The sequence below is a fragment of the Punica granatum genome, chromosome 2, assembly GCF_007655135.1.
Source record: "Punica granatum isolate Tunisia-2019 chromosome 2, ASM765513v2, whole genome shotgun sequence".
NCBI classification, from domain to species: domain Eukaryota; kingdom Viridiplantae; phylum Streptophyta; class Magnoliopsida; order Myrtales; family Lythraceae; genus Punica; species Punica granatum.
In genome coordinates, this window is record NC_045128.1 from 30,338,578 (window position 1) to 30,461,070 (window position 122,493).

A 122,493-nucleotide genomic window follows, 5' to 3' on the forward strand; every position below is an offset into this window, starting at 1 on the left:
TCAATCACTAACCTCCCTTCCCGGAGCTCAACGAAGCTTCCGTCAATAGCAGTGGCGAGAGGGACCTGATCGGTTTCGGAGAGCACGCCTTCTTCTTCTTGCCTTCTCCTTCCCCTTCCGGTTAGGGTTTCCTTTTCCTTTTTTTTTTTAATTGTTTCGTAATTTTTTAAAAGATACTAACAAAAATTAAAAATGACATCGTTTTTGGACTTCTTATGATCGACATGGCGCTTAACGTGCCAAATCAGCGGATAACGGGACAAGTCAGCGTTTTCAAACAGCCAATTAGACGGAAGGACCAATTCGTTCTAACATTTGAAACATTCGGATTAATTAATACACACAATATATTTTTGGGATCAATTTGCAGTAAGGTTTATCTTTTAAGGACCAAATTATTAATTTCGTCGATTTGATTTTCACTGCTCAGACCATCTCATTGTTTTCCTATCGTTTATCCTCTCTGAGGACCATGGGCTTCTCCAAAAACAGAAAAAAAAAAATTAAAAAAAAACCATCAGCCCCTAGTCCCCTACAAAAAGACCATTATGATCCGACTCAGATGTCAAAACAGGACGCATACAGTTCATACCTCAAATTCTTGAAAGGTATCATCGACTCCACAATCATATAAAGAATTGCGCATTAACCGCGGATAGGAGTTCTTGGCAAATAAGAATAAAGTAAATGTAAATTTTTTTAAAATTTTTTTCTTACAAGGGAGTGAAGAGGTATCATAGTCTCACAACAAATATTGAACCTGAAATCTATTGATTACTAGGCAAAAACGTGCGTCAGTGTCCTACTCTCTTTTTTATAAATCCAATGTAATTAAATTAAGGAGACAGGGATGATGTAACAAACCCTGAGAAATCTCCTTCAACTATCAAAGCAGACCTACTTGATAAAAAAACAAAAAAAACAAAAACAAAAAAAGAAAATAATAATAAAAACAGAAATAAAATCCTAGCCATCTCTCAAGTGCCTGTGTCAACTTTGGCTAGTTCCCCTTCATTAAGTTTTGGCACCATTACTACTAGTGAGGGCCAACTCCTTCTCATGACCGTCGCTAGTACTTCTATTAGTAGCAGCGATTTCGTCCCTATACCTCTTGTAAATGTCCCCTCCATAGTACTTCTTAGTCCTGAATATCAATATCAACAATACCAATGCCCCGAACAAATTCGCCCCAGCCAGGATAATGAACGAAAGCCGATAGCATTGCTTCCCGATGCAAACGAGCTCCTTCACCATGTCCCGGGTCATCCCTTTCAGGGCGAGCTGCTTTGCAGCCTCCCTGTCATACAGCTTCCCTACCACCAGGACGTTGAGGATGTACGACCCGAGCGGGCTCGCCAGCTGCCCGCAGTTGAACAGGGTGGAGTAGTACTTGAGCCCGAAGAGCTCTGAGATCACCACGAACAGGAGGGTCAGCTGGGCCCCGAATGAGAACCCGATCAGAAGTGACGCGATGTAGACCGACCCGGGGATTGGGAACGCGACTAGGAGGTCCCCCAGGGCCGAGAGTACTAGGGCGACCATCATTATCACAGGGCGGGGCACCCTCCACCTAAGGTATATGGTCTCTGAGACGAACCCCGCGAACACCCTCCCGAAGTAGTTCCATATGCTCACGAGCGAGACGAAGGTGCTGATGGTGTGCTTCGGGTACTCAAGGGATTCTCCTATCTGGCCCAGGTTGTCGACTGCCGTCAGGCTGCAACCCAGCCCGCAGAACGTGGCGATGAAGAGTATGATCATGTCGAGGCTCAGGAGGGCCTGCAGAATCGTGTAGTCCTGTCCCCTTTCCGGTGGACTGAAAATATTAGCACAACACGAGTCTGACGGACCTTTCGAATCCGAACTCTCTTCTTCTAACTTTTTCTCGGTTTGGGCACTATTGTTCGGGTTGGCTTGTGGGACAGTATTCGGGTCGCTAACTATGATGCTAGTCGGGGGAGGAACCGGGTTCTTCCGCTGCTTCCACGTGGCATATTCCTCTCTGATCGCGATCGCTAGGGGCATAAAGGTCAATGCGCAAATGACAACCGTGCCCCCAACATAGGCAGCATGCGAGAAACTGACCTGCTTCTGGGATATTGTAAGGCCCATCAGGAGAAAGGCCAGCGCGAGGGTAATGTAGAGGTAGTCGTAGAACACCTTGCGCTCATTCGGGTGCGAGGAGACCTTCATGGTCCGGATCGTGTACACAAATACCACGGAGACTGCTGCAGGGAGCCACCCGATGAGGAGGATCATGTTCTTGGAATCGTCCCCATAGATTGCGTGGTAGAGCTGGGTAAAGATCGCCCCGCTCAAGCCCACGAATCCCTTCATAAGCCCGAGCATCATGCCCCGGCTCTCTGGGAAATTCTTCACGCACGTGACGAGGGAGCCGGTGTTTGCAAAGTTCTGCGAGTTGGCGCCAATGCAGATGTACAGGCACATCTGCCAGACCGCAGGGCGTGCCACCCGCTGCGTCACAGACATCCAGATCATAAAGTACCCCACAAAATTCATGGCGGAACCCACTAGGAGGACGAACCATGTCGGGGCCACCTCGGCGAGGAGTCCCGACAGGACCCCGACATTGGCTCCCAGGTCCTTAAAGGAGCCCAGGAGGTTCAGGGTTGACTGGTCGTAGCCCAGCACGGACTTGATGTCCTTGGAGTAGACCCCGAAAAGGTAAGTCGCCCCTGCCCCAGCCATTATAAGGAAGGAGGCGAACATCATAAACCACCGGCCCTTGATCACCTGAGACACGAAGCCGCAGCATCCTCGGTTTCCACTAGACGCAGCCATGGCCAGTCAGCTATATATATTCAATCGATCGATCTTTTATGGGTAATAAGAAGCTATCCTCGATTTTCTTGAGGCTAGCTTGTGGTTTTGAGTGGGAAAGAATGAGGATTAAAAGATATAGCTGTTTGTCTTTCCCCACATTGTTGGATGATCAGATCGATCAATTGGAGATGGGAGGGAGTATGTTAGAGGAGAGGCCACAAAACAAGTAATGTTTGATTTGGTTGATTAATATAGCCAATTGAGATGAACAGATTTTGGTCATTCAAGGTTGTTTTGCAGCTGTTTTTTTTTTCCCAGTCAAAATGGATTCCACGTAATTGATGCTATCTAAAATCGGACAGATAAACTCAACAGAGAGAGAATTTCAGAAATTAGAAAAATAGATAAGGAGAGATTTTTTTACCAAGTATAAGATTTTCTTTTGTATTTTTGGTTAAAATAGGAGGTTAAATCTAGTTAAAACGTTGTTGTTGATATTTTTTTTTTTGGGTAAGGAGTTACAACGTTGTTTTAGATAAGCTCATGCTGTCTCAGTAAAAAAGATAGAGCAAGTACAGATTCATTCATTTAATAGCAAGTGAAAAATATGGCAAGTACACGGCCGCACATGTAATACTTTGTCCACGTTCAGAAGATAAGCTCATGATGTCTCGGTAAAAAACAAAATAGTAATAATAAATTACATAAATAAAATCATGCGATTTATATATTTTCTCAACTTAAACCAAACGATCGTTAATTTAGAAAATAAAATCACATGAGTTCTTTGATTTCATAAGTGAAATTAATCCTCATTTTTACTTTTTCAAATTTAAGTGAAAGAGATTTATGGCTGAATTTTAAAATTTATATAACTAAGGTTACTTTATAAATTAACCAACATTATCCGGTGGGCATTAGTAGTATGATCAAAATTAAGTATCGTCGAGGAATGGAATTCGGTACAGTATCACAAGTTGCTGCTGAGAACCATGAGATCTTGGGTTCGATTCTCGTCAGTAAAATTTATGTGACCTTTTATTTATTTTTGTTATCTCTATTCTTGTATTAAATCATAAAACTCCTTTTACAACTGAAAAAATAAAAGAAATTAAGTATTATCCTCTGCTGATAAGAACAAAATCAAGTAGAGATAATCTTCTATTATCTCAAAGTAGCAGCAGAGATTTGCTGACATAGGTTGGTTTAAGTTTCCGTATTGGTTTCGTTTAACGTTGAATTAGAAGTCATTGTGAATTCTGAAAACTTATACTATAAGAGTTTTATCCCTTAGTGGATCAATTCGACTCAACTAAAATAGTCGGGGCCCAATTAGACTTTCGAATATCAGGATTCCGAAATAAAACAAGAAACTGTCCATTTACCTCCCCTCCATTGTTTCTCCTTCCATTCCTGCTGTCTCATCTCTCTCTCTCTCTCTTCATCCCTCTTCAACTTATCTCTTTCTCTCTCTTCGGTTAAGCCACTATTCACTCATATGGTGGTCGTTGCTATGTCCCTGCCAACGGCCACTTCATGTCGCCTGCGGCACCGCACCGCCATCTTGGCACTGCAATCGAAGGTCTTGTTGCATGAGTCTTTTCGTCGTGATCTAGAGGTTGTCCCTGATGGTCGATGCATGGTGTATCATATCAGCTTTCTGTTATACTTTTCTTTATCAAATGTTGACACTACTTAGATCGTAAATATTTGTAATTAATCGATCTGTGACCCCAAGATGCTGAGTCTTTGGGATGATCTCGTAGTTCCGACAAGGTGGAGAAGATATCGGTATTTTCCTTAATAATATTTTTAACATTCCTACATAATTTTTTATTTTACAAGTAATTGATTATTTTTTAAAAAAACTTTTAAGTACTTTTACAATCCCCACGTAATTATTGAAAGCTCTTACAATAAAAATATATGTTATTAAAACACTATGCTGTTAAATTAATTATTTAACCCTAACTAGGGTGTCAAATAAAGTTTCCATAATTTTTTTTGGATTTATAATAATAGTTTATGTAATAATCAATGTAAAGTATAGTTAAAACTAATGATAAAGCTACTTATATGTAAGACTTATGAACTTTCAATTGATAGTAAATGATCTAAACTTTCAAAGTATTGTACTAATTAATATTTCATACGGTATAAAAAGCTAATATTTATTGCCGCTAATCTTAATATGAATTTTTAATATTTCTAATTAGAAAACCATGATCATAATATAATAGGTTTTAATTGACTCGCTAATATTAATTGGATAAAACCTTGCAGTCGCACCTAAGTTAATGCTCAAGCGAAAACTAGTCTCAGTCAATAAGTTGACGTAATTTTACATGACACCGAAAAATAAGAACATCTCTAAAGTTACAAATAAAATGTGACTACTTAAATTGGTGATAAATTAAAATAATCTTTTACAAACATGGATTGGTTTTAAGTGTTTTGGCGTCCGTTATCCCAAAGTAAGGTTTTGGTCAAATACAAGTCTTGTAATTGGAGAAAATCCATGATTTAAAGAACTTTATTCCATAGTAGTTCAAATCTACATTTATTGGACACATTGAATTTCTATATACCATGTTTTGCACATCAGAAAAAAAAACTTGTATGGTCGAAGTATATTAAAAATTAAAAAAAAATTATTAAAGAAAAAGAGCAAAGTGAGTCCCATCAAATGGTGAAACTCACCCTACTTGCTCTGTGAGTAGGATATACCTCTTTTAATTGTTTTATATGATATGATATGATATGCTTAGCCCAAACACTATTTTTTAGATATACTTATTCATTAATTTTTTATATCATCGCATGTAACATAGTTGTGTTTCTCTCTGTACATATGAAAGACAAAAAATACACAAATAAATATTTAATAATATAGATAAAATAGGAACGACAATGATGAAAAACATATATAGAATAATTCATTAAATTATGCAAAACAAAATACTTCTAGGGCAACCTGATATGGTTGGTGAAATTTATCTTTTTCGTATCTTGTAGGATGGTGACAAGATCTGTGGGAAATAATCCGGTGAAATCCTAACAACCCTTATTATTTAAAAAATGTGTGTCCAAACTTATCTTTCTAGGGCAACCTGCACAATATGTGTGGCCAAATTTATCTTTCTCGTATCTTGTAGAATGGTGTTGAGATCCGTGGGGAATAGTCAAGTGAAATCTTAATGCCTCTTATTGTTTAAAACAATATGTAAAATAACTAAAAATTTAAAAGTTTAAAAAAGGGTATGTGAGAGTATAAAAGTTTTAAAATGTGTAAAAAACTAAAAAATTAAAAGTTTAAAAAATATAAAAAAAATATGCTACTCTCCCAATTGTGAAGATGGACCCATTTTAATTATGATTTATATTTTATATACACAAATATAATAATATAATATAAATAAATAAATATAAATGATAATAATATAATATGAAATAGAATATAATGATATAAAAAATATATAATATATATGTTATGTAATGTACTTTAGTCTCTTACTAGTAAAATAATCCGTGTGTTGTCGCGGGCTTATCATATAAATGAATTAAATTTTAAATTCGTAGGTATATTACGATGATATTAAAATCATTATATCATAATAATTCGCATTTGTTTCCCTTAAGTAAGGTCTTAAATTCGAGTCTTGTGAATAGAGAAAATCCACGCTGTGAGAACTTTATCTCATAGTGGGCCGACCCGATTCGATTGAATTAGTAGGAGCCCTATTAAGCTTCCGAATACCATGGCTCACACCGAAAAAAATCATTATAATTTTTTTCATATTTCTAATTTATCTCATAATCTCTGTAATATGCCTCTCGTCTATCATCATTTTGTATGTGGTATATCATATTATTATGGATTAATTGCGGTATATAGTCTAACGTTTGAAGGAATTATTAGTTCTAACCCAAACTTGATTTTTTACCTGCGATATCCCAACGTTGATGTGTTGGTTTCACATCTATGTCGATACTAATTTTCCATCCAAAATTGACGGAATTGCACACGTGGCACGTTAATTTCACATCTATCCCGACACTTGTAACAAAATTAACGTGCAATTCCGTCAATTTTGGACGGGAAATTAGCGTCGGGATAGATGTGAAACCAACACATCAACGTTTGGATATCTCAGGTAAAAAATCAAGTTTGGGCTAGAGTTAAAAATTCCTTCAAACGTTAGGTTATATGGCTCAATTATTCATATTATCATAACAATAAAATGATACTGAACTAATGAAGTAGATATTGTATTCAAAATATATAAATTTAAGAATTGAGTAAAGAGACTACTATAAAGAAAATAAAATTAAAAATTACATGGAATTAAACTTATATAAATGTGACTATCCCATAAATAAAATGTGACGAATTAGCAATAAAATATTACATTGATGGCAAGTTAAATTTTGAGACTTGTTGAAATGATCATCCATCTAAAGTTTAAGAATTAAATTGTGAAATAAAAGTTAGAAAATGAAATTAGGAGAGGAAAGCAATGGCACTTATTGTTCCCCTATGAAACTCTCATAGAGTTTATAGATTAGATAGTTTTATTTGAAAGTAAAACCTTCTTGTAAGGTAGTCCATCGGGCGGAAGAGCATGCTTCTATCGCCGGGACAATCAGTAGTTCACTCTTTATAGAGATTCATGAACGTACTATAAAATCTGAGCTAATCTTAAGCTACGTGAATGTTATGAGGAAAAATAAATCACGTCCATATATATAGTAGGCAAAATCATCATCTACTACTCATCTATTAATGTGTCATTTACTACATTTGCTGTAATTCGTGATTTGCCCATCTTTGTTAGAAAGAGAATCGCTAGAGAAATTAGCCCCCCAAAAAAAAATTATTGAGGAAAAGAAGGGATCGGAAAATTTCATTCACCAGAATTTCTCTAATTTCAAAATCTGGAGAGGTTTTAAAATTGGCAAACATGTCTGTAAGCCTAAATCCGTGGCGGGGTGCTCTCAAGAGGAATCGGATACGAAGTCCTCCTCGTACATAAATAATGTTGCATTTAATTTATAAGTAACATTTTAAAATTAGATTTTAATTTTGAAAAAAAATTATATAAATAGTTATGTATGTGATCCACCATTTGACTTTATATAGGTTATTTTGTTTTGTTGTGAATAGAATTAAGTTAAACTAAACAGACTTTAATAAATATTGTGTATACATTAAATGTCGTGTCTGTTTGGATTGGAACAATTATAGGGCCCATATCTAGGGATGATTATGGTTCAATCGAGCCCTGGCTGGATATCCTGATAGATCGGACGTCACTAAAAGAAAGATAAAATATTCCAAAGGCAGTGACTAAAACTTTGTCACTGTTGGATCAACATGGGATTTACCCCATCAGGGATGGACACATGATTTTGACCGAAGGGAGCATCATCCTTAAAAAAGCAAAATGGGAGTATATATAAAGTTTCCAAATTAAGGACGGGGAATATATAATTTCATTAAAAATCGAATAACAATATGTAAATTTGATTTATCATCTACGGTTTAGAGAGACGACGACTGCCTCCCTCAGCCCCGTCGTTCCCTTCGGTCGATCTCTGTACCCTGTGATTATAAGACGATGACCGTTGGAATCCTAAGGCCGAAACATGTCGCTCTGGGCTTTTCACTACAGGGCCCAATTAACCTCAACTAAGCCTGTTTCGGCTTACTTGCCATTCCGATTAGTCCTACTTTATCGTCTATATTTTTGAAATCCTAAATCGGGCTCGTCTAGGAACCGTTACATAGTCCATCCCATTTTCGTGTTACCGAAACGTATCATTATATGAATTCAAATGAATCCCGAACCATTACATAGCCGAATTAGGATTTCATGTTAAAATCGGCACAACTACGCTGAGAAACATGTTTCTTGTTACGGAATATTTTTAGCATAATCAAATGGGCAACATCCAATGATGTCCATGACAGTTTTACCATGAGGCCAGATCGAACCCCAGATCAAGGGCCCAACTGCCCAGTAGCTCCAAGCGCATGGCCTTCGAGTCCCATGAGCCATAACCCTTACGCGACGAGAATAATAAAAAAAAATACTATTTATCGGTCGATGTGTTTTTCAAAATATATATACGTCGTGAATGCTCACAATATTACTTTGGAAAATTAGGGATATGATAATGTTGTTGTCATTACAGTGGACTCCTGTCTCCACGTGATTGTTTGGTATGATTTTGCGCGTACGAATGGTTAGTCCTGGATTCTACTCACATTGAGACTTATTTATGCATATGCTCATAATTATTTATTATTTCAATTTTGTATGCCGGGATTCCTGACAAATTGATGAAGCATATAATTTTCGCTGTGCGTCGGATTCCAATCTATTAAAAATTTCTGGTCAAGGTCGCCATATATCGGAATACTGCTTTAAATCATTCCCATTGCCGACAACAATATATAATATAATAAAATTTCTGATGATTGGATAATACATGAAAGATTCACATATCTATATATATGTTTACATATATTAACGATATTTGAATACTAAAAATATTTAAAATTTGCATTTAAATATTAGGATGGAAATCTAATTAAACTAATTTAATTTCCTAACTATGCTTTATATATTTAGAGGTAGAAGGATCTAAATAGAGAAAAAGATTAAAAAAGGGAAGAGAGAAGAAAGGAACTATATATACTTCTGTATTAAGCATATTATTTATATACTTATATCGCTATTTCTTGAATACAATACTATATAATAATATATTTGGGAAATATCTATGCAATGGTATAAAATGTCAAAATATTTACTTTGACAATATTAGTCCAAAATATATAGATACTTCAGTTCATCAATAAATTATATGAAATTAACCGATTTTATAATATTATTCATTTATTATTGATTTGTTAAAATTTTATAAATTATTGCTTATGAAGTTGTTTTAAAATAATACATGTAGAAAGAATGATTTAATGATGATAAATTTTGATTAAAGAGAAAGAAAATATAGAAGAAAGAATTGCAAGATCAGTTAGAGCCCAAGACATCAGAATTGAAAGATATTATAACATTATAATAGCTCCAAACTCATTGTTTCATTTTCCACTAATTTTATATAAACAAAAGTTACGCATAGTATCATTTTGAAAAAAAATAAATATGCACATGAGTGCCAAAAACATATTCAACTCCATTTTGCAAGATATAATATGTTTAGTTAAACTTATATGTAGCTAAGATATGTTAAGTTTGATTTTTTTTTTCGTTTTTTAGGATGTGTGAAGAAATCAAAAAAAAGAACAAAGATGAAAAATATTCAAAATTTATAGAAAAATGTTAAAAATGAGGGGAAAAGGGTAAAAATTTTAAAAAAGGGCTAAGATATGTTAAATTAGAAATTTTTTTGAAGGGTGTGAGAAGAAATAAAGGGGGGACAAAAATGAAAAATATTATAGTTTATGGAAAATGTTACAAATAGGAAAATAAAGGGGAAAAATTGAAAATAAATGGAAAATGAAGGACAGCCGTCTGCATTTCCTTATAGTGGACTCTAAACAACAGTTTTAGAATATAGTAAGATATATGTCCGTTCCTCGATCCTAGGAAATTATTTTAAAAATTTTGTAATATTAAGATTTATATACATATAGCACGCGACTGCCCGATATCTCTCATTATAAATCAACAGCTAGTTTATCTAAGCACCCTCTCATAAACAACTCGACGCCCGTGAGTGTTCCGCACATCCATGGGAGCGAATAAGGTCATGTGTTTCGTCGAGAGTTTCGGCATTCTCTACGCTTCAATCATGACTGTGTTTATGTAATAATTTAATAATTTTTTGGTGAAATACGAGGCCTAATCCAAATGTACTAATAAGAAATATAGAAATGAGGTATAATGGCCCTTATAATATTGTTGAAAATCAAATCATCAAGTTCACAACTGACAAGCCTATGGATTTCGAGAGGAAGCGTTAGAACTTAATTTGCTAACGTATCGGCGCACATATTGCTTTCACAATAAATATGCTCAATTATTACTGACTATTTACGGTTGTACAAGGAATAAATATCATTCACAATAACTGCAATGAAGTCCACCTGCTCCCTCTGTGAGCGAAGGAGACGTACAATTAATTCAGAGTCGGTGTCAAGCATTAGCTTCTTTGCTTCAATCTCTCAGGATATTTCGGGATGATTTTTGACGGCCCATAAGCCATACGAACCATCGGAGCTTCTGAGGTCAAATAACGATAATATATATATATATATATGTTATTGCAGTGGTAGAATCTTCCTATATATATTAGTATGAGAACCAGTTCCGAAATAATTACAGATCTTACTTTGACAAGTCTTTTTTTTTATTAGAAGAAAGAAATTGTTGGCGGCTGTCTTTTTTCAGAGTCCGTATATAATTTTGACCAAACATCGAATCCAGGGATCTAGTCGACTAGGGCTCATCGTTTTGACCAGTTCGTCCAGCAACATATGAGTTCCAAAATAAAAACACATCATCCCCCCGTCACACACCTATGCCTATACATGTAACCAATGAATGACCAATAATTCTCGACAACGTCGCACGTCCGCCCTTTAATATTGGACCAATCCGAAGGCAAAATTTCAAAGATATTAGGACGTCATTACTCACTTTGAGAGGAACCCTACGATAGTTGCCGTGGGTAGACGGGAAGGATGGACACAAAATTTGAATTGCTAAAGGGAGGAGTCTTTAATTAGAGAAGCAAATGGGAGGACAAAGCTTTTAATTTAAGAGGACGAAAATGTCATTTTATCAGGATCGAAAAACAAATATATAAAAATTTTCATTGAGCATTACATTTTAAAAGGGACGCTTGTTGCTTCCCTCGGCTCCCTCGGTTCATCATCTCTATCTCTCCGGTCTGATGGATGATTACCCATAAAGTGGAAGGAAAAATGAATGAAAATCTTAACCATCCTGAGAGAGACAAGATGGCATCTGATAGTGAAAAGCTACATAGTTTTTCCCGCTTTTCTAGAATTTCAGTCGTTTTCAGATTAAATTAATCAATTTTGATTGAATTCTCTATGCATTGATAAGTCCACAAAGGAGATATCCTCTTCTCTCTCTCTAATCAGATGATTTCTTTTTTTCGAGGTTTGCTTTCATATTTAAAAATTTAATAAACTTCAATTAATTCAGTTCAAAATATATTATTAAAAAAGAGCATAAGAAAATGGAGATCATGTCGTTTAGGAGCAAGGGATGGCGATGTCTACTAAACTTTTCGTATTTCCTTTCGAGCAACATACACTCTATGTCTCTATCGACCTATATTATACTATGAGTATCAAATGTGATCGTTTTTGTGGCTGTAAATCAACTAAAAACTGCTTTGGAATTTCATCTCGTGATCTTGTATACTACTTTAGGCTCATTAAATTATGTTGGATCAAGACACACAGTTCAATGATACGAGATCATACTAGTAATGGTTACATTGACTAGTCGACTCAAACTGGCATACGATATTATATTCCAACCCTACCGTTTGTTTGCCTGCTGTACTGCCGAAGCAACCGCAACTCCGTTCCCGATTGTGGCTGGCGTTGCCATCTCAGCCTCGGCCGCCTTAGCCTCCTCCCGGAACTTCCTATAAAGGTCACTCCGGTAAAACTTCCTTGTCCTAACCACCAGGATGAGCGAAACGAGGACCCCCAACAAGGTCACCGCAGTGATTATGATGAAAGCGAGTTGGAAGCATTTGACGCCGCTGCAATCGAGGGACTCTCCTTTCTTCCTCTCGAGGCCCTTCACTGCTAGCTGCCGCAGAGCCTCGCGGTCATAAAGGTGGCCTGTCACCCGAACGTTGAGGATGTACAGCCCGACGGGGCTGGCCACCGAACCGAAGTTGTAGAGTGTGGAATAGTACTTGAGCCCAAACACCTCTGATATGATAGCAAAGAGGAGGGGCCACTGGGCTCCGAAACAGAACCCAATAATGATTGATGCTATGTACAGTCCGCCGGGGATATCGAAGGCAATGAGTATGTGGCCGGCGCATGATACTAGGAGGATTATGGTGAGCATGAGCGGTCGTGGGAACTTGTACTTGGTCAGGAATATCTCCGAAACAAAGCCCGCCGTGACCCGTCCAAGGTAGTTCCAGATGCTCACGAGGGAAACGAAGGTACCTATGCTTTTCTTCGGGTAGCCCAGCGAGCTCCCTATCTGTCCCAAGTTGTCGATCGCAGTCAGGGTCCCTCCTACCCCGCATATGGTCGCGAGGAAGAGGACCAGCATGTCAATGCTGAAAAGTGCCTGTAGGATTGTGTAGTCCTCACCACGTTCCGGAGGCCTGAACACGGTCCGCCAGCATGAAGGCTGTTTTTCCACGGCTAGCTCTGGCTGGGACACGACAGGCACAGTCCCGGGGAGTTGATCCTCCGGTTTCGGTTTTTCCGTGGTGATGTTGAGGGGGGAAGGGTCATTAAGAGCTTGCCTCTTGGCAAGCCAAAGCTTGTACTCCTCTATGATGACGACGGCTAGCGGGAGGAAGAGCAAGAAGAGGACCCCAGCAGCACTTGCCCCGTATTCGCTCCTTGTGAAATCCACCTTTTTCTCGGTTATAATCATGATCATGAGGAATGTCGCTAGCCCGAGAGAAATGTAGAGGAAGTTGTAGAACACCTTGAGCTCATTGGGCTGCCTAATCACCTTCATGATCCTAATAGTCCTAAGGAAGGCAAAGGATATGGCTGCAGGGAGCCAACCTATAAGCAATATCAAGGCCTTGGTGTCATGGTAATAGAAAGCATAGAAGAGTTGAGTTATGATAGCACCACTAAGGCCAACATATCCCTTGAGTATCCCGAGCACCGCGCCCCGGCTCTCCAGGAAGTTCTTCACGCATGTCACAAGAGCCCCGGTGTTGGCGAACGATTGGGAGTTGGCGCCTATGCAGATGTAGAGGCACATGTGCCAGACAGCAGGCCTGGCGATTCGCTTGGTCACGGCGAGCCAGATCATAAGGTATCCGAAGAAGTTGAGAACGGACCCCATGGAGAGGACAACCCACGGCGGGGTAACCTCGTTGATGAGCCCTGACAGTATCCCGACGTTGGAGCCAAGGTCCTTGAAGAAGCTGAGCAGGTTCAGGGTTGTCTGGTCGTAGCCCAAGGCCATTTTTATGTCGGAAGAGTAGAAGCCGAACATGTAGGTTGCCCCGGCTGCCGCCATGATAAGGAAGGATGCGAATACCATGAACCACCGGCCCGTCAGGACCTGGACCGCGAGGTTCCTAATGTCGGCAGAGCCCATAGGGCCTCCGCCAGTCGGTGCGGCAACCACCATAGCGTTTTTCTCACGGAGTCTCAATAGCTAGCTAGTTGCCAAAGTGAGTTGCCAATTAAACTATAGTACAGAGGTATGGGAGCTGGCTATGGCTTGCATCAAAACATACATATATATATATATAGAGAGAGAGAGAGAGAGAGAGAGAGAGGCAGAGCGATCAGTAAGACTTCAAAGTTGACTTGGAAATTTGGAATTATGTTTCTAGGCGAAAGGGGGGGAACCAGTACTATGAATGCGGTATATGTAAATTTATATAAGAAAATTTTGATGATTCTAACTCGTTACAGGTGTTGCGAGAAAATACAAATATCATTGTAGCAAAAGGATGGATGGATTACCAGTTCAAGCGGGTCGACGAGTATTTTATTTAAGTAAAGTTTCGGGCTTCAGTCATTATTAATGTAAAAAATTCAAACTGTAAGAGTTTTATCCCTTAATAGATTAATCCGATTCCATTAAATTAGCTAAGGTCTAATTAAGCTTTAGAATATCAGAATTCACGCCGGAAGAAAAAAGATGGATGGATTCATTATTAAATGGATAATGAGCCATAAATTCATGTAAAGAAATATTTTTTTTATTATCGTCCTATGAAGGACTGTATATAAGATACATACACATACAAATACCTGTATGTATGTATTCATCTCATAGGAGATTCGGAGACCGACGAATTCTAGATGAAGCAGATAACTCTGGAAGCACAGGTCAGATACATATGTTTCAGTAATTAAATTGTCTTGACGATCTTATCCATTTGACAGTATTACCGAAACGTCTACCGAATACATATATATATATATATATACACGCACACACTAGGTGTGATGGCCTCAGCTATGTGTGCTCATTAATAATGTTATTATGAAATTTTTTTATTGTGATATTTAAGTTAGTATAGGATAGTGAATGGGAAAAAATTATGTGAGATTAATCATTTTTAAATTAATAGGATAGTTAATGTTCTATGGTCGATAAAAATTAAATTGAAACAATTAATAAAGCTAGTAATCCTTCTCCTTGAATAATGTCAGAGTTACATGTGCTTGATAAACAACAAAAAATAGCACATTTCGTAATTTAAGAAAAATAATTCGAAATTTATATATTACTTAACTTTCAACTAAGTAAATATGACCAAATCAATTAAAGTTTATTATTTTTTTTAGTAAAATATATAGAAAAAAATGTAAATATGGATAGTATATAATTCGTATGTACCTATACTATCCTAAATCCTAAGAGACTATGTCATAATAGGCCCGAACATTTGCTCTGGAAGGGTAAAATGGGGTACGTTGTACACAAAAAATTCACTCATTTAATCGAATATGCTACCAATCAATTTTACAACGAAATTCATGAAAATTAATTTATTGTTAAACTTATAAAAAAATAAACATGCATATTAATATTATTTAATTCACCGTTAAGTAAATGTATATATTAATATATTATTTTATAATATTATTATTTACTTTAATATTAAGCAACGTATTTATTATTATATTATTTTATAATTTTATAATTTATTTCATCGTTAACAATTTATTTATCTTATAGCACGAAATAGCGATGTGAATATACTTATTGTTTTTGTTCGTTTATTCATCGAAAGTCAAATAGAATATATTATAAGTAAAATGAATTTATTAAAAATATAATTAAAAATAAACAAAAAAGAATTACAATAACGAGAATATGGAATTCGAATCTTACTCTCCCAACGTACTTCGAAAACAGCTAAATTATATATATATATATATATATATATATATTTATGTATATATGAGGCTGAACCCCCGAAAAGTATTTGGGTCCACGGTGATCTGAGCATGAAATGTTATTGGAGGAAAATTGAGGATTGGAGTGTTGGGCTGTATAGTTAGTGGAAGATGGGTCCCCAATTTTGGGCAAGTCGAGGAAATTCAGCGACTTCCAATTTGTTGGCTTGTATCAACTTGATATGTAATCTTTTTTATTTATTTTGTTTGAATAACAACTTGATATGTATCGATTGGGCGATTCTTTTCGCAATATGTAAAGGATAAGGCAATCTAGAGTTCAAACATTACATTAAGAAAGACATATGCCAGAGTGAATGGATATGGTTGACGTCGCTCCTGGCCGTTCTAGGCCTCTGCCACTCTTATGACCTACGTGCCATACATGGCCATGGGTGACTGAGGTTATTAGGAAATCTATATTTTCTTTATCAGTGAACTAGGAAGCCTATATTTCTTCCTTTTTTTTTTCTTTCTGAAACTGTTTTAAGTTTTGGATTCATCAATACAAGAAATTGGATAGTTTTTCAACGGGAATTTTTCCGTCGAAAAATTTCATAGAAAAAGTTTCATTTTGGTGATGAATGCAATTTGTGATATTACTGTATTTGCAATTTTTTAACCTGATATTAATGATTTTAGACCTATATGCTTTTTTTTAACATGATATTTACATTTTTCGTGAGAAAAGGGGTTCAAACCTAACATAGTTATGTCTTTTAAATCTTGATGAATTGTGTATTGCTACATGACTCTAAATTAGTGACCCGCCGAGGTTCGGGGTGGCTAAATAAGAGATATCAATAAGAGATTGATTCATAGGGCATAGGGTCTAGCTCTTTGATTTAATATACTATGTTCGGTTCTTGTTAGGAAGTAGCAGAAACCTAGGGAGTAACTTCCACGAATGCGCTAATCAGCAAAAGAACCTTCCATGGAAGTACTACTCACTGCTCAGCCAAAAATTCTTCCGTGGAGGTAACTTCCATCGGCAGTAGGAAGTACTTCTAGGACCTATGGTCCGGAGAGGGATTAGTTTGGAATTCATTTATGTAAACTCGAATTATTACAAGGTAAAAAAAGAAAAAAAAAAAAAGGAAAAGAAAAGGGCGAAGAATCCAGATTTGCAGATTCAACAGGTTAGGGAAAATATGTGATTTTCTTCAGAATGTGTCATGTGTCTTCTTCCCGGCAAACTTGGCAAAGATTTAGGGAGTCACTCTCCACTCTAATTAACCATGCCCCAGCACATGCCACAAGCGTACCCTTCATTGCATACTAATGAAAAACTTAAAAAGAAACAAATTGTTAAAAAATTGCGAGCCGTCGACACACTTATCCATCTAGATAATGCTCGTACAACATGATATGTTGTGATGGCCCATCCTACATTGCATGCTCAGACGAGAAAATGATGTCTGATTGATTATCTTTTGCAGTTTTCATCATCATAAGTTGCCTCTTGTTCATATAATTTACTGATGTTAATAAGACTATTCAAAGTAGATATCTTCCAGTCTTCTGTCATTGGGAAAAAGACACTTTAGTCCTCAACATTTTTTGTCATTTTGATTCTAAACTTTTTCTTTTTACTATTCTTAATCTCGCGTTTTTCAAGAAAATATGAGGTGAAATTAATTCATATATTTGTACTATCAAAAAAAAATATTTTCTCTTGATGCTCTTTCTCATGTGAGGCCAGGCCAGGTCAGGTTAATCAACGGAAGCCGCTTTGGGCAGTGGGAAAGTCAATCTTTGTTGGCATTGACATTTATGCTATTTGGTATTATTTCATTGCTGAGTGGGGAAAGAAATTTGAAGGTCTCTTTCAGAAATGCCATTTATATACTTTTGGACATACTTGGCTAATCTCTTTTTGTAAGTTAAGAAAACTGAAAAGTCTTTGAAGTGGACATTTATAAAGAAACGATAAGAATAAAATGTTATAAAAGTAATATACCGAAAAAAAAATGTCGCATAAAATTCGGATAAATGTGTTAGTACGATTATACAATTAAAATCGAGAATATATACCGATTACCCAATGAAATGAGAAAATTCAATATGATTTTGATTTTGCGTGTAGAAGTGAGCTGGTCGATTATTAGCCGCAATCAAACGCAACGTTAAGGTGTTGAAAATTACACTTGTGTCTAGTTACTGGATTGAGTGGCTCAGAATAGAAGACGCAGAGTGTGATTTTCCAGGTCCGGAAAAGGTGATCAATATGATGAAGATCTCTTTGGAATTCTTCATTCAAGCTAGATATTCTTAATTCTATATATGTCGTCTCACTTATTTTTCATGACTTTGCGGGCATAGTGGACACAACATGTATACTATGGCGGAGAAATGAGATAGTCTTGGTATTTATTATAACTAATAATAAACGGAAAAAAGGTTCAATACAACCAACATGATTTGATTCAAGCGATTCGGTAATTTTTTATCCTTAAATAAGATCTCTAATTCGAATCTTATTAATGAAGGAAATCCATGTGGAAGAGCTTTACTCCCTTAATAGGCCGAATAAGATCAGTCGAGGCTCGTTGAGCTTCCGAATACTATGGTACACGCCGAAAAAATGGTTTAATATAGTAACCCTTACTTGATCTGAAATCAAAACATTCTGAACCAATTCTTATCAATAGTATTTTCTATACACCATTTATTTATTATATATTTATGAGATCATAGGCGTTTTCGATTTTAACTGAAACTAATTCCGTTCTGGCATTGACGTAGCCCTGATACAATACAACCACAAGATAACCGCATGTCACATCCGATTTAGGATTAGATGCATATAAAACTTATAACAAGAGGCGCAAGTTAGATTGAAGGAGCTCGACACTGTCGAGGGTACTCATCACGATTAAACAATCCAATTCAAGAACTAACACGATTTTGGCTAGAGACCATGCTAGCTTAACATCGGTGAAGTCGGTCTGTCTTGAGAAAATACTCCAAGATCAAGCAGTCTTGGGATGTTACCAGTATCCCTATTCCTTTGTGTTATATAAGTTCAATTCATTCTTATGAAATTATGGGCTTCTGTTGTTTGAATTTGACCATTCTTATAATTTTTCCCACTAGTTTGGTCGGGGTTCCCTAAGCTAAGACTTGTTAGCATGCTATTCGGATTTCCCACCGTCCGCGATGGCCTTTAGCACATTTCTAATGATCGTTATCGTTGCAACACCATATATATATATATATATATATATAACCACTCCAACGTGCTAGTTGAAAGTCCCGCAACTCAACGATATTCATCGTATACATCTCAAAGTGGGAGGCTTGTTTAAATATCGGGATGTACATATATATATATATATATATATTATATAACACCGTTCCAATAAATTATTAGTAAAAATTGGAATGACAATACTGATTACTGTCAGGGCCGACGTGTCAAACTTATTAACCATCTCTACTAATTATTACTATTATCATCCGTCAGTTATTTCATCTCGATCAGTTGGTGCCTGGTGGTCTATGGATAACCGAAGCTCCAATTAATCATGATCAACACGAAATCGCAATATATTTTTTTATATGCGTTCACATAATATTATTTGACCAAAAAATGAAAAAGATAATAGTTTGACGTTGTATTATTTGAAGACTCTATACCTACTTTGCGGATATCATCTGCCACCTCTACAAAATCATGATCAGTTAAAACATTGAAAACATGACATATATAAGGACATAATTCTATTATATTTATTTTCTGGTTTTCCCTTAAATTTGGAGCGTTGATAATTAATTAATATTTATTAGACGGCGATTTCCATCTTAGCACACCCTGATAAGCCATCACGTTGACCTATCATCTTGATCATTGCGTATACTTAAGATCAGAAGAATCAATTATAAAAATAGTAAAATGATTCGATAGAGGGCTTAGCGGTGGTTAATTAGATTGAAATTTATTTATTTATTTCTTTTTTTGGTATACAGTAGATTGGAATCCGAAGGACAAATAAAAGGATTTTCAATTTTTAAAATTTTTAATTTTTTTGTCCGGAGGGTCGACATATTTTATATTTCTACATTTATGTTTGTTCAAAATTTCAAATCGAAGATGGCAACTACTGTGACCATATGATCAATGCGCATCTACGGCATGACTCCCGCTATGATAGTGGAGAGGCATCATCGATGAATTATGTAATTGAGAATATAGAATTTTTGTTTCACCCTGAATGCATTAGAACAAATAAACTTCCGCCCGATTTACATATAAGGGTCCAATGGACTCGGAACTCCCAAGTCTAACTTAATCCTCTGCTAGTATGGTGTATTCATATGCTTTACTAAAAATTTAAGTAAAGTTTCATAAAATTCATGTTAATTACTAATAGTGTAAGTATTGAATCATCGAAATAAGTGTAATTTACTTGAAATATTAGTAATTTACTAAGAATCTAGTAATTTACTCCCAACTAATTTACCAAATTATGTGTAATTTGCTCAAAAGAGCATGTAAGTTACTTAAAATTAAGGTAACACAATTTTAAGTAATTTACATACATGCATGGTGGAACCACTTTATAAGTGACTGCACCTTAGTCCCCACCAACAACTAGCTAATCTATTCGTACGTGTCATTACTACAAATTAAAGAGAATTTGATACGGCTACTTGTACGTGTCATTACTAGCTAATTATCAAAATACATACCATGCATAATAGTGTAGCTTTGCCTGCACTTTGTCTTTGTTTTTGTTTTTTTTTTGTTTTTTTGTTTTTTTTGCGCACTTTGATAATTGGAAACGTAACGGCCCAACTAATCTATTTCGAGCTAATTCAATTCATCGAGGGGTAAAATTCTCCCAATCACGGATTTCTCCATATAAATAACTCGAACATAAAACTTCATATATATAAAAGAAACAAGTGCCAAACTATTAATTAAGCCAACCCATGGTGATAAAATTATGGGAAACATTACTCTGTAACTCCGGGAATTCAAGTGGTTATTTCCCTTTCAATGAGAATGCTTTTAAAAATCAAATTTGTCTTCTCCCCTGTACAAAAATTAAAACTAATTAAACTCTATAACTCCGGGAAGTCAAGTGGTTATTTCCTTTCAATGAAAACGCTTTTAGGACTCGAATTTGTCTTCTCCTTTTTACAAAATCTAAAACTAATTATACTTGACTAATACAGTTTGTTGGTTCAGAGGTCCTGAGTGGGCACCACCTTCCTTTGTAGCTACTGAATCTTCCAGCTAATGCACTGCCGAGGGAGATCTAGGGGTGTAAATGAGCCGAGCCGAGCCCAAATATACTAGGATCAAGGTCGTCTCGTTTAGTAATTCACGAGCTTGGGTCTGGACTCGAGCTCACACAAGCCTAAACTTCTGAGCTCCGGCTCGGCTCGTTGTAATAAAGGAATGCTCGGCTCGGCTCATTTAGGCTCTCCAACAACTAAAGCTCGACTCATATAGGCTCATGAGCTCGAACTTGTATAGGCTCAAATTTGTTTGAACTCATTTAGGCTCATTGTCAAAACAAAATAATTCTAATCTTACAAATCACACAACAAACAACATGATCCAAATATCCAACGATATTGAAATTATTATTATTATTATTATTATTATTATGTAAAATAAAAAGGCTTGTTTAGACTTGCAAGCTTCCCTAGAGGAATACTATCAAGCTCGGCTCGGCTCGTTTGACTGGTAAGCTCGAGCCAAGTCAAGTTCGAGCTCGTTAAGGTCGAGCTGAATTCGAGCTCATTAAGATCGAGCCAAATTCTAACTTTCATTGAGTCAATCCATTCGCAAATCGTTTTATCTCATTTACAGCCCTAACGAGATCCAATGTTGGGTTAAGACTATTTGACACGACTAAAGAATCTTCAAACAAAAGCAAAATCTTAGATATATTAAATCTAATTCTTAATTCCTTTTTTTCCCCCTCAATTGTTTCGAGAATAAGGAAAGTTCATAGATAATGGAATGAAAAATTAAGAGGTATGGTTCACCAAAAAAAAAAAAAGAGGTATGATTAGGTTCCATGTTAATGAGATTTTTTTTGGTGAATAATGAGATTCATTTTTTTTACTAAGTAACATGACGGGCATCAATGATGGCAATCTTGCCGCCTCCGCTACGCAATGTTCCATGTTAATGAGATTCAACTTAGAGCTTTTTGATGCCATCGTTTTACTTTAAAGACTAAGATTGAACTTACGTGACATTAAAAATATTTCATCAATTTTTACGTATATAATATTAGCTTGAGTAATAAAATTATAGATTATAATTGAAACTAATTATAGTATTACCTATAGAAAAAATAACGTTGAAATCCTAAAACTACGCAAAAAGATAAACTTCAATCCTAAAACTCTCGTTTTGGCTCAAGTCGCCCTAAACGTTTAGTATGTTGGATCTTTTTAGTCCAAAATTGTAACCGAAAGTTAACGATGTCAAATCGGTCTACACGCCACCTCTGAATTGGTCGAATAATATTTTCATTTCTAAAAATTCAAATAATTCAAAAAATGAAAAAATTAAATAAAAAATGGAGGGGAGTCTCGCCGGTGGGGGCTTCCTATCGGCCACCTTCCTCCTAGTGAGGTCAGAGGAGGGGTCGGACGCCTCCAATGACCTTGTCAGTGAGGGAGGTGGCCGGGGAGAGAGCTCCCACCGAGGGACCCCCATCCCCCACTCTCTGACGCCTCAGGCGATCTCGTCGAGGGAAGATGTGGCTGGTCGAAGAGCCCCTATTGGCGGGACTCCCCTCCCCCACTCTCTGTTCGATACCCTAAATCAAACAGGGAGTGGAGGAGCCTTCGGCAACCTCACCGCTGGGGGAGGTGGCCGGCTAGGAAGCCCCCAACGGTGAAACTTCCCTCTCCACTTCTTCAAAAGAAAAAAAAATTAAATTTTTTGAAAGTTTTAAAAATAAAAATATTATTTGACCAATTAGGAGGTGCCACATGGACCGATTTAATGTGGTTAACTTCCGATTAAATTTGTTCGAATTCTTTAACATTTCTTGACTAGTGGTGATTCTTCAGAGTTTTCTAATATTTTCATTTTTTTTTCGTTTATGCCGTTTTTTCAAATTGCATTCTAATTTGTTTGAATTCTTTTAGTTCATTTTTTATACTTTATGAAATTTATGTTATTATTTATTTATTTAGTCTTTAGTTTTACTTTTTAAAAAAAATAATTTATTCTATTTTATTTTGACTTTTTAAATTTTAATATGTTAATTTCATGATTCTTTTTAATTTGTTACTTATATGAATTTTTAAAAAATGTTTGATCAAGTCTTTAATTTGTTATTTCGTGGAAAAAAGTGGGGAAAAAGGGAGAAAGAGAAATTCCCCCTTTGTGTCTCCATAGTCCATACACATTCAAGGAAAATATGAGACATTGTTTTTTTATTTTTTATTGGGACACATGTTAGCTCCTCGTGAAAAGGAAAGAAAATCGGGAAATGAAATGAGAAAAAAGGATTTGCATCCACTGAACTTACAAATTTTTTGCCTGTTCCTTTGGATGAGGAATTAATTTGACATTTCATTTCGGATTTGCTTCTCCCAGGCGAACTATGGCAAGATTAGGGCGTCATCGTCCACCCCAATTAATAAGACTATTCAAAGTAGATATTTTCTTGTCTTCTGCCATTTTGGGGAAGTAATAAAGTAGATAGTGATCACTGGTAACCTCATGAGGTGACTGATAACCAGCGGGACGATATCTCTGTCTGAACTTTTTCTTTATAAAAAAGAACAAACCAGTTTTTTTTTTTGGGATCATGTGCACTGCAATAAATTTTTCCGTTTAAGTTGACGGAAGCTGCATGGTAGGGCACATTTTCCTGCGCAATAATTGAGGGGCACCATAAATATTCCCAGAAAATAATTCAGAAGCAAACTCGGGAATCTGAAACATAGTTGAGGAGGTTGAAAGGTACGTACTCTTCTCTAGATTAGAAAGGTAATATGTTTTGGGAGATGCCTACAAGCTGTTGCAGAAATGTGGTATCGCATCATGGAGTTAATATATTACATGCTTGAAATTGCATAATATAAGGGGATCTTGACGAAAAGAGAAAATAAATGAAAAAAAGAAATTACATGGAGAGTTTAAGTCTTGAATTATTATCATTGGTATGAATAGCTGACCAATGTGAAAATTGATGGGTGCCAATATTTTTTGTTGTTGGAAATTTGGGCAGCCATTTCAGAAAGACAAAAATACCTGGAAATTAATGAGAATATTATAATAAGCATGCAACATATTTAATTACGCGTTAATTGACGTACAGAATTTACAATCTTTAAGAAAACTTACAAAAATCTCTCCCATCCATATTTAGTTTATAAAAAAAAATTGTACAAAAGATTCAACTTTTGGTCCTATAAAAAAAAAGCTAAATTTATACATTTAACTAATAAATATGACGCAGTGAAAATTAATAATGGAAATAAAACATTCCTAGTGTTATAAGATCATTCCAAAAATAATAGAGCAAAGCGTGAAGATGAATTGATCTACTTTCTCATGTAAGGCCACGTTAGGTTGGCCAACGGAAGCTGCTTTCTCCAGTGGGAGGGTCAATTTTTGTTTGCATTTGACATATATTATATTTTAACTTATTATCTTCACTTTTAGGGGGGAAAAATTGAAGGTCCCTTTCAGAAATGACACATGCAATTTACTATGTTTGTTTACAAATTCAAATTTAATTTAACTTAATTTCATTTTAATTTTTCGTCAATTTAACAATACAATCATTACTTTTCTATCTTTTTTTTCAAATTCCCTCTCATATTTTTTCTTATCTATTATTACAATTAATTTTTTAATATTAATTCTCTCAACTATTCAGTATTTTTCCTCAATTTCAATATTTTTTTCTCAATTCAACGATACAATTACAATATTTTTATTTTATTCTTCAAATTCTCTCACATATTTTTTTCAATTAAATCAAATTTAATTTTTTTTACGAAACACAGAGGTATATATTTTTTGATATACTTGGCAAATCTCTTTTTGCAAGTAGGAAAACTGAAAAGTCTTGGGAGTGGATGTTTAGAAAGAAACGGTAAGCTTAAAATGTTGCATAGAACCGATAATTATGTTTAAAACGTTTATACAGTCAAAACTGAGAATATAATGGGAGACGTTGCTCTCATTACTTGAGAATATGATGGGAAACACGGATTATCACTTGATAAAATGAAAAAAAAAAAGATTTAATTTACAATATGTATAGAGAATTAGAAAGTGAGGTGGATTTACCCCCCCAAAAAATAAAAAGAAAGAAATAGAAAGTGAAGTGGGTCTAATCAAAATGAAAGGGAACTTTGTATAGGAAAACTCACCCCAATATTGGCTACAATATTGTATAATATTGTGATGTTTAAATCACCAAATGACTATTCCAATAGATTATTAGCTACAATTGAAATCACAATACTACTTACTATCAAGGCAGATATGTCAAACTAAACTTTTTTTAAAATTATAACTGTTATAATCCGTGAGGTAATCCATGTCGATCAGCTGGTCGTCTAAGGACACTGGAAACTCGAATTGATCATGATCAACACGGAATCACAAAGATAGATATACATATATATATTTATATATATACTTTCACATTAATATTATATTTTTACACCAGAAAAATGAAAACGATAATAGTTTTAAATTGTATTATTTGAGGATTCTGCATCTATTCTGCGGATATTCTTGTTGGTTCTCCATCTCCCACCTCTACCAAATCATGATCAGTTAAAACATTGAAAACACAACATATATAAGGTCATAACTATTTCATATTTTTCTAATTTCTCCTTGAATTTTGGAGCGTTATAAATAATTAATGGTTTACTAGATAGCAATTTCCATCTTATCTAACCCCGATAAATTATTACGTTGATGTATCTTTGATGATAAGATGATTCAGTAGATCAAAATTTGCTGCTGTAGATTGAAACTTGACATAAATATTAAGTAGCTACGTGAAATGTTTGTTTATATATGCCATTGTTTTTTCTTCTCTTTTTTAAGAGAATATTCGTATTTTTTAAGAGAAAATCCATGAATCTAGTATAATAAAATAAAAATATAATAGCTAATAAAATTATATAAATAGTACGATAATCAAATTTAAAATCTCCTGATTATCAGGTTGCGCTACACCTCTTATTCTGAAAATTCCTATTTTATATTGATACATTTAAATAGTCTGTATACATATTAAAAAAAATGCAAATTTAATAGAAGATTCAATTATGATGACCATATCATAGATGTGCATCATCGGCACGACTCCCCTCGAATAGTGTAGGGGCATCATCATTCAATTATTAATCGATGAATAATAATAGTATAATGGACCCATCAAAGAAAGGAAATTTCTAGCATGACATTGTCATGCCGACACTCACTTTAAAGTTTGACTTACATGTTCACATACACACTGGCTGATTTGTTCTCTCTCTAGATTAGACTTTTGAACCCTTTTTGCTGGCCAAAGGTATGCTTAATAAATATGACCGTTAAATGACGTTGTTTTTATGGAACTCAAAAGTTCTCTGTCGGAATTATGAGGTTTTGAGTTCGATCCTCGACAGTGAGATTTACGTGTCTCTTTATTTAGTTTCGCTATTTCTAATTCTAAATAAAAGGATTCGAAAAGTCTCACTAAGTTAACAAGAATAATATGTACCATTACATTACATCCTATTTTATTTCACTAATTGAAGGGAAAAATAAACAGATTTTTAATATTTTTTCAATTATAAGTAAAGTCCATATAATATAATATAATATAATCAATAGTTTCACGACGTGAATCAAACTTATAACTCATTAATTAACAGAATAGGATGTATGCATTGCACTCAAGTTATTTCACTTTTTAAATTTTTCGTTTTTTGTTGACTAGTAAAGAAAGGCACGTTTTCACTTTTATTGACAATTTCAATGCCCCCAATGAACATGTGGACACTATGTGGAATATATATTGGACAACTATATATGATGTCTTGGGTTCTCGAATTTGTCATCAACCTTGTGCACAACATACAAATCTTTTCCTCAATTGTTTATATGGCGCAACAACTTTCTCAATAGAAAAGGCCAGTCATCCTTTTGTTCAATTTGTAGGTTGCTAACGACATTATCATTGTGTTCAACGCTTATTCCGCTTAAGGAATGTCTCAGATTCGAGTCATAGTGAATGTAGAAAATTCATATTGTGAGAGTTTTAATCCTTAATGAGCCGATCGGGCTCAATTGGATGAGTCGGGACCCAAATGGGCTTCTGGATATCATGGTTCACGTCGAAAGTAAAACAACATCATCATTTTAATACCCTAAATTTTAAAAAATGTATATATATATATATATATATGTCGTTATCTTTAATTTAAAAAGAATTAAAAATGTTTTTAAAAATTACAACAAAAAATTCGCATGCGGTATCAATTTTTGGATAGAGAGGATAATCAGTTTGTTTTTAATAATAAACTCGCAAGTGTTTCGTAATTATAGGGGCTGATCCGGCACTTCTCTATTTTCTTGGATCACCCAAGTATCAAGAATGACATACAGAGTTTTTCATCATGATGTATTCAAGTCTCTCATGTTATTCACGAAATCACTAACTACAGCTGCCAGAAAGACAATAAAATACAGAGCAAAAGCAAACAAAAAGTATATCTATGTTTTTTAATGAAAGCATATATATATATATGTATGTCATTTCACAATTATGATAGAAGTTAAAGATTTCCACAAAGCATGAAGGAGAGGTTCCATGAATCGCTTTGCTATGTTTAGTTGTGAACTTAAAATCTCTTACCAAAGTTATTACATTTTTTTAAATCTTTTTATTCAATAAAAAATGAATTTCCTCACATAATTTTTCTTAACTACCATTCAATTCAAATTTTTAATACTAAATTCTCTTAACTATTCATTACTTTTCCAACAAATCAATAATACAATCATTTATTTTTTATCTTCTTCCACCATTAAATTATTACAATACCACTTAAATATATATAAATATTTAGAGTGGAGTGGGGTTAAATTATACTCCATCACCAAACGTTATAATCTATGTTTACTCTCTTTTTTTTTCTCTTTTGGAAATTCGATAAAAATGACAATGGAATTCATAGTCATTTCATAATGATGATGAAGCTAAAATATCCAGAGGGCATTAGGGAAGAGTTCCATAAATAGCTATCTCCTCCCTTTTTTCTTGATTACAAGAGAATTTAATAGTCTAGTACAACGAAATAAAAATACTAATAATTAATAAATGTACAAGAATAGTCCTCGACAAGTATCGAATTCGAAACCTCTTGATTACTTGGAATTTTTTTTTTAATAATCATAAGGAATGTACATGATCTTATACAAAAATATGACATAAAACAGATTAAAAGAACATATAAATTTTACTGATGAGCAGTGAGAATTGACGCAAAATATCTTAATTATTAATTGGAATTTTGCGTGAGACATGAGACTCTTTCGTACCCATCTCTCTTTTTTCCTTTTGTGATTTCATAGTCGTTTCCTAATAATGGCATTCGATCCTTCTCTTTAATTTCCTCTTTTGTGACTTCATTTCCAACGCCAAGATATACGTGTATTTTCTAAAAATATTTTGAACGATCCTCACGATGATAGAATAAAAAAATCCGATAAAATTATTCTGATTAGTTGAAATAATGGAATTAGATAATATCTAAACATCCATGCAATGTAAATTTTCTAATTTTTTTTCTTTACATGACGTAACGAGATGGCTTATTTCTTATTCTCAGTCATCGGTCAATGCCCAAACATGAAAGGCGTTGCCCCTAATTTAATATTGCTTTAATTTGAGGAAAGGCAAAAAGGGCAAATTAAAGGCAAAAACCGGAGTAAGTCAAAGGTCTTTGTGGATGTCCATATCAATTGAGAACAACTGCTCCATATCCGCCCAACCCCCCGTGCGATTTCCTTCCTTTGTTTAATTTATGAAACTTGGCACATAGAAAGTCCATGCGTATCTTAGTTAATTGTCTTATCCGAGAGTATTACCCCATATGCAGTCGTAGACCTTTCAAGGCCTAAGGATCGGCCTCGTTAGATTACTCTTGAGCTTGGCATGCTATGTCGAGACTGGGCGTTGAGCAAGCTAGCTAAAACGCTCGCTCTCCTAGCCACGATTCTTAGAAACATGATTCGAATAGTAGAATCTTACGATTCTACGATTCAAGGGGGTTATGCGATTCCGATACTATGGGCTGAATCGGATACTGTTGAATCGCACCAGAATTGGGCCGTGAATTGCGGAGCCAGGCCTGATTCGGGCCCTCAGTCAAAGCCCAGCCCATTGGCCTTGAAATGGGCCCGACAGAATTTTTTTTCCCTGCCCTTTTCCCTTTCTTCTCCGGCGCTCCCTTTCTCCCCGATCTCCCCAACATTGTGCCCTAATCTACTGGACCTCCTCTTCGTGTTCTTCGCAAATCTGACTTCCGCAATTCCAAGATCCCACTTCCACGATTTCTTCCGCCGTTACGAGTTCCGACTTTCGAGCTTCGATTCGTCCGAGTTGATTTGCCCGACCGTCCGAGTTGATCTGCCCGAGCTTCGACCTCCCAAGCAACTGCAAAGGATAGCTCATCAGCGAGAGTGTCCACAGTCATCGGCGAGCGCTGCGAGCCGCGAATCTCTTTGATCTGTATCAAAGGTATCAAACTTCTGAACGTATACCCTATATGTCTGTGGTAGCTGGAGCTAAGTATGTCTGCGATTATATGTGTGACTGTGTCTATATAAATATATGGTTCTATACTAGCAAATAGAACATTAGAAGTTATAAATTGGAAGTCTAATTATAACTTATACCAGTATAAGTTCCGATCATCGTCGATCTGTAGTAGTATCGGTTCCTTTCTTCCTGAGCAATCTGGACTTTGACGATCTGAGCTCGATACGAGCTGCTGGTCTGAGCTGAGGTGACATTTCTAAAAGTCGAGCTTGAAGATGTCAAAAGTTGAGCTGATTTTCATATTGTTTATAGATCAGTTTAGTTGATTCATCTCGGTAAGACCTCGATTTCAGCCGATATGAGCTACTCTTAGCTACGGAGAGGTTTTTGAGTATTATATCATTTTTGCCCCTTTTTGCTCTGTTAAGCAGTTGCTCAACTCTATGATTATGAGATGCCAATTTGCTGATCTAGCAGCTCTGAGGAACTAGCCAGTACTTCGAATATGAACTTTGAAATTTGAAATTTTCTATTATAAAAAAATCGTGCTTCGAGTGCAGAACTCTGGTATTTTGTTTTGTGAGAGCCATGTTCAACGTGTGTTGTGTGAGGATCGATTGATTTATTTCTCTGCATAATGCTTTCGACTTACCGTCGGCAAGTTCTACTCAGACAATTTGGACATTGATTTTGACCTGAATTGCTATGAAGAAAGTGGAGGGAGCCAAATTGGCGATGAAGATGCAAAGAATATACGCACCCAACAACATGCCATGGTTGATGACTTAGAGCTTCCTGAAGAAAATGAATTTAATACTTTATATGATGATGATGTTGGTAACGATGAAGATTTGGATGAGATTTGACATTTTATGTTATGATTTATGTTGTTAACAGTTTATTTTGAAAATTTGAATTATGATTTAGACTTTGAATTTTGATAATTTGTAACGATGTTTCGTGCTTTTATGACTTATTGTTGGTTTGCTGGTTTTTAGTCCTTTTTTGAATATAAGAAATCAAGGATTGATTTTCTTTTTTTGCTCAGGAAAGTATAATACATATATATGTGCTATTTTTTTAATCATAGGTAGAATCTTACGATTCAAGTTACGATTCTACGATTCACGATTCTACGACCCTCGACCAATTTCAAGTAGAATCGCGATTCTGAAAATCTTGCTCCTAGCTCAGTGGCTCAAGGATGATTACCTCTCAGTCTTCCACTAATTAATTATTTTAGATATGATGCTAGTCGAAAAATCATCGATTTACGATGACTAAGTTGTAGAGTGTTCTAATTGAAATCAGAAGTGAAGAGTCAATTGATTGTTTGAAAGTGATTCGGTATTCTTATGTTTCCCTTAGTATTGCCCGTTCTTTTTCAGTCATCTGTCACTTTGTGATTGATGGGCAATTAAAAAAAAAATCATTCAACCAGGAGCTATTCGTCTAGTGTGGCACTTCCGAAGCATGGCCTCTATTTTTGTAATTTTGTGTATGGAATGTAGATAGACACTTATTAAGTTATTATCCATATTACACAAACAATAATAAGTTTTACCTATTTTTATCTGACTAAATTCACAATTTGGTCCCTGAAAGATACACCTCGCTATTAAATGGTCCCTGGAAGATTTTGCCTATACAATTTGATCCGGTCGTTTGCAACATTAATACAATTTAGTCCTCCCGTTCACCTTTGAAGAGGTCACTGCCGTTAAATGTTGACATGGCTGGTTATTTGCTAAGTTGGCTCATAAAAACCCAAAATTCCCAGAATCCTTAATCGGGCAAATGAGAGAAGGGAGAGAAACCCCAAATCAAATTCCTAACCCTTTTCTTGAAAACCCTAATTCCGACATCAAATTCGTCCAACTCCGACTCGAATCTGCACTTTTGCTTTTCACCGATGTGACTCCGACATGGTGTACTGGTGATTGTAGGTTGTTTCATCACTTTCAACTACAACAGTGATTTCTGTGGGGACATAATTGTTGTTGAAAGCCGCTCGAAATTTTCATGCCACATGAGGAAAGGCCAGTATGACAAAGCTTTTAACTAACTATTGTCTGGGAGGAAAGTGAATGAGAAATTGTGTTTGTTGATTGTGATCCCCCATGTCTCGGTTTTGGCTCGAGTTTACTTTGAATGTTGTGGTCCCCAAAACCGTGACTGATTTTGTCTTCGTCTATAATAGTGTGTGCAAATGTGATGTTTTTAGAACATAGAGAGGTTCCCTTTGTGTGGTTTTCCATGCATTACAGTGACAAAGGTTGTGTTGGTTTTGTCTTTGTTTATGGCTACCAGTGAGCAGTAACCATTATTTAATTAGCATGTATAGCCTTTATAATAAAATATTAGAAGAGTTAATAATATTAATTTGCTTGCTAATTGGGATTGGTGTAGAGGCCTAATTTAGTCCTTCAGTAATTCGAAAAAAAATGAGTACAGAGAAATGATCATGAACTAAACTCAAGACATCATAATACAAAAGAAATATTTTCATTATACACTTGGAATCAAACAACAACTAAATATTACAACCAATAGATCAATAGGTACTAATTTATCTATCGATAGAGCCTCGAGATGTTGTCATGTGAAAGCAACTCGAAAAAAGCAGTTGTTTTTTGATAGCATGGAAATGATGAGTTTCTTCAACTTGATATGTGTGGCTTGCAATTTTGTTGCTTTCGTTGTAGTCTTAATCCCGGATTGGTATTAAATAGCTGTAAGTTTTGTTTATTGAATAAAGCAACAACACTTATCCAAAAAATAATAATAATAATAATTTGCGCTCTTCTTCTGTAGGAAGAAGGGAAACTGTCTATGGATAGGGGAAGAAGAAGGTGATGTGCACCCGTACTTTGTTCCAAACGATATTTTTTTATGATAATGAAGATAATGATCAGACAAGTTAAGGGTCCAATGATGGTGAAGATCATTCGGGTGTAGAAGATGAGCATCCTGGAGGAGAATCAGAATATGAAGATGATCAGCACGTGCCTGTTAGACCAATGGCACCAGCACCTAATATGGTTATCTTAAGTGATGAAGATGAAGGCTATATTTCAGAGAAATTATGGGACAAGTCTATCTCTGATGATGACAAAGGTGAAGAGGAGTTACCAAGGCATCCTGAGTTTAATGAGAAGGCACAATTTGGGAAAGTTAAATTACAATGGGACATGTTATTCCCAAGTTTAGCTCATGTGGGTGCAATTTGTTAAGTAGCACGAAGTAAGCTAGACAAGGCCCGAAAAGATAGTTTCCAGTGGACCCTACAATGGGCTAGTGATGTAGAGGGGTACAAATTTGAAATATGGAGAAGGCCGCATTGCAAGTTGGTTGATTTAGGGGCTAAGACTTGTAGTTGTAGAATGTGGTAGCTAATTGCGATACCGTGTGCACATGTTGTTGCTTGCATGACATACAATAATTAGACCCTCGAACATTATGTTCACTAATGGTATTCTATTGAACGATGAAAAGCCACTTATGTCTCCCTACATTCAATCAATTACTAGTGAAGATGATTGGCCACACATAGAATATGATCCAGTTCAACCACCAGATTTCAAAAGACCATCTAAAAGGCCTAAGCAGAAGAGAAGGAAATCACAGGGTGAGGCAAGCAATTCGTTCAAGGCCGCAAGTTCATCCAAAGGGAAAGGGAAATCATAGGGTGAGGCGAGCTGTGGGCCAAGGATGGCAATTCATTCAAATAAACAAGAAAGTATCGAGAGATCCATTGCTCACAATGTGGAGGGGCTAAACACAACATTAGGAAATGTGTGCTCCTAGTGATGCTCCAAGTAATAAGGGAAGGGAAAAAAAAGTACCAAAGACGATGCAGTTGCTTCTACTATACGGTCTCAAGCCTCAAGAAATTCACGCCCTAGCACACCTACTACACAAGAACATGAACTATTCATTGGCATCTTGCCTGAAGCAGCTCAAGCACTAGAGCACTTGATTTTTTGAAGTATCCTTTTAAGGACAATTTCACTAGTATTATGCTCTTTTGGTAAGTTGAACGACACCCATTTACCTCAGGAAGTTCAGGAATCTCAGGCCCTAGTGCACCTACTTCAAAGTTATAATAATACTTTCGAGATTAATTATAGTTTTAATTCAATTTGGCATTGACTTCTTGCACTTTTGGAAGGTTGAACCACACACATTTACCTCAAGAATCTCAGGACAAGCAGCATATGCTCTACACTATCATGCACAGGTATTATATTGGCTTTTGTCTCATATCACTAGGATTGCCAATATATAGTTTGATCTTCTTCTTTTTTTTTTAGGTTGAAGCAAGACCTTTTAGCTCAAGAATAGGGATATCGGCAAATCAGGGACCAAATTGGAAACCTCCAACATCTTTTGCTCCCACTCCAAGCACCAACTCATTCAAAGTCCCTACAACTCTAAGTTGGAGCAATCGTGGTTATAGGCCTCCCCAAATAAGGCCACAAGCCCTTGTTGCTACTCCAAAAGTTTCTACATCAGCTTCCAATGTAATCTCATCACAAGGATCAACCACTATCAGTCATGATCAAGCAAAGGAAACTAGATCTCACCATTAGTTCATCTAGCTGATGGTGTCTTCTCTTGATGATAGATGATAGTTGTGATGTCATTTTGTTGGTCATTTTATTTTTAGTTCTAGTTCTTGGGATATCAACTTCTGATGAAAGTGAATGGATAGTTATTTTAGTTGTTAATATGGGATATTAGCTGGAATATTACATTTTGTTGATGGCATATCTGCTTGATTTTGATGGGATATGGCTCATACGGAACATGCATATATGGTCAGATTTTGTAGTCATTTTTTGTGTGCATTTGAATTGCCAATGTGAACTAATCTTGGTGACAATGAAATATGCTACTTTTTTTTTATCAAATTTGTTTGCTTTATATTTGCATATATGGTATTCTATTTCATTCTTGGGAAGCAAATGTGACAGAAGAGCAACAAAATTCTTTAATTCCAAGGTAAGCTCAAGTTACAGTTGCTTACAATATTTGAATTCAGTACTTTTTCTGGGAGGGAATGTGTTTTGAATTTTCTTTTTTCCAAATATGGGGAGTAAAGAAAGAGGCTCCGAATTTATATCATGGATTTTGGTTTCGGATGGTGGGCGTGGCTTGTTAATGAGCCAACTTAGCAAATAACCAGCCATGTCAGCGTTTAACAATAGGGACCTCTTCAAACATGAACGGAAGGACCAAATTGTGCTAACGTTGCAAACGGCCGGACCAAATTGTACATGCAAAATCTTTCAGGGGTCATTTAATAGCGAGGTGCATCTTTTAGGGACCAAATTGTGAATTTGGTCATTTTTATCTGGGGTCTTTTGGGATTTAACATTTTACTGTGAAGCTGAACTGGGCCGGCCCAAGAAAGTTTCCGGTCTATTGGGCTGGCTGTGGTCTAGCCCTTGTTAATGGGTAGATCTTGCTAATATGGGCAGTGACACCATTCGGCCCACTAAATTGCATCTTTTCCTTTCTATCAGCAAACGGGCAATTCAAAATAGATTTCGGGATGTCCGCGTGAATAAATCGACGCGCAACATTCGTTTTAAGTTACAGTTAATCCATTCGAGTGCAATCCAGAGGAATTACGGTTCACGCGAAACTAATCTCTAAAATTATTGTTTCCTCAACCTTCTAGAAGAATTATATTTTACATTTACCAGTATTTCGTAACAATTCAGATATTGAAAGTCCAACCACGAGCTCTGACCTCACGGGCTCGACTAATTCCTCTTTTTTCGGTTTAAATGGGTCTTTCGGCTCACGCTCGATGCCCACGTGTCGGTATGTCACATGTGCGTCCCTTCCCACCTCTACCAAAATTCGACCAACCGAATCAATTTAAGATTCAATGGTCCATGGCTACTATTCAATTTCCTCACCTAAAATTCAATCCTTAGTCAACACGATCACAAAATAAACTAAGCAACAAAGGGAGAAGGCTTATAAAAATAGTGCCAAGTGGGGGAGTAAATTAAATTAGAATTTCCGCGAACTTAACTTTATTGAAACCACATGCTTAAGCTGCAACGCAATACAAATTTTCACCAAAAAAGAAAAAGGCAATACAAATTGGGCAGTGGGCCCTTACCTAATGCCAGCAGACAAAGCAACATGTCCCAATAAAACAGAACCGACCAATAGAGAAACATGGTGATTTCTTTATAATAATAGCATCCCCATGATGTTTTCAAAATTGTATATGCAATTTTTTAAAAAAAAATTGGGCATTTACTTGGAAAATTAGCGACACTAGATGTTGACTAGGGGACCGTGACGGGGTCCGAGATGTTATTGGAAGTTAGGAGCATGTTAATCCTTATAGGGAACCCCTCAACCGTTAAAATAAGGAGAAAGGTTTAGCATTCTTTCTAAGTGAAAACGATGGGTTCGATTGAATCGCCGATTAACTTCTTCCATTAAGAAGGATGAATAAAGTCCACTTATTACGGGTTGATATGATCGACATAGGTTTTTGAAAATATCACGCATGAAATTTGAAATAAGGAAGATATAAGAGTACCTAAATTTGCACGAATGATATCATCGCCCACGCAATAAATTGACTGTTCAGTGTGTTATGAGCTGGGCAGAAGGAAACTCTATCGCTCGCCCGTCGGGATGCGGTGCCCTGGGAAGCCACAGATAACCATAGCGAGCGAGAGAGGGTTGACGGTTCTTAGGAGTTAGGAAGGACAACGTATCCCCGAGGGACCATATAAAGATCTCGTCGGATAGATTTTTCTTTTTTTCCCTTCATCGCATGGACCCAACAAACTGTCAACGTCATTTGTCATGCCCTACCTCATTAAATCCATCCGATAATGAGAAACCGAAATGGATGCCGGGGAAACTCGAACCGAAATATTGAACTAGTAAGACTAGTTGCTCATCCTTAACATTGCAGGGCACTTGCTACTCTCGACGATCCTACACGAGGTACCGTTGATTATGGTAAAACACGGTTCGCTTTATCTAGGGATTTATGGACCTACAATTTTGGATAAAATTAAGATCTCGATAGGTGTATATACTATTATTACTCGATAAGAAAAAACATACAAGTAGTTTTATCATGATAATATAACATGAAATTTTAGATTATCAAGGTAACATATGCCACTGCGTTACATCTCCACTCTAATAAATGATATATGCTTTTGTCCATGAGAGGGGATTAATTAAGATGTGTGTACAGGCTTGTCCGAGTATCATTTCACCATCCAAACGAATCTGCTTGATCTTTTATTAAAGTGTATCCAATTATTAATGTGATCAAAGAATCTGGTCTAACACATCCACCAAATACATAGAGTAAGAACACCTCATCATTTTCAATACGAATTCTTGATACAAAATCATCGATCTTCAGGTTTTGCTCCTCTCGATCGGTAGATATCACTTTAAAGCAATAGTTCATCATCCCTATCATTCTGTATTTAATTCAAAGGATAATTCTTAAATTTCTAGAGGATTTTTTTTATTTGGTACGCCGAAATAAAATGAAAAAGAATTGAATGAAAATTCATCTTTCTACTATGTTTTCTTATATGAAGACATTTGTATGAGTTAAAAAGGGCATTCCATTTATAGAAAAATTCCTTTATAGCATGATCAAATAGTCATTCCTTCAAAAAACTTAAGGAATGTTCATTCTATCAATTCTATTAAGTTTTACATATATCATATGTATGATACCATGAAAAATAAGTTCAATTAATTAAATTTAATCCTTCATTTCTCTAATTCAATCTAAAAATTACTATTTTTCTCTCAATATAATCACATTTACTGTACAAAAAATCCATTACGTTCCTTTCTATTTCATTCTGATGTACCAAATGGGACCTTATAAAGGCTTATCTCTAATCTAAAATTTAAACTGTTAAGTAGTGCTACACAAATCCCCCATATAAATTAAACATTTCCTTTGTAGAGACGTGGAATTCCTCTATTTCTCATTCTCACAAAGTCGCCACAGTAGTGAAATCTGTTCCTTTCCTTAGTTAAAGCATTGAATTTGAATCGTATCAAGGGGTATAAAAGTAATTCGATGAGTTAATATGATGGGTCCGATGTGTATGACTTGCTTTAACCTATCCAAGAATTATGCCTTAAAAATATGAAAAGATTTTGAGTTTTTTTGTTTATCTATTGTTATTCTTTTACGGTCCATTACACTACGATATTTCCGAAATAGGACAAAATTGAGGCCTTGCACCTTGCGTCATGTCAATGGGGGAAGATGGCATCATTCTAACCCGATGGTGTGTAATAGTAGAGTGGATGCTTATTAGACCATGCACAGTGGGAGTCTATTTTGGTGTCTTAGTTGAGGGCCCACATGGTGTTATATAGGCGTCACATTATTCGAAAAAAAATCTAAAAAAAAAAGAGATTTGGAACTCTAATAGTAAATATCTCATCATATGTTTATAGTGGTTCCATAACAGCATGGCTGACACATGATTGGACGAGTAGAAGAGGGAGACGTCCCTCCACAGAGAGATGCATCTCCCCTCGCGCGGGGCCTCCAACGCCACAAGTCTCGATCTTGATCTCTCTCCTTACCACGTGGCATCAGAGGCCGAATGAGAGACGCCGATGTACATGGTCTTATACCATTCTTGCAAGCATAGTATATCTTTCCACTTGGCGCCTACTTTAAGACAGTCAACATTGGATCAATGAATAACTTCAAGATTCTTTTTACAGAGTGGAAGATTATTATCAATCACCCAAACCCTCTTTCTAACTTTTTCTCTGCCTAAACTCTCCAATCAGCTTACTCCCGTCACAGATGTCGTCACGCTCGGCTAGAAGTCATCGTCCCTGGCTACCCTTCCCGTCGTGCACGGTGGTAGCTGAGCTCTGAGGTGCCGCTATAACATCTGACCCATGCTTGATGGTTTTCCCCGGCTCTAGTCCTCTTCTCCGAAGATCTTCTCGCCACAACCTCCCCTAACCCCTCTACTTGACAGTTGATTCTAGGCAGACTATGCTCGATCCGACCAGATACGGTCGGACCCAGCTCAGATTCAATTAGTATCAAGCCAGATCGGACCAATAGTAGTCAAATCCCGCTTGATCTACCTGGATCTGAGCAAGCTGCAATGATGACTGATCGGCTTGAGCACGATCCGCCTGGAATCAACGTCCGCGATTCGATATGTCGGGTCGGGTCCAAACAGTAGGTCGAGTTGGAAGTCGAGTCGGTTTAACCGATCATGTTGTGGTTTGGGTTGGGTCGAGTTGGAGGGTGCTTGAACTAACTACGACGAAAGTAGTTCTGACGACGTCCCGATGGTCGCAAGAGCCCTCCCCCTCCTCTCCTCGGTCTCCGGTAGGTGCGTGTAGTGGCGATCTCTCGTCCCCTTCAGGGTCATGCCTGATCCCCCTCTAACAGTTCAGAATCAGGGTAGTGCGATCGTTGCGCTGTCCAGTACAGTGCCTTCCTTGACTAGCGCTGATGTCAGAACAGTGGAGGCGTCATCCTCCTTCTCAGCATTCCTATATAGCCTCTCTCTCCTCGGTGGCGATTCTTATCTACGGCCATCCACTTCCTCTCCGCGATAGTATCCCCGCTCTTCAGTTCAAGGATCAAAACACTACTTTAATTAGTTCGACCACCGCTTGCAAAATCGACCTTTTGTTACTTATGCAGGTCCCGACTCCTCCCGTGATAGACACTGGTTTGCACCGATCAGGTAATCTGGCTGAATTGATTTGATTGTCTTGATTGATAATCACCGGTTTGAATCAATCAAAGAAGTTTGGCTGCTTGGTTTGACTATCTCAGGATTGAGTTTACTTAGGATTGGTTTGACTGATTAGATATAGAGTTGTGATCTATGAAGGGTCCTACACTGAGTACTGGCCCAAGACTCCTTTTGGCTCGACTTTTCTAGTAGTAGCCATCTCTATGGATTACACTATGCTCTACTTCCTCATCTTTACTAGGGTCCATATAGAGTTTAGTCTCCAAAGGTTTTGAACGGACTACAGCAATTGAAAGGATTTCTGCAATTGTACTTGTGTTTTTATCTGATATGTTTGGTTACATGTATTTCCTTTGCAATGATGTGGATCGATTAAAGTAGTTTGGCGTTTATTCCATTTAAATAATGGTCTTAGATTCAAGTATTGTAAATAGAAAATAATCATATCAAAAGAGTTTTACCTGTTAGTGGGTTGATTGAGCTCGAACGGAATTATTCGATCCCCAATGGATTTTGGATATCAGCTCTAAGATGAAATTTTCCAAATGGCATCGTATAAATGTACCCGTATGGGCCAACCAATAATTTTTCCATCAAACTTAATGCAAAATGTGGAAATTCAAATTCTCATAATTGGAGGAAAACAGATAAGGAAAAATAAGAGGGAAATAAGGGCTGCATGCACCCGAACTTTTTCACCCAAATGAAAGAAGAAAAAAGATATGAAGTCATGTAAATAGAAATCGAAGTACAATAAACGTGCACCCCGTATGGGCCAACCAATAATTTTTCCATCAAAAGTAACGCAAAATGTGGAAATTCAAATTCTGATAATAGGAGGAAAAAACTGATAAAGAAAAATAAGAGGGAAATAAGATTGCATGCACCCGAACTTTTTCACCCAAATGAAAGAAGAAAAAGGATATAAAGTCGTGCAAATAGAAATCCAAGTACAATATACGGTGCGGTGAACATGTACGTGAATGTGAAGGAACGACCAACTCGATTTATTTACTTATTTATTTTTTTTGCTCAGACACATGGAAATTTGAGTTGAATTATAATGTCATGAGAAAAAACTAGGTATGGGCTTGCCTGTTGTGCATGACAAAAAACTAATTAAATATAATATTGATATTTTTCAGAAATTGTTTATTTTTTAGCACATTTGCATATTTTTTAAAAATAAAGCTTATTCGTGATCAAGAAAGTTTTTATTTTTTAGCAAATTTTTAATTTTTATTTATACTTTTTAATATAATAATGAATTATCATAATTTCATTAACATTGAAATATTTGAAAGATCAAAAGAATTTAGGGAACTCGAAATTATGGAATTGGAGTTCAATGTATATCTTATAATTAATTTATTATAATTGATGATTGATTGATTGATTGATTAAAAATGGGTTTAACATTTTAGACAAAATGTGACGATAATATTCTAGGAATATTTTTTTTTATCTTTGAAAATTGCCTAAGTGATTTTTTGAGAAATTGGAAACCAAGAATTCATGGACGATATATGGAACCGCCTTCTTACAATTTTATTAAACAATTAAATTTCTATATTTGAATAAATTGTTTCAACTGTTGGATGAACTTCAATTTTTCTTTTTTAAATTGTTTTGTCTGAGGAGATCTTCCTAGCAGTCGAGAAATCAATTAAATACATGAATGATCATCCTTCATTGTTTTGTCTAAGGAGATCTTCCTAGCAGTCGAGGGGAATGCATTATAATGCATGGAACCACTAGCCATAAAAAAAAAAAATGAGTCGCTTGGTATCTTATATAGATTAATCTTTCTTTAAAAACTGTGTGTTTAGTTTTAAAGTTAAGTAAAATTAAGTTTTGATTTTAATTTGGTTAGAATGATTGTATTATTGAATTATAAGAAAAAGTAGGAAAAAGTAATGAATAATTGAGAGAAAGTAATGATTGTAATGTTGAATTATGGAAAAAATAATGAAGTATTAAAAATTGAATTGAATGGTTAAAAAAATTGAAGAAAAAGGGAAAAGTAATAATTGTGTTGTTAATTTTTGTTATGTAGTGAGTGGAGTTAAAGTTAGAGTTAAAATTTTAAAAATTTGATTGCAAAATCAAACGGGCCGTCTGATCAGTCAAGAAGACACTTAACCATAGGCTAAAATTTTCACAAACGGAATATTGTGACACTTTGGCTTTTATATCTTTATATTGATATTGAATTTTTATTGTCTGATTTGGGGGCTGACTATTGTTTACCTTATAAGGTAATAATTGGATCACATTCACCGTAGTAATTATAGGGAAACAAATTCTATATATCTTTTCAATCTTGATGAGATCCAGCCGAGTAGATCCGTAAACGCGATTGCTTCGACCGCCTCTCCAAGCGCTCTGGCGATGCTACGATGGCCTGCCAAACAAAGGGAAGTCGAGCCAGGGATTGGAGGTCTGGATCGACCCTCCAACGCCCAAGTCTAGGAGGAAAAAAATGTAATGTCAGGAAATGAAAGAGTTCGAGTGTGATCAAGTTACCTGGTAGTGGATTGGGTTGGGCATTAAGTAGTCAAGTTAGATTTTCCAATTCCGAAGTCATCTAATCTAGGGATGATCGGTTCCGGGTACCCTGTATTTTTCATAATATCCGGACCCTACCCTGTAAGGGACAGGTTCCAAGATTTTGGAATCGGATCCTACCCTGTTGAATCATAGAATCGAAACCTATCCGGAACCTGTATTATACCACAGGTTCCGGATACCTTGTTGGAACCTGTAAATTTTTTTCTCTCGCTAAATAAAATCGAAAACGTCACATACATAATCAGTAATTACGCCAAATAGAATATCAACAAAATTTAAATTAATCCACAACAATGAAATAATAATATATTTCATCAATCCATCGACAAAATTGAACATTCATAATACGATCTCACACAATAAAGTGTCTCTGTTCTGATTTATTAGAGGAGATAGTAATTTTACTCTTTTCTCTTCTTTTTTTTTAATAAATAACCGGTTCCGGGTACCCTGTAGGCAGGAACCGGAATCGATTTTCACAGATTCCTAATTTTAATACCCGGAACCTACCCTATTTTCAATACGAGTTACTCGGACCCTATCCGTTATGGTAAGTTCCAATCGGTTCTGGATATACCTGATACCCGTGCACACCCCTAATCTAATCATATATGTTCTGGTTAGAAGTAAACTAGTCTGCAAGTCAGTCATGCGCAAGTTGGAAGGAAGATACTCGTAAGAGTAAATTGTCAAATTGATCCCTACGAGATGGGTTTTGTCTCAAATGTACCTCGAGCCATGTTTTACATCAACCCAACCTTCGATCTTTATCATTGACATTGTCACGGCCCTTCCGTCTCGGTTCAGTGAAATCTCGAATGGAAACCTCTAACGTGTCTTTTTCTATTTTCTCTCCCCCATTTTCTTCCCCTTCTTCCCCTTATATCGACAGAAATTGGGAGATGCATATCCCTAACCCCCAAATTGAGAACTTCAAATCCCTGACCCCAAATTGAGGGATTAGAATCTCTAACCCCCAAATTGAACCTCTAAGGATCCGAAATCCCTAACATCAAATTGAACCCTCAAAGTGCCTGCAAGTGGTTCGATGATGAAGACAGAATTGGTTATTGTTGTGGGAGTACCAACTGCAAACAAGATCGACCGCATAGGCACACTGCATATGTCGATTCAAGTTGGAGTGTCCAGCATGGCGAATCGAATGGAAGGAAGAGAGAAGAGTGGATTTGTGGTTGTGGGTGACAAGCATTGATGCTGATGAAAGATTGTTTGAATTTCTTTGTTGTATCTACTAGGCAACTGAGGAAGTTCTATTTATCTGAAGTTCGTGCTATGTATTTGATGAAGTTTTATTATGTAATTATGCAATGTAAGGAAGATACATCGATTTATATTACAGCTGATCAAGAAAACAAAACAAGAAACAAGAAACTTCTAACCTTCTGTTTCCTTATATGCTCCCTAATTAGAAAATCCCGCCCAATTCCCCTTCATTTCCCACTCTTGATCTCCCAATTCAGGAAGGGAGAGAGATCAAGGCGTTAGAAAGGCACGTGATTAGGGGAAAAGCCACGTGTTCGGGTTTCCATCCGAGATTTTACGGAACGGGAATGGAAGGGCTGCGGGGATGTCAATGATAAAGATCAAGGGTTAGGTTGATGTAAAATATGGCTCGAGATACATTTGAGACAAAATCCATCTCTCGGCGACCAATTTGACAATTTACTCATACTCCTAAGCATATCAAATCTCATTGTAACTTGGGGTGTCATAGTCGTCAAACAAGTATGTATTTAAGAAACTTAAATCTTCCAATAAATTTGCCTACCGAAAAGAAAATTCCAATAAATTTCATAAATACTATTTAATGCCTAATTTCTCTAACCGTTGATCAATCCAGACAAAGATAGCACGAGAATTTTACCCAATAATGTAAGAAGAGAAAGTACAAAGATATTTTGATTAGATATTTTCACATCATTATGGCAGATTTCCGTCAATGTAATAACGATAATGATATTTTTTGGGACAAGACAATAACGTTCTTTTAGAAAGATGACAAAAAAAACTACAACAATCAATAATCATTTAAATCCAAAATATTAACTAAGCAAAAGCAGTGTACAAATGTTGGTTTAGTTCTAACGACGAGTATCTCTTATTTATCTTTAGTTTTAACTATCATTTATGTTTACGCAGGCTTATTGTTGGAGGGAAAAAGATAGGATTTTACATTTTAACAATATTTTCAAATATAGGCCGATGTAAAATCCACTGTAAAAATTCGGCGAGAAAAAAATTTAATGTAAAAATATAAAAGTAATTCCATTTACACACAAGTTTAGTTACTCTTATTGTATTTCTCAATATATTTAGGAAAAATAGATTTATGTCTATATAAGTAACAACACGAACCATCGAGAGTACAAAATATATGGCTACACCCAAACTAGGGCGAAGCAATTTGTCAACCACAATTGATGAGCACAAGCTAAACAATTGGTGCAGCAGTCGATCAAAAGAAGTTTGCATATAAACTAGACGGTCGCAGATGTTTACTAGGGGCCAACCCAAAAGGCAAATGGAGCTCAAAGATAGAGGTTCTAACAGGATTAACATTGTGTATGGATGGAGAGGAATGGGAGGAAATGGAGAGGGAAGAAATGAAAAAGAAGACTCCTTGGTCCTCGTACCTACCAAGCTCTATTCATGAGATTCTCTGTAGTGTTCCTCGTAGCTTTATTGGTGAATTAGGAGAGGACAAAGCTATTTGGAAATTCTCTCGGAATGGTCATTATTCGACCAAATCAGCCTATTCTATTATCTGTGGGCTGAACAAGACCCGCACCTCTAGAGATTGGCTATGGATTTGAAAGGTTCTTGCTCAACCTTGAACTCAAATATTCTTATGGCTGGCCTCTCATCATAAACTCCCAACCGCGGAACACCTCTGCTCAAGACGTATCTTGATTTCCTCTAAGTGCTCCTGGTGTGGGGCCCCTAAAGAATCCATTCTACACATCCTTCGGGAATGTGCCATCGCTAGGAATCTTTGGTCCTCCTTGGGGATTCATCCGTCAAAGAAGGGCACCTTTGTCCTTCCTAATGGCTCAAACTCAACTGCGAGGCCTATGAGCTTCACTCCTTGAGCATCCCATGGAAGATTGTGTTCCCCTATGCTCTTTGGTCCCTTTGGAAATGGAGGAACAAGTGCATCTTCGAGGGCTACCAACCAACACCACTTCGCTCTATCACAAGTGTCTCGAATTATCTGCAGAATACTTTGCTTCTATGAAGCATGTTGCCACTACGTCTACCACCACCATCCAAGTTAGGTCGTCCCCCCTCCCGAGCACTGGATAAAGCTCAACAATGATGTGTCAGTGAGACACTGTCCAAGAAGTGCGGGGGGGGGGGGGGGGGGGGGGGGGGGGGGGGGGGGGGGGGGGGGGGGGGGGGGGCGGGAGTTGTCCTTTGTAACCATCTCGAAGGCTGGATCAAAGGGTTTAGTAGGACTCTAGACTCTTGTAACAGCCTCCTAGTCAAAGGCTGGGCACTCAGGGATCGACTTATTATGGCCCTCAATATGGGCATTCAACTCCTTCTTGTGGAATTAGATGCTAAGGTAGTATGTGATCTATATTTCGGGATGACTAATGACAATCTTTCTCTAATGCCTATCATCTCTTATTGCATGATGCTTCTAGGTCGTTTCGAAGGGCTTAGGATGCAGCACATCTACCGGGAAGCAAATACGATGGCTGTCTGTTAGGCCAGTTTCTCTCCTATATGGAGAATGATGAGGGTAGGTGTTAGAGGTAGTCTCACATAGAAAAGTTGAGAGGAAATCCATAGGTTTATAAGAGATAATGATCTAGCAACCCATTAACTTAAGCTTTTGGGTTGCAGATGGGCCCAAGCCCATGTAATCCTGTGAATTTTTCCTAACAAGTAGTATCAGAGCCCAAGATAACGATCCTGGAGAAGCGCACATACTATGTGTGGAAACCCACACCACACCAAGGCCCGAGTGTGGAACTCGTGGCTAGTGAAAGGCCTAACAATTGGTATCCGAGTCCGGAAGTGGAAGCTCGGCTCGAAGTCCTCTATATAGTCGAGAAGAGAGGGAATTGTTTGGCCGGTTTCTCTCCTATATGGAAAATGATGAGGGTAGGTGTTGGAGGTAGTCCCATATGGAAAAATTGAGAGGAAATCCATAAGTTTATAGGAGATAATGATCTAGCAACTCACACCACACCAAGACCCGAGTGTGAAACTCGTGGCTAGTGAAGGGCCTAACAATTGGTATCCGAGTCTGGAAGTGGAAGCCCGGCTTGAAATCCTCCATATAGTCGAGAAGAGGGGGAATTGTTTGGCCGGTTTCTCTCCTATATGGAGAATGATGAGGGCAGGTATTGAAGGTAGTTCCACATGAAAAAGTTGAGAGGAGATTCATAAATTTATAGGAGATAATAATTTAGCAACCCATTAGTTTAAGTTTTTGGGTTGCGGATGGGCCTAAGCCCATGTAATCTTGTGGATTTTTCCTAACACTGTCCAACTTGCTCGTCTCGCTTCGGATAGCACTAGAATCCCAATCTCCCCGATTAGGGACATTTTGTATTTTGATACTTCTTCTCTTGAGGTGTGTGACTCGTTATTAGTTGATGTTATGAGTGCTACTTGGCCCCGCTCTATTTGTACAAACGCTGATACAATAGCGCTTTAATTTGTTTTAATGAAGTACCTTTTCTACCAAAAAAAAAGAAGAGAAAGAAGACTCTTTTGCTTGAGAGAAAAAAATAAAAAGGATATATACCGAAGTCAATTTCCCTTCATTTATGGATTTCGTCACGAATGAATTTCTTTATGTTTAAATTGAAGATAATTGAATGTATATTACTTTGACTTGCTAACCTATTAGTCTCCTAATTCTCCTAGAAAAAAAATGTCAACTCTTCTTTTCTTCTCTCCTTCCCCTTTACTAACAACTCCCGTATATGGAAATCATTCTTCCCTCCCCTCTTCTCTCATCAAGGATCTTACGCTGATTGGGATAAAATATGAAAACATAAAGTGATAGAGGTAAGAGGTCGATCTAAATATCGCAAAAATTTGATCTCTCCTTGACAAATCCGTCTCCGAACTGGCCAAACACGCAATTCACAGAAATCTCCTCACTGACTCGAAGAGACACTAAGCAAGTCTTAAGCCTAGGATCCCATGACTTTCAAACCCAAAAAAAGAAAAAAAAAACAAAGAAATACTAAATCGACATAAATAGAAAATTATAGTTTTACTTCGGTGGAGTAAGCGTTGGAAAATAAAAGAAATGTGAAATGATAGATTTTGTTCCACCACATGAGGACAGAATTCGAAAATCAATAGTAAGCATAACTGTCGTGTTTTTATTGGAGTAGAAAATAAAAAAAAAAGTCAACAAAGACTGGTAGCAATTCGAACCATAGAAGAATTTTCAATGGGAAAAAAAAGAATAATAAATATTATTATTATTATTATTATTATACAAGTAAAAATGAAGAAAAAGAAAAAAAAAATTAGCACGTGAAGGGAAAATCAGGGCAAATTGACACGTGACAACTTGCGAACATCTATGGACTACATCAATGTAAAATCAGGTACATTTATTCAATAGAAAAATCTTACGGTACCCAAAGATATCATATCCCGGCCCTTTCAGCCGCTGGATCGTCCTAGAAAGAAGAGGGTGATCCAACGGCATGAGACAACGCGGACATGGTATTCTATTATACTTGTCTATTCACAAAAAAATTGATCTTCACTTAGATGTCTGTTTACTTCTAGCCATGAGAGACACTGATTCATCTTTATGCAATGAGAATTCCCAACATATATGTTAGTGTGGGAAGTGGAAGACTATTATAACTTGGAGTTCAATGCATAAATCCTTCACTCTTTTTCTTAAATGAAAATATAAAATTGTTTTCATCAAATATAAGTACTAATTATAATCTCTTTTTTTTTCTAAATATAGATAAATTTGGTAAAAAAATAAATTGATAATTTTTTCCTAAATATGTAATTAATTTATTAATTAAAAATTATAAAAGAATCAACATAATTAGTTAAGAGGATTCGATATTTATTCTCCTCAAATGAGATCTCGATTCGTATATTGTGAAAAGAGAATATCCATAGTGAAATTTTACTTTTCCAATTGATCAATCCGGCTCGATTTAGGTTGACTGGAGCGCTGAACTTTCAGATTTGATGATACACAGGGAAAAAAATTACAAAAAAAAAAAGGGAAAGAAAGAGTTAGGAAGGAAAAAATAAAAGAAACCGGTGAGAGAAAAAAACAGAGGCACGCGCCTGTTCTGTTTTCTTCATCATCTGCTTCTTCTTGTCTCTCTTCCCCCAGTTCTGTGGCGGAATCTACAATCCTTCAGCGCATGATAACATGGAGCCACCAGGAAGGTGAAAGATCTCAGGAAATCAAAAAAGTGACCGTACCGTTCTTGGTGGGTCTTATCTTCTCTTTCCAGCTCCACCAGCTGCTCTGTCACAGAACCAACCAGAGCACAGAGCAGGGGAGAGCAAGCAAACACAGCGGTTTCAAGATTGAAGAACCAGAGTGAGGAACAGAGCAATGGGGATAGTGTACGAGGACGCGGTGGTGATTAGCAATCCCAACAGGGAAGGCGATTACTCCACCGTGATCACTGTGAACTGCCCCGACAAGACCGGGCTGGGCTGCGACTTGTGCCGGACTATACTGCTCTTCGGGCTGAGCATTTGCAGAGGAGGTGGGCTCTGTTCGATTCCTTTTCTTGATGCTTTCTTGCTTTCAGAAATGGTGGGTTCGGCCTGATTCGTAGTTGCTTTGGATCTTCTTCGTGATCTGCCGATGTTTCTTGGAGAAAACGATGGGTTGTTTATGTCTGATTTTTGTCCCTTTTTGTTTTTTTCTTTTCATGTCCTCATGCATGGGTTCATCGAAGTGGTAAAGCTCAGATTTTTTATTTATCAGCATATTCGATCTCTGGGTCAGGTTTTTTATGGTTTCTTCGTAATTGCTCTCTGAAGAAGATTTCACATGTTATGTTGTACTAGGAATTCCAGAAGGAGCAGTGTCGGTACTGAAGTTGCTTGTTTCCTATTCGTGTCCTATAGGTCGGTAGAACTCTTCAGGTTGAATGATCTAATTCGGTGTGTGTTCTTTTGAATTGGTCGATAAAGATGTATCTACAGACGGGAAGTGGTGCTACATAGTGTTTTGGGTGATTGGGAGGCCGAAGGCGAGGTGGGATTTGCTGAAGAAGAGGCTGCTGGATGTCTGTCCTTCCTACCTCTCAACCTCGGATATTCAATACTACCGCCCTGAGAACAAGCAGCCTTTGCGGCACAACTTATTTCTTTTGAAGTTCTGGTGCTCGTACGACCAGAAGGGGCTGTTACATGGTAATCTAATCCTCATTCAATCTGGTCACCATAAATATGCTTGTTTCAAGTAGACTTGGATAGTAGCGACTGTCTCGTGGACAATGATAACTAACAGTTGTTCAGGACAACAAAAGTTGCTGCCCACAACAATTTTCAGTGCGTAATTGCATTGCTGCGGAACCTAACCTGGTTAAGTTCAGTTGTAATGTGACAGTTCAACCTTCCTAAATTTTAAAAAAAGTCTTGGAATTGATAGGGCAAACTTCAGTATTGCAAGGATCTAGGGTTAATTGGTGAATTTTTAATGCGTTTCATAGTCAAAGACGAGGAATTTTCACGATCTTTATCTCACATTCTTGATCCTCAATGTTGTGGGAGTATGGACTCTCAATATCCACTTTGAAGGTGAAGGTATTACCCCAAAGGGATCGGCTTCAAAGTTTGGTACTTCTCTATCTCTGGGATAAATATTGCAGTTTTTGACCGCAGAAATTCTTCTGGTGCTGCAGATGTAACTGAGGTTCTTTGTGAATTAGAACTGACTATTAAGAGGGTGAAAGTGTCGACCACTCCTGATGGAAGCGTGCTGGACCTCTTCTTTGTCACGGACTCGAGGTTTGTCATCCCCTCTTGTGATGTTGCCCATTTTGTTAATTCATTGTATGTTTATTACAATTGATTCCATGTGTTCTTCAACTCATATTGGTTCCATTCTCAATTTAGAGAACTTCTTCATACGAGGAAGAGACAGGAGGAAACAATTGGGCGGCTCAGAACTGTATTAGGAGATTCAGTGACGAGCTGCGACATTGAGAGGGCAGGACCAGAAGTTACTGAGTGCTCAGAGGGCTCATGCTACCTCCCTCCTGCATTCACCGAAGACTTGTTCGGATCAGAAATGCATGATGGGAACCCGAATGGGACTCTTGTCTCAAATCCAATATTGGTTTCCATGGACAACTCTTTAAGCCCCTCTCACACGGTTGTTCAGATACTTTGTCAGGACCATAAGGGACTCATATATGATATCATGAGAACGCTTAAGGACCGTAACATTCAGGTGAAGCACTCCCCATGCTCAACCTTGTTATATTTTTCTGATGTGCGATTTAATTTGTTACATATCACTGACCTACCAGCAAAAGTTTTTGACTCGTAATGAAATGATTGAGTTTCTTGCATATATCAGTGTGAGCAATGTGTAATATGGTACCAGAACAATTCCGTGCACATAGGTTCTTGTATGTCTATAAGACCTTTTTGTCAGACTTCTCGAGACTCATATGTAGTCCTGATCTTTTGATTGTTCAGATTTCCTACGGACGGTTCTTTGCAAACCCAGAACGGAACTGCGAGGTGGAGCTCTTCATAATGCAAAGAGATGGGGAAAAAATAGTCGACCCGAACAAGCAAGAAGCTCTGAGCTCTCTTCTACAAGCAGAACTTCGGAGTCCCCTTAGAGTTGCTGTAGTGAACCGCGGGCCAGACACAGAGCTCCTAGTCGCAAACCCAGTGGAACTGTCTCGGAGGGGCAGGCCCCTTGTATTTTACGACATCACGCTTGCTCTTAAGATACTCAACACCCAAATATTCTCGGTATTACTCCCGATCCGGTTTCAGATTATTTGCAGACAATCTCGAATTACAGATTGACCTATTGCTAAATACTGCCGCTTGTTTTGGAATTCATCCTCATAGGTGGAAATTGCGAGGCACATGATACGCAACCGGGAATGGGAAGTGTACCGGATCATCCTCGACGAGAGGGATTGTCTTAGTGTGCCGAGAAAAAAGATCGAGGAAGCGGTTCAGAACAAATTGATGGGTTGGGAGTAGGGTTGAATACGAAGCAATACGAGTTCAGTTGCCCCGCTGCTTTCCAGGACTACTGTACAGCGATGTCACTACTCTACCACAGCCATGGGATTTAAACATAGCAAATAGAGCTGTAAATATGTTATATAAGTGTTTTTCTCGGATAAGTCCGATAAGTATGGTTGCTGTAAACTGTGAATAGTAGGGTGTGCAATGTAAGCCTCTTATCTCTTGATCTAACTTGGTTGGTATTTTTTACTGCTGAACTGCTCCATTCGATCAGCATTTTAAGGTTTTGTCAAGATTCCAGACCCTTTTTAAGTACCCTTTCAGTTTATACAGATATTGCCAAGATTCAAACTTCAGATGCCGTGGTAAAAATTGACCGATCCTCTAGAAATATGCTGAGTTCGCTAGGCAACAAGAGGCTTTCCTGATCTAAATGGTTTATCCGGATACGTTGGTGACATTCTCGTGATCTCCTAGGCGGAGAACTAGAAACGTCCACTTCTTCAGGGAAGTATGTTATGATCTTAAATTCTTCCGACCACAACGAGGTCTTTGGAGAAAGAAGAAAACATGTTTTCTTATACATAGACTCTGCGTAGTTTCTATGAAAGCATTTCCAGTGAAGTTCTGATAATGGATGTCGACATGATTTGCAGGGAAACGGTAAAGCCTTCTTCAGCAACGGCAGCCATCCTGAGAACCTTCAAAATCTCCTTCCTAGACCAACTCATCCCCACTTTCTATACTCCCTTAATCCTCTTCTATTCCATCGAAGACAGCGGAACGAAACATGAACGATCCTCATCGGTCCTAAAAGCATCGGTCTCTGAAGCCTTGACCTGCTTCTACCCTCTTGCCGGGAGGACAGGAGGCCACGGCTTCATCAACTGTAACGACGAGGGCGCTTCGTTTGCCGAGGCACAGGTCCCATGCCATACGAATGAGTTTCTAATAATAAATCCCATCATAGGAATGCTCGATAAACTGCTCCCGGCTCGACCCAATTCGTGAAACAACCTGACGATTCATCGGCCCCGGTGGCAGTGCAGGCGAACGTTTTCGAATGCGGTGGGCTAGCGATCAGGATATGTGCATTGCATATTGTTATAGACGCGACTACGATGAGTCATTTCCTCTCCTACTGTGCGGGAATCGCCCGTGGTGGGTCTGTCGAGGAGTTACCGCATCCCGACTTTGGTACGGCATCCTCTCTCTTCCCACCGAGGGATCCATTGCCCAAGAACTTCCTGAAGGTTATGGAACGAGGGTGGTTCAAAGAAGGGAAGTTCGCGATCCATAGGTTTGTGTTCGACCACAAATCCATATCCATCCTCAGGGAAAGAGCCCGAGAGGGCGGACTGACCCCGACCCGGCATGAGGTGGTTAGCGGGGTCATATGGAAACATGCCACGGCTGCCTCTAGGGAAAAGTCTGGGTCACCACCAAGAATATCAATTTCAATTCACTCAACTGACATGAGGCAAAGAATGAAGGAGAAGATTCCCAAGTGTGCAGTTGGGAATCTCCTATGGTCAGCTTTTGCAACATATGACCCATCCAACGGCACAAGCGGGACCCTCCCTCACTTGGTGAGGCTCGTTAGGGAATCCGTTGGGAAAACTAACGGGGACTACTTGAGGGGTCTAGCGGGTGATGGGGGTTCTGAGCTATTTACGGTGGACTAAAACACATGGTCGAGTCATTCCCCAATGACGGTGATGTCCCGGAAGTGTTCGAGTTCTCAAACTAGTTGCATATGGGGTTCGACAAGATCGACTTTGGGTGGGGAAAGACGGCATGGACAGGAGTCCGGGGAGGGGAATGCTGGTCGTTCAGGAACCTCATTATATTCGAGGATTGCTTCGATGAATCCCAGCATTCCGTGTTAAGTGTTACTTTGGCATCGGGATAAAATTTATTACAATAGAAATTAAAATTTGGGATTTCATAAGCAAAAAACAGTTGCTGTGGTGTAGTGGTTATCACGTTAGTCTTACACACTAAAGGTCCCCAGTTCGATCCTGGGCAGCAACATTTTTCTCTTTTTATTTTCATCCATGTGATTTTTTTGACACTTGGAATGTTTTGTTTTGTTTTATTTAGTTTTGTCTCTTTATTTTGAAAAATTATATGATGATAACTCGATATTCATTCATTAAATAACCTCTTACGAAAATTCTCAACCTGAATTAAAATACGATAACTCTAACTTGGGTAAAGTACGTCCTTGTAAATTCTCTCAGCCAAATCAATTTGGAATCAATGAATCCTTGCAAACAAGATTGCTCTTTGGGCATGACTACAGACTTTCTGGTAAACCATCTCCAACCTTTGATGTTGATTTCTAAAGGAGTGGAACACTAGATAATTTTAAAGTGAGGGTGTTTCTTTTAGCATTATTTAACTTTGTGAAAAGATTTTCTGATAAGCAACTTTGTGAAAAGATGATAAGCGACCTCCACCTTTTCCAGTGTTTATTCTTGCCAAAGATGCACTGATAACTTGTCCCAACTTTAGATTATGGAGGACACAATTAAAGGGTGCGTTATGAAGTATTACTATATATATATATACACACAAACCATGAGTCCATCTTTGGTAATCGGGATAACAAGGGGGATGGGACTTTGAAAATTCCTATCATGTGTTTAGACACACTAGGATTGGTTGGATTTGGTATAAGGTGGGATAACTTATTAAGGAAATTATTTCAATAAGAGGTGGGGATAAAGGCAGATTGGGATTATTTTTGGGCAAAAAGATAAAATGCCCCCAGTTTTGCTTTGAATATTCGAAACATGCCATTGAGCAATTTGTTTCCCTAAAACTGCCATGGTTGAAGGAGAGGAGCAGTGGGGCTCAATGTCAAAGAGAAAGAGACGATATGGGGCGATGGGGCCCTTACGCAAGCCACCGGCAACCTCAACTACCCCAAGCGAGGTCACCGGCAACTCTTGGGTCCACCACGACCTCGCTGAGGGCGGTAGTGACTGGTGTTGGGGCCCCACCACCCCTCTTCTTTAACCATGATAACTCAGCTGAAATGAGATTTTAAAAGAAAAAAAAATTGAATTTTTATCTTAAAAAATCAAAAATATCAAATTATAGGGTATAAAGGTCATTTCACTTACTTATCCTAATTACAAACCATCAAACACTTTATTAGGATAATGTAAACCTATAGAATTTAAAATCTCCTCTCTTCTCATCCCAATCTCTATCCTAAACTCGATGACCAAACGTAGCCTAAGAGTAATAAAATATATGGATTGATCTGGTATGCGAGTTGCGAACAAGGGCTCAGGTATGATATGGGTTCTCTATCTCATTGAGTCCCTCCGGCACAGCTCACTAGCATGGCAACCTCGGTTTAAATCCCGTAATGCTTTATTGGCATGCAGCAAACCAATTTGAGATGCCAACAAGTCAATGACTTCAAAACGGCTCAAAAGTACCATTTAATGCAAGAAATTATATATTAACATTAATGAAAAAATCTTCTTTCGTTTTCTCTGATAAATAAAAGGTTCTTATCGGTACATGCAGAAATGGACATCTTGTCCAAAAGACGAAACTTTAGGGAGGAATCTCGCTCAAAAGACAAAATTTTAGGGAGGAATCAGCAATATAAGGAAAAGAAGGGAGGAAATCGCTCAAAAGACAAACTTTACGGTGGAAATTTGAGAAAAAAGGCAAAATACTAGGGAGGAATCCGCAATTTAGGGGAAAAGGAAGGGACGAACTCTCTCTTTAAGGAGCAATTTTAGGAGCTCGATCAAAAGACAAAACGTCGGGGATTAGTCCGCAATATAAGGAAGGGAAGGGAGGAATTTGCTCAAAATGCAAAACTTTTGAGGAGGAATTTGAAATTTAAGAAAAATAAAAAAGTGAGAAAATCCGACCTGCCGGATTCGAACCAGCGACCTAAGGATGCCTATAAGGCTTCGCCTACTACAGTCCTCCGCTCTACCAACTGAGCTAAGGTCGGTTTGTGTTCCGTAGGCATACGAAAACATACTAGGAGTTCTAACAAACTTTGCCCACGTTTTGCACGTGTTGATAATGGAGTCGCCTCCATTATCACAAGTCACAACAAAATGTATTCTCTATCAACGCATCCAATCCACAATCATGAATCATCGTTATTGTTATCCACAAAAAAATTTGCTTATAGATGATGTGAAAAAAATATGGTTATTTCGAATTAAATTTTCGGACTTTTGTTCTCGGTGATGCACCGTTTCAAAAACACGAGAAGGCGTAGGTCTTATGTTGCCACCTCTCTTCTCTCCTCCCTAATGCTCTCAGGTTCTCTTTGCCCCCAAAATCATGAGCTGATTTAAGCATCGGACAAGTAATACCGAGGAACGCCTTGGGACCCTGTGTGGTCTGCTGAGGAGAAAAGGAGTTCCCCACTCTTCATCTCCGCATCGTAAGGTATTTCGTCCTTGACAACTCTTTCAACTATAAGAAGCAATTTATTTACTAACTCTCCGTATCATACCCCAAGAGAAGTAATCTTTTATTTATCTGTTATTTGAGAAATATAAAGCGGCACGATAGGCAAACATCTTTGTTCGGTTTTTTTTTTTTTTTTTGTCATTTGTTGATATTTGGTGGGAAAAGAAGAAGAAATATAAATACTCTCAATAAATTGATAATCCCAACTGATCATTGGAGTGGGTTAGGTGGAGGTTATTTCCGTAATTTCGGATTAGTAATGTAAAGAGCCTTTATCTGCTAATTCATGTCCTAGTCAGACAGAGGAGAGACAACCTTCGGGAAAACCCACAGGAAACAAGAAAAACAAGAGATCAAGAAGCGGGATCGGACGATGAAATGACCCATCTAGGCACCAATGAATCCCGCATTGACGATTAATTACCCCGAATCCCATTTATTTATATCCACCAGCATGAAGCATGACAGTCTTTCATTCCTTCTTTCCCTCTTTCTATGCCCGTCTCTCTCGTTTTCTTGTCGCTTCGTTCGGTGATTGTTTGCCCACAAAAAAAAAAAGGTACGATTTTTCTTGGTGTTTTGTTTCTATTTCTATGTTTGTTCTGCTTTCTTGGTTAATGGGTGTCGTTTCCGGTGATCTTTCTTGAATCATACGTTGGTGTTCCTCTGTGGGTTGGATTTGTGCAATGCATTAGTATTTCTGGGCTTGGAATGGTGGATTGGCTTTATAGCTTTCTGTTGTTTTGTAAGAGTGGTTTGTTAGGAGAGATTAATGCGGGCGCTCCAGAAGTAAGAAGAAGAGGTGATTCTAGGGAGACTCGTGGATTTAGAACCTTAGGTGAGACCATTAGACGTATGCTCTGCATGCCCTGTCTTGTCCTTCTGATTATTCTAGAATTGATTTTCAATGATTTAGACTAGTGTTCTTGCTCCCAGTACTTGTCAATCATCAACAAGAAGCCGAGAATTTGCAGTTTGAGTTTCCAAACCACAAGGCTCTGTCCGTTTGTAGTTCACATGTGGTGAGGAGGGGATTTGGTATTATCTGCTCGTATCACAACCAGCTTATGCAGTTCCTTGCTGAACAATGAAGTTCGATCAACAGTTGGGAAAGGGGATTTTTCGTTTTTCATTAAATTGTTCCCATCGGTTTCCATCTCCTTCAATGTGTGCTATGTTAATCTGCCTTGAGTGGCCTTTCTACTTCGTTATCAAAACCTTTCCAATTATTACTGACTTGTTTCTGGTGACTTGAGATTGGTCCCTCTACTTCCTTATCAAAACCTTTTCGAGTATTACTAACTTGTTTTAATGACTGAAGGCAAACGCTGCATCCCCTGAACCTTTGCTCCCTGCAAATTTGGTGCAAAAAGGAAAGCATTCCCTAACTTTCTTTTGCGTTTTCTCTGGACATGGCGTTGTCGTTAAGGAAACCCTTTTTTCCGCATTTGCTGTTCATAGGTGTTCATTTTCCATCCTTGAAATGATTTTTCTTTTCCGACAAGTTCAATTTGTTAGACTCAGTCCTTGTGATTTTTAGGGTCCTTGCGATTTTTAGGACTTGGTTGATATTGGCTTGTAATTGTCATTCTTATACTTATCTTTTATCTGATTAGGCTCCTAATCATATTCATTGGCTGTAAAGTCCTTTTCTTTTTCGGTAAGTAAAAATTGTGGGAGATATTACTCTCGCAATTCCGGGGATAGAGCATTAAAAGTTACTCCCCCTCCCAACAAGTGCGTCTCTTGGGACTCGAACTCGAGTTCTCCTCTTTTATTTGGATATATTACGGCACCTTGGCGTTCTTACCAACCACAATAGCTACTTAATGCAGGTTAACTTATATGGTAACAAAGTTCCATCAGATTCCAGCTGGCCTTATCTACTGAAAAAGCGGGGGATCACCGATATCTTAGATTGATATATTTGCTTGAAGTCTTGGGTCCTTGCCAAAAGGGAATGGTTGTTCGTTTCAAAAGTTATCATGGAGGTTGCTACCAGGAGTTCCCATACCAGTGAAAAGAAGCCACCTCTTGAGTCCTGCCCATCAGTAGATGAAGGAAAAATGGTCCCAGAGAAGAAAGACACGAGCACCACTGTATTCGTCAACCACGGTAATGTTCTCTTTCTGAATGGCTCCATCCCATTCAGTCCTTCTCGTAAAATAGTAGGTTGATTCATGTGATAAAGAGGGCTAAAAACTTGAAGATAACTAATGCTCGATGGAAAGGCTGTTATATATTGAGATAATAATACTAACGCTCAACCATGTTCATGATTAATGGGGGAGTCTGAAAATTGGATATCCTTAATCACTCTAGAAGAAAGGCTTAAATCGAATGTTTTGCGAACTGTACAGAAAATCTTTGTTCATACTGGGAAAATTTCATGTATTTTCCTCCCATGTGAGTGTATGGGTTATTTTAGATTTTAATTGAACACTGTCAAATACATCTTGCAGCTGCGATTGCTTGGCATGAGAATAGAAGAAAATGGATCAGAGATCAGCCTCAGCGTACACAAAGACCAACCAAGGATCAAATTATAAGGTAAAGTTAGACATCTGTAAGCACAACTGTTTGAAAATTTTTCTTTTTCCAAAGCTATATCTTCCCTGGAATGGTTGAAAACTTGTTTTTAGAGGAGCTATTCTGTTTCATCATTTTGGTTAGTGCATTCGATTGATCTTTATCTAAAATTTGAGGTGGATGGAAGTGACAGATAAAATGACTGGATTTTCTAATGAATATCTCCTATTTATATCTTATGATCATCTGTAATAAAATATCATGAAACTATGACATCTGATTCGTTTTCTGTGCACCAGCTGGTCAACAACCTACGAAGAGCTTCTGTCGACTAACGAACCCTTCTCCGAGCCAATTCCTCTGCAGGTAAAGATTAAGGCAACAAAGAAGTGAACTGAACCGTCCGGCTGTTAACATTTGATTTCCATGCATAACCAAGTCGTTTGGATGTTTTTACATGGTTAGTAACCGTATCTTCCAATTTGTTTTACAGGAGATGGTCGACTTTTTAGTTGATATATGGCATGATGAAGGCCTCTTTGATTAGAATTCTGTAACATTCATTCAGTTGCCAGCCACTCACTTATTGGCCTTTCGGGTTAACTCCTCAGAAACCTCGGAAAGCTTTTCCCTGGTGTCATATCATAATAGGCAATACTTGGGCAAACCCAATAAAATCAAAGTCATAGCATTGCTTTGTACTTGTAAACCATGTCTATGGTTCTATGTTTCTGAACTGTTGAATCATTGGCTTTAGGAATTAATGAGTCTTGCTTAGGAAATTACCTTCCTCTTAATGCACTGAGATGTGGATTATCAATCATTCTTAAGTGGTGACAATTGAACTCTTTTATCTCATTTCTCTTCACTGTTTTGACTTATAATATTCTTTCTTCTCATAGATTTCTTATATTATCTTTCTCTTCTCCTAATTTACAATTATCGAATGTGAACAAGTTTTCATCGACCACTTCAAGCAACTCTTTACCACTTCCAATCCCATAATCCCATCCACCCTATCTGACCGCTTCCCCCACACCATCACCACAGATGAAAATTCCATCCTTTATGCCTTGCCAGACAATCTTGAGATTCAGCAAGCGGTTTTCTTCCTCGGGTATCACTGGGACCTGATGGTTTTCCTGCCTTGTTCTACCAGTAATACTGGAAGCTCATAGGGGAGAATGTCGCTAGTGCAGCCGAGTGCTTCTTTAAAGGTAACTTTCTCCTAAAAGAGCTTAATCATACGTATATTGCGCTGATTCCCGAAGGAGAAAAGGTTGCAACTGTGAACAATTTTAGCCCATAAGTCTTTGCAATGTGGTTTACAAAGTCATCTCAACAATTCTTGCAAATCTTCTGAAACAGGTTTTTACCAAAAATCTTCTCGCCTTTTCAACCAGCTTTTCTCTCGGGTAGAGGCATACAAGACAACTCGATATTTGCCCATGAAATAATGCATTACCTGGGCTCTCATACTGGTAAGGACCGTGAAGCTATCAAAATCGACATGGAAAAAGCCTTTGATAGGGTGGAATGGTCCTTGCTTGTTGAAATTATGAGAGCTCTTGGTTTTGCAAAGAGTTGATCTTCCAATGTAATATTAACCGTCTCTTACTCAATGCTTATTAACGGAAGCCCTACGGGCTTTCTCAAGCCCCCAAGGGGATTAAGGCAGGGGGACCCACTCTCCCCTTTCTTATTTATCTTAGTCACTAAGGCACTTCCAAGAAATCTTTTCAAAGCCGAAACCCAAAACCTTTTTCAAAGGCATCAAAATGGCACGAGGAAGTCCTAACTTTCACTAATCTACTTTTTTGCGGACAACCTCTTCATCTTTGCTGAGGCTACAGACATAAACCTTCTTTAACTTTCTCACGTCTTAGATGGATTTCTTTCTTGGTCGGGACAAAGCCTAAGCAGACAAAATCTTCCATGTTTTTTAGTAAAAGCATCCCCGAACCAACTAAGAAATCATTTTTGCTCGCTTTTAAACTTCAAAAAAAGGTTCGTTCAACTCCAAATACCTCGGCCTACCCCTACATATTCAAAAAGCTAGAACCAGCTCCTTCCCCTCTATCCTCGATAAAGTCAAAAGTAAACTTGCTTCTTAGAAATCAAGAGTCTTCCGGCAGGCGGGTCGAGGCGTCTTAATTAGGAGTGTAGCCTCGGCTCTCCCTTCATACAGTATGTCCACATTCTTGTCGCCCAAAACCATTTCCTGTAAGCTTGATTCTCTTTTCTCAAACTTCTGGTGCGGCTCCTCATCCTCGGGTTCGTCAAATATTCATATCAAGTCTTGGGACAGCCTTTGTACTCCAAAGAATACCGGGGGGGGGGGGGGGGGGGGGGGGGGGGGGGGGGGGGGGGGGGGGGGGGGTGGGTCTTAGTTTTAGGAAGATGATTGATCACAATCTAGGACTCTTGTTCAGGCAAACTTGGGAAATTGCAAACTCAAGCCGCAAGCCCCACCATCTCCTTCACAAAGCTAGGAATCCCAAGCACCATTCATTCTTTGCACATGAGCCAAAACCAGGCTCATCTTTTTTCTGGCAAGGACTGTGTCTATTCTGCCAAGGAGGTATTTATCACATTGGCGACGGTCTAAGCATAGACATCTGGAAGGAACCATGGGTCCCTAACTGTCCTCGATTCCTCCCACAACATTTTTGGCTCATTAATTTCAACTTGGTCCTTTGAATCTGCTGCCAATGCACCTCTGCGAGGGGAATTGGATGGACTCATCAAGGCAATGGAGCTAGCACAAGAGATGAAGCTCAATCAATTTCACCTCTTGACTGACGCCAAAGACTTGGCTGAAGCTATTCAATCGAGTAACTTCGATCTTCACCCCCCAACTAGCAGGTGCAAACGACTACCTATTGAGCAATCTTTCTTACTTGGATTCGTGGACAATTTCATATATCCCTAGAGACTCAAAACTTTTTGGCTCATAATATAGCAAAATGGGCAAGTCGATGTAACCATGTTGGCCCAATCAACATCTCCGATCTCCCTTCTCGTCTTCTTTGGAGAGAGATGGAGATGTAATTGGCCCAGCACTCTTTTGTAGTCCTTTATTTCATGAATGAATTACCTTTCAAGCGAGAAAAAAAATATATCGAATGTGAACTTTTGGAAAACGGTATATGAAAACCAAAAAAGAGTGTAAGAGGAACCGCAGTAACGGGGGAAAAATGCTGTAAGGAAAAAGATGAGGGACCTAATTAGCAAAAGAGAATGGGGCGTTTAAATGAAGAGAGAAAGAAATAGACAATGGATAACTTGAGAGGGCTCCTCTATATATGAAAGTTTAAGAATTTAATCAGATCAAATAAGATGTGCAACCACAGTTATCAAGAAGCAAAAGATTAATGAAACAAAAAAAAAACACAATTTAAGTGTCAATTTTCTTTACGACAGCCATAATATGATTCATGGATCCAACAGAGAATATCACACATGTTACATTAATTACACATTGTTCCTTTTTAAGAAGACGAATGAGATTCTTTATTTTTATTTTTTTAATAAATATACATGTTGGGAAGGCTACGGTGCAATCAATTTAGAATAGTTACACCATTCATTCAAAAAATTACTTGGAAAGTGTAGTAAAGTACATCAAGTTACAAATATATTGAATTAATTACACGCATTTTTAAGAATTAATTAAATTAAATTACTTGTAGTCAAAATAAATTACATAAAAGTTGAAGTGTTCTACTTAGATTGCCAGTAAATTAGATAGATTTTGATGGAGCTTTACTTGAACTTCTAGTAAAGTACTTGAGTGTATTTTGTAACCACTTCTATTGATTGCGCTGTAGAATTCCCCGTATTTGTTAATTATATGCGCTCATTGCGATTAGGTCTACATTAACCAAACTTTAGTGCTTCTTTCGGGACAATAAAACTTTTGAGGGCGAAAAGATCAAATAGATAAAATATGGGGAGTAAAATGTAATTTCTCAAAGAATTTCCCCCGGGAAAGGGAGGATGCGTGATCGTTCCGCTCTCGAGGGAAAAGCAGTTCTCTTCTTAATCACGCGGAAGAAGGAGGAGGAGGAGAAGGAAGAGAAGGAAACTTCGATTCGCTGTGCTGATCCTGCCGGCGAGAGGAGATGGACAAGCTCAAGGGCATGTTGAAGCCCGGACCGACGCCGCAGCAGCTGCTAAGGGATTGGCAGCGGCGGCTCCGACAGGAGTGCCGCAACATGGACCGCCAAATCAGAGGCACGTTCCCCCGATTCAATCTGTCTCTTTTTCTTTTTTTTTTTAAATCTTTTTCATGAGTCTGGGCTAACAATGGAGGGTAAATTGTGGTTTTAGATGTTCAGAGGGAAGAGAAGAGCGTGCAAAAGGCGATTAGAGAGGCTGCCAAGAGGAATGACGTCGGCTCTGCTAAGGTACAGATTACAATTCCATATCATGGTTCAGTTACCCTTCTTTTCCTTTGAATTTCGTTTGGTTTATCGAAAGGAAGAAGCTTTTCTGGTGGCTGATTGTATTGGGAATGATCAATTTGGCGCAAGAAGATGGGGGCCGATAGAATGTGAATGGAAGAAATTGGGGAAGAAAAAGCTTGATTAGATGTTTTGCTTGTTGAGATTCGGGGAGATTAAGTAACTGCCACAACATGTTAACGCCGATAGTCCTCGTAGTTCATGTGGATGTTTTTGCATTGGAGAGTTTTGCCGTATGAGAGTTTTCATAGTTCGGCTTGGGAGTAGTTTATTGCTCGTTAAGAAACCGTGCATATCATTTTCTTCAATCTTCCTTTTTAGCTTAGTAAAGGCAGTTTCTTTTTCCTACAAGTTTTCATTTTTCACCGAGGACCTATGCGGGTTGTTTCTCTAGATGGATCGCTCGAGGACCATAATCGGTAGTCAGAACCAGATAGTTGTTGAAGAGCTTCTGAATACGCCATCATATTTAGCTAGCCTAATGTGGGCCCTGGCTTTCAGCATTATTGGATGATTAAGGCTTGCAGCCACAGGACATTTCTGTGTGCTGAAAATTTAAAATTTCACGTTTAGTTCCCAGTCAGATTTGCTCAGTTTTCTTCTTCTCTCCTTAAAAGTATGTGTCTGATCGAATGTGATGGCATGATCCTAGCATTGAGTATAGTTTAGCTGCAAATTTGGGATGCGTTAGTCTCTCTTCCTCTTCCACTCCTTTTGTCCTGATTAAGTTTCCTGTAGTTGTTTCTTACTTATGCCATCCGAGGCATGGCATATATAAATATAGTTATTACTATTATCTATTTTAATTTCCGAATTGTTATTAGCCATTCTTAATTGTATAAAATCACACGCCTGACCTGTTCTGCAATTTTCATATTAGTCACTCGCGAAAGAAGTTGTTCTCTCAAGAAAAGCTGTGAACCATTTATATGAGAACAAGGCCCAGCTGAATTCGATATCGATGCATCTTGGAGAAAGTGTTGGTATGATAATTGAAACACCTCAATTTTTCTATATATAAGTGAAAGTCTTTGTACAATTGTTCAGATCTATATAGGATGCAAAGAAAGTTTACTTCATGCTTTGTTACTGCAGTACTTTACGTGGAGTAGTGTGTTTGATTTCATCCTTTCTTTTTAAATTTGTATATTTAGTGGTTAAAATCAAGAGTATTTAATTTTCTGTTTGGATCCTGATCCATTTGATTTGTTCTTGCAGCTATTGCTCGTACTGTGGGTCATTTAGAGAAGAGTACTGAGGTCATGAAACTCGTCAATAACCTCGTAAAAGCTCCTGAAATGGCAGCAACCATGCAAGAGTTCAGTAAAGAAATGACAAAGGTGATCATCTTTTCGACCCATGCTAGCTGAGAAAGGTGGTGGTGCTTCAAATAATGTGCTAAATTATTGAAAGCCGAACTTTTACTTTAGAAAGTTTGCTTGCTTCATGTATATTATCAAGTGAAGAATCGTAGGACGAATCTCCAATTATAGGTCGCTAATTGAACAAGTGTAGAAGAAAAGTTTTAATTTTTTTATATACATACTTAAATATCAATGGAGATATATAAGCCTAAGCATAACCTTGCTCATTGCTTGGATTGATTATCTATATAGAATTTTTGCACTATTATAGTGCATTGCCCCTTATGAATTTTTCAAGTCTGGGTACATGGAGTCACGAATCTGTCGTGTACTTGCTGTTTGCAGGCAGGAGTCATTGAAGAATTTGTTAATGATGCTGTTGACACGGCGTTGGACTCGGAGGACATAGAAGAGGAGACGGAAGAAGAAGTTGACAAGGTTCTAACGGAAATCGCAGGCGAGACAGCTGCACAGCTCCCAGAAGCCGTGAGGAACGAGAAGATCAGGCAACCCGGGCAAAGGGTGGGCCCTTCAAGAGAAGTATACGCCAGAATTTCTCAGTTCTTATCGATCTCTTTCCTTGCACTACTCCATGAGAATGTCAATCTGACTCTTGGTGGCAATATTTGCAGGACGTAGCTTTAGCGGAGGGTGGAGATGATGATGAGGATCTTGAAGAGTTAAGAGCACGACTTGACAGAGTCAGATCCTAGTTCTCTACTTCTCACCATAGAACTGCTTCTACCCCGACATGGGTGAGTCTGTAACTTATACTACGAAAATGGATTCAGACCCTCGAATGAGAGAGCGCTGAACAGTAGCTGAGTAAATACCCGACTTAACAGAAGCAAGGACGTGGAAATCCCGCTCTAGATGGGTGTATAACATCTAATTTACTTGCTGCTCATAAATAATAGTGGAAAACTACAAACTCTCGTGTATCTGCTTTCTGTTTTCCGCTTCGAATCCTACTTATAGTTCGCGTTTCGGTGTTGAGCGGCTTTGCTGGATTAGACTCGGGGGTCCCTCTTGTATTCGTGGATTCCCGTATATGTTTCAGGCGGTCATTGTTATGGACTTGATTGACTTTTTTCCATGAGTCCATGCTATGTATGTCCTCAGTTTCCTGAAAATTGACAAAAGTAATTTAATTTAATCTTTTTATTTTGCTTTCTTTGTGGAGAAAATAATTAAATTGAAACCAGACAAATTGGTGGAATTAATGAATTTTGTGACATTCTTGGAGTGCTTCCCTCCTCACCCACTTTTCTGACTTATTTATCGGAACATAGAATCTCGGAAACTTCGCACCGAAGAATATAAGGATTCTTATGCGGCAGCATTATTCAATTCAATAACTATGTAAGCTCAATCAATTCTTCAACAAAAATTCGATATCATTTTTGAGGAATTGATTATCTTTTTTATTTTATTTGGAAAAGTCATTTTCCAATGAATTGAAAAGCATTTATTTGGGTTGGTTTAAGTAGATCGATTATTGTTCCATTCAGTATAATTTTGATCTGAATATTGTGAATGGAGAAAATTCATAATTGAAATTTATCTCTTTGTGGGTGGATCCAATTTTTGGTGTATTAATCATTTGAGTGCGGATCCAAATTTTGGGGCATTATCATTTGAGTGCAAATCCAAAAAAGGAAAGGCATTTATTTAGGTTAGAGTTAGAATAGAACTTTGTTTAAAAGCTGCTTCGTTTGGTTTGAAAATTATAATTTTACTATGTTCCATTCCACTCCACTCCATTATATTCTTTTTCAATTCACAACACAATCATTATTTTTTAAAATATTTTTCTTCAATTTACTAATAAATTATCTCACATATTTTTCTTAATCATTATTGCTACTAATTTTTTAATAATAAATTATCTCAATTATTCATTACTTTTCTATCATTTTCTCTAATTTTATAATAAAATCACATATTTTTTCTTAAATCATTATTATAACTTATTTTCTAATAATAAATTCTACCAATTATTTTGTCACCATTTGATGAAGTAGAGTAGAGTTATGAGGTTGTCTCCAGTCGATCTCTCCATGTCATCTCTCTCTCCACGCAGAGCTAGTGAGGGACTCGCCTGTCGCTAAAGAAGCCAAAGACGCTCCCACTTGGCAGAGAGATGTCTCTTTGTGCAAAGAGACTTCTCTCCTCAGTTGAGAGATATCTCTTGGCAGAGGCGCAGCAATCAGCGGCTGCTGCGTGACAGTTATAAGCCCCACACGGCAGCTACTGTCCTCTTACTTTCTTAAAAAAGTAAAAATGTCATTCCGGATAAGAGACAATGGGAGAGACATACCCATGAGAGTAGATATCTCTCTTTTTTATAGAGTTTGTTTATGTTTGATGTTGTGCCTATATAAATTATGGGACTTAGTTCAGAGATATACAAATTGGAGGCCCTTGATTGGTCAAATTAGGATCATAAAAAATAATAAAAAGAAAATATATTGTCGAAATAGATTTTTTGCCTTGTCGGTCAGAAATTCCACAACCGGCATCATCATCATGCGGTATCGGAACGAACCCTCACATGCGTTGCGTGCACACAGCCGACACGTAGAATTCCTCCCACGCCAACCAAACCTCATCCCCAAGCCTCAAAACGACGACGTGCCATCACACCTGCAACAACCGCTCTCCTTCCCCACTATCCCGTTTCACTTCGCTCCCCCTTTATAACTAACAGTCTCCCGCACACTTCTCGGCGACCAAACCGTCCATTTCCCGATCACCGATCCCCCCTCGTTGTCTCCTCTCAGGCGTCGTCTCCGCTGATGGACAACCGGAAGCTCACCTCCCTCCTCCTCTGCCTCCTCGTCGCGTCTCCGTTTTCGTCCGCGCTTCTGCTCGACCCCCGGTTCGCGGGGTCCCACTTCCCGTCGGTTCACGCCGAGAAGCTCATCAGGCAGCTCAACCTTTCCCCCAAGGAGGACCTCAACGTCGTGAAGGGCGGCGATGGCAGCTCTGGTCTCGCCGGCGGGAAGAGGATCGCGGAGAGGAAGCTGAGGTTTCCTAACTTTGGGGTCGGATCGGGGTTCTCCGTCGACGATTTAGGGCATCATGCTGGCTACTACAAGCTCGATCATTCTCACGACGCGAGGTAATCTTTTGAGGTTTGGTTATTGGGAGAGTGTGTTGTTTTCATTTTATGACGGAACACAGCGTGTATGTCATGTACGGGTTGCATGCGTGCCGCCTTGTGGTTTCTCCGCCCAAATTTGTGCTGCCGGCTTTGTTTTCGGAGAGCTAACTTTGGATTCGTTTAGTGATTTGATTGATCATCGGCTTGTTCTGTCGTGTTACCTGTCAGTGGGGCGTTGCATGTCGTAGACAGTGTAATCCTGCTCGGTTCGTATGAAGGTTCGTGATGTTTATAGGTTAATTTTCAATGGTTTAACGAGATGGTTATTGTAGTCGAGATGGTCCTAGTCCGAAGGATTTAGGATTGGTTTGAGGTTGGAAAGTCATTTGTCGGACTTTCATTGCATAATATAATGTTTTGAGATGAATTTAGAGGCTGAGTCATGGAACTACTGGACAGGAATTTTCAATCAATTCTCGCACAATGGAGATTAAGCAGTCATGAGTCCGATTATTTCAAGACAATATTGCGTTAGCATTGCCTGGTGGTTTGCATATGGCTATGCTCTTCAATGTTGTCCTTCAATACGAAGAATTGATTATCTACTCTGTCTTGATTTTTATTTTTATTTTTATTTTCAGGTTGTTCTACTTTTTCTTTGAATCGAGGAATAGCAAGAACGACCCTATTGTCATTTGGCTCACTGGAGGACCAGGATGCAGCAGTGAATTGGCTATGTTCTACGAAAATGGTCCATTTGCTATAGCAGATAACATGACTCTAGTGTGGAATGAGCATGGTTGGGACAAGGTAATTTTGAGTTATAGTTTTTCTCTTTTATCCTTATGTTGATTTTACTCTATCGAGGTAGAGAGTTGAAAGCTCAATTTCAGCATCCTGAAGCTCTGTATTAATTTGGAAGTTATTTTTTCGTGAATTCCATCTCATTGTGCAATTGTGTATTGTCGTGTTGATCTCAGGCTTCGAACCTACTCTATGTTGATCAACCAGTTGGTACTGGGTTCAGCTATACTTCTGACAGGCGCGACATCCGTCACAACGAAGATGGTGTTAGCAATGACTTGTATGATTTCTTACAGGTGTGTTTGCTATTCCTTCATTCTCCAAGTAGTCTTTTGGTTATTGAGCATTAGTCATTGCTGCATTTGTAATTGCTCTGAGAAGTTTTCTGGAGCATGCTTTCCTTCAAATTCCTGGGGAAGAGATTTGTTCTCCTTCTGTAAACTCACTAATAATCGAAAATCAAACAGTCCTGTGAAGGTCTTCTGGATTCTTTTATCAAGTAAAGACGACTTCTTGCAATTTATGATTTTTCCCTCTCTTTTTGTGCTAACAATTAGATGTATTTGTCTTTAGGCCTTCTTTGCCGAGCATCCTGAGTTCGCCAAGAACGACTTCTACATAACAGGTGAATCATATGCTGGGCACTATATTCCTGCTTTTGCTGCGAGGGTCCACAGAGGAAACAAAGCTAAAGAAGGAATTCATATTAACCTAAAGGTACGCCTGCAGGTGGCACTGTCATGTATTTCAAGTTCAAATAGAATAATAATATTAGTGCTTTCATACTAATTAAATAGTTGGACAGGGATTTGCAATCGGTAACGGCCTTACTGATCCAGCTATACAGTATAAAGCTTACACCGACTATGCATTGGACATGGGAATCATCAAGCAAGCTCAGTATAATCGTATCAACAAGATTGTTCCCGTGTGCGAAACAGCTATCAAGCTTTGTGGTAATGTTTCTCAGATATTCTTCTATAGTGCCCTCCTCTATATCCAACTTATTTTTTTTTTGCCATCTTCTATGCTGCATTGTTTAGCACTTCCTATGGGTCTTCTGTTTGATATTGTTTTTCTACAGCCCACTTTACCTTGCCAATGGCTGCCTTTTCCTCGCCTAATTTTTCACGTGTCTAATATCAATGATCTAATACAGGCACGGATGGAACCCTCTCTTGCATGGCTTCATATTTTGTTTGCAACACCATTTTCAGCAGCATAATGGCTCTGGCCGGTGACACCAATGTAAGGCCATGCATTTCTCTTCTCCACTCCTCCATAGGAATTTTAGTCCAGGGCTGAGAAGCAAATGTTTGTGATGCATGTCGAAAGAATGAGCGGAAACTGGACCTGCTTGGAGCATGCCATGACTGCTAGCAGATCTTGAAAATATGACTAATTTCACAATTCGGGTTCTGTGCAGTATTATGACATCAGGAAGAAGTGTGAGGGCAGCCTATGCTATGATTTCTCAAACATGGAGAAGTTCCTGAGCCAGAAATCTGTCAGGGAGGCACTTGGTGTTGGGGACATTGACTTTGTGTCATGCAGCCCCACTGTTTATCAGGCCATGCTTGTGGATTGGATGAGGAACCTTGAAGTCGGCATTCCCACCCTTCTCGAGGATGGAATTAAGTTGCTTGTTTACGCTGGAGAATACGACCTCATCTGCAACTGGCTTGGTGAGTTCAGTTTTCTTCTGGAGCTTCTTTTCTTTTTCTTCTTATTCTTTAATATATACATCTTTGCTGTGTAGTATCTGGTCCTGACATGTTTATATGAACTCTGTGGGTCAGGAAACTCGAGGTGGGTCCATGCCATGGAATGGTCTGGTAAGAAGAAGTTTGTGGACTCGTCTGAAGTAACCTTTGAGGTTGATGGCGTCGAAGCTGGAGTCCTGAAGAGCTATGGTCCTCTCAGCTTCATGAAGGTTCTTTTCTCTCTCGAATGCTGTTTCATGTGGAGTTTTAATCTTCTTGTAGGATCTTTAATTATGAACAACGTTAAAAATTTTTACTCTACTAAAGGATGTTTAACCCCATCTAATTGACAGGTTCATGATGCGGGTCACATGGTCCCCATGGACCAGCCCAAGGCTTCTCTGGAGATGCTGAAGCAGTGGACTCAGGGCAAGCTCTCGACAACCGCAACTGAAGAAGAGAACTCGGTGGCTGAGATGTGATCTGCTTCCATTTTTCCTCAATTCTCTCGATTATACAACGTGCTTTGTAAATATGTTCTGCAGAATCCAAGATACTGATGCGAGAACCTGAAAGAAGATGTGATGATATTTGTAACTGCAGATGAAAGACATCATGTTTAATAGGTGGATGCTTCTCGTTTATATAATCGGATTACTGGATACCGTTAACTCATCTTTTATCTGATGGTAGTTTTTGCTATTAGATTATTTGAATCGAATGCACGGTGCTGTCAGCTGTGTACTTTTTCATTTGCCGTTTCCATTTTCGGGAAGGTCACTCTTGTCCTCACGGCATATGTGATCTCGTGAGAGAACTGGTAATGAGAACTAACAGCTAATAGAGCATACGTTACCTCCTTAAGACTAGGCCTTACTTGACCAAACTTACATCCTCTTATCGTAACATGGCAATGACATACTTTGTAAGATGTGGTTAATGCGAATGTAGGCGAGTAAACTCAATTAATAACTTTACTCTGCACTACCCTGCCCATAAGAAGTGGAAGATGATGATGTTCTGAGGGTTCCATATGTATACGATTCACGTCTAGATCTAAGTGGGACGATTACCCACTATCTGGTCGTGTCAAATGTTGCTACTAAGCCAATCATGTCGGTGGTGGATTTAGAAAGTGAAATAACAAAAATAACTCCACTAATATATTCTATTACATCAGCGGTGGATTGAGTCAATCGATGGCTGACACACATGTAAAAGTGTCTCATCATTAATTATTTAAAATGAATACCTTATAACTAACCTAGTTGGAATCGACCGCGTCAGAATGAATTTACATGCGTCTCGGCTAACATGAGCTCGGCACACCGCAGATCGGGTAAAACAACTCGTGTAAGTTGCAACAATCTCTACTACTACTACTTGGCATATAGTTTGTATCAGGGTCTACAATGCGCCGGGTGCAGGCGTAATACTCTCCCTCTGCTACATGGCCCACTTTCATCGGCTTGTCTGTGCAGTGAAATCCTTCGTGGGGCTGACATGAGAGGGAAGGAAGGAAACACCCTTCTGAAAAACATTAGTCTCAAAGACGGGAATGGCGATTGCTTCAGCTCTCTCCATGAAGGGTCACTTCCTCTCTTGCTCACCTCTCCCCATCTCCTCTCCAGCCTCATCAAACACTTCCGTACCTTCCCATCTCTCTCCATCTTCTTCTTCTTCTTCAGCTCCTGCTAAGAAAGCCCATCATTTGAAGCTCCGGACAAGCAGTGTTATCCCAAGAGCATCTTCCGAAGGTGCGTGAATTCCGTCCTAACAGTCTATGTTTTAGGGAGAATCGGGTTTCTCTCTGCTCTGTAAATTCTGTGACTCTTCAACTGTGACATAGTTCTTGCTGGACATGGCTGTGGGGACAAGTGGAGTAAGATGGGGTTTGCTTTCTGTTGAATCTCTGTACACAGTTAGGATGTCACAATGGAAAGATACGATAAAAAAGATTGGGTTTTGAGTTCCTGAAGCAAGCAATTGTCATGATGGCTTATCGTTTGTGTATGGAAAGCAGCAGCTCATTGTTGTAATATATATATATGCATACTCATCCCCAGGAAGATTTTAGAGTTTGTTTTCCCATGCTTTTACAGGGGGTTCTATTCCTGCCGAGTTGATCGAAGATTCAAAGTTTGTGCCCTTAAATGTGGAAGATCCCCAATACGGTCCACCTGTAAGTTCTGGTTAGTTTCCATTTGGAGTATTTATTTTCCCATAATCCCTCCATCAAAGTGCAAGTTGCCCACATATTACCCGGGTGTGAAGCAGGCAGTCGAACAGTTAGCCTAAAGATGGCTTTCTTGGAGGAAAAGAATTACCTTTTAGCATTTCAAGCAGCTCTTTATTAGATCAAGCAAATTGGACAATGATAGTGTGTTGATGTTCATACTTCTCTATTTTCAGGCTTTGTTGTTTTTGGGTTTTGAGCTGGAGGAGGTACCGAAGGTACGCTAATTGTCTAAGTTTTGGTTACCTCAACTGTGCCCTCTATATCCTTTGAGTAATACTACTCATATGCCAGCAGTTATCCACCACTGCTCAACTTTTTCCTAATGTTGTTTAGTCTCCGAGGTTCATCCATGTCCACCAGGACATAGATACGGGAATAACTGCTGCCAGTTACTCTTGATACTAGTCGTTTAGTTAAAGGATTCCTCGAAATTGTGCTCTTTGACACGTTCTTCTTGTGTTTTTTCTGTGAGAAATTAATTAGTCGAAGTGTCATCTATAGCGTTTAGTGGCTTTCCATTATTGCAGATCAAACTACTTCTGAAAGAGATGGATGGTGAATTCCTACAGGTACCTTGTGGTGTTAAATGTTTATGGGGTTGCATTCAGGAATTTGTTAGTTCCACCAGTATAACATGCTCATTGTTTTAGATCATTTATTGTACGGAAGACATGATCAACCGTTCACTTTGGGAAGCAGTTCATATTAGACAATCCGATCTAAATCAGGTTAAGGTGAAGTTTCTGAAGCAGCTCCTCATATTCATAAGATTGCTCGACTTATGTTGCTGTTTTGCTTTGTTCATATTTTTGCTTTATTCATATACTGGAGAGATGAGCTGTTTTACGAGTAACTATTCCCCCTTCTAAGATGACGTTGGAGCAGTTATGTCTTTGACAGATCGCAAAGCAACTTCCTCGTATCTGCTTTCTCTCGGGCCTAAGTGGGGAGGAGATGATGATGTTCATCGATGCCTTTCCCGAGACTGGTACGAGATCTTCCTTAAGCAGAGCTGGTGGCCTTTGTTTTTTCTTTTCCAGGAAAACTAGGAAAAGTTCTTCCAGTTTTCTGTCTCTCTTTGAATGATGAAAACAAGGTATTTTTGCCTCTTTTTTCTTCATATTCCTCACAATGAATTCAAGGGTGGACTTTTGTTCATAGGACTGACTAGTGATGTGCAATCGAAGAGATCTCTTCTTCTCTTAACCTTAGATGTTCAAAACGAAACTAGTAATGTACCATCAAACAGATCTTTTCACCTCTTTCCCTTGGATGTTTACATCGAGAAGAAAAAATACGAAAACAGTTCTCCGGAACCAAACAAACCTAAGCAGTAAAATGTAAATCATTTGCTTTCTTTTAAAGTCTATTTGATCTTTGGAGTGTTCATTACAGGATTAGAACCAGCAGTATTTGCAGCTCTCGTGCCCAATAGTGCTGATAAACCCCTTCAAGAACTGATAGAAGAAATCATGGGCGACCATGAAACGCTGGTGAGTTGGTACATTCCTCATTCAGTCTTTATACTCTTCTTTCAAAAGTGAAGCCATTTTACAATGCACATAAATTGTGATGTCTTTGCAGACTGGAAATCAACCAGGTTCACAATAAGCACGCCCAGCCGAAGTCCTTTGTGAAGTGATATCTCGACGGTTTTGTCCATAATTCCAGGAGGAGCCAATACTTTATCACGGAAGTCGAAAACCAGTAAAGAAGAGATTGTGGTACAAGAGCTAAATACATATAATAAGCCTCTGCTTGTTTGTTGTAGGAATCTTCAATCATAATCACTTTCTGGGATGTCCTTAGATTATATTACTGTACAGGAGATCAGGTTCTACAAGAAGGGAATGTGCTACATAGCCTTGTTTTGCAAACTACATTCTCTAAGCTAAAAGATCACCTTGCCCGGCATTTCTCCCACCGGAATGCCTCTGGAGACTTGAATTACCATCTATAATGTGACATTCTCCATTATCCTGAGACAGAGCAGAAATTTTCGAGGTTAGACAGGACTGGTCGGTATTTGAAGTTGTGTTATACAAGTGCACACATAGACATGCTTTCAGTGGTGAAATCAAGAGCTTGTGCCTCCAACAATATGATACAGCCCAAAAGGGTCATGTGAAAATCTCTTTTAAGTTGCATAAAAATTTTGACCAGATGAGGAGGTAAATAGGAATAGCACATACAACCAAAATATCAAGCAGTGATTCTGCTTAATCTGAGTGGGTATCTAGATGATGAGTATTATTGGATTTCAAACCAAGAAGATGGGATGATTGGCAGCTATCCAACGTGCCATTTCACACACACCGCTCCCAGCATTATCATCTGATCTTGAGCTGCTACTACTTCCTCCACCGGCCTCTTTCCATATAACTCACTCTCTGCTCTATGGATTCTAATGCATTGGCACATCATTGGTCTTGATCCCTAGACCTGATATGAAAGCCCCCACAAGCGTTAGATAGAGAAAACATTGCCCCTCCCCCGACCCCAGATACCACAGCACCAAATTATACCCAGTGAATGAGCTCTTCCATGTTTTCCACTCGGCGCACTTCTCATTCAGAATTGTTAGCCACCGCACAAAATGGCAATCAGCAGAGAATCTTGTTCCATGTGGGCAGTGAACTTCAGACAAGGGGTCAGGGTACAAATGGTTCTGCTACGTTTAAGCAAAGCAATTATTGGGGCTCCCCTCGACTCATTCCTTTAGCATAAACCACTCGGCGAAACCAATCCTACTCCGAGAAGCAATGTAAACTATAAGCTAGAATTTCTGTCATGGCTCAGCAAATGACTAAAAGCAAATATCAACAGAAGGCACGGAGAGGGAAGACATGAAAGCAGAGACTCATACCTTCAAACGGTCAGGCATCTTCACTCCCAGAGCAGACTGCCTGAACCCTAATTCAGACTGTCTCCATTTCTCTTCAAATATCCAAACTTTAATCGTCTTCATCACTCTCATCGCTAAAGTAACTTGCTTTCTTCTTCTTCTCCTTCTCCTTCCCCTTCTCTCTCTCCTCCTCTTCCCTCCTCAGCAGCCTCTCGTCCGCCCCATTGTCCACCACCGACGCCCAATTGTCCTCCTCAAACCCATCATCCCATCCCTCTCCGCCTCCACCGCTGCTACCCCCTCCGCCGCCCCCTACGCCGCCCCCTCCGCCCCGCCGACCCTTCTTCGGCAGCGGACGCTCCCTCGGACCCAATAGGTTCCTAGGGCACTCATACGAGAGGTGTCCCCCCTCCCCGCACTCGTAGCACCTGCTCTTGTCCTTGTAGACCCTCTTTTTGATGAACTCTGGCGCCCGCCCGTTGTCGATCGCGATTGAAGCCGCCACGGTGCGCCCGTTAAGCACCTTTCCGTGCATCTCGCTCACCGCCCTCCTCGCGTCGGCCTGCGCCACATACTGCACGAACGCCACGCCGCGGCTCCGGCGCATGCCGCGGTCCTTGAGGACAGTGACTCGGGCGACCTTCCCGAAGGTGGAGAAGAGCGAGTGGAGGTCCGAGTTAGTGAGGGAGTAGTCGAGGTTAGACACGTAGAGCGTCGACTTCGACGGGGCCAGCCCCCCGGAGCCACCGGAGCTGGCCCTCTGTTCTCGGCCTTTGGCCGGATCTGACGACGGCGGTGCGCCGGAGGAGTAGCGGTAGTACAGGGTTTCGTCTTCGTCGCTGTCGCTCCGGTCATTCTTCTTCTTCTTCTTCACCATTTTCGCTGCTCCGGCAATCAAGTCCAAGTCCCAGCCTTACCAGCTCGTGCTCTATATCCTGAGCTTTGGGCTGGGCCTTAAGCACATGTTCCGATGGGCTTCAGATAGTTTCCTTTGGCCCACAAGGCCCAGTTCTGATGACTTGATGCCTGATGGCGTATAATTATTCCATAAACCATATTTTGTAAAAAATTTATGAGATAAAAGGCCGAAAACCTAGGTGGATGTGATAGGTGGTGGACCAAGCATACCACCCTGTCGGATGGGGGATAATTTTATCATTCATTTAACGAATGGTCTCTTGATCCCTCTGAACCGTCAGATCAACACTGACATTTAACCTCTTAGATACTGATCGAACGGATCAAAATATCCAAAAACATGTTCAGGAAAGGGATGGGAGAACCTCCTTGTTGGATGGTGAGGGCGTAAGGGCCATTCAGAAACCCGTAGAGGATGAGCATGTTTTGGGTGGTGGGAACTTTCCGGCCATGACTTTTTGGTATAAAAGAAGCCAATAAGCCGGGGATCCTTGACTTCTGATATCTCATCCTGAACGCAATATTTCGAAAGGACTAACTCATAGCGCCAACATTCCGCGGCTTTCGGAACTATTGCGGAACGAGAAGCTCGATCGGGGACTAAAAACAATCCTCGAGATCTCCTGGACCTGGGCTCAACGCTTTTCTCACATCTTTTTCAAGGCCCAGGCCCATAACCATATAATGATTCTTCGGCTTCGTTACTCTGCTCGTATAATTGTGTTATATTATATCTATCTATTGACCGACCGAAGCTTCCTCCTCTTGTCTCTTCGTCCTCCCATCTCTCTCTCTCTCTCTCTCTCTATCCCTTCTTCTTCTTCTTCGCTCTCATTCTTGGCGACCTGATCTCTGCAACAGCAGCTTCTCCGCCCAATGTAGGCGCTTCATTATTGCCCGACCGAAGTGAAAGAGGTGAGCTCTAAGGATTCGTAGTTTGTATAGTGTTCTCGCCCGATAAATGGCGGGTGGATTGATGGATTGATTGATTCATTTGCAAATTCAATTGCTGCCCTAATTTGGATTGCCGGAGCTGGATAGAAATGCCTTTTCGTAAGTTTCGATCTTTGTTTGTAAGGTGCAACCTTTAATCTCAGTAAAGGGGTCAACTGCAACAGTTGTCCTGCAATTTGAAGATGAGTGAGAGCTTTGTCTTGCTTGATCAATGGATTAGGGGATGATAGTATCGGTCCATTGCCTTGTCTTTCCATCGACCGCCTAGAGAATACTAATAATATTTTTATGGTGCGTTTTGGAGCTCGTTACCCTCCGTTGAAAGAGTAGGGGCAACGAGTCAACTTTGTTTGGGAGATTCAGTAGAAGTGGAAGGAAAAGGTACAACCTTGAATTGTTAAAACGCAAGCTTGTAGATTTCCGGGAATCCGATTAACCGGCCGGCATTAAGATTCCTGGAAATCTTGCAAAACTCAAACGAAATACTACCCTGGAGAGCATTCTAACGATGTTTCTTTTCTTTCTGGTTCCTCCAGTTTTAGAAGTTAGGAGTGGTGGAGGAATATGGAAGGATATGAAAGGAGAGAGGACTCTCCAAAATGAACAGGAGTCCTCCCGCTCCATTTCCTCTCGTGCCATTTCCCTTTGTCCCTTCCATCCAAACACACAGTACCTTGTTGGAGAGTTTCCAGGTTTGAAGGATTAGTTGCACTGAGTATATCCTTTTTGGTGATTGAGAATTCATTAATCACTGAACTTTTGCTAAGAAAAACCACTGAGAGAGTATGAGAGGGTGTGTAGGGTCACTTCTCATGGAGTGTAATGCATAAGGGAGCAGACATTTTGAAGTCAGGCTGGTTAGCGGGAATATGAAAAGTTATCTGTTGTGGGTTGCTATGGATATGAAAGTTGTGGAAAACCTTGATTTGTTATAGCGGGATGGTGTTGGATTTAACCTGCTCTTTATCTCAGAAGTTTTTGGTCCTTTAATGTGAGAAAGTGGTTATGGCTGTGATAAAATTTGACAAGAAGAAATCTGATATCTGATAGCAGAGATAAATAAATAAATGATGCCTTGCCTCGCCTGCCGTGCGGCTGCTTCAGATTGTCTCGACTGACTGAATTCTATTCCTAGTGAAGAGACAGTTCCATCCTTCCACCCCTTTCCTCTCCTCTCCTCTCCTCAGCTTGCCGTTGCAGTTGCAGTTGCTGCCAACAGGCTCTGCTATGGGCTGTGAGTTAGGGAAGAATTGTTTGGTGTTTTTGTTCTCTAATATTATCGTATATTTAATATCGTATTAATTAATTAATTATCTATCATTTTTTCAACCTACTACCACTGAACACTTTCTTTATTTTTGGTTCAGTTGAGATTCTTGTACTGATGATTTTTATTATATAAAAGTGTGATGAGGCCGATGATGATGTTTATTGTCTTTCTTTGCCTACATTGTCTGACTAGTTATTAATCTGTGATTACATAACACAAACTTCTGAGGCCTCATCATCAAGCGGCATCATCTTTTCCAAAAGAAAAAAAAGAAAAAAAAAAAAAGAACGTTTTGACAAGTGAAGGGAGAAAGAATTGGATTTACTGAGCTCTGTCCAGGATTTCACCTGACTTTATTTGTCGACGAAATTAGCATGTATCTGTTCAAACTATGTCACCTCAGAGTAATATTGTGCATATCAATAAGCACTTTGGCATTTTATTGTTGGGAAGATCTTTGGAAAAAATTCATAGTCATCTGTTGTTTTTCTTGATTGGAACCAGTGATGAACTCCCATTCACCTCCAACAACATGCAAGATGGATTCTCTGCTGTGGACGGTTTCGTAGAGATAACTGAGAGCTTAGCAGAGATGATCAAGTACGTGGCAAATGAGCCCTCGGTCGGGCTCTTCTATATCCAACAGCATACGCAGAATGCAGTCCCAAATGTGATAAACCTCAAGAACAAAGTGGGCTTGAAATCACATGAGACGACCCTGCATACCGAGGATGCAGAAGATTCCATTGCGATGGTGAAATCAATGAAAGATTGCGGGCTTCCCATTGCTGATGAAATGATCGCCGACATAAAGAAATCACTGAGCATCATGTCGGTGAAACAGCCAAAGAAGGGTCTAATCAGCCCGGCTTCAAGCTTCCAGATGGGAAGGAGCAGATCGTTGGGACCCTCAAGTTGGGGTTGGAGCAATGACCCAGAAGACGGTGAGAGGAAGGGGGGATATTTCTCCAGCGTCTTTAAGTCAGCCAAACAGAAGGCTGGCAACTTCAGGTGGCCCCAGCTCGATCACAAAGGACCAATGCAGATGAAAGATGAGAAGGAAGAGAAGTCCATGAGCAATAGCAATGAAATGCTATTGAGCTCTAGCTCAACCCTGCCCGGTGGTGAATCTGACGAGCTTCCCTTGTCAAGTCAGGTAACAGACGAACTGCCCGAAGGTGAGGGAGAAGGAGAAACAACTGAAGACTCCGTGGTGCATAATCCTCCATTGCCCTTCTCGGAAGAGTACGATAGCTTCAAAGCTAACAGGGAAGCTAAGTTAGAGGAGTGGTTAGAAGGAAATGGGAAGCGAGATAATGTCAATGGAGCATCTGCTTAATGTTTTATAACCTTCTGTCACTGGTGACTGCAAACAATTGGTTGATTGTACAGATTTTTCATGTTGAGTGTGGCTGCTCAATCTCGAGTAATTCGCGTGTGTTTTGTAGATTGTATATTAGAGATCAAGATTGCCTTTGAGTGGCTTGCGCGGTGCAAATATCATCAATATCTGTATCTAATTTACACCTAAATTCATGTAATGAAACTGTTTACAATTTGCAAGAGATGCTTTAAACAAATACTACAATTTTTTTGTTCAGGAATTACTATTACGAATTCTATATTAATACAGTGAGACTTATCAAAAAATATATTAATACAGTGAGTAAATATGAAAATGGATTTCGAATTTGTACTAAATAAAAAAAATTACTGCAGTTTTATTTTTAAAAAAATGATTCACATGCGATTAATCCTACATTGTTCTGCTGTACAGCAAATAGTGCTTATTGTTAGGTTTAGAGTGCGGTCTTGAATAGGTGTACTTACACATTTTTTTTATGGAATTAAAAGCACTTTGCCCCCAAATTATGGGGTGAAATTGGGTTTACCTCATGACATTCAAGAATTTGCAAACTACCTCCCCACCTAATTTAAAAATAAGCAAAGTGACTCCTATGTTAAATTCCGGCCACACTTCCGACCAACAAAGCTCACATGCCATTTTAAAAACAAAATTAATATGTCGGTTAATTAATTGATATCTAGAAAAAGGTAAATTTGATTAAAAAAACTGAGATTTGAGGAAAAAAATTACGGCATTAATCATGTCTGCCACCCCATTGTAGCTCTCCTTCTCACCAGGAAAAAAACCCGCCACTTCCACCATCTTGTAAGCAACCCCGAAACCGGAACCTTCTCGCTGGCGACTAGATGAAGACCCAACCAATTAATTAATTAATGATGGAGAACTTGTTATATAATAAAAATCTAATATGAGAATAGCTTTATTTTGTTGTATCATCAAGTGTTCCTTTTGTTTCGGGAGTGTTTTTCTCCAAGTTATTTCAGTCCATACCTCAGATAAGAATAAAGAAGCTACTATCTTGCATTCATGACGAAATCAGAAACGATCTTGTTGGCATAGAAGGCTAATCATCCTACAAGAAACCACCTTAACTGCTTCGACATATAAGCAGAGCAGTTGTGTTTAATCATAGGGATTGAAGACACTTTAATCAAAACCATGGTCAGTTCAAGCAGATTTCATCATTTCCGGTCCAATTTGTCTAAACAAACCCTCAAAGAAAAAGCTCAGGACTTGCTTCCAACTTCCATATAACAACAAGAACCGATTGAGGTGGAATCATTTGGATGAAGGGGAAATTTGGTTGCCTAATTTTTTCCATTTGCAAATAAATATCATCATTTATTGGAATTAATTTTTTTCCTTTTAAAAATGACATGTGATTGGTATGTGAGCTCTTTTGGTCGGAATTGTGGCCATAATTCAATCGAGGAGTCACCTTGATTATTTTTGAATTAGGTCGGGACGTACTTTGCAAAATCTTGAAGGTCGGGAGGCAAACCCAATTACATCCCATAGTTCGGGGGGCAAAGTGCTTTTGACTCTTTTTTATATTTGATTAATGAAAGTTCTGAACACTTGTCAACGAGAAAAGAAAACTCCTACATTGTACTCGTAAATTCTCAAAACAAACATTTATTTCGGTCATTAATAGAATTTCTACCGGAAGATAATTAATTATACATATAAAAGTTTAAAGCAAAGATAAGGGGGAAAATGATTACTTATATTATGATTGAAATTAATTATCAAAAATTACTAATTTTATGAACTCATCGATATATTTAAAAAAATTAAAATAAAGTATTAAGAGCTACATATTTATTTGTAATTTTAAGATTTATTCATCAAATAGTATTGTAATTCTTTTAAATACTTTATATTAGTAGAAATAAATTTATTGGATTCAACTCAACTTTTAGGACCATTGCTATAATTTTTTAAATTTTCACGTAAATATTTTAAATAAGGTGAAAAAGATTTGACGACGTTTACCTCCACGTTAGCACCGGTTAACGGTCAGTCATGATTTGGATCACAAGTGCATAACAGAGTAAACTTTTAGGACTGTAAAAATCAAAATAAAACTTATAGGACTCAACATTAAAAAAAAATTATGGGATCTTTTTTGTAATTCTCCTGTTTCATTATTATTGCAATTAAATTTTAAGTTTATTCTTATTGTATTGTATTCCATGTAAATTGTGTTATTTTAATTATTATCATTGTGTTAAGCTCAAAAATAATGAGAAATCATTCTTATTACATTGGAATGAAGATTAAAAATGGTACATTACGATGCATACACGGAACTTAAAAAATAATGAGATAACACTAATAACATTGCAGCATTGTGAAACTTCAACATATCATACGTCACTAAATATCATTATTCATCATAAATGTGATTGAGCTAGTTTCTCTCTCTCATTCCTTTTGTACAGCAACTGTGGTATTATTCAATATAAAAAGAATAATAGCACCCTAACCCGACCACGAATTATCTTAGCTACCGAATCATCTCTTGGTACCACTTCGTTTGCTACTCTCTTGTCCCCTCTGAGCAGATTGAAGGAAACTCCTCTCATCCTTTCTACCCCTACAAGTGAACAAACAATAGAGACTGCAACGGCTGGCGATGGAGCCGGACTGCAGAGCTTCTTTCCTTGAAGTGAGACCGCTGATGCAAGTGGGTACAAGTGTCGGGGGTGCATTGCAGCCACGAGTTTAGGTCCAATTCGTAATGCACATCCAGGACTGAATCGGTTATCAAACCAAAAAATGGGCCTGTCGATGGCCAGGTGCATCCCATGACGAAGATGGAAAACTCCCCCACGTCAGAATTTGATGCCAGAAGCCGTCTTCTTGAATGAGGTCGATGCTTCACTCGTTATAATCAGTAGCTGATATTACACCAGGTTCTTGGGCCACCAGCATAAAGGAGAATCAGAGTTGGGGAGCAGCCCTGTGGAATGATTTTAAAGCAGTGAAGATCTATATTCCAATTACAACTCTACCCAAAACATACCAACTCTAATTTTCGAGGTTGGTCAGTACATCGGGTTCATGCAATCATCCTTCTCTATTTGTTCCTATTCCTAAAAGAGTTGTTTTACGTACTATATGTTAATTCAAGTGCGTATTCAGCTCTACAAATTCAGCTGAAGTGCAGAGTTACCTTAAAAACAGGAAAAAGTCCAACGATGTCTTTACCACTTTGAAGGAAACAATGAACACGATGAAAAGATAAATACGCCTTACCTGTCTGAAGGAAACACCCTCACTTCTTCTTGCTTCATAATTTCAGTATGAATTTGACCTACCAATAGAGAAGCACAAATCCTAACATCAAGAACTTCACACTAAATTAAAACATCCCACTGAAATGCATGGGTAGATGCAAAGAGAAGGGAACACGTGGAAATCATTACAAAAAATGCTGAATATCTTTTTGCCACTCTTTGAGTTTCGGTTTTCAGTTGAAGGATAGTAAGTACCTGTCCCAGTAGGGAGAGAAATGGGCTGGTCCATGCTTCTTTCTTCTGTCACTTTACCATTACCATTGGCACTAGGTTTAGGAATAGGTGCCAGACCACTGCTCTTACGCATTATTTTAGCTTTTCTGAGTTATTCGAAAAGAAAGGAAGAATCATCAGACTTTAGTTAAACACAGAAACTGCCCAAATCAGGACTTCCAAGTGTATATTACCTTATAACTTTTTGCTTCAGAACACCTGACTTGTGCTTCCATGTCCCTTTCCAGCAAAAAGTGAAGGGATGTAAACACGAGCGCTAGAAATTTCATAAAGTATGTAATTAATCAAATAGTTAATAATGAGAACAAAGATCCACCTCCTCACCTGATTTAACACCCAAAGAAGCTGAAGCAGGTTTTCGCTTACCCCTCTCAGCCTTTATGGAAGCAACAACAGAATCAGCAGTAGGCCCTAGACCTTTTCTGCCGATCAATTTTACACCAAGCTTTTCAATGAGAAAATTTAACCTCATCCCATCGCCCCCTCTGACCTCCCTCAGCTCAAGCACCTGTTGTTTAGACAACAAAGTGTACACGTGGAGCTGTTGCTGCTGATTAAAGTGTGACTGCAACTGTTGGAAAAGCAATTTATTAGAATGCTGATCAGGCTTTGAATCGCCATGGCTCTTTTTATGAGGCTCATTAAAAGTCACCCTTAAAATTGCAGAAGACTTCGGATCAGAGTTCTTCTGGCTGAAAATAACAGCGAAGCTCCCAAACTCTAAATCGGGCTCTCTAAATAAATCTGTGAGAAGAGACGCACAAGAATGAGCATTCTTCGATAGACTCCTGTCAATCCTCATCCTTGAAGATCGAGCATGAGCATATTGAGCCATATTTGCAGCTTCTCTTAGCCCACTCAGAAAGGCACCATGCATAGTAGCCGGGTATCTTCTAGTGGTGGCCTCTCCTGCAAAGAAAAGTCTACCATCTCCAACACTTTCCGCTAAGATATCATAGTCATCTCCTGATGCGCCGACTGCAACATTAGAGTAAGAACCTAGGCTGAACGGATCACTACCCCACCTGGTGCAGACTGTTTGAATTGGCTCTGGTACAGTAACTCCCTGTGGTTCATAAATACCTGCATTATGCCAAGTGAATGAGAATTATACGGCTAGCAAAAATGCAATGAGCTGGACGAATCAAATCTCTCAGTAGAGACAGAATGGATTGACAATGGACTTCTATAACTATCATATGAGTAGTCCTTATTTGATCAATGAGTTTTGGAAAATAGTCATTCATGAACATAAATATAAAATGCATTGAATTAATTCAACTGTTCTGAGGCAGAAACTCAACAGGCAAAATATAGCAGACATAATCTGTGAGATAGTAACAGGTAAATTTTTGTACCAAAAAAGGACCACAGAATTAACAGGCAAAATATGTTACCTTTAAGTATTTGTATAACCTTGGTCACTGCATCAGTTGGCGGCATGCTCTCGAACTTAACAGCAGATTCCCCAGCTACCAGTGCTATCAAAAGAGGACCGCCAGCAACAGTTGCATAGCTGTAAAACAAGAAGAACTCCCCTCGAGTGCTCGAATCATCAGTTAGGTGCCCAAAGGTATCAAGATCAGTGCCCCAGAAAACATACGGGAAAAGCATTGCCACTTTATTCAGCAACCCAAATCCTAGCCTCTTTATACCCTCCAGCTTTCTCTGAGGCAGCTCAGGGACAAACTTTATAGACCCACTCTTTAAAACCCCTAGAGGAACACTACAAAGAGCCATATCACCCTCAAAAACCTGACTCCCTGCAACTACCTGTACGCCGTCACTGCCATATCTAATAGTGTTGACAGTTTTCTCGTACAAGATCGGCACATTTTCGGCCAAAGCCTGTACAAGTTTTCCATTCCCTCCATGCAGGAAGCAATGGTCCCCTCCCATATCATAGGGGTCATCCTGGTCCCAAAATGCAAGAGATAGTTTGGAGAGCAAACCTGCATTTGCATATTCCAAATTGGCGAAATGCCAATTAAACAAGCTCATCTCCTCTGAGTTAACTGCATCCCCATTAACCTGCCGAAAGGTCTCTAACGCAGACCCAAGGGAGACATCCACTGAAACCTCCCCCATCAACTGCCTAAGTCTACTGGCCTTATCCAAAAGTCGGTTAAAAGCAGACTCAACCTTCATATCCAAATCAGGGTTAACAGGCTTCCCGTCAACACTATAAAGTGGGCATTTATCCCTTACTTTGTGAAGAAAATGCCCCAGCTGCCGAGCAACAATTCCTAGCGGGTTACCCAGTGTTCCAGTCAAGACACTCCCACCTAAATCTGCAGCAGCAGACAGTCGATTCCCGCCCTCCATCTTCTTCGTGTAAACCCGCCCACCAGCCCTCTTCCTACCCTCCAAAACAGTCACTTTGAATCCAAACCTCATCAACTGTCGGGCTGCAGCCAATCCCGCCAGCCCTGCACCGATAATAATCACAGTAGGCTTGCTTGGCTCCGTAGGAAACTTCTCCTTAATTGCAGCAGAAACCCCGAAATTAATGTATCCACGCGAAACCAAGTAATTATATGCAGAGTCCAAAAGCGTGCTGCAATGCTTAGGAATCACATCAAGGAACATCTCCTTTGAGACCCAGCCAGTCACATTTTCACGCCATTTGGCGATGATGTGGTTCCTAATGAGAATATAATTAACCTGTTCTATCCCGCCGATCACGGGCAGGACACCAAAATCGATTTCCTCATCCGTGAGGGAGTCAGCTGGAAACCCAGCTGATAAAGCGATCAGGGCCTCAGTGGTGGCCTCCTTGTTGATCACGATGATCTCATCAGAGATATCCGGTAACGATTTCGCAGCCGCACCAGCTACTCCCACCCCGATTTCACCCGAATCAGGAGCATAAATCGAAGCCGAAGAAGAAGAGGGTGGAAAGCTAGGGTTACCGTTGGGCAGCGTGGGCAGCTGAAAGGATGGAGGGACATTGCGCTGAGACCTGCCCCGGCGTCGTTTCTTGGGGACGGTGAAAGCGGCAAGTGGATTATACACCGAGCTGAGGTTAGGATTAGGGTTAGGGTCTGAGGGTGGGACTGTGAGGTTTTCAGCCGGGAGTGAAGACGGAGGAGGCGGGATAGGGGTAGGGCTTGTTGGGAGGGGATCGAAGGGGTAGAATTCGAGAGGCGGGAACTCAGCGAACAGATCGGAGGACTCGGTTGGGAAGTTCATGTCAGTTTGCTCCGTTCAAGCAGAGAGAGAGAGGGCGAGGAAGCTATCTTCTCTCCGGTTGCCGGAAAATTTGAAACGGAGCTACTTAAGTACGTTACCGCCTGGCTGGCGCCGGAGGACGGTGGCGTTGATTCCCGCGGCGGACCGGTCGTGTCCGGGAAGATAAAATTTGTGTTATGTTTAATTAACTTATTTTCAATTTGGTTCAGTAGTTACCTTATCAAATTAACCCACAAGATTTAAGTTCATAAACCATATCCTGCAGTTTTTTTTCCTCATAATAATAATGGTGTTGAGAGTTTATATTCCACGCAAAAAAATAAAAAACTAGGAAGACTAATAAATTTAAAAGAAATTGAATATTATAACTTACTAATTCGATCTTTTAAATTGGAGATGTATCAAATCACTATTGACCCAGCATGGTACCAGAATTGGCCTAGCATGGTGTCAAAGCTCGAGCTTTTGGTTTTTTTTTTTTTGATAAATAAGATAAGAGCTGTATTAATTCATAAAAGGTATATCGATCTTTGGATAACCCTCAAACATACAAAAGGAAGGAAAATTTGACTTATTGCCAAGCTGGCCTAAGTCATGAGCTTGAGAGTTATCAGATCGTGGAATCCAAGTACATTTCCAGTCCCAGAAAAGAGCTAATAATCTAACGATGTCGGAGACTAAAGGTTTGATTTCCCAAGGGGAGCGATGCGGAGAAATAATAGCTTCAATTAGCAGCAGGGCATCCGACCTAATCCAGATCTTCTGCCATCCTTGGTCAAGCGCCACGGAGATTGCGAGCAAGACTGCTCGGGCTTCAGCTTGCAGGGGGGAGGCTGTTTCTGCTTTTGAAATCCATGAGTGTGATGTGAGCCTGTTTGGTTGGATCTAGTTCCTGCAAGGGTGGCGTTTTCTGAGGTCCATGCGGCATCAGTGTGTATGAAGCTCCACTCTGCGGAGAGACTGCTTGCTTCCTCTTCTTGCTGGTCAGATCCCGAAATGGGCTCGAAATGAGGCAGTGGAGCCCGACATGTTCTGTATTCTGTGAAAGCGCGCCCGATGCTGCGAAGGTATTCGGATAGGTCGGCGATTCGCCCTGCAAACAAAACATCATTTCTTAGAGACCAGAGACGGTATAAAATGATGGAGCCATAAAGAGAAAAGTGTAAGCTGTTAGTCAAATGGCGAGAAATGCAAACAGGAGGATTCGCAATGAAGTTGACAATATCAGCAGGCGTAGTGCATGGGATTGCTTCAGCGCATATATCCCATGGTGATTCCCTCCAAGCGACGCGATAAAAGATGCATTCTCGAAAGAGATGCGCAAAGTTATCGGAGCTGGTACGACAAAGCGGACAAGGAGTATCGCTTTGAGAGAACCAGGGGAGGCATTCACTAGCAACTCTCCATAAATGGATTTTCAAGCGGTCATGAATCTTTAAGCTCCAAAGCTTTTTCCAGTTTGTGGTCTGGGACGTGTTGAATCTGTGGTGCTGGTCTAAGAGATAGAAAGATTTGACACTGTGCGATCCTGAAGAGGACGGAGTCCATACAATTGAATCACCATAATCTTCTAGAGGGATATGGATTTTCAAGATATTTCTCACCGTGGCTTGATCGAAGAGATTCAGGAGCAGAGGGGTGTTCCATCTTTTGGGATGGAAGAGCATTAGGTCGCGAACCTTGGTGTCTGGTTCGGCTTGAATACCTATACTCGGGATAGGTTTAAAGGATGGATTACCTGGGATCCAAGGGTCATGCCATGCGGAGGTGGAATTGCCATTTCCAATGGAGAAACACGTACCTGCCTGAAGTGTATTTCTGCACCATAGAAGTCCTTTCCAAATGCTTGAAGTGGAAGCTGGAGTACGTTGGTTTGGGCCTAGGGGACTCCCATACTTTGCCTTCATTACTCACGAGGCTAGGCTATTTGAATTAGAGGCGAGGGCCCAAGCCGTTTTGGAAAGCATGGCGCGATTGGAGTCTTCAGCCCTTCGAAAGCCCAAGCCTCCGGATGCTTTAGGCTGGCATAGAGCGGCCCAACTTTTTGGAGTGAAGGTATGTCCTATTTCTTTTGAGTTCCCCCACCAGAATCGGCTTGTAGCTCGATCAATTTCATTTAGAGTTGATCTGGGGAGCCGAAATAAGGACATTGTGTATATGGGGATTGAGGAGATAACTGAGTTCACTAATGTAGCTCTTCCCGCCCAAGATAGAGATCTTGCTTTCCAAGAGGATAACTTGTTTTTGATTTTATCAATAATGAATTGGAATGAATCTTTTCGTTTCTTCTTGATAAGGAAGGGGTTACCAAGGTAGCGGGAGTCTTCTTTGAGCTTTTTCATTCCCATTGCATTTTTGATATCTCTGCGAGAAGCGGCTGGAGTGTTCTTTGAGAAGTATACTCCTGATTTTGCGTTGTTGACCTCTTGTCCCGACCATGAGCAAAATTTATCAAGGATATTCTTGACATTATTTGTGTCGGCGGGGGTTGCTCTAGCTAGAATTAGCAGGTCATCGGCGAACATTAGGTGAGAGATTTTGGGCGCGCCTCTGCAGATTTGGATTCCTCTAATGGCACCTTGCTCTTCGGCCCTGTACATGAGACGGGATAATATCTCCATGGAAATGACGAAAAGATAGGGGGAGATTGGATCACCTTGTCTTAAGCCTCTTTTTGGGGAGAAATATCCGTGTGGTGACCCATTTATGAGGATGGACATTGCAGAGGTGGAGATGCACTGGTGTATCCAGGCGATGAATTTTTCATGAAAGCCAAATTGCCTGAGGACTGTAATTATGAAGCTCCACTCTAACTTGTCAAAGGCTTTCATTAGGTCGATCTTCATGGTGACCCAGCCTTTTCGCGCCCTTGATGTCTTCATTGTGTGGATGATTTCTTGCGCGAGAAGTCCATTTTCATTGATCCATCTGCCTTCAATGAAGGCAGTCTGATTTGGCGAGATTAGTTTATGAAGTAGGGGCTTTAGCCTTTCTGCGATGATTTTGGATATAACTTTGTAACAGACATTGCAGAGACTTATAGGCCGGAAGTCCTTAAAGGTGGAAGCCTTTTTGGACTTGGGGACAAGGGTGATGAAGGTGTTGTTCCATTCCTTGAGGATTTTACCGGAGAAGAAGAAGCTTTGGACTGCCGATGTGAGTAGTGGCTTGATGATGTTGCCGTAGTGCTTGTAAACTAGTGAAGGGATGCCGTCTGGTCCAGGTGCCTTGAGATTTGGAATGGAATTTAGGGCATGTGTGATCTCTTCACGGGTTGGGATGGAGGTAAGGAGGATGTTCTCTTCATTTGTGATGATAGGTTCCACTAATCCTTCAAGGTCTTCCGGGAAGGTGGGGGAGGTAGAGGTGAATAGGTCCTTGAAGTTTTTAAGGAAATAATCTCCGATGCTCTCAGGGTCTTCTATCCATTGATTCCCTTCTCCCTTTACAGCGGCGATGTGATTTGTCCTCCGTCTGATGATGGTGGAGAGGTGGAAGAATTTGGAGTTTCTGTCACCATTTTTTAACCATAGTTCCCGGGATTTTTGTCGCCAGATTAAGTCCTTCCTTAGCAAAATCTCATCAAGCTCAGCAAGCAGTGAGTCCTCTCTTTGCTTAGTATCAGGATTGGGAATATCGCACTGAATCTCATCAAGTTCTTCAATGATGCCTGCAATTTTAGTATCACAAAGGCCAAAACAATTTTTGTTCCAGTTTTTCAAGTCTTTTTTCATGATTTTAAGTTTGGAGGAAAATTGGTAAGCCTTTGAGCCATTTATTTCGTAATTCCAGGCATTTTGAATTACTTCATTACTGCTTGGATCGCGGGTCCAAGCTTCTTCAAAACGGAAAGGTTTAGGGCGTTTAGTAGAATCCATCCAAAGCTTGGCTAATATAGGGTTGTGATCGGATTTAATGCTAGGCAGATGCAAAACACCAGCTTTTGGGAACAAGAGACGCCATTCATCATTTGCAATAGCACGATCTAATCTTTGTTTGATGTGAGCAAGCCCGGATCGTTTATTTCTCCAGGTAAAAGGATTTCCACTGAAGCCTAGGTCAATGCAGCCCGAGAGGCTCATAAAATCATCAAGGTAGGGGCGGCTTGAGGAAACAAAGGGTTTTCCGCCCCTCTTATCATTTCTAGAGCAAATTTCATTGAAATCACCAATAAGCATCCAAGGGCGTTTAATATCAGTGGCAATGTTGGCTAGATCAGTCCAGAAATCATGTTTTAGGTGAACATATGGGGGGCCATATACACAAGTAAGACACCAAGAGGCAGGTAAAATAGCATGATCAATGATAGCATGGATATAATGAGGAGAGTGTTGGAGGATTTGTACCTTGAGTTCCGTGTTCCAAAGCAAGCATAGTCCCCCTGCTGAATTTGTAGCATCCACCGAGAAAATACCGTCCATCTTGCATCGCCGAGCTAGCTTCTTGCATCGATCAGAATCAATTTTAGTCTCTGATAGGAATATTATGCTGGGCTGGTGCTTATTTTGGAGGAGCCTTAAAGCGCGAACTGTCGGGTCTCCTGCCATTCCCCGACAGTTCCAAGCGAGGATACTCATGGATAAGTTGGGGGCATGCTTGGGCCCGCCTCCTCGGCCATTTGGATGTCATTGGGGGTATCGCTATCTTCCATCTCCTCAACGTAGTAGTGCGGATTTGGCTGCTGCTGCCCCGGGGATATTGCCATTCTGTTGGGGGGGGCCGAATAAGGAGCAGCTCGCTTAACTGGCACTATAGTGGGAAATTCCAATTTTCTTTTCCTGGCGAATGGGTTATAGAAAACGGTGTTGGCTGAAGGACAGTTGAATTCGGGCGAGTAATGGACCGGGTAAATTGGGCCCGTTGGGGAGTCCATTGGGCTGCTAGTAATTCCCAAGTAAAGGGAGTCCATTGGGCTGCTCTGCTGGCCCGTAAAGTCCCAGACTTGGCCCAGCTGAGATGGGCTTCCTTGGGCCTCCTCTTCAGGCCCGTCTTGCTGGGCTTCTCCTTTCAGTCGCGAATTGGGGGGAAAATTGCTATGGTTCCTCTGCTCATCGTCGTACACAGAAGACAGAGGGGATTGAGAGGGGGTTTAAGCAACGGCTCCCTCCTCCGTGTCAGATTGGACGTCAAAGTCAGGGGCTAAAGCTGCAAGATTGTCAGGTATGTTGAAGATTATTTTGAATTTCGGTTTCTTGGGAGCGGTGTCGCCTCTGTGAGTTGGGGGTTTGGGGGAAAGGTAGGGGGTGTGCGGAGAGCCGTTGGGCTCGGTTCCGGTCGCGCCAGAGGGGGTGTTTGGAGGGGGAGAGTCAGGGACAGCAGCTACCTGGGGTGGTGGGAGGTCGTTTTTTGGATCGTATCTGAGCCATGGACCGTATTGGTCGGGGATAATCGGCTGGTCTGAGCTGCAATTTCCCTGTTCGTGGCCTAGGGTTCCACAGTCGTAACAGAAGGTTGCGAGTTTTTCGTACTTGAAGTAAACCCACGAGGCCGAATTGTTTCCTCTGGCAATTAGGTACCCCGGGCACAGAGGCTTAGCTGTGGGAACTTTCACCAGTGCGCGAGGGGTGACGAACCACTTGGGGACACTGCCTTTATTTTTCCAGTCAACTTGAACCACTGAGCCAGCTTGCTTAGCGAGTTGGGTTATGTTCTGGTGCGAGAGGAGCTCTGGGGGAATTCCCCTGAGTTGGATCCAGAAGGCAACAGAGTTGAACTTGATCTCCTCGAACGGGAGGGCTCGGTCCCACCTTTCCAGCATCATGTGGGCGCCTTGGACGTGGTAGGCACCTCCCTTTTCTATTGCAATGAGGTCTCTTTGGTCCCTGAAGAGGCAGACCAGTATTTCTTTATCTCTGTCATCAGGGATTATTGTGACACCCTTTTTCGCAGCCCAAATCTGAATGAGGCGTGGGATGATAAGCTTCGGAGGAGGGATTCTGAAACCGAAAGGCTTGACTAGGAGTGTGAGCGGGGCGGGATCAGGTGCCTCTTCATCATTGGCAGGAAGATCGAGCACCTCGGCGGTTGGAGCCATGGACATATGGGCATTAAACATCTCTACTAGGTTGATGTTGAGGTCAGTAGGGTCCATTGTGATCTTTCTGCTCGGTGGGGGAGTGTCTTGTGGGGTCAGAGGAGGAATGAGAGCAATCTGGGCAGTGAGAGATACTGAAGTCGCAGGAGGATATAGAGGGATAGGATCAGGTTTAGAGAGCTTCATAAATGCCATTTTTGTTCTGAAGTACACTGTTGGTGAGGAATGTTCAGAAAGAAGATCAGAATAGATCTTGGCTTTATGAGTATTGAAAGTTTTGCGTGGGAAAAGGGGGGTGGGTGGCGCCATTGAAGATCCAAGCATCAGTGCAGTAAAGAAGAAGAAGAAAGAAGAAGGGAGCTGAGCTTCCAACGGAGGGAAGAGAGGAGAGCTCTCAACAGAGGAGAGAGACATAGCTCGAGCTTTTGGTTATATGTGTGCGATAGTTACTTATTTTTATAATTGATGAGGATACGACTAAAGATCTACTCTCACGGAGAGACTTGCTAAGAGGTATTGACTACTTTTGGTGCGGCCCACACTATTTTGCCCTTAAAAGGCGCTTCTCGGGAAAAATGAGTGTATCTTGCTGTTATAAAGAGGCCAAAACCCTTATTTTTCTTCAAAGTGAGATTGGGATTCCTCATCAATAATGATAAGTCTTTTCGACTTTCACAAGTGAATTGGACAATATTACATCAATTGCCTAGTCCTATTCGTGATTACTCGAAGGTTACTCAATTATGAACTTGCACTGTCGTGTCACATTCCTATGTTTTATTCTAGACTCCATATGTTGTATATGAATGGGAAATCTTTTAAATTAAAAAAAAAAACAATTACGGAATCTTCTCTACGGCTTCATTTTTTTAAAAAAAATTAATTAGAAGTACATTTAAATTTCATTCGTAACCAGATCTTTTAGGTCACCATTGATAACCATTTTAAGCAGTCATTATTTGACTAATGCCTAGGATGGGAATTTCAATATTTGGCCCTCTATAACACAAACAGTCGATATTTTTTCCGTTCTAATCAACACGTACCCTGAGAAAGAAGCATTCATTGCTAAACTTGTCTGGAAACTGCATCTAATGATTAGAAACAGGAAAGCCATTAGGATAGAAATTTCAATAATTTGGCCATCTCTAACACAAAAAACTTCTTTTTTTCCCTTTTTTTTTGGTGAGCAACAAACTGATATTTTTCTAATTCAGGTCGATACATATCATGAGAAAGAAGCATAAATTTGCTAAATAAGACTGGAAATGGCATCCGACGATTAGAACCGGGGAAGCTATGAGCTTCAAAGAAATGTATCTCTTTTATTGATAGTTAAAACAGAAACTCATACACCTAAGTTAATAAATCACGACCTAATCGCCCACTGCAGAGCTCTGTATTTCGAAAAATAACATATCATAACTGTTTTTATCAAAGTGAATGGCATGATGTGCACCAGTCCTAAATATTCCTGCATCTCAACACGAGGCCTTCAAAGTGAATGTAATCGCCGTACACCAAACTCTAGAAAGGACCTCGGGCATGGGGTTAAGTGAGAAAGGATGCAGTTTCCGCTGCAGAGAACGTATCACGGAACCTCAAAGCAGCAGAAGCGGTAAGAGTCTGTGAATCCCGCGTGGGGTAATTTTGTCCCACCTCATCATCCTTGTTTCAAGTGAAAGGGACTCCAGAAACTGAAAGCTGAGTTTTCAACCCTTCCAACCCAGGGCACGAAGATCAGCTGGTTTTAGCTCGATGTGCTTCCCGAGCCTGAAATAAGAAGAATTCAGCAATTTGATAGAAATATGTCTTGATTCATAGAAGTTGACAATTACATCTTGCTACTGAAGAGATCAGCCGTTGAAATATGAGTGTCGTATCGACCTAATACGATTCTCAAGATGACATGCACTCAATGGGATACTTCATGAGGAGTTAATGATCAAAAGGAATTTACCTGAGATCTGTGGGCAGTCTAAATCCACCGATGCGGACTCTCTTCAACGAGTATATCTGATAAAAGAAGAAAATAAACAGCTTCTAATTAGCACAGATAGTGTTCAGAACATTGAAATTGCAGAGAGCCAGAAATCAAAATTTCGTGAAAATAATAATCCAGACGCATGCCCAAGATCAAGTCTCCATCTACGCCATAAATATCATTAATGTTGTCATGATAAACCTTTTTCTCTTCCTAATTGCATAAACAAAGATATCTTCTCGTCAGTGAAACAACCAACCTCAAGTCCTGCATTTTTCACGAGTTCTCTGACTTCATGGTTCCTCCCTTCATGAACCTGCAAATTACCCGGATCAGCAAAATGAAGGAACCTTTCTAGCCAAGAAAAAGATGCGGAGCATATCACATATTTGGGGAGCAAAATTGATGTAAAAGCCAAGCAACATAGAAAATTTTCTAGTAAAAGAAACTGCATATGCATCAAAAGTAGTAAGATATAGAAAATGTCTGAACTACATAAATTTCTTCAATCTTTGTTACTCCAACTGGAGATTTTTACTGTATCTGTTGCATCAATATAGCTTTGAGAGGATAAACAGACTATGTTGGTGCCTTATTAGCAACAGTAAGCACCACAATTTCGACAGAATAACCAGATGACATCGATGTCTTCGTAGCAATAGACAGTACCACAATACGTAGGCGAAGCCTTGGCATATCAAGCTGCCTTGGTAATAACTCCACTGACTCAGGGGTACAGTGGACACCGTCAATGGCTGTTCCCTCACTGATGGCCATTAAATGCCGTTTGTGAACTTCACCTTCGACTGCTGCAAGGTACCTGCAATTTCCATGAAAAGCAGCAGAAGTCATCAATGATGATCGGAAAAAGAAGACATTCTGAGGTTTCGAATCTTACTTCAAAAGGGTATAAAAAACAAAAAAAGACAACAATAACAAAAGACCTACTCCTTTGTCAAGTTTGATGATGGGTGTGAGATATGTTGGGCGAAATCTCCTGCATTTTAGCAGCCGCAAGAAGGTTTAGATGAATCTCCCAAGGATTCAAAATCTAAAGGACATCAAACCCACAATTACATAATTCATGCCTTTCAATACCCTCTTACCATCATTTGTCACAATTATTAGACCAGTTGTGGCCACATCAAGGCGGCCGACGGTGAAAAGCCGTGGTTTAGGTACTCCGGGATTCCACTTGCTCTGAAATTCAATACACTACTCATCACTTTGGAAAAACAAATTATGTAAGCTAAAGCTCATGAGCACTTCTGAACTACCAAAAGGTACGTCCTTGGAAAAGCTTCCAATTCAAAACATTATGACCAGCAAATAGCTCAGGCTGAAACAAGGGAAAGATGGAAAAATCAGAAAAGAACTAGGATAGTTTGGAATCCTCCATACCCAACTCTTCAAATAATCATTGAACAGTTCTAGCACAGATTTTGACTCTTTCGCACCAGCTGAACAGATGTACCTGTCATTAGCTTGTGAACATGTTTATAATAAAAACCAACAGAGAAAACGTAAGAGTCACTGAAACGGACGTAATTCTGAGTGTCAGAACAAACCCTTTTGGCTTGTTGAGAGCAAGGTAGACCTTTGGAGGTAACCTCTTGGGCAGGCGGTTTCCATTGACATAAATGATATCCTTTGTAGGATCAACTCGTGTCTGACTATCAGCAGAAATCATATCAACCACCGAAAAGGAAAAAAGGGAAAAGGTAATACTCCAAATGATAATAATCTCAACAACCACTTCCGGGTTTCACGTACATGTGATAATATACAACAGGTAACCAGTGATGATTATTAACCCCATTATAGAACTCAAGACATCTTGAGGAAGAAGAGAACACATGATAAAACTCTTGTGGTAATCGAAGCAGGATTCAGACTTGAGACCAATTTCAATATCCAAAAACAAACGATGAAATCACACCAGAAAAGAACCAGAATTTGCAAATATAATGAAAACAGAGGCTTGCCTGGGGAGTATTGCACACAGAACCATTGACAGTCACGCGACCTTCAAGGATAAGCTCCTCACTGCTGCGCCTTGATGCCACTGCCAAAACAAAATTCACAGAATCCAAACTCATACAGCATCCACTTACCGAGGATATCAAAACCTATGCAATTTGCATTTTCTTTTTCTGACTTAGTATCTATCAAGATCTAACAAATAAAGGAATCATTCTTCGAAAGAATGACTGATTTCTCGTAAGTTCTGACCATTAACCGAAGACAGCTCTCATTGGCATTTCCGCAAACACTTGGCACACAATCCATAAGTTGCCCAATGACGTCAAAGAAAAACAATTATAATTAAACTAAATCAAATCAGGTACCTCCGGCGGCGGCGAGGACCTTGCTGAGCCTTTGGGGCTGGTCCCGGAAATTGGAGTTGTAGAACCGACGCGCGGCCTTGGAGTGCTTGGGCTCCACATCAGCGCTCCCCTTCACCTCCTTCTTCTTCTTCTTGCCTGTTTTCTCAGTGGCGACGATCGCGTTGACGACACTCGCCGGAGGGTGGGACTGGAGCTTCAGGTTCCCGTCCTCTCCCCGGACTATCCACGGGATGAACAGCTGCAGCCCCGCCCCGGATATGAACTCGGCGCCTCTGCCAGGGTCGGGGCCCGGGTCGGCAGCCGGCTTCGGCCGGGGCTTGGGCGGTGCGAAGGAGATGTCGAACTCTATGGAGGGGGAGGAGCAGACGACCAAGCGGGGGAGCGTGCGTAGACGGCGTCCAGGTGAGTAGATAGAGTGGAAGGGTCGAGAGAGGAGAGAGGAAGAGAGGGCCGACAGAGATATCGCCGCCGCCATTTCGCCGGCGGAGGTTTGGGCAGACCAGTTCAGGGCCAGGGGTTCGGTTCTGCTCCGCTGAGAGCTCAGCTTAGCTCCCGCCCTCTACCGTCATACAATCTCTTTTAGAGATGAGGATTGTTGATTGAAGTTGTCCTGACAGTTATAATTAGTTGGCTCGTAATTTATTTTTATTAATTAATTAAAAAAATGGTAAACATGAAAATCGAATTACTGCTGTTCATTTCGGGTTCAAATTAACTGCTGTATATTCCAGGGGACGGTTTGTATGTTCTGATGGCTGTTGGATCATACCACCACATATTTATTTATGTGATATCGGGATTTCATACGCAGACCACATTCTTACGAATGGTCATTTAAAGGAAAATCATTCTAGCAGTGCGTGGTCTTGACATTGGCGAACTCGAACCGTTCTTTGGAACACTGATAACACATACCGATCACAGCTTGGAAATATTTCATCTATGTTGCTGTCCAGCACGAAGACAGTGACGTTCTTCGGCTGCTTTGAGGACAAGAACATGGACTAGAAGAAATTAATTTACTGAAAAGGAATGTATAATTATGCTAAAAACCATATTTTGTATCCTAAATAAGTAATATTTTTATAAATGAAATTTGCCTTCTCAAATGGAATCCCCAATTTATTGACACCAAAAGAATCAAGAGATCAAGCAAAAAGAGCTCCGTCAATGTAATGTGATGCTTTATGGGAAGCTCAGTGCACAGAAGGATGTCTCATCCATGCATCCCCACAAAAAAAATGATTATAAACCTCTGCTTGTCTCCATAAATTACCAATGTTGATGTTCTAAACTATATCGCCTGCTTTTTTATCCGATGGAAGTCGGCCACAGACATCTGCAAAACAAAAGGAAAATATTAGAACCGGACTGCCGAAAGCTGGAATTAATGTCTCATTCTTTTGAAGAAAAACATCCATGTTATGGTTCCATAAACCCTGCCACTTCCAAGAGCTACGTTGATTTTCCCTATTTTTCTTGTCCATTCATCGGTGTATGAGAAACATTTCACATCTAAAAGAGACATATCAGAAGCAACAAGAGGCAGAAAGAGATAAACGATGACGTACCTGTTAATTGTGTTTTCCATCATGGAACTGAGCATTTTTCGATGACTTGAAAGTCTCCAGGAACCGCCTCGCCTTCTCCAGCTCTTCTTTCTTCTTTGACTTGTCCCAGTTGTGCTCTGCTGCTAGAATCTCAATCACACGGGGCACTGCCCTCCCCGCAGCATCAGTGTCAAGAAAGGCAAGCCTTGATCTCCTAGCAATGAAATCCACTGCGGACTCACAGTATTCATATCTAGCGCAGTATGCGACCTCGGCCTCCAGGAAGGGGTATCCATGGGCAAGCCGCTTCCCCAATCCTTCATCCTGGCAAGTGACGGAAAAAGGTAGAAGTCAGAATTGGACTACAAATACCTGGCTAAATCTCAGTGAGTCAGCTTTATCCCAGGGAAAGGTCTCAGGCCTCCCAAAATTATCCTTTTACTACCTGAACTTGGGAAGAATTAAGAGCCCTCTTCCACTCCTCGAAAAAAAATGACAGGACGTGATTTTTTTTCAGAACAAGCATTCTTTTAATATGCAACCTAATGCATTTCCAAAAAACAAAAACACATATTCATTCTCCAAAACCAACCACAGTCGAAGATTTTATTTTCAGATCAACCTTTATATCATCTGAAAGGACTTGGTCCCAAATCAGTATTAATTGTTTAACCGTATAAAACTCCACTGCACCACCCGAGACTGGAGGATTATAAAGAAGACAAAATACCGACCTGAGCAATAGCAGCGACTCTATCAGCACGTGTACCATATGCATGAGACAAATGCTTTGCAGTAGCGGTGTCCATCGCCCCCGGAACGACTTTACCTCCATATGACCTCTTCATGCGTACATATTGCTGGGCAAGGACAGTGAAATGTGCAGGGTCCCATCCTTCTCCACCCGCCAGTCTTAGATTGTTAGTAAGGCATTCGGTAGTTGGCTTCAGCTTTCCTGATCGAATGGCGGCATCAACGGCATCCTCTGCCATGCTGAAACCCGTTCCATTATTTCCAATTAGGACATACATTCACTAAGTAACAGCATCAACAAAACTTCCTTAATTACATGATACCTCAGTTAGCCAAAAGAATTTGCAATTCAGATCTCATTCACCCACATGAGAAAAGAATGCGTAATGAATGTAAAAGTAGGAATTATACCTTCGATATGTAGTCCATTTTCCTCCAGTGATGGTGACCAACCCAGGAAAATCTTCACACACAACATGATCTCTCGATATGCTCTCAGTGTTCTTAGCCGAAGGATCCATTGCCAATGGGCGAATACCACTCCAAGCAGAGAGGACATCCATGCGTCTTACCTACACTAAGCACTCATCATTACTAACATCGATATGGCTTTGAACTCAAAAGCATCAGTCAAAGCTAGAAACAGACGATGTGAAAACTAAATGAGCTGAAGGAAGCACCAACCTTGACATTTAGGTAATCACATATAGCATCTAGAATAAATTGAATCTCATCTTCATGGGGTTCTGGCAGCATTGTGATAGCTGTGTTAGAATCCGTAGTGCCAGCAACCGTACGCCCCAACCACGGTAGCATGAAAACTACTCGCCCATCCTTAGTTTTAGGAACAATCAAGCCCATCCCTTCAGGAGAGTAATAGTCGGGAAGAACGATATGAACACCACTGCTTGGAGAGATCATTGGCTGCACATCTTCATTAACCATCTTCCTCACAGAATCGCAAAATGGCCCAGCCGCATTGACTATGACTTTTGCAAAAGTATCAAACTCTTTGCCTGGCATAGAAGTGCGCAATTCAGTAAAATCTAATAAAAGGTAATAACAGAAGGAATAATGAAGATTAAAGCATAAAAGAGAGAAATACTGCTATCAGACATCAGCATTCTAAGAAGATTAGGTTTCCTGTATCTTAGCCACTAATCATATCCACCATGAGCAAATGAAAGGAACAAGGACAAAGCAGCAGAACTAAAACAAAAGCTTTGACCTCCTCTCACTTAACATGGAGAGTTAAGAGATCATAAACATGATACTGCGATCATAACAGGTCAAAATCTACTATTGTACCATGACTTCATCTCTGTGGGGTCATTTACAATGGGATACCATAAAAGGAGTAGAATCATCCATTTCATGTACCTGATATATTGTCCCGAATACGAGCACCAATTACCCTCCCACTAGTTTCATCCTTAAGGAGGGATATCACTTCTGCATGATTAAGTACTGCTGCACCAGCTAGTGCAGCAGTGCATGCTAACCCAACATTAAGCCGTGAGTCATTCATCTGTCCATCATAATAGACCACTGTGCCCTTTAGCACTCGATCCTTCCCTTTTCTTGCAAGGGTTGGGAAGAGCTCCACAGACTCTTCTGAAGAATAATATCTAGACAAGTGCAACAGGTGCCGTCCTGCGACCAAATCATACATTTTCAAGCCCGCCCAGTAGTATACCACCTCAAACCAGTTAAAGCACGGAGTCATGCAAGGTAGAGCATGACAGAGGTGTGGGGCATTCTCAATGACCTGTTTTCGCTCCTCAAGCGCATGGAATACCAGCTTCAGTTGTCCATAGTCGAGATTAAAAACAGCTTTTTCCAGGTAGCGCACACCTAGAATACCAAGCTCACATGAGTCGATAACATAGAAGAGAAAAAGATAAAAACACTAGTCCATGATCATCAGAATATCAACTAACACAAGAATTAAGTATGCGCCATCATCCAACTGTGCATCTGATCTAACCGTCAGCCAAACACGAGACTATGTTAATTCTTGCAGCAAGCAGACAAAATCAACCATCAAGAAGGAATGCTAACTGGGGACAGTAAGACAATAATCCACAGTGCGTTGCCGTAGAAAAAGAAAAATCACAACAAGCTCTTAATAACTTCCCCACAGACATATAGAGGGCAAATATTCAGCTAAGAGGAAGAAATTAGGAATGTTGAATAAAAGAGTTCGACTTTAGAGCCTAACTCTAACGCCGAGCCAACCTGCATACGGCTACTAGGAAAGCGTCATCAGATACAATCAAATCTCAAGCATTTTAATGACAGATGAAAGTACAATTTTTCACTATCCTATACATCATTGCAAAAAGAGGTGAAACTTTCCGACATTCCACCAAGCATGCACAATAACTTAGTTCAGAAAGGTCCAGTCTTTGAATCTCCAATCATTCAGAGGAAGACGAAGGTATTTACGAACTGAGGCATCCTCAAACTGAAAGCTATTAAAAAGCATTCATACCACCATTTCAGAACTGCGATCGAATTGAAGTAAATAGTGCGGCTTGGACAAAACAATGCAGAGAGTCTCCATGACAAGAACTTCCTCATAGTTCAGTTTGCCTCCCGAGTCAAACTACTCGAAATTCAACACAATCAGGCGCACAGACATATAGAGGAAGGTGACAGATTCGAATTCCTACCTCCATGGATTAGCTTTGTCGACCTCGAGGAGGTGCCGGATGAGAAATCCTCCCTTTCCACAAGGCCAACGCGGAACCCGCGGGTGACAGCGTCGAGAGCCACACCACAGCCAGTGGCGCCTCCCCCGATCACGAGAATGTCGAGCGGGTCGGCGGAGCTAGCGCCGGCGAGGGTCTCTCCCTGGACGGCTCGCGGCGGGACGACCGCGCTAGGATCGCTGATCTTCCGCCGGATGGACTCGAGGGCGGGGGGGCCGCTGCGGTCGTTGGATGAGACGGCGGGGGAGAGGGAGGTCCACGCGGTGGCGGCAGTGGCAGTGGCGGTGGCGATGGCGGCGAGGCGGCGGAGACGAATGCCGGTGGCCATACCTCGGGCGGAGAGCGATGGGCTTAGCGGTGGCAGAGAGTACAAAACAATTCAGTTATGGGAAGTGGAGGGGGTTGCGTTGGAAATTGGAACCCGGGAGTATCTTTCCTGAATTTACTTTTATACCCCTACGTGCTATTTTTGGACATTTCCGTTAGGTTAGGTTCCTCTCTGCTGTGTGGAGGAAATAAAAGAATATTTCATTATCAAATATTATTATTATTATTACTTAATTTAGTTTTTTTCTCGTTAATGCTTACTTAAAAATATAATTTACATAATAAAAGTCTAGCCAGAAAAGAAAAGGAAATAGGCAATTTATTTTCATATGAAAAAACTGAAAAAATTCAATTTATTACAAACTTCCCGTTATAGGGCCGCTATCTTTTTATGCTAATTTATTGCTGATTAAGGTAACCGATTTTATGGACAATACGGCCATAAGTTTGACCAGGACGTGTTGTCTGAAAATAATTTCTATAATCACTGCTTAGGTAAATCAGGGAAAAGAAACACATAAAACAATTAGCTCACCAGAATAGCAATAATATGGCATGCGTCCATATCTTTGGTATTCTTTTGGCATAATTGTGGCCGCATCAAACATTCTATGCGCAATTCGTAACAGTCTTACCAGTCGTATCTATGCACGATATATTGAACTATATATAAGATTCTTTAGAACGACATATACAGGTAGAAGCTATTTAGGAATTGTCACATGAACATGTTTTCTGTTCTTCGTAAGCCTTTTTTTTTAGTGAACATATTGAGCCATATATATTAAGGTGTATTTTTAATTATTTATTATAAGCATATATATATATATAATGACAAAATGGACAAAATGGTCCCTGAAATATGCACCTCGGGACAAGTTCATCCCGGAAATTTAATTAGTGGACAAATTCGTCCGGACGTTGCAAACTTTTGGACGAATTGGTCCTTCCGTTCGAAAAAATGCAGGTCCCTGACGGAACCTTAGACGCCGTGATGAACTCCGTTTGCCCCCCTGCAAAGCGAAGAATTTCGTCTTCAGATCTGGATTGTTCTGCAACTCTCGCAAGATCTGGTCAGCTGCCGTTCTCTGGAAGATCAACACAAGCAGCAGATAAAGCATTCAACTGACTCGACAGTACAGGGGAGGGGGGTTGGGGGTTGGGGGTTGACAGCAACTCACGGCAAATTCAACCGTGAAATTTCGATTTCCCGGTCGAAATTGAGGCGCCTTCTCTTCCAAAATCAATGAACCCTAATTGAGGTGCCTTCTCTTCCGATCCAGTCGTCAAATTCCCCCACCCACGTCAAGATTTCTGCAATTGAATGTGTCGTCCGTAATCTGAAGGTGAAATCATCGTTGCTGGTGGTTGTTTCCGGTGAGAAGTTGAAATTTTTGTTGCGGCTGGTGAGTAGTTGGTCACCGTCGCGGCCCAAAGCTCCGAGAAATGCTCATTTAGGCATAGGCTTCGGGGTTGGCTGCGAGGTATTCCTCAACAACTTTGTAGAGTCCCATGGCCTTGTCCTTACCCTGCTTTTTATCCTCCTCCTTCAGCTCCAAACCGGCCTTCACATGGTACTCACTCGTCATCTTGCAGACACACCCACCATCACTGGAAGCTTCGAACTTCACCTCGTACACCACCGACTCAATCTTGTCAAAGGCAAGTCACTCTCGATAAAGGTGTACTTGCACACGAGCTTCTCTACATCGATAGAATCGATCATGTGCTTCAACCACTTCAAGTGACCCCCTGTTGTAGAAGGTAAGAAAATTAAACTACTGAGAATAAACCATGACATCATGTAAAGGAAGTAAAAGAAGAAAGTTCTTAATATGTTACAAACCATCAGCAAAGTTGGTCTGCTTGATGCTTACGGCACCACCCTCTCCTTGAATGAATTCAATGCTCTTAATACCCTGAGGGGCTATCTTAGGGATGAGGTTGTGAGAGTCGAGGATTAGAGCCCTGAACATCCTCAATGGAGCAATCACAGTCTTGAACTCCTGAGTGAAGCAAGTGACGGCCATTTTTTTTCCCTCGGATTTAGGAAAAGGAAGAAGTGAATGAGATAAATTGTATGATGTGGGAGAAGAAGTGCTTGCTGGTGCTCGAGGCTCAGTTAAAGTTTGGAGATTGTGCAGATGATGATGAAGATTGCTTAATTGGTTGGGTTTTATATAGTGCAAAATTTTTCCCTTAAAACTTTGGTGTTCTCATTTCATGGCACTCCATGATGGACAAGCCCATATGTTTTATCTTTGGGTTTTGCTCTGTTAAAGCTGGTCCTTCAAATTGTTGGTCTCCTCTTCTCACCGATTCTCATCAATCAACCACGGAATAGAATTGCTAAGTTACTAATGAAAATAATCTTTTCGTGAATTTTATTACTATTGACTAACTTGATGATCTTATTCTTACACCTTCACTAGAGTATAGATTGTTAAAGGCCTGCCTTTCCAATTGCTGAAGCTGTTGTGTGTATATATATATATTTATATGAATTTAATGCATTGTGACTAATGGTCCTGTGGAAACTTGATGAATTTTTTTTTTCTTTTCATTTCTGAAAGTGACAGTCACCTAATATGCGATCGGAGACTTTATAAATATATATCATTTTCATGACCCAGTTTGTAATAGCAACATTGTATCTATTATAATTTTCTTCCAACTTGAATTTGTGGACCGAAGTACGAGCATCTCTACATATGACTCTACAGTGTTGTTCATTGAGGTAATGTCTCTTGCACTTCTATGTAATTTCTAGAAGATTTTATTGCATATTTATAATTTACGTGACTTGTGCAATGCACTTATATGATCGCTACCTTTCATGCTTACGTGGGTCTGTTCTTCTGTCAAAAAGCATATACATTCAAAGTGGCACTTCACTGATTGCATGGGCACTTGATATGCTCGTGTTTGTTTAGCGATGTTCACATCCACATAATTTACAACTTATGAAGTATGAAATCTGGGCACGATTGAGATAGAAAGAATCGGTGAGAATCGGTGAGAAGAGGAGACCAACAATTTGAAGGACCAGCTTTAACAGAGCAAAACCCAAAGATAAAACATATGGATAATAGTTGTTGAAATTTCATGATTGCCATGTAAGATCCACTGTTTTCTTTTTTAATATAAAGAGTCATTGTTGCTGATAATAATTTGCTGCTGATGATAATTTGCTGCTAGAATTATGGGAGGTGAGGGAAGCCAATGGAGTAGGACAAAGCAATATGTCCAAAAATGCACAGCTTCTTCACGGGTTGAGGAATCAATCAATTTGTGTGGTTCTGGCCAACTTCATTGCTCTGTATAACATGTGTTCATCTATATGAATACCTCTATACCTTTTGAACCACTCAAAAGCATCATGTGCTGACATTGTTGGGTATGATCTTAATTCATCAACAAGCTGAGTAGCCAACCACTTCTTATTAGCTTGCTTGTTTTTGAATCCCCTAGCACAAGTATGTGGCTCTACGAACTTCTTTACTTTGAAAGTTTTCACCTCATTACTCCAAGAACAGAAGATCTCCCATTTGCACCCGTCCGATCTACACTTTGCCCTAACCCTTTCGTTGCCATTCTTCATAAACTTGAATACCCTTCCTACTGCTATATTATAATTTGCCACAGCTTTCTTGAACATAATTAAGTTCGGGAATAACATGTTTAATTGTAATTGAACCTCCCCAAATGTGGCATTCTCATCAAACTCGGGGTACTTTCTGAACTCCTCTTCACTCTTCTCATCATCAGAGATACACTCGTCCACTAGCTCTTCTGAAATATAGCCTTCATCTTCATCACTAGAGATGACCACATCCGCTGTTGTTGGTGATAATCTCACAACTATATGCTCTCCATTTTCGGGATCTGCTCTATCACCGATATGCTCATCTTCTTCATTCAAATGACCCTCAGCATTCTCATTGAATATATATTATGAATCCCAATAAACCTCTGAATCAACATGCTCAGTACCTTCATACTGAAAATGATCCTCTTGCCCATCTACATTATATCCTTCAATATTTTCTTCATCACATACCTCATCATCATTCCTTCATAAAACCAATTAAAAAATCAATCACCTCATGCCAAACACAAAGCATAATTTGATTGCAAATGCTAAACCACACATTCATAATTGGCAAGCGGCATAAAATGGCAAGATCTCTCAGCAAACAATAGTATAACTGACCTAGAAGCCATGCGCAATGCAAGATCTCGGGGTTATTCCCTTTCTCCTCCCTGAACATATTTTATATATATTAATAAGAATTCTAGCATATTCACATATAATACTTATAGTTTATATTGCGTAATAGATTTGTGAAAAAAAGGGCATAAATTCTTACTCTTTCTCTAAGTGAATGCAGGGAAACGATAATAACATATAATAGGTTTAGATGCATTTGATTTTGATCTCTCTCACAGTGTGACTCGAGAGATCATGGTGGATTGATGCAAGGGCAGCAATTGGTTGGAAGCTTTGTTTCTGCGACGTTTCCATATCAAGAAATCCATGATTCTAATTACCTCATATTCATGTCGATCGTACGATGTAAGTGACCGTACGAGAGCACGTGAATTATAACCATAGATTTCATATATTTTGGCATGTACTAAACACACACCAGGAAGAACACAGCAAAAAAAAAAAATGAAAGGGAAGCACAAATATCATGGAAACATGGGGAGGAACATAAAGCTTATTTCACTCGATACCTTCATGATTGTACTGTACTACACAATGTATGTATGTATGTATGTAATGTAATGTATATACCCATGAAATGCATGTAGTAGAGTGGGCGTCGAACTGTGAGCCATACATTAAATCAAACAATTTTGGTTTTAGAATCAGAATCACTCTCGAAGTGGGCCGAAAGGAAACTGAGGGAGAGCAGAGACAAAACAACAAAATGGTACAGAGCGGCCTTTGCCCCCACGTCCCTGCAAGTTGCAACCCAGACCTCTCTTTCTCCTTGAAGAACTGCACTTAAAGATTTTTCGACATCCTACAATGCCCAAGTCCTTACTAGGTATCTGATTCAACACATATGTCTGCAGAGATGTTGATCCAATGCAGCAGATGCAATGTAAACATAAAGACGGGAAACGCTCTCAATGCTTCGATCTAACCTACAAAGCGAAGAATTTCGTCTTCAGATCTGGATTGTTCTGCAACTCTCGCAAGATCTGGTCAGCTGCCGTTCTCTGGAAGATCAACACAAGCAGCAGATAAAGCATTCAATTGACTCGACAGTGCAGGGGAGGGGGGTTGGGGGTTGACATAAACTCACGGCAAATTCGACCGTGAAAGAGTAATCCGTCAGGGACCTCACCTGTTTTCGGACGGAAGGACCGAATCGTCCAAACTTTTGCAACGTCCGGACCAATTCGTCCAAAAGTTTGCAACGTCCGGACGAATTTGTCCACTAATTAAATTTCCGGGATGAACTTGTCCCGAGGTGCATATTTCAGGGACCATTTTGTCCATTTTGTCTATATATAATCGTGTGTTATTCATTTTCCTATTTTTTTTAGCTCGGTGACCTTATAATTTTAAGAGACCAATCAATATTTTAGTACTTAAATGTATATATTAGTCCTCATAAATGCGCTTCGTCCATGCTTGATTGCTTTGCTTCTTGGTGCACTCGATTATTAGTTAAATACTTTTGCTGGACAAGCTACATTTTTTTTTAATCATTTTAAGATGTGGACTCGGTAGGTACCACTGCAAAGAAAAATTGTTCGGAACCGAAAACTTATGGAAAGGAAAAAAAATGAATGATTTTGCTGCAATACATAGGGCATTATAAAGAGAAAGTTGTCGCTCACCAGCTGCACAAATTAAAACACATGCCAACCGAATAATGAGGTGATGGAGCTATAGAAGTTGATATTATTACGCATCTCAATTACCAGAGGCGGAGCCAGGATTTTTTTTTTCCTGCGAGGGTAAAATAATGACTTGACGGTAAATTTTCAAAAATTCATAATATTTTTGGCCAATTGTACGGATATTGAAAATCCAGGGGTGCCCCCCTTCCTTCCTTCCTTCCTTCCTTCCTTCCCATTAATGTGGCTCCGCCCCTGTCAGTTGCCGTCTTAATTTTGTATCAATTACTTAGTCATATAGATTGGGGATGAGATCAAAAACTGGTAATGAAAAAGACCGAATCAAGATATTTTCTAAGCACATACGCGGGAGAGTGGAATGGGGATAATTACTCATGCCACGTTTAGTATGCCGGAATGGAATGGAAAGAAATTAAACGAGTTCTATAATATGAAATATAATTTTATTGAGAGAAAATTGATCTTTTTTATAATTGAATTTGAAAATGCAGAGGAAAGTAATTGAAATGATGAGATTATTTATCACAATTTCATTCTGTACATATATTTAGATATATGAATTACAAAATATATATATATATATATATATATATATTATACTTGAATAAAAGTGAAGTAACAGGGATTACTTAAATTTTTGAAGGAAATACCATTCCATCAAATTGGAAAGAAAGAAAATCATCCTAAATGGAATGTTATTTTCAACACATAAAAGAGACATTAAAGACTTAAATGGAGAAAATGATGAAATATCCATTTCATTCCATTCCATTCCTTTTGATTCTGGTATAAACAAACATAATCTTATTGAAATCTATCTACATTACTATTTGATCTAATCGTTCTTCGTAATTAATATGGATGCTTCACGACTCAATTTTAGTAGATAAAGCCAGACCTAATAAGGATGTTTGCCTTTAGGGTGATAACATATAATATCAACAAGAGCACATTTGCTGCTCTAAAATATATCAAGAGAATGGTATTGATATTACTATCTGGTCACGGTGAAAAAGCATGTCAAATTATTGTGAAAATTCCTATATGAATCACAATGTTTTAGTTTTAAGTTATGTAAACTATCACAGTTAGAGATGATAATTTTTCTCGAAAAATTCAATTGCATGGAGGGGCATGGTAGTAATTGCAGTCATTGCAAGTGCGTGAGGTCCACCTGCGGGGGAGCCCGCGTGGCCCGTGACTCAGCTGACCCCTGCCCTTTAACTAATAATAATAATCACGTCACGTCCCCTTCAAGTCAAATGCTTTGAACCAGGTGAAGGGGCGGCGGGCGGAGGCAGCCTGCCTGGCACCTTAGACTGCGTGAAGCACGTGAACGTTCTTCCTCGGCGCCGCCGTGGCCACGTCCTGTCCAAAGGGCATTTAAGTCATTTAAATATAGGATATAATTAAATGCCAAGTCAAAAGGAAAGTTCCAAGGCCTGACCATGACCATCGGGCAGAACCCCCGACATGTGCGCTCCGTTTGTTTTCAAAGTCGTGATTTAAGATTTTAACTTTAACTTTAACTCAAAACACTACACAACAAAACACACATTTCAAAAGTCAAATTGGTGGGCCCCATATATTATTAAAATACAATCCCATTATAATTAATTATCTATACCTTCCATTCATTTCATATTTCAAAAGTCAAACTGGTGGGCCCCATATATTTTTGTCTTCTTCTATAATCACAATCACAATCACAAATTCGTGACTTTAACTCCGAAAACAAACGCATTGGTGTTGTCTTGGAGATTTGTTTCATGTCCTAATCCATGGCATCCAAAACATTAAGGTTGGTAGTCCCATAAATAGAGTAGCTTCGCTTCAGTCAAAATAGCGATTGCTACAAGCATTGCTTTTTTTTTTTTTTTGTACTATCGATGGTGTACGGCGCCGTAGCAATCGACTAGTCCATTGGACGGTGTATTGTACGGCTTGGGGCCCGCCATTAAACCCCAAAAGTTGACTCCCGAGAGAATCGAACCATGAACCTGGCCTACCGCTTGTTATCAGTTTACCAGCAGGTCCAACCCCTCATTGGCGATTGCTACAAGCATTGCTACGTCATACTAAACTCTTGAGTTGGCATCGTTGATCCATGATGAGCAGGGATGGACCAAGAGGATTATCAGGAACAACTATTCCCTCTAAAATTTTGACGTTATAATAAATTATATATATTATTATCCAATTTTTGATGAAAATCTTTATATTAGCATTATCATTCTATGTCCCCTCAAAGAGTTCCTCAATCGAAATTTTGGGTCCATCCCTATTGATGAGTGCTGCTATTTCTTCGGAATTCGACATGCTGAAGAAGACAAAGTGGCATGGGTGTAATTATAAACAACATAAGGGGCAATTGATCACTCATAGTGGCTTTCGCCATGGGTTATGTGAGCAACACCACGAGTGAGGGTGAGATCGAGGAAACCTGGCTTGGAGTTAGCCCTCGCTAAGCTTTCCAATCCAACTCAACCTAAATCTCCTAAAATTTCAGCATGTGTGAGCAAGCATTGGGAAGTCCTTGCTTGATGCGAGAGTAAAAAATATAATAAGCTAAGCGTAATTGTTTTGGCGTGACTTTCACTGCAATTGATAGGTTACCACTTAGATTGTGAATCGATATGTTAATTCCTGTCAAACGAATGTCAAGTTCACAGTTCAAGTAGATCTCCATCTCGGTGTATAATACATTTTAAACATTGCCCGAAGATAATCTCTACCTTCAGTTCATAGGGAGATTGCATTTAGGTCATGAACCAAACATTTAGGCTGTTTGTTACGCATTTGGTTTTTAAATAAAAATTTTATTCCGTTAAACTCGATCATATTCTTCCACAAATTCAATAATATAACAATTACTGTTTTGTCTTTTTCTTTCATTTACTAATAATTTTTTGCTAATTTTTTCTAACTATTTTTATAATTAATTTTTCAATAACAAATTTTTCATATACTTTCACATTTATGTATATATATATATATATATATATATATTCTCATCCATATATTTGCTAACCCTTGCAATAATTGTTTTTTTTTTCTCTTTTCTTATTTCAAAAAGTTGATTAGAGGATAATAGCAATACTATTTTAAAACCAAACACAAGCTATATTCCCGAGATTCTCCCAATTTCCTTTCATAAAATATCCCATTTGGGTGGATTCTCATTCTCATCCAAGTGATTTCAGGAGCTTTAAAGTAAAATCTTAGGGATGGAACGTGGGATTAAGATTCCCAAATAAAGAGTTAACTAACAAATTTTTCCTTGACTTAATCGAGTTACATCAATTGAATCTCTGAAATGAATTTTACATCATTTTGGTCCCTCATGATATCAATTCGGTCATTGGTAATATCAATTCGGTCCTTGATAACATCAGTTCGGCCCATCGTTCATTTCGTTAAAATGCCGTAAATAATTTAATTATGCTGAAATGAGCCGATTATCAAAAAGGTCATTCCACCTTTTCTTTTTCCCTTTTTTCATGACACTCTCTCTCATCCCCTCCTCCCATTCTTTACTATAATGGTGGTTGAAGGGCTCCGTTCAAACCATTCGTTATCTTCACTTGGACATTCGATCAACGAGTTACTTGTTTCAATGAAAAGCTAACATAATAAACTACAATTCATAAACAAGAGTTGAGTCAAAAGTAAAGAAATGACTTCAAAAGGCTGGTTCAAAATTTAATTTTTAATCACGAAATCATAAAATTTCAAACGACTATATCTTACAAATTTTTTAACGAAGTCACAATCCGTAAAATCCTATAGCTTCCTCACGATCCAAAGATTTTGACCATATGAAAGTTTTAGAAAGAATCTAACCCTACTCAAATCTTCCATTAACAACCGTAATTAAACTCTCTCTCTGGAAAGAGACAAAGAAATTGTCAAGTATACAAAGACCCACGAAATTAAAAACTGGATGCAACTTCTGATTACACATGAGTCCATAAGAATTTCTATTTTAGAGCAGCGGCCAAATATAGAACACCGAACCCAAATAAAGTTTTATTTTTTGAGAAATAGTTAACTTCTTAAATTATTATGTGAAATTATTTGTCCTCTATTCTAACTATAGAGGCCGTATCATTTCGCGCTTATCGAGTAGCTTTTAATACTCTTGGGAAACGAAGAGATGTTGATCAGTGATTGGCTAATACTTTGTTCAATCCACGTGTTCATGCACTTATTTACTTCTCTGAATTAATGTAAAGATTACACGTGAGGCTATAAATAACAAATCATTCTCACCAATTCTTCACTCCTCCTTTTCCTCATTTCTTTCTTGAATCTAGCAAAGTAAGATATATATATATAAGGGCAAGCAAAAAGCAGAAGAGCGCAAAGATAGCCCTTCTCTAGGTAGTTCGTCCAAGAGAGTTGCCATGTTGAGGGACGATGTGGAGAAGAGGGAGGCAGAAGATGAAGGATATGTGTTCGGCTGCTTAGATTCCTCTGAATTTTCAAATGCGTCTTCTTCGGGTCAAGTTCTGATGAGGAAAGCAAAGAAGAAAAGGAAGATGAGGATCATTGTATTTCTCCCATCAACCATCGCAGGAACTCTGGTGATAACACTCCTCAATTGAGTGATGCTGAAGTGTGCCTCCTCATATCCCCCGATAACGAAGAAGACAATTCCTCAAACTCTTCCAGTGATGAAAATGGTGGCACGCCGACTCCTTTAATGACGAAGAACGGTTTCCTGAGTAGAGTAGAGGGACCCTTGGGCAGTTACTTATTGAGGTGGGAGAGAAACATAAAAGAGGGATGGAGAAGAAAGAGAAATAGTGGGTGGTAAGAGAAAGAAATAAAAGAGTGAATGTAGTAGTTGTCTTTCGAATTTACAATTTTAGCCCTTATATTGTGGTTTGTAATGTTTGGAATTATGTCTATAAGGCAATTTGGGAAAGGAAATGTGAGACGAAATGAAGATCTCTCTTTTTATATAATAGTATAGATATTTGATCATATAAAGTTTTATTTAATAATCATAACTATGCATATTATAATAAAGGTTATCAAGGACCTATTTGATGGAAATTTGATATTTAAGAATGGCCATTTAATACTATAGAACATTTAACTGAGGGGCCTTCATGATGTAAATAGCAGAATACAACAATAGGGTGAGAATAAAGGTGTGAGTTGAAGCCATGAGAGAGAGACATTTTTATACTAGAGAGACGTCAAACGGCTTAAACGATGAAAGACGAAAATTTAATGGAAAATTGAAAAACCTATCTAAATTTCAATATACGTGTTTTAATTTCTAATTTTCATGCTTTAGAATTAATCATATATAAAATTAATCAAAATAAAGTAATTAATTCAAATAAAATTAATCCAATAGAGTATAATTTTTTATTTAAACTAATCTCATATAAAATTATCTAATTTGCTAATTCTCCAAAAATAGGTAGTATCATAATGCTTTTTTGGCCCAAAAATTTCTTGTCTATTATTAAGTATTTAAAGTAGTCTCCTTGAGCATGTGCGATCAGTAGTTTCCATCGTGTGATGTGAGTCTGCTACGTAGAATTTTTGAGCAATTCATCAACTCCTGATTAAGTATCTTTTCATTCATCTTCTTTAATTTAATAACCAATCGAAAGTACTTAATAAAAAAATTAAAGAATGTGAGAGATGAGTATAAGTTTATTAGTATTGTAGTGGGAAAAAAAAAGGTTAGTTGTGTCAATTGTCTTGTGTTCAAAACTTTTCATCCAACTTTTCTTATTTTATTATATTTTTATATTTTATTTTTGAAAAAAAGACATTTTAATGTGAACTTGACACTGTTAATTTTGCTTACGTGGTAATTTATCAGTGGTTGCAAATTAAAATTATTTAAAAAGTAAAAGAAAAATGAGAAAATAAAATAATTAAACCTTAAAAAATGGTTCAAAAGGTTTCATAAATGTTTCAAGTTGGTACAAAAAGTTTTTTTGCTACTTGACGATACAAAATGTTTCAAAACCGTTTCTTTATAGTACATTTCGTCAATTCATGATTGATGCCATTAGAAAATGCTGACGTGGCAAGAAACTTTTTAATAAAAAATAATTTTAATTTTAATTAAAACTCTAAATTTTTTAAAATTTCAAAACGACCTAAATATTTTGAACTTTTTCAATTTTGCCCCAACCTTCTCTCTCTCTCCACTGTTCATCGTCTTCCTCCTCCCCCTCCATTGTTCAGGTCGGAGTCGAAACTCGATAACCTCCTAGCAGTTTCCTTGTGCTGCGACCGATGCAAGTTCCTCAACCTTGCGCTCCGCCACCTTCATGCTCTCACCAAGGCCCACGTGGCTTTACACGCGCTCCCTCCACTCGTCAGGTACTGCCCTCCGCCTCTTCTTCGACCGGCACCTTGACTCCTCCAGCTCCGACCGTCCGTTAACCAACAACCTCGAGTATAATAAATCTCTTGTCCGAACGGCTGCTGTCGTTGCTAACGGCTCGCCGCCCTCGTTCTCATCCTCGCGCTCGCCCAATTCCCACATCAAATTCGACTCCGACTCCGATACCGACGAGAATCCTGGCCAAAGGCCAGCAGAATTCCAACAGCAAACTAACAACTACAGCCATGAAGACTACTACAACCCCGAGTCGCTCAATGTGTTCTTCGACAAGTTCACTTCAATCAACTGTCGGTCTGAACAGTGAGGGGGGATGAGGAAGACGATGAATAGTAGAGGGAGAGAGAATGTTGGGGCAAAATTGAAAAAGTTCAAAATATTTAGGTCGTTTTGAAATTTTAAAAAATTTGGAATTTTAATTAAAATTAAAAAATATTTTTTATTAAAAAGTTTCTTGCCACGTCAGCATTTTCTAACGGCGTCAATCATGAATTGACGGAATGTACTATAAAGAAAAGGGTTTGAAACATTTTGTACCGTCAAGTAGCAAAAAAAACTTTTTGGACCAACTTGAAACATTTATGAAACCTTTTGGACCATCAGTGCAATTTACCCTAAAATTTAAGGGCTGGATGGTCGTCGGGAGGGGGACTGAATGAGGGGCTCCCCCTTTCGGGCCCTTGCAAAATGACAAATATATCATATATCCAATATGTTATATGGATATGGAACTTTTAAGATAAGAGTTACTAATATATAACTCTTATTACCACAAAATATATAAATTGTCATATTTTTATAATATCGATACATTAAATATGTATTATCTAATATAACTATTCATATGGAAAGTTGTGTTGGATTTAACATTATACCATAGATTGCTTATGAATAAATTTCAATGAAAAAAATAAATAAAACCATATGTACAAATATATATTACAAATAATTTTAGAAGTTTCTATTAAAGAATAATAACATATAACAATAAAAAATATATACTCTTAACCAATGTTACAGTTACTGATAGGGAAAATTACTGTAGAAGTCATAAAACTATAGCAAAAGCTAAACATCAGTCCTAAATATTTCACTTTGGCTCGAACAGTCCTAAAAGTATATTTCGTCACACATTCAAAGTCCAGAAACTAACAGAGCATAACGGAGACTGACAGAGTCACTATGGGTTGACGGATTACGCCGACAAGGACGGGTTTTCTCAAATGTGGCCACATAAATGATGATGTGGCTTAAAAATCCTTCAAATGAATTGAAAAAAAAAAGGAACTCCACGTGGGTTTAAAAAAGGAAACTGGTAATAAAAAATCGTAGGGGAGGGGGCTTCAATAGGCAAAAGGAAAAGGAAGAAGCTTTTCTCACATGTAGAAGCAGGTGTGGGGCAACTGAGGTAGAAGACAAAGGAAATCGAATCTCTAGAACTTGAGATTGCATCTCCTTGCGTATTCACGTGAGCATTTCTCAGAGGAAGTCACGAGTGCTCAGAAATCATTCACTGTTGTCTCAAAACTGTTGAGAAAGGTTAGGATTTTCACAAATTGTCGTATCTTTTGCTGGTGCAAAGTATTCTTCACAATTTCTTGTCTTCATAGCTTAAATGCACTATGGAACATATTAATTGCTAGCTCATTGCAGTAATTTCATTAATTTGAGTCACAAATAGCGAGTTGCATATTGGTACTGACATTGCTTTTGGGGTATGGTGTAATGGGGTGTTTGTCGTTCTTTTTTTTTTTGTAGAATGAAAGGACCTTGGACTGTTGAAGTGAATCATGGCGGCACTTTTAGGGAACAAGGTGGGGACCTTATATACACTGGGGGATAGAAGATGACTTGGGCTTGCCCCTCTTTGGTTGCATGCTCGGTTAGAGGATGTAGCCAAAGACTGTGAGAGGCGCCCTTTTTGGGTCCCGGCGACCGCTTCTGTTGTTGTCCTCCGTGATAGCTTGCTTCCCCGTGTTGGATATTTAGGGAGGATGTGCAAAGGTACCCGAACCTGTTGCAAAATAACCACATGGTTAAGAAGCGAAGATTATGAAATGCAGGTGAGGGGTCTAAGCCCATAGAAAACGGTAAAATGGACGCGAAGTCCGGAAAGCAGAAAAGTTACTAGGCCGAAGCCCGTGGAAAGCCGTAAAGTTACTAGGCCGAAGCCCGTGGAAAGCAATAAAATGGACGCGAAGTCCGGAAAGCGATAAAGTCACTAGGCCTAAGCCCGAGGAAAGCAGTAAAATGGACGCGAAGTCCGTAAAGCAGTAAAGTAAAGGTGGGACTCGGCCTTGCAGAAAAGTAAAGATGGGACTTGGCCCTGCAGAAAAGTAATGATGGGACTTGGCCCTGCAGAAAAGTAATGACGGGACTTGGCCCTGCATGAGAGTGGCGGTGGGTCTTGGCCCTGCAGATGGGACTCGGCCCTGCATAAGAGTAAAGACGGGACTCGGCCCTACATAAAAGTAAAGATGGGACTCGGCCCTGCAGAAAAGTAAAGATGGGACTTGGCCCTGCAGAAAAGTAATGATGGGACTTGGCCCTGCAGAAAAGTAATGACGGGACTTGGCCCTGCATGAGAGTGGCGGTGGGTCTTGGCCCTGCAGATGGGACTCGGCCCTGCATAAGAGTAAAGACGGGACTCGGCCCTTCATAAAAGTAAAGATGGGACTTGGCCCTGCAGAAAAGTAATGACGGGACTTGGCCCTGCATGAGAGTGGTGGTAGGTCTTGGCCCTGCAGATGGGACTCGGCCCTGCATAAGAGTAAAGACGGGACTCGGCCCTTCATAAAAGTAAAGATGGGACTTGGCCCTGCATAAGAATAAAGACGGGACTTGGCCCTGCAGAAAAGTAATGACGGGACTTGGCCCTTCATAAAAGTAAAGATGGGACTTGGCCCTGCAGAAAAGTAAGGATGGGACTTGGCCCTGTAGAAAAGTAATGACGGGACTTGGCCCTGCATGAGAGTAAAGACGGGACTTGGCCCTACATAAGAATAAAGACGGGACTCAGCCCTGCATAAAAGTAAAGATGGGACTTGGCCCTGCATAAGAATAAAGGCGGGACTCGGCCCTTCATAAAAGTAAAGATGGGACTTGGCCCTGCAAAAAAGTAAGGACGGGACTTGGCCCTGCAGAAAAGTGAAGTCGGGACTTGGCCTTGCAAAAAAGTGAAGTCGGGACTTGGCCCTGCAGAATAGTGAGCACCTACGAATCTCGTGAGACCGGGAATCAACGTCTGCCGTGGTTTTAGCTGCTCGGCACCTGTGACCCTAACATCATTAGCAAGTCGTAGTGAGTCATTAACGATGTATTGGTGTACCAATGCTTATGAAGATGATGTCATTGTGACACACGACGCTTCAGTTTTGGGTTCCCTAGGTGACCCGTAAAGAACTTTGCTTCGGTAAATACGACTGGATTCCGCTTTCAAAGGCCTCGAGGCGAGGCCTTCAGGGACTTTCTTGACCACGCGTGGGTATATTAAGACGTCCTCAGTGACGCCCTAACGACTTCGTCGATTGTTCGACGCGCTTGTCGGCTTAGGACCCTTCTCGTCAGGGTAGCGCAAGGCGGCTGCGTTTGTGACCCGTATGGGGAGTTCTGCGCAAATTTGATCAGACCTCAGTCTAGTCTTCCCAAAGTGTTATGACTAGGCTCCCGGAAAGGAATGTCTGGGATTTTGGCTTTGTGGTAGTCGATTGAGGGGTGACTGTGATCCAGTTTGGAGTTATGTAAATGATAAGGAGAAAAGAGAGAGCTTAGAGAGCACGTTGCCCCAAGCTAAAAGGATACACGGGTTCACGCCTGCAGCGAAATGTACCCCCCTTCTTGTCTTTCCGCGATATGGGCTGTGCCAAACTCCTCGGATGACGTGCTCGGTTGTCCAGTATGCCTGGGAAAGAATCCGCCTTGGAAAGTTGGATTGTGTTGAAAAGCCGATCGGGGATCGCTTTGGAGTGGATAACCTGGCCATTTCCCTTGGGGATCCCTAGCTCGCGCAGTGTGCGAGAGCCTAGGGTGACTGTTTTGTTTATCTCTCGTTTTGCTCTCCTTTTGCTACGGTCACCCACCTCGGGGCCGTACCTCTCAACCTAAAGGGGATGAACTCTCCTTTTGCCACGACCGCCCGCCTTGGGATTTTCAGTCGTGCCTCTCTTTTGCCCTAATTTTTGCCTAGGCCGCCCCCAAAGGGGGGTTTTCAACCTAGCAGGCTCGATTCTTTTGTCTCTCGAGTTTGCAAAGGCGAAGTGCTCGAATGATTCGACGTTCGAGTGCGTTACGTTCTGTCTCCGTCGAGGAGTTGCGACCGCTGCTTCCCTTTTTGTTGGGATTTGTTCATTTCTTTTGGATTGGGGGTGCCGGTGCTTTTGGTGAACCTAGGCATTGCCCCATTTTTTGTTGGCGGGTTTTTCCCGCTTCTTTTCTCTCTCTCTTCATTGGCGGGTTTATCCCGCTTCTTTTCGCTCTGTTTTTTTTTTTTTTTGCAGCTGGGGTCTGTATTGTGCCCCTTGTATTTGTTTGAAACTCCTCGACTTTGCATCATCGAGGCTGCTTTTGTTTGCTTCGCCCCATGGAGACTTGATGTACTTTGTTGTCCTAGCCCAATTTTGTGAGGGCTGGTTTTCTCAGAAGTCTGATGCTTGTGCACTCCAAAGCCGAACTTCGCGTCTTTTGTCCTTGCAAGTATTACAAGTGGACTTCCCCTATTGTCTAAGAAAATGTGCGGTTGCTATGTGAATAAACAACTGATGTTTCCCCTGTACGAATGTCCAAACGGGGATGCCCCGGTTTTCATTTGTTAAGTTGGCCTGCGGCAGGCTCCTAGTGCGATGTCCCCGATCGTTTCTTGCTGTTTGTTACAGTGCGTGCCTCTTGGATGGTGCACGCTGTTAAAGTTGTCGGATGTTCAAGGAAGACGGTCGCATCGATGTCGAGTGATTCGTTCGATTGTCCACGTCTTCGGCTCCGTAGGGGGGTACCTCATGGTCGGACTCTTCCCCAATCGAAGTAAAAGGGTGAAGGGCCCGATAGAGTTATCGAGGAGGTGTGAACCCGCGCATCGCTCTTTGCTTGTGACCGGCGTGCCCCTGTGATATACAACAAAGGAAGTGATGTATTAGGCGATTATGTGGTGAAATGTGTGGTAAGAAATGTAAGGTGGACCCATGGGAGGTTCCCTCATCCAGCGCGCGACCCGTGGGTGCCGCGCGTGGGGGATACTCAATTCCGGGAGTCTAATCATCACCACCCTGGGGTGGTCAGACTGTGATTGTGAGCCGTATAGGCGTACTTTCCCCAATTGCGGGTTGGCATTCGCAGCCGTCTTAAGAAAGACTCGAGGAGCCGGGTCCCAAGAGGACTGGCGAGTTGAACAGATCCGACCGAATCAATAGGGCGTCTTCGGGACTGTCCTAGTGCCACTAGAAGGGTTTGTTCACGTCGGGAACCCATTTATGAATGCATATATAGAAGAGAGTTTAAGGAAGAATGCGTGTTGCCCCGGCGGCTGGTTGATGGCCACAGCGGAGGGTGGGTAGGGATCATTCTCCGGTCGGAGATGTGACCGTGCTAGTGACTTTCGTAGCAGGTGGGCAGGGCCATGCTCTGTTTGTCGGAGCTATTGCCTGTGATCTTTTGCGGAGGGAGGGTTGGGATTCGATGTCGAAGTTCCAAGGTGCTGGACGGGAAGTGTTCATTGTCCTAATCGTGGTCGTTCAAGGTCCAAGTTGCCTTCTTGTCGGTTATTTCCTGCAATGGGAAGAGGAAAGGCAATGAAGGAACAAGAACTATTCGTAATTTGAATGCAACAGCGTAGGGGAGCGAACTAGCCTGGTAGGCGTCATGCAAGCACACTGAGAGACATGCACAAGGTGTGTCGAGGATGCGTGCATGGGCAAGGTAGGGGTGTGCTCGCACGACGCGGAAAGGGCACAATGTTGTGCTGATGGAAGCACTTGTAGCATCGAGGGACGTGTGCTCAACCATGCAATGACGTAATCGATTGCGCGGGATTAATGGGGAGTTAGTGTTGCTTGGATGGTTGGCCCTTGAGCTACTGATCGTCTCGCCGTGGAGGAAGGGTGAGGCCCACGAGAGATCCACCTGCAAAGGCGGTCACAACTTTGTCTACCGTGTGGTAGTGTTAATTCTCGTGTAAAACAGTAAATAAATAGGATGCGTGCAATGCGTGAGTTTCCAAAAGCTAATGTTGTCGTTCACATTGACTCGAAAGGTTCAAAGTACAATGCAAATTTTGTAAAATAGAGCCTTAAGCTGATTTGCCACCATACTCGGGGTTTGAGCGAGCGCCGCCTTGGAAAGCACCGGGTCTAGGCGAGGGCCTTGCGGAGATATCTATCCTAGAGTGCATGTGTGGGTCTTCATGAGGCCCTTTCCTAGATCTCTCCAGGGCGGCGTTCGCTCAAGCAAGCTCCTGACCGCATCTCTGCATCTTGGCACGGGTTTGGGGGAGCTCCCTTTAAGGTGGTTGGCCGGCGAGTTCTTTATCTCTCAGCGACCTCTCGGTGATCGAACCTAGTGTTGATGAGGTCGATCATGTTGTCCCGGAATATACCCCATTCGCGTTCTGTGGCGAGTCGGTGAGGTCCTCGTGTGATGGTGGACTTTGTCGAGGCGCGGGCGGGAGGCCGAGCAAGGCGTCCCTTACCAAGACGATAGGAAAATCCGTTTAGGACTCGTCAACATGAATGACATCCTAATTTTTGAAAACCGCATGATGCATGTGTACGAAGAGAGTAAATGCCCACGGCTTAATATAAATTACAAGGTACATGTACATCACTCTCGAAATAGAAGAGACTCAAAGTGGCACGCAGGCCGACCTGATGGACTATTTGTCGAAGTCGGGTTGAAGGCTTGCGTGGAGGCATAACACGATGCATGGTTTGGTGCTACAGGGACCGTGCTATCTATGGATGGGGGCTCCCGACTCAAGGGTGTGAATTCCTTGAAATCGAGCGAGGATCTTTGGGGGCCGGTTCGGTGGCATAGCCGACTCGATCCGTTCCCTTACTCGGAACCTCTGACTAACATAGCTTCCTACTTTGGCGCCCGTGGGATTTCGGACGAGGTGCCTAAAGCTAGCATGATATGCAATGCATGCATGAAATAAATGTACGTAAGTAGATAAGCGGTGAACGACGGAAAGCAGTAAATAAACAAGCAAGCAAGCAAACGGGATTGAGCCCGAACCCTCTAGATGTCCCCAGTGGAGTCGCCAAGCTGTGCGCACCCGAATTTCATCTCGTCGGGGAACGCATGCGCGCGCCTAAGCAAACGCGGCTTGGGAGTGTCCACCTTCCCGGGGGGGACGCGTGACGGACACACGTGAGAGAAGGAGTCGCCACTTGCCATTTTACGACCCGAAGGTCGAGGGCCGGCAAGTTACCCGGGTCTAGGGGTACGGGTACACCTAAATGCTAAGGCAATGGTCGTGCGGAACCGAAAGTTCCGAATTCGGGGGTTCTATTACGTGCGGGCCTATATCCCGCACGCCCTTTCGGTACTCTAGCTTGCTAGGTTTGCCATTTTTGTTTATTTGCCGCGTGATTTAGGGTTGCACTCGACTCGCTCATTTTGACACCGTAAATTCGATAAGTTGATTGAGTTGGGCCAAGAACCCGAAAGGTGAGTAGGCCTGTGTGTTCGAGGGATCGGTTCGCTATCTTGTCGTTACAGTTCATCGGACCAATACGGTCGATTCCCTGCGCGAACCGATATCACGATTATTCAAGCTTACTCATCCTTCGGTGATGATAGACCAACTTAACCAATTCGATACTCGGACCTCTCGCTTGCCGATCAGGGATCCTTACAAATGAATGAATGAACATACAAATAAAATCCTCACAATGTTCTCTCGAATAATTACAAAGTGTAAATGAATAAGTAAATGGATCCCGATCGGTTTGCATTGGGCCAATATTCCGCTCCGGCTCACCGTGTAGTTTGAATAACCGATAAACAAATTAAGGCAACGCGGGCTCAAGGAGCCGGGGGTCGGGTCCAATCGAACCGACGATTTGCAGGAGAACCGGTTTGTTTCCACTGTAATCGTTGGACCGATCGAGCTCCCGGGTGATATCTAAACACGTTTCACGCGTCCAATCCAAATTGCCTTCCACATAGGCCATATTTGGAGTGTGATGGTGACTCGAGGCTAGATCCCATTTCGCACTCGGGTTGCACGCTCTCAGTGAGTTAAGAGGCATTGGGCCTCGTGTTCGGTAGTTTGGGGCGTTGGACCCCGTGCAACACGTGACCTATGGGTTCGGACCCGTACCGCAATAAATCATCATAAGCAAGAACAAAACAGAAGAAAACTGATATAACTGACACGATACAGGAAGCAACTGACAACAACTGATAAGTGTCAGTGAATACAAACGAATTGTGTATTAGGCCGAATGTACGTGATTTAATCAGTTATTACCCGTGGTTGATTGGCAAACAATGCATCTAACCTAGGCAAACATAGAGGGCGGGCTAGGATAAGGTTCTAAGCCG

General features: G+C 39.8%; 13 protein-coding genes, 2 long non-coding RNA genes, 3 other non-coding genes and 1 pseudogene across 38 annotated transcripts; 10 read left to right on the forward strand and 9 right to left on the reverse strand.

Annotated features, from left to right (window-relative positions):
* Window positions 1–679: 679 nt before the first annotated feature.
* LOC116195223 (protein NUCLEAR FUSION DEFECTIVE 4-like) lies at window positions 680–2,990 on the reverse strand. Its single transcript, XM_031524222.1, has one exon. It carries the CDS (start codon window positions 2,800–2,802, stop codon window positions 1,015–1,017), a length of 1,788 nt encoding a protein of 595 aa, XP_031380082.1. The 5' UTR covers window positions 2,803–2,990; the 3' UTR covers window positions 680–1,014.
* A 9,043-nt stretch (window positions 2,991–12,033) lies between these two features.
* LOC116194075 (protein NUCLEAR FUSION DEFECTIVE 4-like) lies at window positions 12,034–14,326 on the reverse strand. The gene has a single exon (XM_031522790.1). It carries the CDS (start codon window positions 14,133–14,135, stop codon window positions 12,327–12,329), a length of 1,809 nt encoding a protein of 602 aa, XP_031378650.1. The 5' UTR covers window positions 14,136–14,326; the 3' UTR covers window positions 12,034–12,326.
* A 15,033-nt stretch (window positions 14,327–29,359) lies between these two features.
* Window positions 29,360–30,726, forward strand: LOC116198165. The gene is made up of 2 exons (XR_004155157.1): window positions 29,360–29,664; window positions 30,358–30,726. It is a non-coding gene; the product is annotated as an uncharacterized LOC116198165 (long non-coding RNA).
* A 17,565-nt stretch (window positions 30,727–48,291) lies between these two features.
* LOC116197555 (ACT domain-containing protein ACR10-like) lies at window positions 48,292–51,537 on the forward strand. Of its 3 annotated transcripts, XM_031527724.1 has the most exons (7): window positions 48,292–48,772; window positions 49,080–49,139; window positions 49,218–49,427; window positions 49,919–50,024; window positions 50,133–50,469; window positions 50,721–51,005; window positions 51,108–51,537. In XM_031527724.1, exons 1-7 carry the CDS (start codon window positions 48,616–48,618, stop codon window positions 51,243–51,245), a joined length of 1,293 nt encoding a protein of 430 aa, XP_031383584.1. In that variant the 5' UTR covers window positions 48,292–48,615; the 3' UTR covers window positions 51,246–51,537. The 3 variants fall into 3 exon arrangements, with proteins under 3 accessions (XP_031383584.1, XP_031383587.1, XP_031383586.1); XM_031527727.1 differs by lacking the exon at window positions 49,080–49,139 and having other exon boundaries at window positions 48,293–48,772; XM_031527726.1 differs by lacking the exon at window positions 49,080–49,139 and having other exon boundaries at window positions 48,296–48,772; window positions 49,206–49,427.
* A 52-nt stretch (window positions 51,538–51,589) lies between these two features.
* On the forward strand, window positions 51,590–52,972 carry LOC116197556. Its single transcript, XM_031527728.1, has one exon. It carries the CDS (start codon window positions 52,355–52,357, stop codon window positions 52,916–52,918), a length of 564 nt encoding a protein of 187 aa, XP_031383588.1. The 5' UTR covers window positions 51,590–52,354; the 3' UTR covers window positions 52,919–52,972.
* A 222-nt stretch (window positions 52,973–53,194) lies between these two features.
* TRNAV-UAC lies at window positions 53,195–53,267 on the forward strand. Its single transcript has one exon. It is a non-coding gene; the product is annotated as a tRNA-Val (tRNA).
* A 1,862-nt stretch (window positions 53,268–55,129) lies between these two features.
* TRNAY-GUA lies at window positions 55,130–55,221 on the reverse strand. The gene is given in 2 exon segments: window positions 55,130–55,165; window positions 55,185–55,221. It is a non-coding gene; the product is annotated as a tRNA-Tyr (tRNA).
* Window positions 55,222–55,475: 254 nt separating this feature from the next.
* On the forward strand, window positions 55,476–59,107 carry LOC116197338. Of its 7 annotated transcripts, XM_031527449.1 has the most exons (6): window positions 56,634–56,716; window positions 57,311–57,431; window positions 57,530–57,809; window positions 58,157–58,244; window positions 58,523–58,589; window positions 58,717–59,107. In XM_031527449.1, the coding sequence occupies exons 3-6, from the start codon at window positions 57,680–57,682 to the stop codon at window positions 58,768–58,770; spliced, it is 339 nt and encodes a 112-aa protein (XP_031383309.1). In that variant the 5' UTR covers window positions 56,634–56,716; window positions 57,311–57,431; window positions 57,530–57,679; the 3' UTR covers window positions 58,771–59,107. The 7 variants fall into 7 exon arrangements, with proteins under 7 accessions (XP_031383311.1, XP_031383312.1, XP_031383315.1 ...); XM_031527451.1 differs by lacking the exons at window positions 56,634–56,716; window positions 57,311–57,431 and adding an exon at window positions 55,476–55,670; XM_031527452.1 differs by lacking the exons at window positions 56,634–56,716; window positions 57,311–57,431 and adding an exon at window positions 56,001–56,253.
* A 3,124-nt stretch (window positions 59,108–62,231) lies between these two features.
* Window positions 62,232–65,152, forward strand: LOC116198002 (vacuolar protein sorting-associated protein 24 homolog 1-like). Its single transcript, XM_031528297.1, has 6 exons — window positions 62,232–62,459; window positions 62,556–62,632; window positions 63,570–63,672; window positions 63,908–64,029; window positions 64,399–64,593; window positions 64,686–65,152. Exons 1-6 carry the CDS (start codon window positions 62,348–62,350, stop codon window positions 64,764–64,766), a joined length of 690 nt encoding a protein of 229 aa, XP_031384157.1. The 5' UTR covers window positions 62,232–62,347; the 3' UTR covers window positions 64,767–65,152.
* Window positions 65,153–66,703: 1,551 nt separating this feature from the next.
* LOC116195907 (serine carboxypeptidase-like) lies at window positions 66,704–70,371 on the forward strand. Its single transcript, XM_031525324.1, has 9 exons — window positions 66,704–67,177; window positions 67,801–67,969; window positions 68,140–68,259; window positions 68,537–68,680; window positions 68,769–68,919; window positions 69,123–69,211; window positions 69,390–69,648; window positions 69,763–69,896; window positions 70,020–70,371. The coding sequence occupies exons 1-9, from the start codon at window positions 66,852–66,854 to the stop codon at window positions 70,146–70,148; spliced, it is 1,521 nt and encodes a 506-aa protein (XP_031381184.1). The 5' UTR covers window positions 66,704–66,851; the 3' UTR covers window positions 70,149–70,371.
* A 776-nt stretch (window positions 70,372–71,147) lies between these two features.
* Window positions 71,148–73,879, forward strand: LOC116195911. Of its 2 annotated transcripts, none has more exons than XR_004154730.1 (8): window positions 71,148–71,423; window positions 71,769–71,848; window positions 72,079–72,120; window positions 72,433–72,474; window positions 72,556–72,639; window positions 72,806–73,001; window positions 73,301–73,398; window positions 73,490–73,879. XR_004154730.1 is itself a non-coding variant. In XM_031525337.1 (8 exons), exons 1-8 carry the CDS (start codon window positions 71,225–71,227, stop codon window positions 73,514–73,516), a joined length of 660 nt encoding a protein of 219 aa, XP_031381197.1. In that variant the 5' UTR covers window positions 71,152–71,224; the 3' UTR covers window positions 73,517–73,828. The 2 variants fall into 2 exon arrangements, 1 of the variants encoding a protein (XP_031381197.1); XM_031525337.1 differs by having other exon boundaries at window positions 71,152–71,423; window positions 72,806–72,893; window positions 73,490–73,828.
* LOC116195910 (U11/U12 small nuclear ribonucleoprotein 31 kDa protein) lies at window positions 73,625–75,669 on the reverse strand. 7 transcript variants are annotated; one of them, XM_031525332.1, is made up of 4 exons: window positions 74,772–75,669; window positions 74,431–74,674; window positions 74,098–74,347; window positions 73,625–73,884 (listed from the first exon to the last, which is right to left on the reverse strand). In XM_031525332.1, the coding sequence occupies exon 1, from the start codon at window positions 75,625–75,627 to the stop codon at window positions 74,860–74,862; it is 768 nt and encodes a 255-aa protein (XP_031381192.1). In that variant the 5' UTR covers window positions 75,628–75,669; the 3' UTR covers window positions 73,625–73,884; window positions 74,098–74,347; window positions 74,431–74,674; window positions 74,772–74,859. The 7 variants fall into 7 exon arrangements, with proteins under 7 accessions (XP_031381192.1, XP_031381194.1, XP_031381196.1 ...); XM_031525334.1 differs by having other exon boundaries at window positions 74,431–74,573; window positions 74,772–75,668; XM_031525331.1 differs by having other exon boundaries at window positions 73,644–73,884; window positions 74,222–74,347; window positions 74,431–74,652; window positions 74,772–75,668.
* A 745-nt stretch (window positions 75,670–76,414) lies between these two features.
* LOC116195908 lies at window positions 76,415–79,472 on the forward strand. 4 transcript variants are annotated; one of them, XM_031525327.1, is made up of 3 exons: window positions 76,415–76,583; window positions 77,159–77,314; window positions 78,397–79,472. In XM_031525327.1, exon 3 carries the CDS (start codon window positions 78,425–78,427, stop codon window positions 79,229–79,231), a length of 807 nt encoding a protein of 268 aa, XP_031381187.1. In that variant the 5' UTR covers window positions 76,415–76,583; window positions 77,159–77,314; window positions 78,397–78,424; the 3' UTR covers window positions 79,232–79,472. The 4 variants fall into 4 exon arrangements, with proteins under 4 accessions (XP_031381187.1, XP_031381186.1, XP_031381185.1 ...); XM_031525326.1 differs by lacking the exon at window positions 77,159–77,314 and adding an exon at window positions 77,676–77,856; XM_031525328.1 differs by lacking the exon at window positions 76,415–76,583 and adding an exon at window positions 77,758–77,856 and having other exon boundaries at window positions 77,226–77,314.
* LOC116198309 lies at window positions 78,033–78,126 on the forward strand. Its single transcript, XR_004155247.1, has one exon. It is a non-coding gene; the product is annotated as a small nucleolar RNA SNORD34 (small nucleolar RNA).
* Window positions 79,473–81,582: 2,110 nt separating the features above from the next.
* On the reverse strand, window positions 81,583–86,173 carry LOC116195912 (protein FLOWERING LOCUS D). Of its 2 annotated transcripts, XM_031525339.1 has the most exons (7): window positions 84,195–86,173; window positions 83,450–83,880; window positions 83,122–83,368; window positions 82,971–83,016; window positions 82,759–82,883; window positions 82,523–82,580; window positions 81,583–82,226 (listed from the first exon to the last, which is right to left on the reverse strand). In XM_031525339.1, exons 1-7 carry the CDS (start codon window positions 85,987–85,989, stop codon window positions 82,208–82,210), a joined length of 2,721 nt encoding a protein of 906 aa, XP_031381199.1. In that variant the 5' UTR covers window positions 85,990–86,173; the 3' UTR covers window positions 81,583–82,207. The 2 variants fall into 2 exon arrangements, with proteins under 2 accessions (XP_031381199.1, XP_031381198.1); XM_031525338.1 differs by having other exon boundaries at window positions 83,122–83,880.
* A 7,150-nt stretch (window positions 86,174–93,323) lies between these two features.
* LOC116196127 (putative ribosomal large subunit pseudouridine synthase SVR1, chloroplastic) lies at window positions 93,324–96,961 on the reverse strand. Of its 2 annotated transcripts, none has more exons than XM_031525691.1 (10): window positions 96,356–96,961; window positions 95,993–96,072; window positions 95,576–95,676; window positions 95,409–95,481; window positions 95,114–95,207; window positions 94,956–95,004; window positions 94,677–94,827; window positions 94,267–94,323; window positions 93,984–94,039; window positions 93,324–93,796 (listed from the first exon to the last, which is right to left on the reverse strand). In XM_031525691.1, exons 1-10 carry the CDS (start codon window positions 96,828–96,830, stop codon window positions 93,736–93,738), a joined length of 1,197 nt encoding a protein of 398 aa, XP_031381551.1. In that variant the 5' UTR covers window positions 96,831–96,961; the 3' UTR covers window positions 93,324–93,735. The 2 variants fall into 2 exon arrangements, with proteins under 2 accessions (XP_031381551.1, XP_031381552.1); XM_031525692.1 differs by having other exon boundaries at window positions 95,409–95,467; window positions 96,356–96,499.
* Window positions 96,962–97,450: 489 nt separating this feature from the next.
* On the reverse strand, window positions 97,451–101,772 carry LOC116196126 (glycerol-3-phosphate dehydrogenase SDP6, mitochondrial). Its single transcript, XM_031525690.1, has 7 exons — window positions 101,334–101,772; window positions 100,039–100,512; window positions 99,343–99,674; window positions 99,070–99,230; window positions 98,640–98,898; window positions 97,927–98,229; window positions 97,451–97,694 (listed from the first exon to the last, which is right to left on the reverse strand). Exons 1-6 carry the CDS (start codon window positions 101,698–101,700, stop codon window positions 97,930–97,932), a joined length of 1,893 nt encoding a protein of 630 aa, XP_031381550.1. The 5' UTR covers window positions 101,701–101,772; the 3' UTR covers window positions 97,451–97,694; window positions 97,927–97,929.
* Window positions 101,773–102,946: 1,174 nt separating this feature from the next.
* On the reverse strand, window positions 102,947–104,440 carry LOC116197175 (annotated as a pseudogene).
* Window positions 104,441–105,104: 664 nt separating this feature from the next.
* LOC116197176 lies at window positions 105,105–106,961 on the reverse strand. Its single transcript, XR_004154998.1, has 2 exons — window positions 105,913–106,961; window positions 105,105–105,772 (listed from the first exon to the last, which is right to left on the reverse strand). It is a non-coding gene; the product is annotated as an uncharacterized LOC116197176 (long non-coding RNA).
* Between the last annotated feature and the right edge of the window lie 15,532 nt (window positions 106,962–122,493).

What these genes read in the sequence shown, in the direction of transcription:
- LOC116195223 (XM_031524222.1), bottom strand. Translation starts at nt 2,802, where the DNA reads ATGGCTGCGTCTAGTGGAAACCGAGGATGCTGCGGCTTCGTGTCTCAG.
- LOC116194075 (XM_031522790.1), bottom strand. Translation starts at nt 14,135, where the DNA reads ATGGTGGTTGCCGCACCGACTGGCGGAGGCCCTATGGGCTCTGCCGAC.
- LOC116197555 (XM_031527724.1), top strand. Translation starts at nt 48,616, where the DNA reads ATGGGGATAGTGTACGAGGACGCGGTGGTGATTAGCAATCCCAACAGG. An exon ending in TTCTTTGTCACGGACTCGAG is followed by an intron (nt 50,025 to 50,132) that starts GTTTGTCATCCC and finishes TTCTCAATTTAG; the next exon opens with AGAACTTCTTCATACGAGGA. An exon ending in TTAAGGACCGTAACATTCAG is followed by an intron (nt 50,470 to 50,720) that starts GTGAAGCACTCC and finishes TTGATTGTTCAG; the next exon opens with ATTTCCTACGGACGGTTCTT.
- LOC116197556 (XM_031527728.1), top strand. Translation starts at nt 52,355, where the DNA reads ATGAGTCATTTCCTCTCCTACTGTGCGGGAATCGCCCGTGGTGGGTCT.
- LOC116197338 (XM_031527451.1), top strand. Translation starts at nt 57,680, where the DNA reads ATGGAGGTTGCTACCAGGAGTTCCCATACCAGTGAAAAGAAGCCACCT. An exon ending in CACTGTATTCGTCAACCACG is followed by an intron (nt 57,810 to 58,156) that starts GTAATGTTCTCT and finishes TACATCTTGCAG; the next exon opens with CTGCGATTGCTTGGCATGAG. An exon ending in CCGAGCCAATTCCTCTGCAG is followed by an intron (nt 58,590 to 58,716) that starts GTAAAGATTAAG and finishes TTTGTTTTACAG; the next exon opens with GAGATGGTCGACTTTTTAGT.
- LOC116198002 (XM_031528297.1), top strand. Translation starts at nt 62,348, where the DNA reads ATGGACAAGCTCAAGGGCATGTTGAAGCCCGGACCGACGCCGCAGCAG. An exon ending in GCATCTTGGAGAAAGTGTTG is followed by an intron (nt 63,673 to 63,907) that starts GTATGATAATTG and finishes TTGTTCTTGCAG; the next exon opens with CTATTGCTCGTACTGTGGGT. An exon ending in GGGTGGGCCCTTCAAGAGAA is followed by an intron (nt 64,594 to 64,685) that starts GTATACGCCAGA and finishes CAATATTTGCAG; the next exon opens with GACGTAGCTTTAGCGGAGGG.
- LOC116195907 (XM_031525324.1), top strand. Translation starts at nt 66,852, where the DNA reads ATGGACAACCGGAAGCTCACCTCCCTCCTCCTCTGCCTCCTCGTCGCG. An exon ending in GATCATTCTCACGACGCGAG is followed by an intron (nt 67,178 to 67,800) that starts GTAATCTTTTGA and finishes TTTTATTTTCAG; the next exon opens with GTTGTTCTACTTTTTCTTTG. An exon ending in CTCTGGCCGGTGACACCAAT is followed by an intron (nt 69,212 to 69,389) that starts GTAAGGCCATGC and finishes GGTTCTGTGCAG; the next exon opens with TATTATGACATCAGGAAGAA.
- LOC116195911 (XM_031525337.1), top strand. Translation starts at nt 71,225, where the DNA reads ATGGCGATTGCTTCAGCTCTCTCCATGAAGGGTCACTTCCTCTCTTGC. An exon ending in CCCAAGAGCATCTTCCGAAG is followed by an intron (nt 71,424 to 71,768) that starts GTGCGTGAATTC and finishes ATGCTTTTACAG; the next exon opens with GGGGTTCTATTCCTGCCGAG. An exon ending in AGCTGGAGGAGGTACCGAAG is followed by an intron (nt 72,121 to 72,432) that starts GTACGCTAATTG and finishes CCATTATTGCAG; the next exon opens with ATCAAACTACTTCTGAAAGA.
- LOC116195910 (XM_031525336.1), bottom strand. Translation starts at nt 75,627, where the DNA reads ATGGTGAAGAAGAAGAAGAAGAATGACCGGAGCGACAGCGACGAAGAC.
- LOC116195908 (XM_031525327.1), top strand. Translation starts at nt 78,425, where the DNA reads ATGCAAGATGGATTCTCTGCTGTGGACGGTTTCGTAGAGATAACTGAG.
- LOC116195912 (XM_031525338.1), bottom strand. Translation starts at nt 85,989, where the DNA reads ATGAACTTCCCAACCGAGTCCTCCGATCTGTTCGCTGAGTTCCCGCCT. An exon ending in CTGAAGCAAAAAGTTATAAG is followed by an intron (nt 82,884 to 82,970) that starts GTAATATACACT and finishes CGAATAACTCAG; the next exon opens with AAAAGCTAAAATAATGCGTA. An exon ending in TTCTCTCCCTACTGGGACAG is followed by an intron (nt 82,581 to 82,758) that starts GTACTTACTATC and finishes CTCTATTGGTAG; the next exon opens with GTCAAATTCATACTGAAATT.
- LOC116196127 (XM_031525691.1), bottom strand. Translation starts at nt 96,830, where the DNA reads ATGGCGGCGGCGATATCTCTGTCGGCCCTCTCTTCCTCTCTCCTCTCT. An exon ending in GGTCCTCGCCGCCGCCGGAG is followed by an intron (nt 96,073 to 96,355) that starts GTACCTGATTTG and finishes TTGTTTTGGCAG; the next exon opens with TGGCATCAAGGCGCAGCAGT. An exon ending in ATGATTATTTGAAGAGTTGG is followed by an intron (nt 95,208 to 95,408) that starts GTATGGAGGATT and finishes ATTGAATTTCAG; the next exon opens with AGCAAGTGGAATCCCGGAGT.
- LOC116196126 (XM_031525690.1), bottom strand. Translation starts at nt 101,700, where the DNA reads ATGGCCACCGGCATTCGTCTCCGCCGCCTCGCCGCCATCGCCACCGCC. An exon ending in TATTCGGGACAATATATCAG is followed by an intron (nt 99,675 to 100,038) that starts GTACATGAAATG and finishes CTTCTATGCCAG; the next exon opens with GCAAAGAGTTTGATACTTTT. An exon ending in GTGATTACCTAAATGTCAAG is followed by an intron (nt 99,231 to 99,342) that starts GTTGGTGCTTCC and finishes TGCTTAGTGTAG; the next exon opens with GTAAGACGCATGGATGTCCT.